The sequence below is a fragment of the Mastigoproctus giganteus genome, chromosome 14, assembly GCF_048544385.1.
Source record: "Mastigoproctus giganteus isolate SK-2022 chromosome 14, ASM4854438v1, whole genome shotgun sequence".
In the NCBI taxonomy this organism is placed as follows: Eukaryota; Metazoa; Arthropoda; class Arachnida; order Uropygi; family Thelyphonidae; genus Mastigoproctus; species Mastigoproctus giganteus.
Genome location: NC_143588.1, coordinates 89,170,035 through 89,289,277, shown reverse-complemented (window position 1 = coordinate 89,289,277; position 119,243 = coordinate 89,170,035). Strand labels below are relative to the sequence as shown.

Here is a 119,243-nt window from a genome sequence, read left to right as displayed (position 1 = left end):
AATTTGTATGGAGCAAGTTCTCATGAGACTTATATTGTCAGTAGAGATGATAAAAGTAAAAAAACCAATGAAGATACATAATAAAGCATGTAACCCAAGGTTATGTGAATAATGCTATTATTTCAAATTTGACAGAAATTTATGAACACTTCATTAATAATCTCTTGCCTAAACTTCTTGAATAGTAAACTTAGAATTTGTTGATCTTATAAGAATCAGTAGTGCTTTTGCATTGCACATTATGTTTGGAACAGAAATATCATTGGTATTGATAAATATGATTGGTACAAGTATTCCATGTAAGCATATTTATTTTGAATTGCAGTTTTAGTGATAAATTTTGTTTACTATTCTTATTATTATGTATGCTGTGTTCTGTAGGGTTAAAAACACTACAGTATAACACTATCATTTACTTCCCTTGATTTTAACATCCTTATTCCTATTGGCTTCTTGTTTGGAATATCAAGTTGGGATAAAGTAGCCATTTGTTTAATGCTGTATTTTTATTAGAAGCAACAAAGGATTTCCTCTGTTCTTTATCAGTGAGTCATATTTTTTCATCAAATTTTGTATTTGTGTATCTTGAAAAATTAATGGGTGTGAAGCAAAAAAAAAAAAAAAAAAAATTAGTGTTTGACTTAATCTTTCTATTCTGCAGGATGTAAAACATGAAAATTAAGCTCATAAACTTGTTTTTAACATGAACATTGTGATACTTACTGCTTTGAGGATGGGTGTGGGGGGACAGGATATCCTTAACCTTTCTTTTCAGAAATAAGATCAGATTGGAATTTATTGGAATTTTGGCTAGCCCTAGCCAAAGAGTAAATAGACTAATTAGTATATTTATGACAATGAGTAAATAGACTAATTAATCTATTTACTCATTGTTTAAAATCAAATTTTTGTATAATTACTCTACTAATTTAAGTACTCATTCCCTTATGTGTTGCTTGAGAAAGAAACAATACCCTTCTACTTCACTCAATTATTTAGCTTATTTTACTCTTTTAAAGTCTGTAATACCTTTTTCTAATTTCTGATGCTTTACATTTAAACAGTTGAACTAATTATATTCCAGCAACTTTTACTGATTAGAAATTTTTTAAAAAATTTGAAAGCATTTGACAATCATGATGAATCAGCATACCATCCAACATTTTCAATTTATTTATATATATATATATATATATACACAGGGTGTCTCAAATGTCACGGGAAAGTAGTAGCAGAGGCACAAGAAGCAGAAATGACACAAGACAGTAATTAGTGGCAAACCTTTATTTGACATAATATTAACAATGGAGTAAGAGATGGATGCATTTCATGATGTTACAACAGATGCTCGAAGGTTCCACCATGAGACGCGATGCATGTGTGACACCGACGCAGCATGGATTGGCAGACATGGTCGAACACACCTACAGTAGCAGCAGTGCAGACGAGTCTCCCCACGAGATCCATTTCCGTCTCCACAGGCTATTCATACATGATAAATTTGAGGGGGGCCCCCACAGAAAGAAATCAAGGCTCGGTAAATGAGGAGCATGGGGATCCGGCAACAGGTCCACCACGGCCAATCCATCGACGCCCAAAATGCCTGTTCAAATGGTCACGAGCACACCTTCCATAATGGGCAGGCGCCCCGTCATGTTGAAACCAAATATTGCGTCTCACATTTGCTGGAACATCATCAGGTAACCCTGGTAGAACTTGTTCAAGAAAGATCCGATGTTTAGCGGAGTTCATGCGGGATGGTAACAGGTATGGGCCGACTAATCAGTCACCAACCATACCTGCCCACACATTTATTGGGAAGCGATGTTGTGCCGCATGGGAGCACAACATCGCTTCACAATAAATGTGAAGCACTCATGACAACCCACCATGTGGGTTGTCGTGAGCCCAAACATGAGCATTGTGCTGATTGAATAAGCCTCATCTGTGAACAAAACAGGTTAGAAAATTCAAGTCTTGAACACTTTCTTGGAGAAACCACTGCACAAAAGCTACACCTGGAGGATGATCTTGGGGGAAGATGAAAGAGGTGTAAGGAATCGTCGTGCCAGACACGCTGTACACTGCAACGAGACACTCCTAAGGCAGAGGCAATGGCACGTGTGCTGGTAGTAGGATTATTCTGGACGGCATTCTACACTTTCTTTCATGGCGGGATTTGGTGTCGAACATGTCTGCCTCCACTACTCCTATTACCTCTAAATGACCCATAATTGCACAAATTTTGATGTATGTACACACAAACAAATGGTGGTCTGGTACATGTCTGTCTGGGAAGCATTCTCTATAAATTCGTTGAGCAGCTCATCCATACACTAGGTGCATGTCTGCCAGCTCACAGTTCGTATATCGATGCATGCTCTTCATGCGGCAACTACTGCTTGAATGAGTAAACCAGAAATTTTCCCTATCGCAAACTGATGAACAGCGCTGTGTACCAACTTACGGTGGCGTTTCTGGTATGGGTTCCTATGCGATTCACATTCCTTTAGATGTTACCTACCTCCCCTAAATGTTTATACCAATATTTTTGAGACGCCCTGTATATATTTCCAGAAATTGTCTCTTATGGTTTTGGTTACCTTTCTTCAAGATTTCAGTACCCCCCCTCACTCTCACACACTTCGTATGCCAATCCATTTATTTGTCAGCATATGCTGAGCTTTAAAGTGCAGCCATCTAATGCACCTGGTGCCCATCTTATTAAAAAAGTTGAAAAATGGTAGTGTATTGGACAGTTAGTTGCTTTTAATTGTTCTCTTGAAAAAGGTAGTGGGGACATGCAGCTTACCTGAGGACTGACTTAACTGTTGAAGCCTTCTACAATGAAATTTTCTGGAGAACCTTTTTAATTTTGAAAAATATTACTTGTAATTTTATCTCCATATAATGAAACAATTCCTCACTGTAAAAAAGCTTTGGGTGGGAGCCTTGTTCAATGATTTCTTATTGTAGCAGAGGCATATGAAGCATTTGACAATTCTTAAGATGGATGGTATTAAAGCAATTACCATAGCAAAAAACTGTGTTCATGGAACACATGGAATAATTTTGAAGTACAGTGGTGCAAAAAATTTTGACATTTAAATGCTGCCTGAGAAATTCATCAATTGTTACAAACGTGAATTTTGATGCTTATTCTTATTTTATCATATATCAGTATGTTCTATTTTGATGAACATTCCAGTGTTTGAAATGGCACATATCCATCAGTTTTATTTGACAGGCAACTGAAGTCAGTCGTGGCACTCAAGTATAACAGATTTCCTGCAGAACAATTCTCTCAAGAACCTCACAATGAAAGTCACATGGGTTCAGAGTTGGCCAAAAAAAATACCTGCAATTGTGATAATCAGGATAACAGCATGTTATTATATGAGGGCCAAAAACTGCAAAAAATCCAGCATCACTGGGTGGTTGAAAGTTATTCTGAAGCATATACAAGTATATGCTTCAGAATAACTTTCAACTACCAATGTACCAGCGTAAGTGAACAGTTTCATTGATGGAGAAGGGTCCAGTGAACCACGACTTGACACCTTCCCTCCATGGCTACTTTTCTTGTAAAATTGGTGGGAAGGTCTTTTGCCCAAAACCATATGTTCTGCTTGTTCACAGTCCTCATCCAGATAAGCTTTGTCTGAAAACCAGCCATTGTGAAATGCTGTTTTTTTTTCCTCTGCCCATGTAGCACTGTCATCTTGTATGGGATCATTTTCAAATCTAATCAGAGCATTTGTTGAACGGAATGCTGTGATAGTTCAGTTCGAGTTCATGAACTGCTTTTCTTTTTGACTTTTTACTATGCTGCATTGGTTTAGAGGGATTCAGTGTTTCTTCAGAACACTGGCTACTTGGCCATTTTCATTCCTTTACACATCCTCTTTAAACTGCTGGAATAAATGTATTGTGTTTCTGCAGATGTCCAATGAGTTTAAAGAAATTATGCAAATTTAGCCTTCTATTTAATTTTGAAGCATGTATTAATGCAACTCTAACATGGTTAAGATATTGGTAGTCTGCAACTCTGCAGACTACCAATATCTTAACAAAATTCAACTAATAGTTCTAATTGATGATAAAAAATGTTGATACAGGGTGGTGTACAACATTTTGTGCACCACCCTGTATGATGAAATATTGGCCCCGGCACATGGGCTTTCTATATACATTAGTTTTTAGCCTAGGGCCTTCCTTATGCACCAACACATCAAGGAAGGGGAGGGTACCCTCTATTTCGACCTACGAGGTAAACTGAATAAACGGGGAGAATCTATTAAGGAAACTAAGCACTTCGTCTTCTCTCCCCTTCCGAATAATTATGAACGTATCGTTTCCATGCATGCATGGGGAAAGCCAACCCATCAAAAATCCTGGCTTCAAGCTCCATAGCTAAATTTAGCTATGGAGGAGCTTGAAGCCAGGGCCAATATATGCATTATAATACGGCACACACCAACCATCACAAGAATAGTGTTACCAGGGCATTGTTGGATAGGGCTGGGTCCCATTGCAGCACCTCCGAGGATAGAAAAGAAGAAATCAAACATGTCACAGCAGATCTCAGAAAAATGCGGCTACCCCCAGAAGATCACAGACAAATACATCTGAGGTGAGCACGAATTAAGAGAACCATTCACATCAGTGGCCACCGCATACATTCCCTACTATCTGGGCCTAACTGAATGTATTGCGCAATTGCCAGACACGCTGTGTGCAGCCAGAGGTTGCACACAGTTGTGGTCACAGGTTGAGGACCCTGTAACCAAGGGAATTTACAAGTGGGGTCGTGTATGAGATTAAATGCCGAAATTGTGGGGAATGTTATGTTGGTGAAACGAAAAGGCGGTTCAAAGATAGTCTGGGGGAGCATATGAATGCGTTAAAGACCGCGGATTATGGAAGAACTGCTGTAGCAGAACATTTTTGAGAGGAGCGCCATCAAATCTCCCCAGACAAAGCTGTTATTGTCAACTAGGCACATAGTTTTTGGGACCACAAGTGGCTCAAAAGCTTGCGGATTTGTTCCTCTGAGGGGAATCCGCATTCATCCCCTCTTCGAGGCAGTGGTTCTTGGATGGGATGAGCGGTTCTGCCTGGCATGTTCCCGAGCAATTTCTGGTTCCAGTAAATATGGGGAGAGCGCTGCTCATACTCCTGTGGAACCATGAGCCTGCTGATATTTATGGACGTGCGTGACGTATGATAAGTCTCACTGTTGAAAAAGGAGGCAGATGCCTCTGAAAGCTATGGTATTTTAGCACATTTATCATCCTGTGTTTCATCTATATTGTTTTATTGTAAATAATTCTTTGCAGTTTAAATTTTTATTATATTGTACAGTCAGTCTTTATTGGAGTTTTATTTACAACATACTTCCTTCTAAAGGTGGTGTTACAGACATTGTCTGGTAGGCTAACAGTTTTCAAGTAACAACCAGCTTTGTTAGTAGCATTGATGTTCCCTGTCGCAATTTTGCTTTAGACTGGGAAAATATGCAGTAGAAACCTGAAATGTTATTTTATGGTGCTGAAACATTAAGTTGTACTAATATGTTTGAATGGTATAAGCAGTTCAAAGATAGATGTCGTATGCAATGACCCAAGAAGTGGGTGTCCAACCTCTCAAAATAAGTTTTAGAAGTTCGGGAAATTGTGGCAAGAGGTCATTGTTTGACCTCAGAATGGTGGCTGATGAGATGGATAATATGAATAAGGATGCGATTCATCAAATTCTGCATAAAGATTTAGGGAAATGGAACGTTTGTAAAAAATTTGTGCCCCGCAGCCTCATGGATGAGCAGAATCAACAGAGTCATGCATGACAGTTCTTTATGAATTTTGATGCTCATTCTTATTTTATCATATATCAGTATGTCTTATTTTGATGAATTTGTGCCTGAAGGGGGAGGGGAGAGAGAGAGAGACAATGCTATGTTCTCGTACAGGTGCTTCAACCTGAAGTGCATTTCTTAGGTGAAACTGCAATTTCAAGAGAAAGGCAGCTCGTTTTTGTTGCATGACAGTGCCCCCACCAATTCTGTACTTGTTGTGAAGCATTTCTGATGAAACATGGCATTGTACAGATCAACCATCCATCCTACTCTCCCAATCTAACTAGCACCAGGGCTTCTTTCTTTCTTTCCCAAGGTGAAAACTGCCCTCGAGACTTCACAATGTTGAGGACATGAAGAAAAATGTAATAACTGAACTTCGCCTCTTTGGGATGCCTTCATTCTCTAACCTTGTTAGAGTGAAATGAAATGGCCTTTGGTATAAAATGGTATGAGAATCGAGAAAATTAAATTTTGTTTCATTACAGTGCAGTTAACATCCAAGATACCAACCACACTACAGGAACTCCCTGACTTATGTAATACTCAACTTAAGGAAATTCGACTTTACGTAAGTTTTACCCAGCCCGTGCAAACTTAAAAAAATTGTGGAAACGTATTTTGCATCCCGTAGGAATAAATGGCAGTATCGTGAAAATATCGTAATGTGAACCCAATAACACTTTTTTTTTTTTGTAATTCGTTCCATGTCCTTGGAAGCTGAAAATTGCATTACCCTTTCATCGTTGTCATATCTTCCCGTTATAAGAATCAATTTTGAATGCCTTTGTGATATTTTTCGAAAGCACATTTCTGGGGATCACAACCGTAAAACAATTTACACTTTCCGGTTTATTGGGCTTTTCTGTTTGTGCATCTAATTATAAATGGATAATAAACTCAATCTTATTGCATTTGCAATAATACCGATAACTGCAATTGTGCAGGTTTTTTATGCTATTATGGTGAAATGTGTTCCCCTTCACTGAAATTTTCAATCATATAAAATACAAATTTTCAGAAACTTCTCTTCATTCCTATTTACATATTACAATGATGAAGGGAAAGTGACAAATGAAAAGTGCAAGTGCTGGCAGTGCCAGGAAACAAAAAATTGATTTAGAAATGAAGATGAAAATGAATAAGAAGTACGAAGCAGGACAGAGTTTGTCATCTATTGTAAGGGAATTAGGTCTCGCTGTTTAAACACACTTAAGATCAACAGTGATCACAAAACAGCATTCAGGTGCTATATCAAAGATGGAACATCTGTTAATAATATGGATCGAAAATCAGATTCAGAAGTGAGTGCCCCTGAATCTAATGACGATTCAAGCAAAAGCAACAAGTATTTAGAAAGATATTAAGGATAAGTATGGCGAACCCCAACCCAAGAATTTTGTGGCAAGCAACAGGTGATTTAATAGGTTCAAGCATCACACTGGTTTAAAATATGCGGTGAAATTGCCAATGCCGATTCTGCAGCTGCAGAGAAATTTTGTGATGTGTTGGAAAAAAATTATTGATGAAGGCAGCTATTCAATACAGCAAATTTTTAACGTTGACGAGACTACTCTGTATTGGAAAAAAATGCTGGATCGAACATACATTGCCAAAGAGAAAAATACAATGTCAGGTTTCAAGGCGTCAAAATATAGGGCCATGCTCTTGCTTGGGACTAATTCAGTGGGATATTACAGATTAAAACCACTGCTTTTGTACCATTCTGGAAATCCTCATGCAGTTAAGGGCATCAATAAAGCCACCCACCCACCCATCCATGCATGCATTTCCAATCAAAAAAAAGAGCATGGATAACAATATCTCTCTTTGAGGATTGGTTTAAATGCTGCTTCATTCCCGAGGTTGAAAAATATGGTAAAGACAACATTCCTTTCAAGATTTTGCTTCTATTAGATAATGCTCCTGGACATCCTATGCATCTAGATGATTTCAATTCGAACATAGGAGTCATTTCTACCGCCAAACACAACTTCACTCATCCAACCTATGGATCAGGGTGTTATTTCGAATTTAAAAGCATACTATTTGCGCACAACATTTTCTCAGGCTTTGTCTGCAGTAGACAATGAGAAAAATTTTATGTTAAGAGACTTTTGGAAATCTTATAATATTTACCACGCCATCTTAAACATTAATAAGGCCTGGGCAGAAATTACTAAAAGTTGTTTAAATGGCACATGGAAGAAAATATGCCCACGGTACGTAAAAGGCTTTGAAGGATTTGAAAAACATGAATCACATGAAGCAATTACAGATAAGATTGTAAAGGTTGCAGAGCTACTTCAGTTGGAGGTTGATGCCAAAGACATGGAGGAGTTAACAGGGGAAGAAGAAGAGGAGGAGGAGGAATTATCTAATGAAGAACTTATTAACTTTCAGGCAGCGATAGTGAAAGAAAATGCTGACAAAGCTCAAGATGAACCAAATGAGGTTTTTTTTTTTTTTTTTTTTAGGAGCATTAGCAACTAAGGCCATATTGCTGAGGGATATGCGGTGGTCATTCCTTGACCTCTCCGTATTTGGTGGTGACGGGCTCGAACCCCGGTCTAATCAAGAAGCGTGTGCTATGCACTGCTGCTCCTTCCCACCTGGCTCCAGAGGCACCTACCAAATCAGGAGCCGAGATGCTTCATTACCAGAGAGATGGCAAGGTTTTAGAAGATGGATCCTGACAGCGAATGATTCTTAAAAGTTAACAGAGGGGTGAATGATATACTTGCTTGCTACAAATAAATCTACGATTAAAAGAAAAAAGCCACCGTCCAGTTATCCATTAATATGTTCTTTTGTAAGGTTGAGCAGCCCACTCTGCAGCAGTGTACTTATCAGCTGTAGACGTCAATTCTGGCAATGATGCTCGAGAGGTAAAACTTACTGACATATTATGCCTGTCTCCTCTCTTTTTTTGTAATTTTATAATTTTGAAATTTTTTTAAATTGCACGCTTTTGTAATTTTTCCTGCACATGAGATAAAAAAAATTGAATGAATAAATACAATAAATAAGGAATTTATTGTATAATAATAAATTTACATGTTTGTCGAACATTTCTTTTTTTGATTCAATCAATTCAGCAAACACAGTTGTGAGTACTGCACAAGCATGGGAAAATTCCCCGACTTACATAGCGTTCCACGGAACGCAAACCTTACGTAAGTCAGGGAGTTCCTGTATATCTGAAGTTATTTTTTCTTCATTTAATTATTACCGATTTGGCTGTTGTAGAACTCAACATACAAGTACTCTTACGAGAAAGACAAGCATTATTTATTCTTTCTATGTTAAATGACCTTAATTTTGACCTAAACTGGATATAGAAATTGCTAAACATTCCCTCTTTTTTTGAGTGAAAGAAAGATATTGCATTGTAAAAATAAACTTTGTTTTATATTTTATAAAAATGCCACATCATGATATAATGTTATTTACAAAGAATATCCTGAAGTTTTCAAAACTGTCTGTACACTTTAATGAAATTCCATTTATATAATCCATCTTAAAAGACTAAAAAATTCTTAAAAGAGAATATGGAGAACTGTTATACAAAAAAAATTATTTACAGGAAGCAAGAAATTATGTACAAAATTTATACAACCAGAGTCTCTAGAAGAATAAATGGGCATAGTTTTAGTTTTCATCTGGAACATTTACTATATCACCTTTGGAAGCATCTTATATTATTTATAATTTAAATTACTGCTAGAACTGGATGTTTAAGCATGTATAAAATTTAAATGTATAAACATTTAAATTTTATCTACAACTATAAAATGAAGATGGAATTTTGTTTTCCCAATTCATTTCATTGTTTTTACATAGAATTTTTAGAGCAGCAATGTTAAAGAAGATCATAAAAATAGTCAAGGCCTTGTCCTATCTCCCAAATAGCAATCCCCACTTGCAAGTCCTGTGCCAATTCTAGACGAAGGTAAACAGAATATATGGTTGGATAAAATACTTTATGATGGCCAGTAGGTGATCTGCAAGATAAAAAATTTTTATATATGGTATTTATGAATTTTTTTTAGATAAAAAAAAAATAATAATATATACAGGGTGATTCACTACCAGTGCGACAAACTTGCAGGAGGTGTAGGGGGCACAAAGACGAATCACATAGCATTGCAGAGTCCGAAATGCCTTCGTCATATGGTAGAGGACGTTGAACGGGTGGTCGCTGGAAGTCAGCATTTGCGAACCGATTCCCGGGGCAGTAGGATGGACGAATATTCAAACGTTGAACTGGCCGACATGCACTTCGCGTATGGAGCTGCGGACTGTAATGGGCACGACGCTCTGTGCTTGTACCAGGAACGTTTCCCCGCACAGGCGTGCTCCTCACATACGATTTTAGCACGTGTGCACAGAAGGTTACACGAGACTGGTTGTTTCACGAGAAGTACCATGAATCGAGAGCAGACGACGAGGACGCCAGACACAATGAGGAGAATGTCCTACGTCTTGCAGAAGGCAGTACGAGTACTCGAGTGATAGGCCAACGATTGGGTATTTCCCAATCCACTGTATGGAGGATACTATCAACAAACCAAATGAGTTCATACCATCTGCAACGCGTCCAATCATTGGAGCCTGCGGATTATCCACTCCGGAGGACTTTTACTACTTGGTTTCTTCAACAGAAATGGTTCGCAAATGCTGACTTCCAGCAGGATCGCTGTTCACGCGACCTCCCGTTCAACGTCCTCTACCACATGACGAAGGCATTCCAGACCCTGCAATGCTATGTGATTCCGATTCGTCTTTGTGCCCCCTACACCTCCTGCAAGTTTGTCACACTGGTAGTGAATCACCCTGTATATATATATATCATTTGGCCGTAAAGTGCATGCATGTTGTAAATTATAACGGCACACAAGTTCACATTACAAAGGACAATGGAAATAGTTGTCAGCCGTGATTATCAGGGACTGCAGCTATAGTTACTGCTGATGTTTTCAACATACAAAGGGTCACTATACTTGCATATATATATATATTTTTATTAACTCTTCAAAGAGTGAATTTCTTTTAGTGGTATTGTGCGCAGATATATCAAGAAATGGAAATTGGTGAAATAATGAACACTTCAACCTACATGGAGTGTAAGCTGCCTTTAATTTCGACGGCTCAGTGTCAGATAATGTTAACTACAAAATTGCATTTTTGTTTAAGGGATAACCACCACCTTATTCCTGCTAGCAAAGTTTCTGCATATCATTGACAAAACCCCATTAGCTGTTCCGGCAACGTGTCTGCACTGCTCAGATAATTTCATATCTGACTCCACAATTATCCCCAGGTCTTTTTCATTCTCTACTACCCTGAGTGTAGTACCACACAGTTGATAAGTTACTATGGGATTACTGCTTACCCATATGCAGTACCTTGAATTTTTCAAACTTCAACTGCCATTTCTCAGCCCAATGTTTCTAGAGCTTGATGATATCAAAATTATTTATTGCATCCAGTTCTTTGGTCACTGCATAACCTATCAGATTGGTTAAACAAGACTGCCCCTTAATAAATCCATGCTGTGATTGCAGTACAACTGCATGCCTGTCTAAATGGTCCTACATTACTTCTTTAACTTGTGATTCCATTATTTTCCCTGCAACAGACATTAAGCTAACAGGTCTGTAATTACTCATATTGTCTTTTGATCCCACTTTACAAACTAGGGATACATTTGCACATCTCTGGTCCATAGGGACCTCCCCTGAATCCAAAGATGCTGTCATAATTATGGCAGGTAAAGGAGGTAAGGGTTTGCTTACCTCCTTTGCTGCCTCCCTTAATATAATTAGATAGATTCCATCCACCCCAGGTGCCTTTTTCACATCCGTCTTCAACAATTTCCCCTCCACTTTCCTTTCAAGTTGTCACAAATTCATTTAGCTTATTGTTAGAGCTTGATAGACTTCTGGCATCCCTTTCCCTAAAGAATTCCTCATGTATGAATCTAGATGCCGAATATTTATTCAATGTCTGCAACCTGAGCAGGGTCATCAACAGTTAACCATAAACATCAAGTAGCCCAATGTGAAAATTAACCCCTTCCTTCTACTGTTAATATAAGCATAGAAGTATTTGCTGTTTTTCTTTGCCAGACACTTCTTTGTGACTTGATTACAGACTAATGTATATCTACCATAGCATTCTGTATCACCTGATAATTTATATGCATCTATCACATGTCTCAATAGTTCATCTGACATCCATTTAGGTCTAAATCTTGAACAGTATTTCTTTGTTGGTATGAAAACCCTAGTAGGTTTGTTGATTACCTCCCAATTATAATTTGCTGTTGGTAACATCATCAGTTGGTCCCACTCTGAGACCTCTGTAGTCACCCTTATGAAAGCAAAGGCCATTTACCCTTGACAGTATATAATCTGTAATTCTTTTAAGTTATTTTTTAAAGAATTACAGATTATTCTCAGATATTTCATGGTACTTCCTTTACCATTTCTTCAGTGATTGTAAATGCAGCAGAACTGATAAATTACAGTGACTTAATTTTACATAGTTGTTAATTTCATTACACATTTCTTACTTGTTAATATTTAGCTTTTAGTAATTATATGCGTAATAGACCCTGAAGTAGTCAACCAGTAGCTATTAGTAAATATCAGGTAAAGATTAATTTTAGCAATTTAAATAATTTTTAATGAATTTAAAATTTAGCTAATTAGATTAAATTAAACTTAATAGCCATGATTACCTACATTCTTGTAATGCTGTCCTTATAACACCTTTTAGCCTTGTGTACCAAGATTGTGGTTTGTAATTAATTATATGTTCAATACTGTACTCTCAAACTAAGAATTTTTGAATTAAATCTCAGATTAAGGTCTCCTGGGGACAATCATAGTTTGTATATGAAGAAGGGAGTGGGAACGGAAGGGTTTTTTTTTTTTTTTTTTTTAGGTTTAATTATTATGGTTTCTATTTTTGTTTTGGTTAATATTGCTGATTATGCTAATAATGTACAGTCTGCATTTCCTGTATTTATGGGACATCTGAAAATTAATGGTTAGATATGTTGATGACATTCAACCATTTGGCCACATGGATTAGAGGAATTAAACAACTTTCACAATTTTCTAAATATTTTACATTTATGCATAAAATTTAAAATAGAAATAGACAATATTTTCCAATCCTGGATCTCTTGTTAAAGAAATATAATAACTCCTAATAGAAATATACAGGAAACCAACAGACACTGGTACAAGTATTATAATAGAACCTATGAACACAAAAATAGGCGGCTTCTTTAAAAGTTTTGTTCTTAAAGGTTTTTTGGCTATGAGGAGATCACTCAAAAATTAATAAACAAAATTTCCCAAATATTTAGAAAAATGGATACCCATAAAAAAGAGATACAGTAAACCCCCGCTATTCGCGGTTGCTGATTTGACATAAAATGAAACCTAAAAACATGTGAATTTTAAAGTGCCGTGAACATTTTCCGCCATAAAAAAGCATGGGCGTGGCTAAAATTATCTTTCCCAGTCAAAACAGTGCTCAGTGGGTGGGGGGAAAGGGGTGACAAAATCGCGAGCGTGGATGTTTCTCGCTAATCCTTGTTCAGTATGTGTTATGCACTTGTCATGGAAGGTTTCGTTGTTTGCTTTTAATTTATATGCTTATAAATTGAATAAATTTATCCATTTATAAATTGATATGCTTACAAAAGTGATAAATCTACTGTTTTGCAGTGTAAAACACACTTTTTCGAGTGTGTTACCGGAAGAAAGTGACTTTATTGTGGACAAGTTCTTTCTAATCCGTATTCGTAGCCATAAAAATATGGCTACGAATAACAAGGGAAATGTGAAAAGATAGAAAGAAGATGATGACATTAGCGAATAAAATTGAGTTATTAGACAAAATTTCTAATAGGGAAAGTGTCCCTCAGTGGCAAAACATTGTAAAATCAATGAGTCAACGGTAAGCTCAATCAAGAAATCGGAAGAAAAAATCCGCCGTAGTGTCCTTGAAAACGCGCTAATTGCTTCAAAAATTTGGTCTGTAACTCGTGATGTTAAATTAGAAAAAATGGAAAAGGCTTTAAATCTCTGGATAGAAGACTGAACTCAAAATAAAATTCCGTTAAGTTCACTCATCATTCGTGAAAAGGCAAAACTCCTTTATCAACACTTTAGCAAAACTGGTGATAACACTGGCGGGATAAGTTTTAGCTAGCAAAGGCGCTGGTTTGAAATTTCTAATAAATATTACATTTAATATTAAATTGTTTCTTATTTTCATTTCGATGCCATATGCTTGCATTTCACTATGTGCTCTCTATGTACATAGTCATATTATGAAGATACATATAATACATACATACATAGACAAAATTTTAGACTAGTTTTTCTTATATATTTCATATTTTGGAACGGAACCCGTTTATTACTATGAGAGCCATAACTCAGTATTCGCATTTTTGGTATTCGCGGCATTTCTCAGGAATGTAACCCCCGCGAATAGCAGGGGTTTACTGTATTTCAACATATGCTCATCCAGAAACGAACCAGAAAAAAGAAACTGGTACATTACAATTCCCCCAAATTGGTGAACAGATCAAGCTGAAAAATATGGGTTGTACACCAGATTAGATTTACAATAACTAACACCATTAAAAAATATGGTAAAATCCCCTCCCCGATTTCACCCCTGACAAAGACCCTTTCCACTAAACATACAGTGTATAATTTACAATGCAAATATTGCCAAAAATCATATACTTTCTGAACAACCTTCTGCTGGTTTGCCAGCAGAAGGTTGTTCAGAAGAATTAAAGAACATAAATATGGCATCCTACAGCCTAATAACAAAATCGGATCATACATGCTATACCTGTTACAAGAATAACCAATAGAATTTCAAGAACACCTCTGTTCAAACCACTGAGGTACAGGAAATACAGACTGTACAAAGAATATTAACCAAAACAAAGGCGTGCAGATAGACATTAACCACATGCATATTTTCAAGAGTAGAGTATTAGAACAGATAAAAAATAAATAGAAACCATAATAATTATACTGTGAAAAAAGAACCCCCACTCACACAAATAAGATGCTCACAAAGATTAGTTGCTAAACCTCTGTTCTCTCTCTCTCTCTCTCTCTCTCTCTCTCTCTCTCTCTCTCTCTCTCTCTCTCTCTCTCTAAATATCTTCACCCTCAAATACAACTATGATTGGCCACAGAAGACTGTAAACGTGAGTTTTCATTCAAAAATTCTTAGTTTGAGAGTACAATATAAAACATATATTATTATACTATACTTATTATAAATCTGTCTTGGTATGTGAAGCTGACAGTGTTATAAGGACATCGTTACATTAATGTAAGTATTCATGCTGTCTGTTTACTTAAGTTTAATTTAATCTAATTAACTGGTATTAAAAATTATTTTTTATCTGATATTTACTAACAGCTATTGGTTGACTAATTCAGGATCTATTATGCATATAATTACTAAAGGCTAAATATTAACAAAGAAATGTATAATCGAATTAACAACTATGTAAATGAAGTCACTATAACTTACCAGTTCTAACATCTGAGCATAAACTGTAATTCATTAAGAAATTAAAGCAGATTACACCCATGCAGGTTGAAGTGCTCATTATTTCACCAATTTCCATTTCATGAAATTTTGTAATAAATGCTTTTAAATACTGATTTCTTCTTATTTTGACTCAATAATAAATATCCTTTACATCTATTTATGTACCACTTAATTCAATTTCAGTTCTTGTAAGCCAAAATCATATAACAATGACTAACAGGTATGATGTCCTCCTCTGATTTTCAAAGCTGCTTTCATGCTACCACATAGTAAAACTATGTCTACTATTAGTTGGAAACAAAGATAACAGACAGCACCATGTACTGGACAAATCTGAAGACAATTCACACAAAAGTGGCCATGCAAGTACATTTCACATTATGTGGAATGTACTTGCAGGAGCCCACACATGTCAAACATAGGATTTACATAAATAGTTGTGAAAATGTTAAATCTCTCCATCTACAGACACACACAGAACGTCTGTTATTAAAAGTGTGTCCTATAGCAAGCATTATCAATGTACCCTCAGGTTAGTTGCAAGAAAAAGTAATTTTGCTTGTAGGTAGTTTTGCAAATATGTAACTCTTGTTTAATTTTTACTATGGTGCAACATGACAGGATATTATGTTTTTATTCTTCAGAGCTAATAGAAATAAACGTGATATCTGAAGCATGGAAAAGCATCAATAACCATCCTATAACCACGGAAAAGCATCAGGGTCTATTATGCATCCTAGATTGCCTTTCTGTTACCATATTAGTATTACTCATAAATTCTATTGGAATTAATTGGAATTTTGATTGAGGCACTGAAAAAGCACAATACTGCATAATTATAAGAGAGTATTAAAACAGGTAATTTGGATATAACTATAATCTATTATGAGTATTTTCTAATTATCTTAGATCTTGCTATAGCAAATTTCCATTGTTTCCTCAATGTGAGTGTTAATAATTTAATGCTTAGCTCAATAACATATATTTTTCACAGTTACAAATGCATTTGTTCCATTTCACAGCCATTTTATATCTTCTACTCTTTTTCAGATATTACTTGTAATGGGAAGGTGATCTTGTAAGCTTTTCTCACTAAATCCCCAAAAGGCTGCAATTATGATTATTTCTTACAAAAAATTTCAGCCTGTCTTCACAGGACATTCTAATATGTTCTCATTCCAGTAATCAGAGTAAGCTTGGTGTTTTTTCAACCCTAAACTCATGTTCCAGCAAATTATCATCACCTGTATATCATGCGGTGTGGTGTAAGATGACACACAACACCTCTTTGTGAATTGTACAGCTAGAAAATGTATCTGAATCCCTGTAGCTGATAACAGATCCAAAATAATTCTCACACCTCCAACTTACAAGTATCATACGTCATAAGAGAATTCAAGACAGGAATGACTAAGTAAGATTAGTCACCACTATCAAAATGCTAGTGCAGAGTTCCTCATTAAGTACTTAATGCTACTCATGACTTGCAGCATGCCAAATGGTAACCTCAGAAGTCACACAGATTTCTCCCTTCCCATATGCTTCAGGTAATGTAGAACTTTGATGCTGACGTGAACACTTTTATCAAGTATAAAACATGTTGAAGAAAAATCCTCAGTGGCAGTCTCTCATTACTACAGTTATTCCAGTGATTATTCCACTCCACTGTGTACCTCAGTATGCTCAGCCTTCCACTTTATCAAAACTATTTCATTCCAATGAGACTTATAAAAAGCATTAATAATATGGAAAGCTGCCCTGAACTTAAAAATATTTTTTTTATAGTAAAATTTTTATTAAAAAATTCAAACAATTTATACTTTGTATTACACTGCATTGAGATCAGGGGGGGAAAAAATTCTTTTAGAAGCATGTATGAAAAGTATATTGCTGAATCTATTTTATCTCCACTGCAGCTCACCAGCTACAGTTGTCTCAGCAATTCATTTTGTTAGGAACCACGAAGTAGCAGCATCCAAAAAGGGGATATAGCATTCCAATAACCTCTAAACCTGCCAATGGGTTGGGTTGTTGTCCTATGCCATGGAAGCCAAGCATGAGGACTACCAATTACAAAGAAGGCCTTGGAAGAAAATTTCAACAATGAATAAACCGAGACAGATAGCACCCCTTCATGAAAATTTAAACAATATTATCCATATCTTGGAGGCAGGACAATTTATGAAAGAAATTAAATAAATGGCAAACCTGTCATAAAACTGTAAACTTGAATATTATATTGATCAGTTCAGCTATATGAATTGGAACTAAAAACTTTCCTGAGTAACTAGCACAAGTGAAAATAGAACAGTTATTCTTATTTATGCCAAAAATAAAAATACCAAAAAGAAAAATAACAATGTCGCTGATCTCTAAAATTACCAAGTTCGATTCCCACCAATGATTGGAAGGAATTTAGTCTTCTTCTCATCAGCCAATCTCAGGTGGAAGGAATAGAGTTCCTCAGCTCTTGTAGGATGTAGAGCTGCTGAAATGAGTACAAAGAAGGGCAACAAGATTGGCGAGCAGAACAAGGGTGCTTATACCAAGAAAGGGTCCAGTTCTGCATGTTGCAGCATTTGGAGACACCTTCGAGGTGATCTGATTGAGGTGTTTAAGGCTTTTAATGGATTCAGCAAGCTCAAGCTCAGACTACACACATGAGAGGGCACAGATTCAAACTGAGGAAAGATGGTTGCAGAATAGAAGTACAGAAGTTTGCCTTTAGTCAGCAGGTGATTGACTGCTGGAACAAACTTCCATCTGTTGTGGAAGCAGATAGCTTAAATAAATTCAAGGAAGACCTAGACAAACTATTGGAAGGAATGAATAGGTGAAATGGGAGGTGCTTTTTTTTTTTTTTTTTTTTTTTTGGCTGATGATGAATAAGATTGCTTTTTTGCATCATTTTCCACTACTAATGCTACACAATACACAAAATGTAAATATGGGCAACATGCTCCAGTGCTATTAAAATGAATCTGATTTTGATGTTATGTAATGATGCACATTCTGTAGAACACAACCTGTGCCAATTTTGTCTCTACTATAGCTATGACCAGACAAAGTGTTCAAATTTCATATAACAGAGATGGGCTGATTCCTTTTTCATACTCCACTATATTGAGTTAGGTACTACCCAAATGTTATATTATTCTAGGATTACTGTTACCTAAATGCAGTGCTTTGCATTTATCCCTGTTAAACCCAAATTGCCATTTTCCAGTTAAAGACCAGCACTGTCAAAAGGAAAGAAAGCAAAAGATGAAGAAATTAACATATTGAAATGAAGACAATGTATCTAAAAATACTGCATGCCTGATAAAGAGACCAGATATGCCAAAACAGGATTCAATAGAATAATGAACAATTAGAAAGACCACAGTGAATGGAAATGGTTTAATGCTCAAATAATACTTAAAAAGGACAGCTAATATCTTATCAAACAATGGAGAACAAACTGATATAAGCCTAAAATGTGACAAGAACCATAGGGTTGGACTTCTTGATATTTGTTCAAAGAATGGCATATCATGATAAAGAAGATAAAAAATATAGAACCCCACTATTTTCAAGGAAAAATTAAGAATACTGCTGAGAACAAGAGCTGACACATCCTTGAGAAAACTATTTATGGATTTTATCTTGTCTTTGGTAACACTGTTCAAAGCTAAAACAGAAAGATTTTCAACAAAGGAATTACAGTCAAGAACAAACTGTGAACTTGATATTCAGACTAAATTACGGGATCAGTCCATCCTGACAAGTCAAAAGATTCTGGAACTGAACTTGCTTAACAAAATAAAAACTCCTATCATTAGTAGATCTCACATAAAGTTGATAAATCCTTGGTTTTAGCAAGGAACAGTTTGAGAAGAAACTTCACAGCTGGAATCAGAATTAACCCTCAAAAATTGGCAGACGGTAGGTTGTTTATGCTTAAAGAGAAATATAAAAAAAAAAAAAAAAAAAAACTGTCCACTCACAATTTTTCTAGAACAAACTGTCAGTATGATGTTTTTCCTTTAAGTTTCAAAGCAGCTGAGAGAAAAGGTGTTGCACCATGCCAGCTCATACTGTGTTATCAGCAAGACAATTTCTGTTGAAAACACACTTTTCAAACATCCTCCCTACTTTATCAATTTGGCTCTATCTGACTTCTTTCTATTTCTAAATATAAAAAGTTTGCTGAAAGGGATATATTTTTGGGTCTTTGGAGAAATTCCAAAAGATTACATCGAATGAGAGCACTAAAATCAACATCAGTAAATGAGAGTTTCACAGCTGCTTCCAATTGTGGCAGAAGAGAATGGCCTTGTGCAGAACTGCCCAAGGGAACTTACTCTGAAGGGGTTAAAAGTTAATAATTATCAAGCTCAATTTTAAGTCCCTTAATAAAGTCACTCCTTATAAAGGAATGATATAAGTTCTTATAAATACTGAAATGGTTTCGACATGTAAAGAGAATAGCAGACTGCCAAGTTGCTAGAACAGAAATGGAGGGTAAAAGATCAAGAAGATGGAGAAAGGAGGTAAACAGCAATATGGAGAGAAGAGGCATTAGCTGTTTGGAGCTGGGGGGGGGGGGGGGGAGAAAGAGAGAGAGAGAGAGAGAGAGGTGGAAAGATGGAACTAAATGGAGAAAACTGGTTTCCTTATTAACCCAGCAAGAAGTTGAAATAATGAATAAGTATATATAAAGCCATTCCCAGAAATTTCTAGTCACATATTGTATGCATGCCAAATTCACAAGAAAAATGATGACGTGACCTTATTTTCCCCTGATGTGCTTAACTTTAGTACTAATAAGTACAAAGCATATATATCACTGTTTATGTTTCAAGTTTTGCCCTAAATTAAAACTTAGGATATATCTGTAAAAAGGAAAAATAAGTTAAGTGGCCAATACTTCTTTTATGGACTAAACGTTTGTATTAAGTTAAGATGCCACAAGGTGGTTTGTAATAAATAAATAAAATAAACTACTTACTGATATTCAAAATAATGCTCCTTGGAATCCCTGTCCCATATGAGTTTGGGCTTATATCGGGTCAAGATATCAATGTACCTGTAACATTAAGTGAATAAACATTTTACAAGTTACATAAAAACAAAAATTTTATGATAAGATTCAATCTAAGAAGCATTACAATTAACAAACATGAACATCTATAATAAGAATATTGAAAATTTATCCCTTGACCACTCTTAATATATCTTGAATAATACTGCATTTTATCTCTTAATTTTACACCATTCAAAAGAATGAATGTTTAAAGATTATAAATACTGTTTATTCTGAATAAAAAAATTAAAGTTAAAAATGAACATTTTTCACCATGAGATATCCTTCATTTACTGGTTCTAAGGTCCTAATTACAAAAGATGTTGTAACTCAATAATGCCGCACAATTATGATAATGTTTTGAATCCACTTCAGGATCTGTTTCCAAGTCTACAGTGTTCATTAAGTGCTTCTATTCTGCAATTACCAGTAGCAAATGATACAAGTCTATACATCATCAGGAAAAAAAAATTAATATTACACCCTCTCCAACAATTTCTCTTAAATTTATTCAAGGTATCCACAATACTGTGTTCTAATAATCAATTACTCTCTGAATGAAAGCAAATTTTCACATATTCATTCTGCAACCACCTTTTTTCAATTTAAATTTATGTTCCCTTATGTGTGTTGTCTGAGAAAGAGCAAACAAGCTATGAGCATTTAATTTACTCAATCCATTTAAAGCCTTAAATCAAGTCTCCTTGCAAGTATCTAGTTTCCAGGAACTGCAATTTGCAAAAGTGAAAGAAATCTTTTTTGGTATGAAAACATTGGTGTCCCTGACAGGGCTGTAGTGGAGGGTATATGGCATATACTCTCTGGATTCTTTCTTTTAGGTGAATAGCGTATACCATCTGGTTTTTGAAAGACTTGAATGCAAACTAACAGACTAGAATAATGCATACATCTTATTATTAACAGAATAAAGAATAAAATGTATCAACATTTAAAACTGCAGTTCTTTTCTTTCTTTTCAGAAAGTACTGCCATACCTTCTGAAATCCCTTTCAAAAGTGAGAAATGTAAAGCTGGATAAAATAACCAACAGATGTAATGTAAAGTTTTAAAGTCACACTTCTCCGTGCCATTCAATAAAAAAATCCTTTTTTTTTTTTTAACAGGTATCTTTTGAGTTATGCAAGTAATGTATTCCTAGAAATTGCTGTGCCAATCATAACTGAATGCAATAATTCGGTATTACCATTCTTATAGGACCTGTCTCACACACCCACATGGCAGGATTATTAGTTATTTTTACTAGATAATACAGTAACTCTGATCTCCATATGTTCCACATGCTGTACCATGAAGTATGCCAATATTAAGCCAAAATGCCACTTGTACTGCCAGATCAGGTTATCCAGTGAGTAATGTACTTGCCTAAGAAATAAGGGTCATAGAGTCAAATCCCATCTCTGGTATGGGTGTTCCGATTATCCAATTTTTTTTTAATACGGTATAAATAGTGCAATATGATTTCTGCAATTTAATCGCCTTAAATACATATTAATCAATGAATAATAATCTAGAAAATACATAAAACAAAAAAAAAAATGATGTTTGGAAATTATTAATGGAATATAATGCAGGAATCTGGCATCTTTGGTGTGTTTTTTTTTTGTTTTTTTTTTTTTTTTTTTTAATATCTGAAGGAAAATAGGATGGCCAGATAATCCTTAGACAAATATTCAAAAAAGTTCTGGATTTTTTAGGTTCTACTGTGTGTATGTGCATTAAAAATCCCATGTGATTATTAGCATTTCATCATCATTGATGGATATGGCGAAGGCTATCCAGATGCATGGAACTATACCAATGGGATAATGGATAACAGGTAATGCATTGTATTCTCCTGTTATTATCTGGTTACCAATACTTTTTCTCAACCCTCATACAGAAAAATAATTAAATAATAAGAAAAATAGAAGGTCACGAAACAGTCAAGCTCAATAATAGTTGACACTGTCCATATGTCTAACTATTAAAAAAAACTACTGAAATCAAAGTTATATTTAAACTACATGAGATCCATGAAACTTTGATAGAGAAGATGTTACTTATAATCATAACTCTCGTATCCAAAAATACCTCGCTGGACTACACTAATATTTTAGGCCCAGCACTGTTAATCAGAGTGATAAATCCATGTAATGTTCTTGAATTTTGGCATTAATGCTCCTTCACTATTTTTAGTTGAAACAAAGCAAATGATTACAATGATTTGTTAAATGTGACTCTTATTTGGAGTACAGTCAACAGTTATGCTGTATTACTTTGCTTTTCAATTAAACTCACGATAACCTTGAGTTTAATTAAAATATTGCTGTCCTAAAAACTGAACAGCAATAAGGCACTCCAAGATACAGTGTGCCAGTCACATTTCAGCATTAAAAACACATTGTTGTGTCTTGTCTATAGTCAGTTCGGATTTTAATCTTTGTAAAAGTTTTACCCACCAATGGTGTTCCTTCAAATGAGACTTGACTTTCTGTGCTGACTCATATACAGGCATCCCCCATTTAGAAGTCTTAATTGGGGAGATTTATCCATAGGAAATAATGTAAATAACTTAACTGCTTGGTATGACCAACATTTCTGGAAGATTTTAAGGCACCATTTCTTTAAAAAGCAATATAAAACGTAGTAGAAACATTTAAATCTTAATTTTAAATACATTATATGTTAAAGAAAATGCAAGAAAACCTACCTTACGTGTATACTGTATTTACATTATTTACATAACGGCTGTGATATAGTTTGACAAGTGTGATATTTTCAGATTGCTCAAAACTATTAATTGCAGTGCAAATCTAGTTGTTTTTTAGAATGTTCACTTTAGTTTTTAATGAAAAGATTTACAATGACTTTTCACCCTCTTTGCATTATTAACTCTGGGTGGTAGAAGACTGAAAACAAAACTGGTGACAACAGTCACTGCCAATTCACTGAAAAAGGTAGTAATATACTGCTGGAATGTGACTGTTGATACTCTCAGACTTATACAGTTTTGAGATTCTGCTTCACTGATATCTTGCTTTTTAGTTCAGTGACTGTTACGATATTTAGGTATGGAAATTGGCCAACTTCAGTCTGCCACTGATGGTATACAGATAGGGATAATGGTAACTGAAGTACTGCCCAACTATACAGACATGTAGGTTGTAGAATATGAAAGACAAAACTGATAACGTGCGAGTAGAATACCACTGTAACATGACATTAATGTGATTGATTCACGTTGTGAATTGTAAGTGTTTATATGTTAATTTATATCATCATTAGTATTCGGTTATATTAAAACAAACATACTTAATTTCAACTATGATTGAGCGAGAGAAGAAATTTGAAAATAAATAGCAAAATATTGCTTACTGAGAACCTACAATGGCACCTCCTCCACTGCCTGTGTAGTCATTGCCATAAAAGTTCATACCTAGAAGAATCTTTTTTCTGTCACGACTTTTGCTGTCAGGTACCAATGTTTCCACACACGTTTTCATCCAAGATAAAGGACTGTTAGGACCAGGTCTGAGCGTAAAAAAGTAAAAACAGTATATGAATTATATACATAATTCAAAAAGGCTCCCAGTTCAACTTATTACAAGCATAATTTAAAATTTTAACAAAAATGAAAAGCCCTTTCTTAGTGATATATGCCAGATTCAAAATTATCTTGGGAAGAAAGCAGAAATATAATAAAACTAAAATTGGTTGATTAATTAAAATAGTTACATCATAATACTTGATATTTAAACTGCATTGTATAAATAAAAGATCATATGATTAAACCTAAGATCTGCATCTAAAGGACAAATACAGAAATGAAAGTTATTGGGGGGGGGTGAATATTACTAAATGCAAATAATGTTTGTATAAATATGATTACATACATACTTCATCATGTAGTTAAAGTTCTGATCAGTTATTTTGAAAAAATTCAAAGCACTGTAAGCTTGTAGGTACACTTTTCACCATTATGGATGACAATGCATGGTTCTTGGCAACCTTCAGATATTTTTTGAGCCTGTGATGCATCAATAAAATCAAAGTATGTTGCAAAATCAGTTGCCACTTTGTGCAAGTGCTGGTGCCAGCTGATTAAGTGTCACTGGACAGTTCAGACAATCTTCCTAAAATATATCTTCCTAGGTAGGGCTTCTCCCTGAGGTCAGAGAAACAGGCATGGCCTGCATGTTTATGCAACAATATATTAGAAGATGATGGCATCTTCTAATATATTGTTGACCAGCTGTATCCTATGGGGTTAATGGATGTTGTCCATTAGAACAAACTCTTTGCCTACAGCACCAGCATAGGGAAGGACCATGCATTCAGTGACTCATTCCTGATGGTGTGCATTGTATCTGTGATCATACAGGAATGATCACAGATACTAATGCCATCCTATACAGCAATCTACCTCAACTGAACTGTGTCTCTGTACATGTACAGGATTCTCTTGGATTCCACTTTCATGCCACACTAGAACCCAACAGGGATCCAGGCTGTACACAAACTTATTTGTGAACAGCATGTGGCACAACCAGATGATGATGCTTTGTGACATAGCAAGCCATGCTACAGCTTGGTAAACTGTCCAACCACCTGCTTCCAGTCTCTCAACCACTATTTGAGCAATAGACTAAAGCAAATGTATCTGAGATGACATGTTCAGATGCATCACTACAATAAACAACAGGTATATAGTCTTTTTTGCAGCTGTATTCATGAATGATCTGTGATGTAGTTGAGCATTTGATGATGAACATGCAAATTCATACTTGAATTTGCATGTTTGTGGCCTATATTTGTTGGATAACTTAGTAATTTACATCCTCACATCAGTCTGTGAACTTGTGAGAAGTGCAAGACTGCCTTCTCCTTTTGTGTTTTTGTAGCCGGCAGGATTTACAGAGCATAGATAACACAATAGTCCCAACATTCATAGCAAAACAAACTTTGTCTTTATGAGTTGGCCTGGTATTGCACTACTTGTTAAACAGATGGTCTTGCTGAAAAGTTAATTGGCCATATTTCAAAAAGGTTAATTGGGCAAGTTCAACTTGGCCAGCACCATTTCAAGAAAGGCACTTTAGTGAAGATTGTGTTTTACATGATTGATTTATTATTTCTTATATGTGGGAGTACTGTAGTGAGCCCAGACATGATATAATAAAGTTCGAGAAGTAGAGGTCTTGTGTGCATATGCACGAGCTCATTCATATGCATACAAGGCTTTCACTGCTCAAATGTACAGAACTGCATTAAATATAGATGGTTGTAGATTTTCTCTATGAGTTATTCTGAATTTTTCAGCTTACACAACATGCAAATTCGTCTATGTACACACTTCTACAAACATGATATTGTGGTTATAATCACTGTCCAACCCACACCATGTGGAAAAGGTCTAGATTCAAATCTCATCAATGATGCGAGGAAGTTCTGTGGCCCTATTTCACACTGTGGCTGAGTTAGTTGGTCTCATGCCAACAGTGCCGGACCAAGGTTTTTTTCAGTGCCCCCTTTACTAAGGATATATATATATTTTTTCATGATTTGTAAAATTTGGTGCCCCTTAAAGAATGCCGCCCTGAGCAAGGGCCCTGCTAGCCCATGCCTTAATCCGGCACTGCATGCCAAGAATCGAGGTAGTGTTAGGTGGGTTGGAAAACTGCTAGCTTGTGGGGGGGATACACAGACTAATAGATTAACAGTAGCTGCCGGCACAGGAGAAAGATTCTTGCACTGCTTCTACTGCAATAATAACCTGAAAAACAAGGTTCTAGGGATTTCAGAGTAGTCTCTACTGGCAGTCATTGCGGAACAAGTAAATACATGGGCTATGTTAGGGTAGCTAAGAATAGGCGCATGTATACTTGCGCATACACCAATTCTAGGAGTTTAGTAAATAAATTTGATGAATTTGAGGTGCTGTCAAGACATCAAAGGCAGATATTGTTGGGATATCAGAGACGTGGTGTCACAGATATAAGGAATGCAGAATTGGAATTTGGGGAGTACAATGTATAATGTTTTTTTTTTTTTTTTTTTAGTTAGTTATTGGCGCATCGGCTTCTGTGGCCATAATGCACCTCCCAAGGTTTTTGCAGTACTCTGAACCAAGCCCGAGGCAGGATTCGAACCCACGACCTTTGGGTTGCCAGGCAGGCACTTTACCCACCCGGCTAGCCCAGTCAGCACAATGTGTAATGAAAGGATAGAAGGGGAGGAGAGGTCATGCTGTTAGCAAAGAAACACATAAAATCTTAGGAAGTGCATCCAGTTCACATGGATGGACAGTGCAGTGTGTTAAGTCAGTTTTGTGTGACATAAGCACTGGGAAAGCAAAACTGAGAGTAGAATTGTGTTATAGGCCTAATGACTGATGAGTATAATGAACAACTGTAAAGAGAAATTGAGTGGGCCAGTAAATCAGATTGTCTTAAATGGGGGATTTTAACTTCCCGGAACTTGTGGATTGGTCACTTGCACACTAACAAGACCTTTGTGGATTTATTGGATGAGTGTTTTCTGCAGCAGCATATTTGACAGACAACCAGAGGGAGTAATACCCTTGATGTGATTATCAGCAGTGATTCTTCATGCATTGAGAATCTGCAGATTAAGGAACCACTAGGTAGCAGTGATCACAGTATGCCACTGTACAATTCTGTATAATGGGACCACTGATGATGTTACCAACAGCAAACTCTAAATGGGAAGCATTCAATGAATTAATCATGGAAGCTACTAGTCTTTTCATACCAACTAAGAAATATTGCTCAAGGTTTATACCTAAATGGATGTCAGATGAACTAATGAAGAAAAATGCATCGGATACATATAAATTATCATGTGACACAGAAGCCTATGGTAGATATAAGCTAGTCTGTAATCAAGTCACAAAGGATTACGAGATATCTTTGACAAAGAATGCAAAGAAAAACAGCAAAGACTTCTTTATTTATGTAAATTCTAATAGGAAGGGGATGAATCATATTGGTCCACTTGATATTGATGGTTCAACTTTAGATGATCCTGCTCAGACAGCTGAAAAACTGAATGAGTATTTTGCATCTACATTCACACATGAGGAGTTATTCAGGGAGGAGAATGCCAGAGGGTTAATGACACTAATGACATTAAGCTACTGCAATAGAATCTAGAAAAGTTGATCAGATGGGCTGAGAAGTAGTAACTGAAGTTTAACATTGACAAATGTAAAGTACAGCATATGGGTAGCAGTAACCCCAGAGTAACGTATCAACTGTGTGGTAGAGAATAAAAAAGACCTGGGTGTAATTGTGCAGTCAGATATGAAGTTTTCTGAGCAGTGGAGACAGTCTGCAAGAGTAGCTCATGGTGTCTTGTCAATGATATACAGGACTTTTTCTAGCAAGGATATGGAGGTGATTATTCCCTTGTATAAAGGCAATGGTCAGGTCACACCTTGAGTACTGTGTACAGGTCTGGAGGCCTCATTTTAGAAGGATGTAGAGCTGCTGGAATGAGTACAGAGAAGGGCAACAAGATTAGTGAATGAAACAAAGGGTTTGCTCTTACAAAGAAAGTTCTGCAAATTACTGGTTCTGCAAAAAATCTGGAGACTAGGCACCTGCGAAGTGACCTGATTGAGGTGTATAAGGGCTTGAATGGTTTGAGTAAGCTCAATGCTGATAGGCTTCTTCCTCTTGCCCAGATTAATTGCCTGAAGAGACATAAATTCAAACTGAGGAAAGACAATTGTAGAATAGATGTGCAGAAATTTGCCTTTAGCCGTTGGGTGGAATAAACCCACCGGCTAAAGGCAAATTGATTGCTGGAACAAACTTCCATCTGTCGTAGAAGTTGACAGGTTAAAAAAATTCAAGGCAGAACTAGACAAACCTGGAGCAAATGGATGAGTGAAATGGGAAGGATTTTTTTTTTTTTTTTTTGGCTGATGCTGTATAAGCTTGCTTTCTTGCATCATATGCCTCTACTAATGCTAAAGCTAATTAACATTAGCTGTATTACAACTCTGTAGCTCTGACCTTATACTGTCTAGTAGCAGTGTGAGGTCAGAGCTTCTGATATTCTGAGTATGACACCTTCTCAGAGTACGGCACCTCATATCAAACTTCTTTCAACTATTTTTCTAAGTATTGTCACTAAAGACCACGACATCTGAATCCTGAAACAGACTCCTCAATGCAGTCTAATCTTTTAAACAAATGGCCAATTAATCTTTTGGAGAGAAAATCTATTTTGAAGTAGTGCAATACCAGGGAAACTCACTGTAAAGGCAAGAAATGTTTTATAATACGTCTTAATGCTGTGAGAATTAAGACCATTGCATTACCTTAGCCCTGCTGGCTGCAAAAACACATGAAAGGGCAAGATGGTCCAGCAAACCTCTTACAATTTCTTTGAGGTCTTATAGCACTAGCTATACTATAACTTTGAAGTCTGTGAATGTGTACTGACATTGCAGCCACAATGGATATCAATACAAAGGGTACTAGGAAAGTTTTGCAATATGACGCAACAATGAATCACAGGAAGCTGCTTGTTGCTGCATGTTGAGACATGTTCATACGTGCATAGTAGCGGCCGCGCCAAGTCGATGGGCTCAGTTATTCATTAGTAGTGAGAGTGTAAAGTGCTTGCGATGGCATCGTGGTCACGAAATGAGATAAGGACAGTTTTGCGGTATAATTTCGTGCGTGGTTTAACCATAGACCAGTGCTTAGAAGAAATGACTCTTGCACTAGATGATGATTGTCCACATCGTACAACGATATTCAGGTGGTATAGAGAATTCCAAAGGGGAAATTTCATTCTGGAGGATTCGGAGAGGCCAGGAAGGCCACGAACGTCAGTTACGGAGGAAAACGTTACTGCTGTGAGGAAAATGCTTGACGAAAACAGGCGAGTGACCTACCAACAGATAGAGGATACTTTGGGCCTAAATGCACCAGCAATTCGTTCGATTCTGCAAGATCATTTGCACGTGAAGAAACTTTGTTCTCTCTGGGTGCCGCATCAACTGACTGAAAAGCAGATGACACGACGTGTGACTTGGTGCCGGGAGATGTTAAAAAAGTTTGATAAGGGACAATCTCGGTATGTGAACAACATCGTGACAGGTGACGAGACTTGGCTGTACTATTACGATCTGCCGACCAAGGCTCAAAACAAAGTTTGGGTCTTTGATGATGACGACACACCCGTAATTGTCAGAAAATCCCGATCTGTAAAGAAGAAAATGATAGCTGTATTTTTCAAATCGAGTGGAATTGTGGAACGTGTCGTTTTGGACACGCAGAAGACAGTCAGAGCTAAGTGGTATACCGAACAATGCCTGCCTAAAGTCATTGGATCTATGAAGAACCTGCGGCCAAAGTCAAGAATGGACACCTGGTACCTCCATCACGATAATGCTCCAGTTCACCGCGCCAAAGCCTGCACCGAATATTTGACCACGACAGGACTGAAACTTGTCGAGCACCCTCCCTACAGTCCAGACCTTGCTCCCTGCGACTTTGCACTGTTCCCGCATGTGAAAATGAAGCTAAAAGGGAGGTGGTTTTCCAGTGATGAGGACCTTCTACGGGCTTGGGACAACGAGTGTGCTTTACTCCCTAGTGAAACTTGGCAGAACTGGTTTAAAGATTGGTTTCGGAGGATGGAGAGGTGTATTGAATGTAGAGGAAATTACTTTGAAAAAATTAAATAAACAAAGCTGTATTGCAAAACTTTCCTAGTACCCTTTGTACAAGTGTCCAGTGATCTCCAAATTGTACATAATATATGCAACAGTCTCAATTTCTCTAGAAGAAGCAATCGCTATGACAAAGCCCTAATTGCTAAAAACTGTTAATTAGCTCATGACCAGTATTCAAGTGCATAAGCTCTAGGACTAACTGGAGTTGTGATCTTTTCTTAATATAAATAAAATAAACTTCAGGAATAAATTTGCTATTCTTCTCTCATCAGAAAAGTTCCAGCTAGTTTGACAAAAATAGACTTCAATTCAGCATAGAGCATCAATTTCTCTATTGCATATACAGTCAAAGCTCTTTATAGTAACCATCTTTTTAATGTCCCAACACATTATAACATCCTGTGTGGATGGTCCTGGCCAATTTCTCATTAACCTAATGCTATTTTATATTCAGTATAACGACATTGAAAATAAAAGGATTTCTCTATAATGACCATAAATTTCTACCTCTTAATCTGAATTTTTACTTTTTTATTATATTTGTATTTAAAAATGACAGAACCTTCAAATATATTGAAGTAATTAATGAGTTTGCAGCTTGACTGTGAGAATTCATTTAAGATTTCCCCTCTTTTTCTCACAGTGTGGTAATGAAATGAACATCGGCTAGAAGTTCATTTCATTAGTTAGAGCGATGTTTATTGGTATGACTCCAAGAAAGCAGATAACTTTGCCAATTGCAAATAAAATTAGGATTTTACAAGTTGTGGATAATGGTATGAATTCTAAGACTGACACTGCCAACCAAACAGTTTGCATTCCTAAGAGTACCCTGTTCACTATTCTGAAAGATCGGAAAAAGATTGAAAGTTTAGAGAAATCTGCTGTACCAGGTAGGATTCGAGCACAAAAGGCCAAGTATCCAAATCTTGAAAAGGTATTTTTTGGATGACTAACGATAATGCATGCAAAAAAAAAAAAGTTCCCATAGATGGTAATCTTTTAAAAGCTAAGGCTGAATCCTTTGCACATTGAATGGATAATTTTAAAGTTCAGATGGATGGTTCCAGAAGAATTTTAAAGTTTAGATGGATAGTTTCAGAAATTTAAGACTCATCACAGCCTATCTTTCACTAAAGTGTGTGGCGAAAGTGCAGTTGTGGACATTGATGCTACAAAGGAATGGAAGGAAAATCATTTAAAAAATGTTTTGCTGACATACGATCATTTAAATGTGTTGTATCTGGTATTTTAAATTGCTACTGGATACAACACATTTAAAGGCAAGAAATATAGTGGCGGAAAAAAGTCCAAACAACAGATTACCATTCTCCTGGCAGCAAACATGTCTGGCACAGAGAAGCTTCCTCTTCTGATCACTGGGAAAGCCCAGAAGCCTCGATGCTTTAAAGGATTGAAGACATTACTGACTGTGTATCAAGCAAACCAAAAGGCATGGATATCATCGCAAATCTACAAAGAATGGATCAGTCTTAGATCATAAGTTGAATGAGAAGAATCGAAAAACTTTTCTGTTTGTGGATAACTGCACCCCTCATTGTGCAATCACCTACTAACAAATATGACATCAGTTCTTCAGCCACTTGATCAAGGTGTAATCCAGTGTTTTAAGAAACAAAATTGTGATATGTCTTGATACCAAAATTCAATGTGAAATCGACGTCCTATTTATGTGTTTCAGCATGGGATGAAGTTGATGAAAAAGTGATCGGCAACTGCTTCAAACATGCTGGATTTACTGCCTTGAATGATGTAATCTATGAAGTTTTGCATGCTGCTTCTCCTATTAATTGCAAAGAACAGTCTGAAAATAGGGAAGAAATATTTGAGCGTGTGCATCACCATCTAAACTTACAAGAAAATTTAAGCTTCAACGTTATACAGAAGTGGATGAGGGCACAATGTTTCAGGATATATGCGAATGAAGAGGAACTCATTGCAGACGTGACGAAATTTGTAATGAAGATGAGGAACCTACTGTAGTTGAACAAGAAGTTTCAGTGAAAGATGCTCATCAAGGATTAAGCTTGTACGTCAATTTTTTTCAAGTGCAGCCTAACTGTGAAAGTGAAATAACTGCTATCGCACATCTTCATAATTCTCTTTTAAAATGCTCTCCATTGAAACAGCGTGTTTTGAGAGATTATTTTAAAGTATGAAACAATTCTCTTGTTAGGTGTTGATAGGTATGTAGCCTATGTAGTGAAATTTACAATTTAATTCTAACCTTACTGCACTCTAATACTGTAGTATACTTTATAAAAATAAGATTATACTATATTGTATTAGTAAAATTACATTAAATGTTCAAGCTTTTACTTGTTTTGTTGCTATTTTATGAACAATTGATATAATGTTCTTTGGATATAATGGTTGCTTTTCTCATTCCCCTGGAGGGTCATTATATAGAGCTTCGACTATATATATACACATGTGTGTGTGTTAAGCATCAAAGCAACTAAAGTTATGAGGCATCAGTAACAATGTGTAAGACAGTTCTATGTATTCTGTGACTGATTTGTCTTTTTATGAATGAAAAAACCAAAGTTTTCAGGAGAAATAAAACCATGAAACTTACTTGAGACTGACTCATCATGAAAAAAAAAGCTTATAAAAATATCTCACATCATTAATGAGATGTGAACTCAGGCCTTTTCCACCAGGTGTGGAAAGGAAGGTGATTATATCCACTGTGCTACCCCATTATGGCCACCTTTCTATCATAAATGAAAAATGGAGTAGGAAGACACACCAAACTGATGCATGAATAACCTTCTTTGTGTTGTAAATGAGGTCATTCAAAATAATTGACAGATCTGGAGGTAAACTACCATACCTGAAGAGCTTCTGCCAAAACTATTTGGCAAACTCAAGTTGTCAAGATTAGCACTATCCTCTGTATTGATTTTATATGTTTTATCATTAAAATTTTCCATCCTTCTCTATCAATCTGCTATATAATATGTTACAACTGGCATGTATCAAACTGACGCGCTTCTCTTTCAATCCCCAGTTTCCCCAGATGATTCTCCTTATTTTGTAAGATATTCTTCATTCAGTCCTCGAGATACCTCATGATTCAGAAAACTCGTGTGAAAACTACAGTCGCCCCTCTTTTGCATAGTGGAGTGGTATACTGCATAACTTGCAAAGATTGTGGCAATTGCTATATAGGGGAGAGCTCGAGATGCCTTCAAGACCGCCTTTCAGAGCATGACAGATCGATTCACCTTGGTGACACTGACCACTCCACAATCGCAGAACATTTCTGGTCAACCCACCATCATCTTAACCCTAAATGCGATCATGAAATGATCGACCAATCCTGGCACTTCCGCCACCTCCTTTGGCTAGAATCATTAAACATATCATGCAATTCAAGAACCTTGAATTGCTGCAAGGGCACAAGACTACACCCTATCTTGGAATCAACTGTCTTGAAGCTCGACAAATGCTGGCAGCAAACCCACACATGTCCGTGTACCAACAATAAATGCCAATCTAGTATATGAATATTCAATCACGCGACCATGTACATACCAGAACACACACACACAACTCTTGTACAAAGGGTACTAGGAAAGTTTTGCAATATGACGCAACAATGAATCACAGGAAGCTACTTGTTGCTGCATGTTGAGACATGTTCATACGTGCATAGTAGCCGCCGCGCCAAGTCGATGGGCTCAGTTATTCATTAGTAGTGAGAGTGTAAAGTGCTTGCGATGGCATCGTGGTCACGAAATGAGATAAGGACAGTTTTGCAGTATAATTTCGTGCGTGGTTTAACCATAGACCAGTGCTTAGAAGAAATGACTCTTGCACTAGATGATGATTGTCCACATCGTACAACGATATTCAGGTGGTATAGAGAATTCCAAAGGGGAAATTTCACTCTGGAGGATTCTGAGAGGCCGGGAAGGCCACGAACGTCAGTTACGGAGGAAAACGTTACTGCTGTGAGGAAAATGCTTGACGAAAACAGGCGAGTGACCTACCAACAGATAGAGGATACTTTGGGCCCAAATTCACCAACAATTCGTTCGATTCTGCAAGATCATTTGCACGTGAAGAAACTTTGTTCTCTCTGGGTGCCGCATCAACTGACTGAAGAGCAGATGACACAACGTGTGACTTGGTGCCGGGAGATGTTAAAAAAGTTTGATAAGGGACAATCTCGGTATGTGAACAACATCGTGACAGGTGACGAGACTTGGCTGTACTATTACGATCTGCCGACCAAGGCTCAAAACAAAGTTTGGGTCTTTGATGATGACGACACACCCGTAATTGTCAGAAAATCCCGATCTGTAAAGAAGAAAATGATAGCTGTATTTTTCAAATCGAGTGGAATTGTGGAACGTGTCGTTTTGGACACGCAGAAGACAGTCACAGCTAAGTGGTATACCGAACAATGCCTGCCTAAAGTCATTGGATCTATGAAGAACCTGCGGCCAAAGTCAAGAATGGACACCTGGTACCTCCATCACGATAATGCTCCAGTTCACCGCGCCAAAGCCTGCACCGAATATTTGACCACAACAGGACTGAAACTTGTCGAGCACCCTCCCTACAGTCCAGACCTTGCTCCCTGCGACTTTGCACTGTTCCCGCATGTGAAAATGAAGCTAAAAGGGAGGCGGTTTTCCAGTGATGAGGACCTTCTACGGGCTTGGGACAACGAGTGTGCTTTACTCCCTAGTGAAACTTGGCAGAACTGGTTTAAAGATTGGTTTTGGAGGATGGAGAGATGTATTGAATGTAGAGGAAATTACTTTGAAAAAATTAAATAAACAAAGCTGTATTGCAAAACTTTCCTAGTACCCTTTGTATATGTTAAATTTTTATCTCTAATGTCCATATTCTGTTAGAATATGTATAAGTTATAATGCTTAAGAAAGGATCAGTTTACCCTGAAAGCTCCATTTTTAGTCATTAAAATTTGTCACTGGATGTATACTGTATTGTTATTTTCTTTTACTCATAGAATCCAGTACCACAGGCCCCTGTTCATTTATACAAAGAATCTGGTATAATACCCAAATACAAGGAAAGTCAAAATTATGTATACACACTTTAACAATCCATAATTTATGAATTAGATGACTTATTTGTATTATTCCTTCTTTCAGATTGGCCAAAAAGCCGTAGAAATGATGGAGAACACATAATTAAGTTTTGAGGAGAGAAAGGTGATTTTTAAATGGTACTGGAAATTTGAAAATGTCATCAAGGCTAAGTGTGCATGGGTAAGAGACATGGAACAAGGGCATCTACTCGTCTAATAATCTCTCTGCATGATACATCTGAGGAACATGGAACTGTACATAATATTTATAAGACAAGCAGTAGAATGAAAAGGACATCAACGATGTATCAAAAATGTTGAAGCTGTCATGAATGCATTTGAGTGTTCCCCACAGAAGTCAACAATACAGTGTTCATAAGAACTGCAAATGAGTCAATCATGTGTTATAAGAATATAACATAAAAGACATCAAATTAATGTCTTAAAAGACATAAATTTGAAGCCTTTTAGACACCTCAATTACTGCATGCAATACAGGAAGACCTAGATTAATGAATACAATTTTATGAGTGGTACTGTCTAAAAAATGGTGGAATCGTCGCTTCTGAGGATGCAATTGTATAGTCAAATGAAGCCACATTCAAACTAAATGAACGTTTGAACTGTCACATCTATGATGATTCAAATGTGTTTTTACTGGGTCAGTGAAAATCCTCACCTCACCCTGCAAAAAGATGTTAACTTGCCGGGGATATCTGTAGATGGGAATCTCCTCTAACAGGATCATCAGACCTTACAGATTCAATGCACTGTTACTGGGGAGAGTTATCTTGAAATGTTAAAGAAATATGTGGTACCCAATATCAGAAGCATGTTTTCAGACACAGTGTCTTTTCAACAGGGTGGTGCATCTCCACATTTTCATAATGTTGTCTGTGACCATCTGGATAGTGAACAATGAATAGGTCCCTAGGGGATTGCATTTGAATATCCTGCAAGGTCCTCAAGCCTCATCCCTTAAATTTTTTTTTTTTTTTTTTTTTTTTGCATAGGGTTACCTGAAAGATAAAGATGTATGCTCAAAAATCAAAAACACTGAAAGTTTGTATACATAATGCTGACTCACCCTATTTCCATCCTGCAGTGGATTGATAATGGCTGTACTTTACCTTTTTTTTTTTTTTTTTTTAAATAAGGAATACCTTTTCCCAAGCTATTAAAGCCATCAACACTGGTGAAAATGTACCAAGCCCAAAGGAGTTTTGGAAATCCTACAACATTAAAACTGCCATCTACAACATTTCAAGTGCCTGGGATGAAGTGACTCAGAAAACCATGAATGGAGTGTGGAGAAAAGTTTGAAAGGATTGCATAAAGGATTCCCAAGAACCTGCTGATTTTGTTGAGACTGTTAAAGTGCAAATTGCTGAGCCTGGAAAAGAAGCAGGATTGGATGAAATGACGATGTAAGAGATGATCGATGACAGGGATGGCCTCTCTAATTAAGAATTCATAGAATGTGACAAAAGAACAAGAGCGTGCAATTGAGGGAGAAAATGATCAAGATCCTACAGATGAAGAACTGATAAAGTCACTGACTGCAAAAGGACTTAGTGAAGCTTTCAAACACTTTGAAAAAATGTGAGATTATTTCTGGGAGAAGTAATCTCACAGGGTCATCAGACCCTGACATGGAACAAATTTCCAAGGTAATAAGAAATGAATCCCAACATGATTTTGTATGAGAGGAAGAGAGACAAAGCACAACCCAAAATCTATACATTTTTCAGTCCAAAGATATGAAAACTCGACAGCCCAGGGCCATCAGATTACTAAATTCATGATTTTAATTGGCATTTTAAGTTTAATTTTGATAAGTAATGTAGTTACTTACCACATAATTATATACATATGTACGAGGGCTGTTCCAAAAATACGCGGACTGGCAACACTGCTTCACTGCTATGGAAACAAGTGAAGAGTTTGCAGTCTAGGAATGTTCCCCCACCTTTTCTTAGTTAGTTTGTGCAAGCATATCACGTAGTATTCATTTTTTGTTCGTTATAACAGTTTATGTGAAGTGTTTTATGATGGGGGATAAGAAAGATATTTCGTTAATTATTAGACAAAGAACTGCAATTGAATTTTGTGTAAAGTTAGGCAGAAGTGGTCAGAATACTTTGAGATGATTCAAGAAGATTGCAGTGAAGAAGCCTTGGGCAGAATGGTCGTATTTAAGGACAGGAAAAAAAGCATACAAGATGAATAAAGAAGCAGGCATCCATCAACCTCAGTGAATGATCAAAGCATTGAGGAAGCCAAACATTATTGAAAGAAAATCTGGCAGTTCAGTTGAATGTTGGTGTGGCAAGATGTCACGAAATTATAAAGATGCACCTTAACATGTCACGTGTTTTCGCAAGATGGGTACTGCGCGATCTTACCGCAGAACAAAAAGAACGCCACACTGAACTTAGTCAAGCCTTTATTGACAAGATGGAAGAAGAGCCCAACTTTCTGAATAAAATAATCACGTGTGAAGAGTCCTGGATTAAACATTTTGATCCCAAGTCCAAACAGCAGTCAAGCATATGGAAACACCACGATTTACTGCCTCCAAAAAATTGAGCTTTTCGTTCATCAAAAAAATTGAATGGTTGGCTTTGTTTTTTGATGCCTGTGGAATAATACTGCAGCACTGGGTTCCTGAGAAACAAACTGTAAATGGAGAATATTATGCTAACACATTGCTAGTTCACCTCAAAGGAGCAATTCGCAAAAAAAAAAAAAAAAAAAAAAAGACTGGAACTGAAGAAAAGAATGGTTTCTTCTACAAAATAACGCTAGGCCACATGTTGCACAACCAGCAATACAAGCTTTAGCGAAAATTGGTGGTTGACCACTAGACCACCCTCCATACAGCCCAGACCTTGCACCACATGATTTCTGGGCTTTCCCGAGCCACAAAAAAGAGTTGAGAGGAAAAAAATTTAACGCAAATGAAGAAGTTAAATCTGCCACATTGTACATCCGCTATCCTGCAACGTCTTTCAGAAAATGGGCTGCAGCAGGTGTTTCAGAAGCTAGCGAACTGCTGTAAAAGGTGTATAGAATGTGAAGGATGTTATTTCGAAAAGGAGACCCATACCAACCTCCCAAGTGACTGACTCAGAGCAATGAGATTAGTCCACGTATTTTCGGAACAGCCCTCGTAATATAGAACATTTTATATGTACAAATTTTTGAATATTAAATATTTTGACCAATATTTGTGTGTCTTTTCACTACCACTTATTGATTAGGAAATATATGGCATAGACTGCAACTTACAAATATGTATGTTACTTTACGGGAATACGGCGCTTGCTTAGCACTGATTCACTTAGTGCTCTGTTTATAGGAAATGAATTATCAGTGTTAAGCAGGGGTTACCTGTACAGTAACCTCTCATGGGTGACCTCTCATTAGTGGAGTTGCCATTGGTTGGCTGGGACCGCTTTAACTAATAAATATCAATATCATGAGTGACCAAGTCAAATGCTTTGCTAAAATCTAAATAGACTATGTCAAAAAATTTTTCCCTACATCCAGTTCATGAGTAACTATGTCAAAATAGCCGACTGAGCTAGTTAAACATGATTTCCAGTGGACTGGTTAGTCCACTAAAGTCGGACTAACCAGTCTGCAGTCACCAACTTTGCTCTTAGAACCACCTTTATGTATTGTTGATATGATGGCACTTCTCCAATTCAAAGGAATCTCTCCAGAGTCCAAAGTTGCCCACATTATTAACTTCAGTAGTTCAATACATACCTGGCGGCCTCCCTCAAAATTATTGGTTATATATGTCGTCAACTCCAGAAGCCTTACTTGCCTTTATGCTTGAAAGTTTTTCTAATAAACAGTCATTTGTAATTTCAAAATCACTAAATTCATATGACTCTGCCTCAGTTGCACAGCTCTTCTCAGCATGAAGGGTTTTTCTTCGGTAGACAGATGCAAAGTACCTGTTCAGTTCATTATCAACATCACCTGGGTTGTCTAAGACTTTCCCATACCCAATGCACAACGATCCAAATCTTCCCAATTAACAGATCCCATATAGCACCTTAAACTGTCAAAGTCTCCTCTTCTGAAATCAAAACCCATGCCTTTAACTACTGCAACATCTTTCTTTATCTTCCAATTCTGATAATTATATGATTGCTTCCTGATAATGGTTCCTGTACTTTAAGCCCTGTAATGTCATCTGATTTGTTAGTAATGATAAGGTCAAGGATATTCTAACCCCTAGAACTTTCTCTAACATGCTGGTACAAATAATAATCATCTAGTTTATGCTAAAAAATTTCCCCATGGTGAGTTTCCCTTCCACTATTTCCCCATGGTAAATTTCCCTCCCACATAATCTCCATATCCAAAAATATTCAATACCCAAGCATTAGTCTTGACTTTTTTGTAACTATATGTGTATTATCCACAATAAATTTACTGCTGGTATTTTAAGTTATGAATTCTCCCTATAGCCTAGATTTCATCCAAATGACTAATTTGTTCTCAAAGCTTAAAGAATATTTCTTCTTAATTGGAGCCAACAAATATGGCTCCAATTAAGAAGTTAAAAGCAACAATGCAGATATTGTTAAGCTCTCTCAGCCAAAAGGATTTCTTTTTTGACTTAAGTGGCATACAAAAGCTTGTTCAATGCTGGAGGATATGTTCTGAATTAATGTGGGTGTATAGAAAAAAACAATACAAATTAAAGAAACCTTTTATCTTAAAGTACATTTTTTTCTTTTCAATTTGTGTCTATTCTAAAATTTACATAATAAGAGACATTACATTTTAGCTCATACTCTTAAAATGTGGCATTTTAAAATTGTAAGTTTCAATTTTGACCAATTTATAATCTCACCTCTGTGGACTAGAGTAGTCATAGGTCATTAAGCTGAAAGCATGGACATGTGGTGCTAGACTGAGGAAATCCGCTCTAGTAAACATACCTACAATATTCCTATAAAAAGTTGTTCATTAAATTTTTTATCAAGCACATATACAAAATAATTTGAAACTTTCTTTTACTTGATAGACCATATTTATAAAGTAATTTGGATCATGAATATATCTGATTTACTGTCCTCTCTCCATATCAAGCAACAAAACACTTCCAAAATTACTTTAGTTATTTCCCTTTACATTTCCACATAACTAAATCAACAAAAAGAAACTAGGGCTGATTCATTTTTATTTGTTTATCTCACCACTTAACATATCACCATATGATAAAATTATACTCATTTGTGGTGAAAGACAAAATAAATATTCCTGAGTTCATGTGTGGATGGTTTTTCCTAATAAAAATATAACCTTTTTTGCTTATGACATATCACATGATATGTGATATACAATAAACAAAATGTAGCATGTTTTTTGACCAGACCTTTCTGTACAGTCCTTGATCTTACAATACAAGGGATAAGTGATTCCCCACAATACCTTATCATACAGCTAATTAACTAAGTATGCCCTAACCAGTACTTAAAGTATAAGCTTCAGGAATAGTATAGAAGGCTCACTATATTAAACAGGTAGCTCTAATAATAAAGAAAGTTAATAAAAGTGAATTAAAGCATTGAAACAACTAAAATAAATAAAGTCACACATGAAATATACTTTCTAATAAGAATATATTGAATAAGAACCTATCACAATAGGTTCTTATTCAATGCTACAACACAGTGTAGATATATAATGCTATACTTTCTTATTCAGAAAGTATAGCATTATATATCTACACTGTGTAACAGATCTCATAAAATTCTGTTTACCTTCGTTTCTTGCTGTTTCTTTAAGATTTTAGACATGCTGATTATGAAAGTGACATTAATTTTTTCACTGACACACAAAATGCATGACCTACTGTTAACTATTGTGTAGGTATACTGTCTGTAATAAAACAGTTATAGTGAGGTTGTAAACTCCCCTGACCATAACAGGCATAAACAGAAATTTAATTATTTATTTTTATTATTTTGATGGAATTTGCCAAACACCTTAGGTAAGCATTTCTTTTTCAATTTTGTTGCTGCTATTGGTTTTAAGGTGCATCAGCATCTTACAATTCATGTCATCGTGCTGTACACCACACGAATGTGGTGTACAAACAGTTCACGAACTGATTTAAATATTGTGCTGGCTGAAAATTCAACAATAACTTGTAAATAAAAACAATATTCCTTTGCCTAAAATTGGCTAATAGCCCCAATTAAGGAGGCCTTTAAGAAGTCCATCAGTCTCCAATGGAATTTGAAACCAGATATCTCCAAATCCACTGATTTTGAGAGTGGACAATCGATTTTGACTGTCACAGATGGTTGTCAGTTTCATGGAATTATCATCAGTGTAAATAACTTATGTGCATATTTTACTATATAATTTATTACCTATGATTCATAAGCTATATACGACATACAGTAATTCTACTAGATAAAGAGGTAATTATTTCATTTGGGCTACATTTTGAGTATTACATACTGGTTCGGAAATGTCCATTTCACAATGAAGAATAACAAGTGATATAAATTATTTCTATAAACAGAGACTTCAGTTTTCGTGTAAGTCTTAAAACCTGCATAGAGACTTAGTATGCCCTAACCAGTACTTAAATTCAGGTACCGAAAGGCTTAAGTAAATTAAATGATGGGGATATCTTTTTTCTTCTGCAGAAGGTGCAAACTAGAGGACTGTTGTAGACTAGATATAAGAAAGCTCTCTTTGGACAAAGATTTATTAACTTTTGAAATAAATTACTGCCAATTAATTGTATAACCAGAGCCTATATAAATTTAAGGAGGGGGCTGGACCATTAGGAAATGGCTGATGTTGAATAAACCTGGTTTCCTTGCATTGATTTGTCTTTACTAATGCTAACTAATTTGATGAGTTTCAAGTGCTGATTAAACCAAAAAATGCCAACATAATCTTGGAATATCAGAAATATGGTGTCATTTTTATATTCAGAATTTGAATATTGTAGGTACAATCATATATAAAAGGCAGATGTGACAGAAGGGAAGGTCATGGGGGGGGGTTATTGATAGGTGGAACAGGACCAGGATATGTCTGCCAGGGGCAAAAGTTGATGACGTTGTGGGGCAGATATCTTTTAAGGACATAAAAGGTAATATTGTTGTACACATTGGCACTAGGGCTTACAATACCGAAATTCCGAGATCCTGAATACCGGGATCCCAGTCATTTTTTTCTGGTATTCAAATCCCAGTATTGATACAAAAATACCGGTTTTTTAGTATTAATTTAAAAAATAATTATCCATGATTTATTCACATAAAGGTTATAAAATTTACAATAATAAATCATTAATACTGCTGAATTTGCAAATGAGGGATTGTTATACACAGTACAAATGCAATGGAAACCTGAAAACGTCATGAAACTGTAAGACATTAAATCTTACAAATATATTTCTCTTAGTAAGTATAGTGTGTGTGGAAGTAAAGCACTTAAGGAATAACGAAAACATCATTACGAAAACATTTCCATTAGTGACAGTAGGCCTGGTAGAGCAGTTAAGGAATATGGTGAACGATGGTATGGCAGGTGCAGAAGGGTTAAAATTAAAAGCTTCTAAACCATAGTTTAATCCCTCTATTACACCGCTACTTGAGGATGCGACACTTAGTGCATTTTAGGAAAGGGTGTTGGTATGGAGCAGTTCAAAGGTATTGTGAACAGGTGATTGTAGAGGTAAAAGATGAAAGTGTTTCGTTGTGTGGGAAAAATATTCTGTTTTTCCCACCAAAGAAAGAAGAGTGAGTTTAAAGAATAACACCATGATTGATTCAGGTTTAAATTAGATAGTGGGAGATACGTAAATGCGTGCAACCCCTCTGGGGTTTGCATGCATTTTTGTATCTATGCAAGCTTATATGTAAATTTTAATCTCGAATGGACATTATTAAAAACCTGTAGAACATTGTTTATGGTCAAATGATCTGTAATAATCAGGATGTCATCCAGATATCTTCCATAATGTGTGATCTGTGGTATAAATGGATCAAGATGAATCTTCTCTAGTTTATCTAAGTATAGCTCAGCAATGAGTCCACTGATGTTTAGACCCATTGGCAGGCCAAAAATCTGTCTATATGTTTTTTCTTGAAAGATAATGTAATTGGCATTACTAATAATTTCGTTAGTTCAAAGATTTTATCTTTAGGAAGTCTGGTATTATTCATTTTTATGTTATCATCGTTTAAGAGAGCCCAAACTATGTCTAGAGCACACGGGACATTTACATTGGTATATAGTGAAGCCACATCCAATGAACAGTCTAGTTAATAAATATAATAAAATGCTCACTATTTTACTTGGCCAAATAAGGTAGGGATAATGTAAGTGCGGGCTTTAATTTGTTTAAGCTGGGCCATAGTAATGTGATCATCTTTCCTGAAAATAGTGAGCATTTTATTATATTTATTAACTAGACTGTTAAACACAAAAGGTTCAACCTTGTATGTCAAGGAAGTTGAACTCCTGAAATGATGGTGTATAACTGTGTCACCCTTTTGAATAATGATATTGCAATTTTGTCTAAGTGTATATAATGCATTAGCTTCTTCTCTGTCTATTTTAGAAGGTCTTGAAGGGATAGTTTGGTTTATGATACGAGTAGTCTGCTGGATCAATATGTTTTTTTGGGATAAAAGAGTGAACTCAAGATCAATAATCATTTGTTTCTTAGGGAGGATTCGTGGGGGTAATTATAATTTAAATTTAATAGGCTATTCGTTGAGAAGTAAGCGTAACAGATGATAAGTTCTTTACATTATCTAATGGGGTAAGGTCATATGAACCATTGTGCATATGACGCTGCAAGTGTTATGATATCCACTGTGATTCTCATATCGATTATATGAAGAATAATGACGTCTATTTTAAGGAAAATCCCTAATGGCTTGTAATTTTAAGAAATGTCTATTCTTTAATGTAATGGCTTGGGCGTCAATTTTTAATTGAATGACTGACTTTAGGTTATTCCAATCGATAATGTTTAGATTTTTTTTTAAATATTATGATATCGCTGAATATTTTTAAAATATATCTTTTTAAGGTTAAATCAACAATTTAAAGCTAGTTTTATTATATTACTTGACAGTACAAACTAAACACTGTATTCCTGGGATTTTCAAACTTAGCCAAAATTTTGCAAATTTTGGAATTAAATTTTCAGAAAGACATGTTTTAAAAACCAGATATAATATTTTTGGTCTGCATATTTCAATGTAATTCTAGTATAGCCTTGTTTTAACCCTGTTAACCATTCAGCCATGGTGTTATCGAAGGATAAAATTTGATATAATAATATCAACTAAGAATTTTGTATGTTAATGTATAATTTGAAAGAAAGATTAAGTCAGTATAAACGGATGCATCTAAAAGGTAGTAATCGAATTTTGAAATCTATTATCAAATCCAGTTTTGTATGTTAATGTATAATTTGAAAGAAAGATTAAGTCAGTATAAACGGATGCATCTAAAAGGTAGTAATCGAATTTTGAAATCTATTATCAAATCCAGTTATAATGAAGGAGGCAGCAAGGAAAGTAAGCAAACCCTTAGCCATAATTATGAGAGCATCCTTAGAGTCAGGGGAGGTCCCCATGGACTGGACATGTGCAAATGTATCCCCAATTCACAAACAGCACTCAAAGAGTAACACAAATAATTATAGACCTGTTAGTTTAACTTCTGTAACAGGATCTAGAAAATTTAGGCAGATGATCTGAGAAGTGGCAACTGAAGTTTGCCACTTCTCATTTATCATTGACAAATGCAAAGTACTGCATATACCGGTTTAACATTGACAAATGCAAAGTACCGCATACACTCAGGGAGGTGGAGAATAAAAAAAATTGGAGGTAATTGTGCAGTCAGATATGAAGTTCTCTGAGCAGTGCAGACATACTGTCAGAGCATCATGGAGTTTTGTCAATGATATATAGGAATTTTGCTAGCAGAGACAAGGAGGTGATTATCTCTTTGTATAAAGCAATGGTCAGGCCACACCTTGAGTACTGTATACAGGTCTGGAGGCCTCATTTTAGGATGTAGAGTTGCTGGAACAAGTACAGAGAAGGGCAACAAGGTTGGTGAGAGGAACAAAGGGGTGCACTTACGAAGAAAGGCTTAATTTCTGCAAGTTGCAGCATCTGGAGACTAGGCACCTGCAAGGTTGTTTGTTTGTTATTTGGTTTTTAGGAGCATTAGCAACTAAGGCCATATTGCTCCGGGATATGGCCTTAGTTGAAAACTATCAAGATACTGAGTGGAAAGGTCAAGGACCTTTCCGCATCCTCCGTATTTGGTGGTGACGGGCTCGAACCCTGGTCTAATCAAGAAGCGCATGCTACGCACTGCTGCTCCTTCCCAAGTGGCTACGGAGGCGCCACCCGTGAGGTGACCTGATCGAGATGTATAAGGCCTTGAATGGTTTGAGCAGGCTCAATGCTGATGGAATACTTCCGCTTGCTCAGATTAAGAACCTGAAGGAGCATAGATTCAAATTGAGGAAAGTCAGTTGTAGAATAGATATTGCGGAAGTTTGCTTTTAGCCTGCGGGTAGTTGATTGCTGGAACAGACTTCCATCTGCTGTTGTGGAAGTTGATAGGTTAAATCAATTTAAGGCTGAACAAGACAAACATTTGGAGTGACTGGTTGGGTGAAATGGGTAGGGTTTTTTTTTTTTTTTTTTTATTGGCTGATGCTGTATAAGCTTGCTTTCTTGCATCATATGCCTCAGCTAATGCTAATGAATTTAAGTGCAAAGCACACAGCTTCAAGAAGGGCATACCAATAAATGAAAACTATCAAGATACTGAGCTGTTATGGTGTAAAGCAAAAATGAGATTGGTGGGTATGTCACAGAACAAATGAGTGTGATGAATATAATGATAACATTATATTATAATGATAATAATAATAATGATATTATAATTATAATGATAATATAATGATAACATTATATTCATCACACTCATTTGCTCTGTGACATACCCACCAATCTCATTTTTGCTTTACACCATAACAGCTCAGTATCTTGATAGTTTTCATTTATTCTACAATTTATGCAGGAAAATGAAGTAAGCAAATATATATGAATGTATGGTCATGAGGGGTTAAATTTTCAAGAGAGAGAGCGACTGAGATTTGTGGATGGGCCACTCACACAATAACAATATACATTACATTGCCAAAAGTAACCAGTCACTTGCATATTTCTAAAAAATCTTTTATTGATACAGTGTCTAATATGTTGGTCCACCTTTGGTCTTAATTACACTGTAACCTCATTGGTAGACTCTGGACCAATGTTTGATAGCAGGAAGGCAGTATACTTGGGTTCATCCTCCTCTTTCAAATAATGGTTAGTTCAGCTACTGATTATAGGCATACTGACCTGGCCTGAACTGAGGTCAAGTTCCAGTTCATCCCAAAAGCCATCGAGGGTGTTCTGGACAGGCCAATGAAGCTTTTGAATGCCCATGTCTTCAAACCAAGTCACTACAGGCTGTGCAATATGACATGGTGCATTCCTAAGATGAAACAGAAAAGGGCTCTTTTACATACTGCTGCTACTGGGTAAGAAGAGCAAAACTGTTCAGAATGTAAATGTACCAAGAACGATGAGGATTGGTCCAAACTACAAGAAAAACCTCAGATAGTAATAGTACCTCACACTGGTAAATAACTTTCTCCGAGCATCCACCAGACCCAAACACATCCTTCAATTTGAAAAAACCAGGTGCCATTATTCATGACTCTATAACACAGCTTTCTAAAATCCCAGATACCAATAACAATGGGTTGTACACTAGGCAGTTGACAGTGAGCATTGGGTGCTGCAATGCTTTGTTTGGATGCTACAGCTCTTTGATAAAATCTGACACTATGCAGCTCCCTAAACATCATCCATTCCTGTAGCCTCCCTGGACTCCTAGTTGACAGTATTCTATGAGGAACGATGAGATCTACGTATCCCTCCTCTAAGCACCCTCCAGTCTCCTTCTGTCAAGTTCTACAGTCTATTCAAACATTTCCCAGCTGGTAGCACCATGATGTTGGTGATTACTTTAATCACTACTGGTGTGAGAGGTGTTGCAATGGCAGGAACAAGTTGACTGATTGCTAATATAGCATCCTGTGATAACTCCCTGATGGAAAGTGCTAAGCCTTGACCCCTTTATTGTATTTCAGTTATCTACTTACTTATAATACAAACACAGTTGCTTTTAAACTATTCCTGTCACACTGATGGCAGATACAGTTCACTTTTCCCAAATCCCAGGGATGACTGCCAAGATAATTTTGGCAATATATCAAATTTCTGTACTAGTTAGATGGCTACTTCTTTTATCAATGTATTAGAGATACTACACAGGAAAAAAATATTTTCGACCTTATTTTTAGACTGATAGACAATTTTTGAACATGGGAAATCTAAAAAGATATTTACTGAAGGTTTTAATTCAATTTAATTTAATAGCAACTGTTCCCGTTGAATTGTAATTAATGGGAACAGTTTATGATCATAATAAACTCTACTGCTAAATGAGAAATGTTTGAAGAATTTTAGAAATTGATCATTTTTTTTACCATTTCCATTCGAGGTATAGACCCAAATATATGACAGGTGAATTGATAAAGTTATTATAACAGAAAAGAAAGTTATGTGGGATGAAAATAAAATATTAATACATGCTAAATACTAGGACATATAAAAATTAATCTGTAGTAGAGAATAAAATACCCTAATGCAGACTATGCAAACAATTTAGTAGGAGCATCATGAGCAATGAAAAAGAGTTTTACTAATATGTGAACAATAGAAGGGCCTGCACCATGCTGGCCAACTGGAGAACAGTCTTGATAATTGAACTTTAAGCAGATAATCGAAGAGCTACATAAACCTTGCATCAATATTCACATGTGGGCCTTGATTCCTTCAGGTTTGGAAACTAGATGCTTGTGCAATCACTGAAACTGAATTGTGAGTCCAATCAAATTTGTGGGCTACAGAGCTAAGCAACTCAGAGGAGACCAAATTGAGGTATATAAGGCTCTGAGAGCCTTATATATACTTCACTGTATTCACTGTTATAAATTATTCCAAAACCATAAATTCAAATTATGGAGGGGGGGGGGTAGAATAGACTGTAGGAAGTTTTCTTTTAACCAGCAAGTTACTGCTTACTGGAATATGTTGCCTCTATGGGTTGTTGAGTTAGTCAAATAGGTAGTTTATTTTCTTATTTATTTATTATTTTTTGAAATCAATTACTTATTTTAATTTTTAGCTAGCATAACAAAAGCCTTATGCTTCTTCCTTACACCATATGGCTAATGCTGATAGGGCAATTCATTTGAACACAGAGGAACGGATGTGGTGTTGTTATTTTTGGCACAAGGCTGCTCAAGCCATATTGCACCTATCAGTGATGTTGAAGTTACCCATGTTGACTGTTATGGGAACATTCAGAAACTATCATATAAGTTCATCAGTTTAAGAATGTGGAAAAATTTAATGAGATTAGCATCATTACCTACGATACAACTACTTCAAAGATTCTTCAAGATTAGGAAGGAAACTGAATGAGAGTTGCCAGGCATGAAAGTATAAGGTACATTCTACAAGAATGTGCTTCAATGTGAGCAGAGTTGCACTGTGAAGGAGCATTTCCTGTGAGGAGAAATAGATGAGTAATCTGACTGTAACCAATTCTTGCTCTGGCTAGGATTACTTCCTCCTTTCTGTTTTTCCAGAAGCTAGAGGCCCATAACTGCGAATTTGCTTTCATTTGAAAGAGCTTATTATCCGTTTTAGCTTGCCATAGACGTGTCCATTGTTCCTTACCTATCCTTTGTATATTAGATTTATAGTCAATATATGGAACGAAGAAACATAATGAGGCTGGGTTAGATGAATGTTTGGCAGTACAGTCTGACATTTGTTTCCAGATAGGGTGTGTTCATTTCAGAGGAAGTGATCTGCATACCAATACCAAGGAAGACAAACTAAGACACTAACCGAAAATTAACATTTGAATATCTTTTTCTTTTGTGATCATTATAATTAAAACAATGACACCAGATGAAGCCACTTAATCGCACATGTATCCACTTTTCTTAATACTATTCAGCCATTGCTAAAATGTGCTGATGGAAAGACAAACTATATTTCTCACTCATGCCATCTAAATTTGATCAAAATAAAAAAAAAGTCCAAGTGCGAGCTAAAATAGTGTAGCTTTCAAACTATGCTACTGGATATTTTGTAGCCTCTTTTTTCCTACTGTTCATTCAAATTTTCAACCAGCTCTTTGTAGTTTCCATTTGTGTACTGTTTTCACTACAAACCTAATCAGATTAGTAAGCAGTTTTCCAAACTGGATTTTAGCAGAGGACCAGGTGGGAGCACAAATGTGTTCAACAGATGGAGACTGTTTTAAAAATTTGGATATAAACAAGTGATAGTTATAATACAAGGGGAGGGGGGGGGGGGTAAAAAAAATTTGTATTCTCCAGAAGTAGTTGTGATAGAAGGTTGAACAAACACCATGTATTACACTTTTTTAAAATAGTCACCAGACAAAATGAATTCTTGCCACCCATCGATACACTTCTGCAGGCCAGTTTTGTAGAGGTCCTTTAAACCACAACTTTGCAGTAGTAATCACGTCATCATCAACAGAAAAGCATTTTCTGTGAAGAAAGGACTTCAGGGCAGGAAAGAGGAAGAAATCTGAAGGTGCAAGGTCAAGGGAACAACAATATTTCAGTTTTTTCTGGTGCATCAACAACATTTCACATGCACATTGTGCCCATTCCTTCTTCTAGTAAGGGGAACCATCTAGCAGACACTTTATGCACATGCAATTGTTGATGGATGATGTTCTCCACAGACCCTACACTGGGTCTCTGCATCTAGTTCTCTGATGCTAATATGGCAATCTTCCAGGATTAATGCCTGAATTTTTGCAACTCTCTTCTGTTACAGCAGTTACTGAGCATCTTGAGAATTCTTCATCATGCACTGAGGTTCTTCCACATTTCAATTGTTTATACCAATGTGCAACAACACTAACTGTTTTGGATGTTTTCCCTTGCAGAAAGAGGAACTGCATCACTGATCTGTATTCCACTTTATCCACTGTGACTTCACTTCATTCGGTGCTGCAAAGAAAAAAAATGAATTGTCAAATCAAAACCAAAATTTGTGTGGCTGCTATAGATTTCAAGGTATCAAATAAAAAAAAAACTTAATCTTTCTATTAGAACTACTTCTGGGTTAATACAAATCTTTTTTGAACCTCCCTTGTAAATGTCTGGAAAATGTTTAACTGCATACCTATTATATTTTAGAAGTTATAAACTTGCAGGCATTCCTTTTGGTAGTATCCTTATCTAAATAAAAAAGAAAAGAAAAAGAGAATAAATAAGAAAATAGAATTACAAGTCTAACCGAAACTTACCCGTGATATACTGGAGGGGGGATCACCAAAATCAGTAGCAAGTTTTCTTGTTGCAGAATATCTGCTATTCCACGAATCAGTGCAGTCAGCTCACTATTTAAAAACAAAAGAGATTTATTCAGAACTTGCCATTGTTATTTGCATATATTCAGTCAAATTGAGTTTTGGGCCCCTATTAATTTACTGCTAATTATTTCAAAATATATTTGATAGAATTCTATCAAATCCTGCATGAAAGAGTATTATTATAAGATTTGATTATACCGAGTTTGAAAAGAAATATGCCTCTGAGTGATGACCTCATAGTTATGAATTATAATCATGAGATTTTCAATCTACCCAAAACTGCGGGAACAGCTACATAATTCAGGTTTAATTGGGAATATATCACAAATCCTCTGAGCTTACAATCTGTTCACAAGACTGATGATTAGCTTTTGCAAGCCCTACTCCTCTACAAGCTGATTGTACCACATGGAGGATTCTGGGAGGAGGATGACAACCTAATTTGTCTCCCATATATGCTCAATCAAATTCAAATACAAAGATCTGGCTGGCTCACTCCACCTTGAAGAATATTCTCCTATGTGGAAGAGAATTAGCAGAATGGAAAATAAAGTAAATGAGGGGGAAGGTTTCACTGTATAAATGATTTCAAGAATATTGACCATAAATTCAAATTATGGGGAAAGTGGTTTTTGAGTGTATTGCAGGGCCTATAGCACTTCTAAAATGCCTTGAAAAAGACTTAAGGTTCTCATCTCTACACCTTTAAGCAGTAAAGATGTCTTTCCAGACCACAGATTGCCTTATTCCTCCTCTTGCTGAGACTATACACATGGGAGGGAGGGAAAATTAAAATTGAGTAAGGATGGTTGAAGGATAGATATGTGGAAGTTTGCCTTCAGCCAGTTAGTGGCTGATCATTGGAACAAACTTCCATCTGTTGTTGTAGAAGTAAGTAGTTTGAATAAATTCAAGGAAGAACTAGACAAATTCTTGGAGGGGAAAGACAGATAAGGTATGTGGTTTTTTTTGGCTGATACCCTACAAGCTTACTTTCTTCCATCATTTGCCAATACTAATACTAATTTTCCCCTTCTCCCCTACATTCTCTCCTGTTGAGAATCAGTTTCAAGAGTGAATCTTAACTCCTTAAAGTGAACACTGCTCCATTAGCCATCTCACATGGGCCCCTTTCCTGAAGCCTTCCATATACAGTTTGCCTTTAAACTGTTATTCCCATAACCACTGTGAGCTTAAAAATGGTCACATGGTCAGCTACCTGGTTTAAGGCTTGCAATTTCCATATGGTAGCTTTCTAATACCCAGCACTCAGTTCCTAAGTTAAAATATGCTTAACACTGTATTATAACAGCAAATTTTGTTTTCTTCTTTTAACTGTTCTTCATGGTTACAATTATTAATATTGTAATGCTTCTTCTCTAAGGCACTGATTTCACATGATACACTAAAGAGTGAAATTCCTCTCTAATTTCCACATTCAGCTTTATTGTCCTTTTATATATTGTCCTGCTCCAGTAAATTAATGTCCTGTTCCAATCTTCTGGAACTTGTTCTTCAGAAAACAACTTCTGAAAAACACAACTTAAACCATCTTTAACACTCTTCTCCGTCAAGCTTTCAGCATTTCACATCTAATTTCATCTACAGCTATTGCATACTAATATTTTCCATGACCTTTTGCAAGCATGAACCAGTGTTTGCAGTTTTTTTTTTTTACACAACCCACCTATAGATATAAATTAATGTATTTTCAATAATTATACTCATAGGTTCAGGAAATAATGACACTACATTTAACATACCAGTAATAATGCAATTAGAATTCATTAAAATCAGTAAATATAAATAAAAGATAGGTAATTCATTTACTTGTTTATTATCAAAAAATAGGTAATTCATTTCTTTGCTTATTATGAAATGTTTACATAAAATTTACATATTTTTGAGTTTGTTTTTGGGGTAAATAAATATTTATTTAATCAGTAGGGTGATGCTGTTTTCCATCACATAGTAATTTTAAATCAGGGTAAAAGATGTCAACTTGATTCTCAAACCTGGCTTGACATCCAATCTGTTCCAGCGTTTGTTTTTTTAATAAAACTAATGTTACGAATCTGGTTTCACATTTGCAAGTTGTTACAAATGGCATAAGAAATTTCAGTGCTTTTTCTGAAATGCTTATATTCTTCATGGAAATTTAGCCAAAAATTTATCAATGAGACCTGATTGAAGTGGCTTTTTAATGCTGTCATATGACAGTTCAATAACAAAATCAATTTCTTGTTCATCAAGACAGAATTCTTCCACATGTTCCACATTAAAAGTAAATGGGTTTCGAATCCACATTTTACTGTTGTCAATTGGAGGAAAATATTCTTGAAAGTTTGATTTCAATTCCAAGAAGTGTTCTTTAATTGCCATAGAAATCTCAGCCAGAACTTCACTTTGAACATACTCTTTTGTAATTTAGTTAAACTAGGAAGAAAATTATAATTCCCTTTATCAACTCGAAGTACCCAGAGATGAATTTTCTTTGTAGCTGCTTCTACTTTTTCCTGAACTTTAAAAATATTTATATCAATACCTTGTAAATTTAAATTTAAGGCATTTAAAAAACTAAAAATATCAAATAAGTAGGATACCTTAATAAGTTATAAAAGCATTAAATTTATTTTTATATAACTGGGTATTTGGTATTTTATTACATTTTCATTTTTTCAGGAAATTTTCTTATAGTTTTATGTAGGTATATTTCAAATAAGTTGTTCGTGGACCAGTAATTTCTTTTTGCAGACCAGTACCGGGCCGCAGACCAGACTTTAGGAAACCCTGATATAGACAGCCAAATTTTCTCTCCCAAATTTTGAGTCCACAAAAAGTGCATGGCCCATTTTTAGCTGCTGGACTGTTATGCAGTAATAGCCATATAGTGCAAAGCAGCTGCAGCAAAGCATGTGGCTTCCTTGCACTATATAGTTATTACTATGTCAGCTGCAATAAAACAGTTATAAATGAAGTCTTCTAGTCTCGGCCATCCAGAGTAATAGTAGTGGCAAGAAAGCAAGCTTATAAAGCATCAGCCAAAAAAAGAAAAAAAAAAAAAAAAAAAGAAGCACTTCACCCATCTTTACCCTCCAAGAATTTGTTTAGTTAGTATAAACAGACATTCATTATTTATTTATTTATTTATTTTGTGGTCTATCCTGTTGCTTCATTTAGTAAATCATCACAATATTTACCGAATACTTCTAAAATATCCTTCTCTTCTGTTTTAATTTCATCCTTATCATTTTTTCTCCTCTTGTGAAATTTTTAACTGCCAAAACATCTAAAGTCATGTTAGCATCAGGAATGTTATTTAACTTTTGAAGGAGGTTTCATTATTTAATGATTATTGCCAAATCTAAGAAATTTTTGATTTATGTTATTTTAATCGATTACTAATGCAAATCAAAAGGGACTATGAAGCCCAATAAGTCCAATTATTATTATAATAATTTTAAATTATAGGTGAAAAACCTCATACCTTTAAGTAGGACTGTTAATCTCTCAACACTCAATCGCAAATGATTATAATATGAACTTACCCCGTGTATTGTCCTAAATGAATCAAGTTAAAATAATTTAAAATTAAAATAAGCATGCCTTCATCGCTCATATCATGTCAAGGGAATCGGAAAGAATCAGGGAAAGACGGCGGCCACCAACCTCCAAAAACCAGCCAACACCACAAGCCATAATGAGAATTGAAAAACAATTGTCGCGAAATTCTAAAAATGACGACACAAATAAATTAATTCACACATAAGTTAAACTTTAAAATCATTATTTAACTTCTTTTAAGAGACCACCTTATTCGGTTTGTTACAGTGTTCACAAGAAGTACAAAAGTGATTCGCGAATGATATCCGCCCCCTGTTTTATATCAAATTAATGACACCTGACATGAGATTATTTATATAAACCAATGTATGAATTGCTATTCATGCACGTGCATAAGTGTCCACGAGTCCAAAATATTATAAGGTTTGCATATATTAATAGAATTAACATTTAATCTCATTTCTAATGTTTCTGCAATTAATAATTTAAAATATTCACTCTGTTTATTAAGAACCTTGGATTCATTAAAAAGAAACACATGTCCATCAGTGATTGCATGAAATGCAAGCTCAGGTGCACCCTTCCTACCTGCTCTAACTGATACCAAATGCTGCTGTATCCTTACCGAAAATAAATTTTGGGTCGAGCCAATATAAGTAGAATTGCACCCACCACAAGAAATATTGTAAACAATATTGTGAGCTTCCATAGTAGGAACTACATATGCCCTATATTTCAAGATAGCATGGAGCTTACTCGTGGGTTGTGGAACAATCTTAAATTCAGTGTTCTTAAATATGTTAATAAATTGTCTATACCAATGTTGTATATAAGGAACTTTAATAAAATGTTTGTGATCCATCCTGTCATTTGTAGTACCTGTCTCCAATTTATATTTCGCCTGTTGACTAATCTGCATAATGGTACCTAATGAATAACCCCTATTTAAAAATCTTTTAGTCAGTTCCGTGAGCTCATCCAATAAGGATTCTTGAGTAGAGCTGTATCTATATGCATTATGAAACTGGTTAAAAATAATGCTCCTTTTATATGTAAAAGGGTGATAGCTCGAATGGTGCAAAAATTTTCCAGTATTCGTTGACTTCCTATAAATTTTAAAAAATATGTTTTCATTAACTCTGGTTAAAGTAAAATTTAGAAAATTTATGGATTTGTAATGCAGGATTTACATTTATAGAGTGAACTTAAGTAGAGTATGAATGTTATTAAATGTATCCAGGATCTTCTGTACTACATACTTATTAGTAATTCTTAAGATATCATCAAGATATCTTAATAATTACTTCAGATATAATATTACTAAGTTTATGAGAGACTATTTACATAGCATTGTCCATGCATACATTGACACTACCTTGCAATATGAGGCACAGAAGTTTCACATTAAATTTTTAAAATTATGCATTAGCGAGAATCTCATCCCAATATTTGTGAAGGTGTCATTAAGACAAAGGGTAGCAGGCATTAAAAAATTAGCATGTGCGGTTTCACAAAAAATTGTTAGGTTAACCTTGGATTTCAGAGTTTGCAAAAAAAGGGTTACTTTTGTCAACTACAATGTTTACGTAATAAGATAAAGGGTTATTTACATATTAATGATTGGGCTCATCTAAATTCAAATATTAAAATAAGGAAACAAGTGCAAGCAATTGAAATAAACTTGAGATATACTAATAAACTACAATGCTTACTTCGTATGAGGAATAATAACACAGCACTAGAGGTGTTATTATTCCACAACCCATGAGTAAGCTCCATGCTATCTTGAAATATAGGGCATATGTAGTTCCTACCATGGAAGCTCACAATATTGTTTACAAAATTTCTTGTGGTGGGTGCAATTCTACTTATATTGGCTCAACCCAAAATTTATTTTTGGTAAGGATACAGCAGCATTTGGCATCAGTTAGAGCAGGTAGGACGGGTGCACCTGTGCTTGCATTTCATGCAATCACTGATGGACATGTGTTTCTTTTTTAATGAATCCAAGGTTCTTAATAAACAGTGTGAATATTTTAAATTATTAATTGCAGAAACATTAGAAATTAGATTAAATGTTAATTCTATTAATATACACAGATCTTATAATATTTTGGACTTGTGGACACTTACGCGCACGCATGAATAGAAATTCATACATTGGTTTATATAAATAATCTCGTGTTAGGTGTCGTTAATTTGATATAAAACTGGGAGGGGGGGGGATATCATTCGCGAATCACTTTTGTACTTCTTGTGAACACGGTAACAAACCGAATAAGTTGGTCTCTTAAAAGAAGTTAAATAACAATTTTAAAGTTTAACTTATGTGTGAATTAATTTATTTGTGTCGTCATTTTTAGAATTTCGCGACAATTGTTTTTCAATTCTCATTATGGCTTGTGGTGTTGGCTGGTTTTTGGAGGTTGGTGGCCACCGTCTTTCCCTGATTCTTTCCGATTCCCTTGACATGACATGAGAGATGAAGGCATGCTTATTTTAATTAATAATTATTTTAACTTGATTCATTTATGACAATACACGGGAGGTAAGTTCATATTATAATCATTTGCGATTGAGTGTTGAGAGATTAACAGTTCTACTGAAAGGTATGAGGTTTTTCACCTATAATTTAAGATTAGTATATTTTAATGCATTTCTTTGTACCAATTTTAATTTTCTCAATACAAGATTTTCTCAATACATTTCCAATCTCAAATCCTCTGTACGCCCTAGTTTCTGCAACTAGTTGTTCAAGATCCATTTTATATAATGATATTAGCAATTATGCTTTTCTTGTTTCTATTATTCTCTCTCTTTCTCTCCTCCCCCCAAGTAACCTCATAGCTATCTTTACATTTAAAGTATGTAGATGTGCTTTTAATTGAGAGTGGCTTGCAAAAATTCTCAACAACACATTTTAACATTATTTTCAGGTTTACCTTTCCCTTCAAAGTTTTGAAATTTCTGTAGATATTTCAAAATGTAATTATCTTTTCTTACCCTAGTATTTAAATCTCCAACTAATACAACTGCTTCCTTGTCATTAGTTTCTACATTCTTCCTAACAAATTAAAAACCTGTTCTGTTTCATATTTTTTAAGCCTTCAACCTACATAAACACAAATTTCATTGCTCGATTCATATATGTGAATATGTACACCATATGAAATGCTGTATATATTACTTTCAATGCTATCCACAAGAGGATAAAATATATTATACAATAAATTCTCATTATAGCACTTTCAAAGGGACTGATCGTAAAGAGTACTATAAGTGGGAAAATTCTGCAAGGAAGGACCTCCTTTTTGGAAGCTGTTTTTCATTAATATTTTATAGGGAACACTAATTTTTTAGCTTTGTTTGCAGTGTTTATATACAAATTGAAAACCTCTCCACTTAATGTGAAGAGATTTCAACACTTGTTTTTTTTGGCACTTTCAACCCCTTTCTCTTCTTTGCTTAAAGAAAGAAAATTTTAAAATATATTTTACTAAATTTAACTAATCATATCATGAGTATTACTGTAAAAACATTCCAAATGTAATAATAAAATAATACAGTTAGTCCCCGACTTACGTAAGCCCAAGTTACGTTACTTCGGACTTAAAAAAATTTTTTTGGTAAAATCATAAAGACACTTTCTGTATAATTTTTAAGCATGAAGTCAAATGAAGAAACAATATGTATAAGTTTTTATTTTCGTTCCCATACAAACTATGTTGGATAATAACCTGCAGTGTAACTATAATCTAGGTAAATAACTACAGTTAACGTTTCATTTTCTGCTTTAAAGATTCTGAAGAAATATTCGACAACACATTTGAGACAGGTGAACTATGTTGAGGTGATTCAGAGAAACCCCCCACAACATTCAAGCCACGTGGACTGTGTCCCATCGACTATTTCTTCAGAGCATTAGACTCTAGCACTTTGTATATACATCCTATCCTTTCTTTCTTTCTGGATTGTAGAGTCAGTTCGGTTTGTTTGAAAGAGAAGTAGGAGCTTTTGTTTGCATTTTGTATGTAATATTTGTTACATGGAGGGTTATTTTGGTGAAGTTAAAATTCACGTTGTCCTACCATTTTCAACAATTTCACGTCAAACTATTATCGTGTAGTGTGCACTTCATTCGCATGACAGCATCTCATGTAACTTAACCCTGTGACGTTCTTTACAGATAGTTATTGTATAAAACTATTTTTCTTCACTCTTCTGAGGATATTATGTGGTTTTTGTAATTTTGTTATATGAGAGATAGAGTAGCGATATTTTATTAGTCATTCTTGAGTTACGTAAAAATCGACTTATGAAAGAAGTCCTGAAAAATATCTCTTATATGTGTAGGGGACAGACTGTAATAATAATAGTACTGTCATTAATGAGATAGATTTATTGATGGCACATTGAGCACACAGATGCACAAAAAAAAAAAAAGACTAATTACAATATCGGCAAGGAAAACAGACATATGATGATGAATTTAAAAAACTGAGAAGAGTATGCAAATGCAATGATGAATGTCTAGACAGTGATGTAAAGAATAACCTATCTGCCTTCATAGGTTCAAGTTAAATATGAAATAAATATCACCTGCAGCAGGAACAATTTCCATGAAGTAAACAAACAGCTCGATTAACAATTTCTAGAATGCAATCTATCATCCCCTTCCAAGAGTCAAAAATTAAGGAGCGTTATATCCAGGTCTATTTCTTCTTGGGACCTTAAAAAAAGCAATATAAACAGGAAAGCACTGAAACAGGGGCACTATTGCCATTAAAAAGGAGTGGCACTTCATAGGATCGAGCATAGGCCTAGAAGAAAAAGGGCATTAAAAGAGGACAAGTGCTATAACAGAATTATAACAGGAGTTTACTGTATGATTTGTTATCTGTTACTTCTTATATAAACTGGTTGGCTGATCATATGTACAGCAATGGAATTCTTTTTTTAACATAATACCTTCCATGGGAATGAAATTTAAGTTGTTATTTTAAAAAATACAAATAAATATTGACATAAAAAAAAGAGCAATAAAACCTACAATAAAAGTCTATAAAAACATGAAATGTATACCAAACATGGATCTCAACAACTGGCTTTATAATGGTCAGTAAGCAACATGTTTAACATACTGTTTCTCCATACTGGAATATTACAGTAAAAGCCCAACGTTTGTACAAAATGGTTGCCACTTAGAATTCCAAAGGTCCTAATAATGTTTTGCTAATCTTAGTTAAATAAATTTAGGAAGATTTTTAATTTTCAAGAAACTATAGTTATAACAATTTCTCTTTCTTTTTTGAAGCTCATTCAATAACTGTCTCCTGTTTAAAAATTAATAATGCTTCATTTAAAAAATAAATAATTTTATTATTGTTCAATTTAATAATACATACATGAATAAAGAAAACATGTATTATGAAATCCTTACTTAACCATTCTGCCTCCAAGCATACTCCACAATTCTAGAACATATCCACGAAATTTCATTTCCTAGAATAAAGTTAAGACACATATACAGGGCATCCAGAAATAAGTACAGTAAATTAGTGGATGGGTTCTATGGATCAAAATGAAAAAAATGAAATTAAATGAAAAATGAAATGAAAAGCATTACTGAACTCATGTTATATGAACATGAGTTCAATAATGCTTGGTTAACAATTAGAGCCAAAAATTTTCTCCAAAGCAACAACAACAATATAGTAGAGCTTCATACCAGGGTATTTCAAAGAATTTGGGGAATTTGGAGACATAATACTAGGGTATATTAAGGAAACTGAAAATGAGAGTAAAGATGTAAAATTGCCTTTTATTACTACCACTTTTCCCATTCAGTGACAAAACAAACATTGTGTTTACAGTGATAGAATTGACTACATGCAATAGCTTTGTTCTCCTGGCTTTATTCTCCTAATTGTTATCCTCTCAGTAACATATTTACCACTTCCATGGACATTCCTTTACTTCATTTAACACTGTTTCTTCTCCATTAGAAAATAAAACTCTTAATTGTTGATTTCTGAAGTCTCACGCAAGCCACATCCAGTTAATTCTTATCAATCTCCCTTTTTAATTTTTCCAATGTACCCCTTTTTCCTTATTGTCCTCACATTCCGTGTTTCTTAATTCTACTTCAGTCATTTCTTCTTATTATTACTTTTTTCTCCCAATTAATTTGTCAGCTTAAATTGGTACACTTCAGTTAATAGATTCAACAGACTTAACTAAACCACTCAGCCATGATGAACAGTTTTTTTTCTATAGCCTAGCTAGTTTTCCAGTTAGAATTTTTTAACAAAGTAGCCTAGAAAGGATATGGATTGAAAAATTTAGGATGGTTGTTATGCTGCTACAATGTTGAGTGCCTAAATGTTGCTCCAAATTATGGCACAGATTTAGTTCCAGTTATGCATTTAGTTCCAGTATTTAATTATGCATATCAAATAAGAAGTGAAAGATGCCATTTTTTTTATCTTTGATACAGAACTTATTGTTGTTTGTAAAGGTAATCATTCAGAAGTTTTGGTGGGATATATAAAAATGGATAGAAAGATAGGATATGCATGTTCACTCAGTGGGCACATTTGTCCTATTGAGAAGAGCATCTTTATTGATAACTAATAGATTTTATTCATACAAAAAAGAAATTATGCCTTTTTTTATATCATCTTATATATACAGGGTGTCCCTGAAATAAGTGCAGTAAATTTGGAGGAGGATATGTTCTATGGGCCAAAACAGTAGGGGGGGGAGAATGGGTTTAAAAATGCTCTGTTAACAAACTAGAGCCACTTAAACTGTTTGTACACTTCTGTTTTGTCTACAGTCTACTGTACAAGGGAGAAAGAACCAGTTCTTCCCTATATAACAATCATCAGCACGAAATATGAAAGGATTTGGTAGTCTATGTTGAGGATAACTCTTCTTGTATAACCTTAAAGCTGTTGTACCATTACCAAGGGTTTCACTGAGAATTAATTGTATAGCTGCATAATCATGGAATGTGTGTGTTGTTCATTTTAAGTATGGGCTTACAAATGAACTGTGATACTAAAAGAGCAGTACTTTGTGTGCAGAGTGTACTAGGTTATAAGCCAACAATTATGATGAAGAGGTAATAGGTGGAATTTATGATAAAGCAGACAGAGAAAAAAATAACTATTATCTGGTAGTAATTGGAGATTGAAATGTGGTGTGGGTGGGAGAGGGAGACTGTGGAATCGAAATATGAATCTGACAGAACAGGAGTGGAAATATTTTAAGCCAGAGGAAATTAAAATATGGAGATTCCAGATGAGGAAGTTCTTGACAAGGAATATCAGAGTCACATATGCACAAGTACCACCTTTGGAGCAAAAAGAATCGCAGAGAGAGAGAGAATAATTGGGACAACTGAGATGAGCAATGGTTGAGGCAACTAATTGAGATTCTGTCAGAAAAAGTAAGTAGGGGCTTGACAAACTGTAGGTGGAAATGGAAACCACTGAGATTGGAAGAGACCATGTATATTTGTGTATTTGATGCTATTTGAATCTACAAGTGCTTCATCCTCTCTAACAAATGGAATTTAGCATCAATAGAGATCACAGTTTTGTGCAGTGTTCCTTTGTTGCCTTATCCATGCACAGAACTTTAACTATTGAACTCTGTCAAATGGATAGAGTTCTTGAACAAACTGATGTAAGGCCAAACTTGTGCTTTCTGATTGGTTGGCTGGTTTAGAGATTTATTAGGCACATCGGCAACTATGGCTATAGTGCACCATACATATGATAAGAATTTATGCTATTTCCTGTCAGATAGAGATAATTGCAAAAAATAGTACCAGCGAGTTATTTTTTATCTAGTTAAAGGAGGTGGTATACATTAATCATTTTGAGAAAGGTAAAAATGCTTGAGACATTTGTTTCATTGCCTAAAAGTCACATAAGTGAAAGAAGGTCTTCTGTTGTGGCTGGAGTGAAGAGATTCTGGCATTCTCTTGCATATTTTGGGCATTCAACAAGGATAAGTTTTACTGAAAGCACTGTTGCAGTGATATTTGTGTAACCTATTCATAGGCATGCCAATATTACCTCCTGTTTTCAAATTGAGCTGAAGCTTGAAAGCCATCGCTCAAGATTTGGCTTGATACTTTGGAGCTTATTGTTATATTGATTTTTCCATGATAATTGCCACTGGTACATGCATTTTCCCTGGATTATTGATTTATAGTCTTGATATGAGACTTTCCAATTGTCATCGGGTGGTAAGACGGCCGATTTTGCAGCATTGTCAGCTAATTCATTTCCTGGAATTCCCATATTTCCAAGGACCCAGCAGAGGTGTATGCTTTTCCAAGTTCAGATAAAGTATGCAAAGAGGAGGTTATTTCCTTTAAGACTGGGTGGGTGGGTGATATTCATGGTGTTTTTCAGGGTTTGAAGTGCACTTAAAGAATCTGTAAAATTTGTACTATTTTCGATATCGGAGGACTCCATACGCTTCAGTGTAATCTGAATTGCCATTAGTTCAGCAGAAAATATACTGAACTCATAGGCAATTCGTAGGCCAGAGTAATGTTCAGAAAAACTGCAGCAATTCCAACATGGGTCTCATTCTTTGATCCATCTGTATGCACAACAACAACGAAGTTGGGGAACTGTTCCACTACTGCTTGATACAGTTGTAATATAGATTTATTCCATTGATGGAGGGATAAATCGCATGAAGGTGAAGTAATGTCCCAAGGAGCACAGGAAATTGGAAGGGTATTTGCAACATTTTTTAAAGACAGATTAAGTTCTTCTGAAAGGTATTTTATTTGCATACCTAATGGTCAGTTAGCAGATGGGTGGTTTCGGTATAACATGTTGTGCTGGTGGGTCAAAAGTATCTGCCAGTTTGGGTGTTCGGGCATAGATCTAATTTTATATGCATAGCGTAATATAAGTTATCTTCTGATTGAGAGAGGGAATTCATGCACTTCAGCATATAAGCTATGTATTGGAGATGTGCGATATGCTCCTATGGCAATGCGTATTGCACTATGATGGATAGGGTCAAGCTAGCGAAGGACACTAGGTCTTGTTGAGCTATACACTGGTGCTCTATAGTCAAGATTTGATCTTATTAAGGCTCTGTATAATTGTAACAAGGTAACTCAATCAGCTCCACACTTATGTGCTTTCTGAGACTATTTTATTATCCAAGAATATATCCACACATTCTCAGATAAGCTTCTTGATAATTTTTTTTAGATCTGGCTATAGTGGGCAAACATTTTGTGGTATCTCATGGTAATGGTGACTGTAAAAAAGTTACATCCATTTTCATCCCATGAAATGATAACTGCAACATGAATATTTTTAAATAGAATATTTTGCTTTGAATAGTAAATGAAATCAACTAAGGTGTATGCATTTAACATGTATTCTTCACATCACATGCGATAACATAACTATACCTCTGAGACCAAATCAAATGAAAACAGATTTTTACTTGTCTAAATTTAAATTATGCATCACCACACGCGTAAATGTAAGGACTGGTCCTAATGCTTCTACTGAACAAAAGGGTACAGGTAACCCTCATATAACACGGTAGTTTAGTTCCTACAAAATCTTATGTAATGCAAATCCGTGTTATATGGAACTAAGAACCAGTACAAAAAAGGAGGATTACGTTTCAAAAGCTAACAAAAATACGCCATATTTTAATAACTATCGGAAACTTAATTTTTTTTTTATAGTAGTAAGAACTTAATATTTTAACTTTATTTTTATAATAGTAGTAACTTAAACAGTAATAACTGAACAAACGTCTTACCTTACAAACTGTGATACTTATATGTCAGATAATGTATGTTCATTTAATTTTCTTCCTCTTCATCGCAGCTAAGCACAATCTCTTCTGCAGAATCTAGATTTCATGTACCTTCTGCTCTCTTTAAAAGTCACAAACTGCATGCTTTGAAGTCAGAATTTTTTATGGTCTCAAACAAGCACAAGTCCAATAGCACAGAACCTAACCCAGGGATCTCCCAACAAAATACAGTGGACCCCCACTTTACGATATGTTCACTGTAATCAAATCACTTTGTGATGGACTCTTCATAATAAAATACCATTTTAAACAGCATTTCTAATAAGCAAAAATTGAAGGAATATTATCCACAGGCTGTAAAAGTAAAGATATAAAGCACAAATTTAAATTTATTACCTTACCAATTAACAAAGTTAAATAATACGTGAAAATCGGAAGAATATTTTCCAGTTAGCAAAATAAAAATAAATTGACACTTATGTACATAGCTTACGTAATTAATACATACTGTAATATGTACTTTTTTTTAAAATAAATAAATGCACAAGGCATAATACTTTAAGAGTTTGGTATCTATATAATATCGGTGTTTAGATACACCATAGATAACTCTTAATAAACTACAAAGTAGTTGTTGTAGGCATCATTTGCTCTTTCTCATATTGTGCTCTGCCTTCACGACGAGTTGCCATGATATTGCACTACTTCGAATAAGTAACTCTTCACTAATAGAGAAGACTATTGTTACTTATTCTCAGTTGAGTACCACCACCCAGACAGCACTGTTTCACGGCTATTGGCCGATCATCAGTGGGTGGGCAGGTACCCTGGTAATGCAGACATGACAACCCAGTTGTGAAGTTAATCACACAATATGAGAGATGCCACTGATGATCGGCCAATAGCTGTGAAACAGTGCTGTCTGGGTGGTGGTACTCAACTGAGAATAAGTAACAATAGTCTTCTCTATTAGTGAAGAGTTACTTATTCGAAGTAGTGCAATATCATGGCAACTCGTCGTGAAGGCAGAGCACAATATGAGAAAGAGCAAATGATGCCTACAACAACTACTTTGTAGTTTATTAAGAGTTATCTATGGTGTATCTAAACACCGATATTATATAGATACCAAACTCTTAAAGTATTATGCCTTGTGCATTTATTTATTTTAAATATTGACATCTACACCTCTTGGCATCTCTCATATTGTGTGATTAACTTCACAACTGGGTCGTCATGTCTGCATTACCAGGGTACCTGCCCACCCACTGATGATCGGCCAATAGCCGTGAAACAGTGCTGTCTGGGTGGTGGTACTCAACTGAGAATAAGTAACAAGGTGGTACTCAACTGAGAATAAGTAACAATAGTCTTCTCTATTAGTGAAGAGTTACTTATTCGAAGTAGTGCAATATCATGGCAACTCGTCGTGAAGGCAGAGCACAATATGAGAAAGAGCAAATGATGCCTACAACAACTACTTTGTAGTTTATTAAGAGTTATCTATGGTGTATCTAAACACCGATATTATATGTAATATGTACATACTAACTAATTAATAATTCTGTTCACTGGCTTTTTTTTTTTTTTTTGGTTGTAAAATTTAAAACAGTAAAAATGATAAGCAATTAATAACAAAGAACATGGCATGCACAAGTTTCAACAAACATGATATGCACAAGTGAGATACAGAGTAGCCGACTGGGCTAGCCGGGTGGGTAAAGTTATTTATTTGTTGTTATTTTATTTATTTTTTTTTTTGGAGCATTAGTAACTAAGGCCATATTGCTCCGGGATATGCAGTGGTCATTCCCTGACCTTTCCGCATCCTCTGTATTTGGTGGTGAGTGGGTAAAGTGCCTGCCTAGCAACCCAAAGGTCGTGGATTTGAATCCCGCCTTGGGCTTGGATCAAAGTACTGCAAAAACCTTGGGAGGTGCATTATGGCAACAGAAGCCGATGTGCCAACAACTACCAAATAAAAAATAAATAAATAAATAAATAAAAAGATACAGAGTAAAGCATTTCTGAAAATTTATTTATGTTTTTTATATGATTTGAATATTTCATGGAAGGGGAAACAGATTACAGCTATCGGTACTATCGCAAATGCAAGAAGATCGAGTTTACTACCCATTTATAATTGATTACACTAATAGAAAAGACCAATAAACCGGAAACTGCAAATTGTTTTTATTGTTTTATGGTAGTGACCTCTAGAAATGTACTTTAGAGAAATATCACAAAGGCGATAACAACTAGCGAGTCAACAGCAGGGATTCACAAAAAGGAATGGAAACGTTGAAAATTACATCTAACATAATAGCCATGTTTTTCCAGCATAAAACCTCAAAAATACCATTTTATGCGAGATTTCCTGCAATTCTCAAACCCTGTTAGAGCAAAACCATGTTATATAAGTACCATGTTGTGCAAGGATTTCCACAATTTATCAATCATGTTAGAGAGAAACCATGTTGTAGAAGTACCAAGTTATATGGGGGGTTGCCTGTACATAGTCCTGTACACAAGGGAAGTGACATAGCAACAGAGACAATATGGTGCTCACATTGATGAACGTATATAACCTAGTGCAAGCAGGTGCAAGCTTTCAATTTCTAATGGCAGGTGGTATCTCTCCGGTAGAAATTTTCTAGAATATGGAATAGACGTACATTAACAAATGTATGTCATACCCAAAAATGATAAATCATTAATGCGAAAGGGAAAAAACTCTATAGGATAATCCTCACCCAAGACAAATTCACAAAGCTGTCACAAGAAAATTCTGCATTAGGCAGACACCATGAGGGTGATGTGAAACAGCTGGCATTGGGTCAGATGGTTGATCATATGGTTAGTGAGCTGGATATCAATCATAAGTCTGCATACACCATCAATCACAATTTTCAACTTTTGGAAGATTAAAAAATTACCTTGTAGACTTTCAATTTCACAGGGCAATGAAGTGAAGAAAATTATCAAACAATTGTGCCATCAGTAACCAAAAAAACTTCTATGGGGGTATAAAAAAAATCTGGTATCCAGAAGGAATAAGAGCCTAAACTGTAGTGGATATTTTTGTGAAAAATAAAGTACCAGTTGTTGGCAAAAAAAATAATACTAATTTTCATGGCTGTCCTAGCAATGACTAGATGTACAATAAATGTACAGTAAAATCCCATAAATCCAGCATCTTCAGGATGTAGCACATGCCACATTTTTGAAAATTACAGTTTTTTTGAAAGTTATGCCCATAACCAAAATATTCAGGGATAATTTATATTAGCTATATATACTATACCAGCAAGCTCAGGTGAACTAATAACATAATTTAATGCCATAACATGATCAGAGACAAAATTTGAATTTACTGACATGAATTCAGGGACAGCTTTTGATTGCATAAAAAAAGAATAAGTTAAAAGTAACTAAATTCTTTCATTCTCTATGCAGATAAATGCACATAAAAAAAAAAAAAAAAAAAAAGATGACCTTAAGATCTACTCGGCAGTGAAGGTTACCAATTCTCAACAGCTTCAATGTTGCCTTCAATAAATTCACTCTGTGGCTATCTCTGAATGGCTTGTCTGCTAACTAGATGTAACCCCTCGAAGTGCAAAGTAATCTCTTTCTCATCCTGCAGATCTCCACAACTAATAAATACGGACTACACTAACTCGGTGATCATCGAAAGGTGTGACCGAGTTAATGACTTGGGAATTCTTTTCTCCAGCAGTGCTAAATTTGATGCCCATGTCCTTAAAATCACAAGCAAAGCATTCAAAACACTGGGATTTATCAAACAGAACACCTACAAGTTCAAAAACTACAGATATGCTGTTATCCTTTATAAAACTATTCTTCTGCCAATCCTTGAATTCAGCTCACCCATCTGGAATCCTCACACAAAGACCTTAATTAACAAAATTGAAGCAGTCCAAAAAAAATTTTGAATTTTGTCCATTACCTTACATTCTGTAATCCTCTATTTTATCACTCAGTGTACTATGAATTGTTGTGTGTGATTACTTTCATCTGAGGCCTCTGTGCACTAGAAAAGTTACTGCTGACATCACCCTTCTAGCCAAAGTAATCACTGAAACTTACGAAGCATCTGATATCTTAGCAAAATCAACTACAATGCTCCTTGTAGACAAGTAGGCACCTCCGTAGCCAGGTGGGAAGGAGCAGCAGTGCGTAGCACATGCTTCTTGATTAGACCGGGGTTCGAACCCATCACCACCAAATACGGAGGATGCGGAAAGGTCAGGGAATGACCACCGCATATCCTGGAGCAATATGGGGGCCTTAGTTGCTAATGCTCCTAAAAAACAACCAAATAACAATAACAATTGTAAACAAGTCAGGAACCTTACACTGTTTTGCTTTGACTCTGCTACCACCGACTTTATGAAGTTCAGTCCACTGAACAGAATCAGCAAATTGGCAAATGACTCTCTCATTGACTTTTTTGATCCCAATCACTGATGAACTCTATCCACAAGTTTGCCTCTTCTCTTGAACTGCAAAGTGACTAGCTCTCATCTAATCATTGTAGTTTATTATTATTATTTGTTTTACTATTCTCTATTTTCTAATTAATTAATTTATTATTTGTTTTACTGGTAACTTAACTTAATGCATACCTCTTTTGTACATATGATTTTATTGTTTGAATCTATATCAATGTTTATCATATTGTTGGTTTCCTTATTATTGTTATCAACTCTGTTCATTGTTTTGCTCTCAGATACAATGTTAATAGTTACCTGTTGTGTATCTTGTTATTAATAAAAAATAAAAAAATAATCTAAAAATAATGTCAGAAATCACATTTTAATATTTTTATTATATACTACAGTAGCTCTGATGCCATATAATCTCCACAGAGCAATAGCCACCAGCATTAAATCAAAATGTGAACTCGTGCTGCCAGGTTGGTTCTGAAGGTGCTAGCCTAAGAAATAAAGGTTGTGGGTTCAAAGTATGGGATTTGTACTGGAGGTGGGATCAGCCAATATTTTTAATACGAAGTATAAATAGTGAATTATGATTTCAGCAATTCAATCACCTTAAAAACTAAATACATGCCACTAAGTACTATACCATGAACTAGTGTCATCAAATGTCTTGTAGAATGAGGGATTTTATACATTGTAAATTACTATGTATTTAATGACAATAAATTGGTGTTTGGAAATTATTAATGGAACATAATGCATAACTCTGGCACCAGCAATGCTTTTTTTTTTTTTTTATTTCTGAGCAGACTATTTCCCCTCTGCCCTTATACAGTCATCTAACTTTAAAGAAATATTCACGAAGTGCTGCATTTTTGATAATTCCAGGTTTATGAGATTCTTTTGTATTGCATTCTGGGTACAAAGTGTGATCAACACGTCCGGGGACTGACTTTATATCTTGAAATGCAGTGTCTTAGTGAGTCGAAATTATTGTCATCACGTGTTCACTGATATCTAAACATAGAAACATGAATCACCTGTTTTTCTGCAATCAGTCTAAATAACACATTGATTAGACGGTATTTTTGCATTTTATCTCAGGGTGAGTGATTTTTACTATGAATAAAATTTTGTTTCGAATTAGGCAAAAGTGCAATAGAACAGCACAAAATATTAAAAACAGCTTTCAGATATGATGCTATACATTGTTCAAAGACTTTTCAGTGGAGAGTTTGAGGGGGACTGCTTGTCTGTCAAACGTGATCCTCGCTGTGGCTGCCCTTCGATTTCAAAACTAATGATTTAATCATTCATGTTTGTGATCTGATCAGGAGTGATTGAAGTTTAACTATCCACAAAGTTACTAGTGAAAGTGGCATTTCTTATGGGACATAATTAATCAATTTTAACACAAGATTTGGGAATGTGACACATTTCAGCCAAGTTTCTGCCTTGGAGTGTCACAAGTTCCCATATGTCTGGATCTTTGTCAACATTTTTCTGCTGCTTCTAATGCTTCTGCAATTTCTGGAAGTTGCAAAAGCATTAGAAACTGCATACAGTATCAAGAAAACTACTTCAAAGGAGATTCATCCAAATAGCCAGTAAGCTTCATCATTTCCCAAATATTAGTTCAGTCCCCAAACGTTTTTGACTGCACCTTGTATATTTAAATTTTTACACATTTGGTTGACTTGTGCCGACTTTTGTTTGTACTGTATAGATTAAGGTAAAAAAACAAAATTTAAAGTTTTCATTCTTTCAGATCATCACTTATATATCATTAAAACTCTGCTTATAATTTATAAAAAATATAAAGCAGTTTAAATTTCACATACTTGAGCAAATGTGGCCAGCTCACTCCCCACATTTTCAACAGCTTCCTGATCACTGAATAATTTATTTAAGTCTCGATATGTCCAATTTTCAAAAATTACTCTTGGAACTGAAAGAAGAATTTTTCTTTTTTAAGCAAAATTCCATACGAGAATAACACAGCATGAATAATGTAATTCTCATTTATTTATAGCATTTTGAATAACTTATACCTGAAAAAAATTTATGCAGCATTCTGGGAGTTACATATTTAAATTACCCATGGTACTGAAAGAAGAATTTATTTTTTTAACATTTTCTGGAGTACATATGTAAATTTGTTTTGCATGTGTGGGCTCTGGGAGTAAATATATTAATTTATATTTTCCAGGGTCATTTTGCATATGATTCAAATGTGCTTAAACATACAAACTATTTGGAAATCTTCCAGTACATGCTGCCATCTGATTTATACCAACTAACAGCGCACACAGTTTTAATAGACGGCAGCACAAAAGCAGTTTCAAAAACCAAAAGAGGAGATTGCACCAGTCAACTGTTGTTTTTTAATTTGGGTTTACAAAACCTGAAATTTTCTGGAATTCAGAACAAGAAATTAGTCAACTTGATTACATAATAATTAAATAGATATAGATATTACTACATTAAAAAAAATAATAATAATAATGAATTTTTTTTTTTTACAATTTTAATGATTTTTACAAACTTTAACAATTTTTTAAAAAAATTTGATTCATTTTTAGCAATAATTTCATTCTAATGTTAGGCAATCAAGTCAAAATAAGAACAAATTAACATTTAAAAACATTTAGTGAAAGTTTTAATTTTTTTCCATTTTCTTAAAAATTCCACAAAAAAAAAAAAAAAAAAAAAACCCTTCCACTTCACCCCTCTGTTCGTTCAAAATACCCGTCCAGCTGAGCCTTAAATTTATTTAGGCTATCAACTTCCACAACAAGGGATGGAAGTCTGTTCCACCAACCAACTATCCGCTGGCTAAAGGCAAATTTCCGCACATCTATCCTACATCTGTCTTTCCTCAATATGAATTTATGCCCTCGCAGGTGATCACTCTGAGCAAGAGGCAGAATCCATCAGCATTGAGCATGCTCAAACCATTCAAGCCTTTATACACCTCTATCAGATCCCCTCGCCGGTGCCTAGTCTCCAGACACTAATTTGCAAAACTTAAGCTTTTCTTCGTAAGAGCAACCCTTTGTTCCATTCACTAATCTTGTTGCTCTTCTCTGTACTAGTTCCAGCAGCTCTACATCCTTCTTGAAATATGGCCTCCAGACCTGTATACAGTATTCAAGGTGTTGCCTGACCATTGCCTTATATAAGGGAATAATCACCTCCTTATCCCTGCTAGATAAATTTCTGTATATCATTGATAAGACACCATGAGCTACTCTTGCAGCCTGTCTGCACTGTTCAGAGAACTTCATATCTGCCTACACAACTACCCCCAGGTCCTTTTCATTCTCTACCACTGTCAGTTTTTTTTTTTTGGTTTTTAGGAGCATTAGCAACTAAGGCCATTTTGCTCCGGGATATGCGGTGGTCATTCCCTGACCTTCCGCATCCTCCGTATTTGGTGGTGATGGGCTCAAACCCCGGTCTAATAAAGAAGCGTGTGCCATGCACTGCTGCTCCTTCCCACCTGGCTACGGAGGCACCTACCACTGTCAGTGTAGTACCACAGAGTTGATACGTTGCTCTGGGGTTGCTGTTTCCCATATGTAGTACTTTACATTTGTCAATGTTAAACTTCATTTGCCACCTCTCAGCCCATTTGCTCAACCGTTCCAGATCCTGTTCCAGCAGCATAGCATCAGTATTGTCCTTAACAACCCTGCCAACCTTTGTATCGTCTGCAAACTTGGACATTAAGCTTGATATACTATCATCAATATTATTTATAAATACAGAAAACAATAATGGACCCAACACTGAACCCTGAGGGACTCCACTAATAACATTAGTCCACGATGAGCAGTGTCCATTGATTACCACTCTGTCTTCTCCCTCTCAACCACCCCTTTTATCCATAGCAGCAATTTGCCTCCAATGCCACACTGCTCCAATTTGTGCAGCAGTCTTCCATGTGCAACAGTATCAAAAGCCTTTCTAAGATCCAAGTATATAATATCAAAGTTATTCCCTGCATCCAGTTCTTTTGTGACTGCATCATAGTATCCAATCAAGTTGGTCAGGCAAGACTTCCCCTTAACAAAACCATGCTGTGTCCGAGCTATAACTGAAGTCTTGTCTAGATGATCCTGCAGTGCTTCTTTAACCAGTGCCTCCATTAATTTTCCTGGAACAGAAATTAAACTCACAGGTCTATAATTACTCGTGTCAGCCTTTCATCCTCCTTTGTGAATTGGGGTCACATTTGCACATCTCCAGTCTATGGGTACTTCCCCTGAGTCCAAGGAAGCTCTCATAATTATGGCTAAGGGTTTGCTTACTTACTTTGCTGCCTCCTTTAATATAACTGGATAGATCCCATCCACCCTAGGTGCCTTTCTTGTGTTTATCTTCAACAATTTCTCCTCCACTTTACTCTCAGTTATTACAAGATTATCTAGCTTACTGCCAGAGTTGAATACACTTCTGGCATTCCCCTGAACAGTTGAACCATCGATATCAAGTGGACCAATCTGATTAATCCCCTTCCTTCTAGAGTTTACATAAGTAAAGTACTCTTTACTGTTTTTCTTTGCATCCCTTGCCAAAGATTTCTCGTAATCTGCCTTCGCCTGCCTAACCTCCTTTGTAACTTGGTTACAGATCAACTTATATCTATCATAGGCTTCTGTGTCACATGTTAATTTATATGTATCCCATGCATTTTTCTTCTCTGCTATATGTGTCATTAGTTAATCTGACATCCATTTAGGCCTAAACCTTGAACAATATTTCTTAGTTGGTAGGTAAAACCTAGTAGCTTCCAAGATAAGTTCTTTGAATGCTTCCCATTTTGAATTTGCTGTTGGTAACATCATCAGTTGATCCCACTGTATAGAATTTAAATACTGTCTCAGACCATCGTAGTCGCCTTTACGAAAGCAATAACCCTTCCCTTTACCCCTGATGGTAGTTACCTCTTTGAGTAAATCCCACTTCAGCACACTGTGATCACTCCCACCTAGTGGTTCATTTATCTGCAGATTCTTAATGCATGAAGAATCACTACTGATAATCAAATCAAGAGTATTACTCCCTCTAGTTGCCTCCCGAACATGCTGATGTAGAAAACAATCATCCAATAAATCCACAAAAGCCTTGCTAGTGTGTGAGTGACCAACCCACAATTCCAGTCAATATCTGGGAAATTAAAATCCCCCATTATAAGACTCTCTGATTTACTGGCCCACTCTATTTCCCTGTACAGTTTATTATATTCATCAGAGTCATTAGGCCTATAGCACACTTCTACTCTCAATTTTGATCTCCCAGTGCTTATGTCACACCACACTGACTTGACACTGCACTGTCCAGCAATGTCGACTGGCTTCACTTCTTTTGATTTTATGTGTTTCTTAACTAATAGCATAACCCCTCCTCCCTTCCTATCCTGGCTATCCTTTCTGTAGACGTACTTCCCAAATTCCAGTTCTGCATTCCTTATATCTGTGTGACACCACGTCTCTGGTATCCCAACAATATACGCCTTTGATGCTTTGAGCAATACCTCAAATTCATTTACCAAACTCCTAGCATTGATGTACAAGCAAGTATACATGCACCTGTTCTTTTTCTTAGCTACCATAACACAACCCATGTGTTTACCAGCAGTCTCTGAAATATTCTGCATCTTGTTTTCCAGGCTTCTGCTCATTCCAATAGAAGCAGTGCAAGAATCACTTTCACCTCTGCCAGTGGCTACTGTTACTCTATTAGTCCTTATATCCCTCCAAGCTAGCAGTTTTCCGACCCATGTAACACTGCCTCGATAGCTTCAGCAAATATTCTTGCACCCTTTCTATTTAAGTGTATCCCATCCTTATAGAAGCAGTCGCTTCTGTTAACAAGTACAGACTAGGCTGAAAAAAATTTACCCCTTGAGCCTTGCACAATCTTTCCAGAGCCGAATTGGTCGACAAGGCTCTCATCATATACTACCTCCTATCGTGTCTGGGCAGAATTGCAGACACTTTCAAATTCAACCCTAATTCACGGCTTTTTTTCAACAGTGACCTGTACTTTTTAAGTAATTCTGCCGGTCTCCTACTCTTAATATCATTAGTGCCACCTTTTGTGCCCTTAAAAGATGATATCCGCTCTACAACGTCATCAACCTTTGCCCCTGGCAGATGGTCCTGTTCCACCTATCCTTTTTACAAAGCATGTTCCCCGTTTCCCTGACAATAGAGTCACCAACAACTACTAGTTTCTGTGGGACCAGCGCATTCTGCCTTGGGGTTGCCGGTGTGTTGCACGATGACCAAGTGCAACCTCTGGCGTTGATGTGAGCAGCTGAGAGCTTGATAGGCCCCTCACATTAGATTCTTAACATAGTGGGGTGTAAACAGTCAGCAAGCAGTTAATGATAGTGAAGATCACCGATACAATGTTCCACATGCACCAGGGGGTCCAAGTTCCTGCCAATGAAACATGCCCCACACCATACAACTGCCTGCACCGGCCTGCACTTTTGATACCATGCATGACAGATCAAGAGGCTCATGTTGTTGATGCCAAATCTGTACACAACCATCCACGGTGTGGAGTAAATAATGTGACTCATCCAACCAGCACACCTTCTTCCAATCTTCTAACGTCCAACTTGCATGCTCTTTGCACCAGGCGAGTCTTTTACGCCGACGAATCTTGGTTAGCAGAGGATGCCATAGGGGTCATCTGCTGGTACAGCCCATATGTGCGATGCATGGTCATGCCAGATACTGTTCCGGGTTGGCCCATGTTGTACAGTCAGTCCTCGTATAGCACGATAGTTGTGTTCCTAGAAACCCTCGTGCAATGTAAAATCGTGCAATATAAAAAACAGGCCCTATGGGAAAAATAGGGTTAGGTGCTGACCACCCAAGATTGAACACATATTTGTAACCAAAACATTACCAAACACAATAAATAATCGTAAAAAAAAATACTTACGTATTTTATTACGACTATTATGTAATAAAATATTGCTACTGCTTTTGTTTCTATCGTAAGCAAATTTTTTTTGTTTGATTTTCTATCCAAACAGATGACAGCTGTTCCATCTCTTCCAATTCTTGGTGTCTTAATCTAATGGATTTTAATTACACTTTGAGTTGTTCCTGCTATGAAAGTTGTTTTTATTTTCTCTGCATTCTTTGTAATTCTTGGCATTGCCTCATTTAGGTCTGTAGCACGTGCAATATCACATGGTCTTTCATTTCGCTCAAAGCGTTTCACAATTTCATATTTTTTCTCTATCGACAGAGGCGGACTGGGCATAAGCCTTACCGGGGAAACCCCGGTGGGCCGGAGGCCAGTGTGATTTTGGCCATAAACCGTAGTATGAGGCCACTATAAATTTTCCCGGGTAAGAATTTTTGACCCAGTCCGCCTCTGTTTATCGATATTGCTTTTCTTTTTCTCTCTGAATCTGCAGTGTCCTCTTCACACCTTTTAAGTATTTTACTCATTTTTAGGGAATAAAGCGCAATTACAATCCAAGAAGGCACGCTTCATACACATAAACAAAGCTGCGCGGATATAGCAACTGAATAAACAACACCATAAAGGCAGAGATAAACTATTAACACCTCACATTTTACTAAAGCACATTTCTAGGGGTTACTGCCATAAAACAATAAAAACAACTTCCAGTTGAGTTTCTGCTAGTGGAATCTGTTATAAACTGGTAGTAAACTCAATCTAATTGCATTTGAGATAATACCGATAGCTGGAATTGTGTGGGTTTTTACCTTATTATGGTGAAATGTGTTTCCTCTTCACTGATATAAAAAACATAAATACATTTTCGGAATCTCCTTTTCATTCGTATCGTGTTGCGTTCGGTTGGGGTGATTCTGCGTTCAACTGCCATTTCTTGTAAACACAAAGGTGAATCATGCATAAGCGAATTCAGTTCGTGTTATATAAGATATCGTTCCCCTATTTATAAACCGTGTATGATCGAATTCACATAATGTAAACACATGTTATACAAGGACTGACTGTATTGGGTAGTCAACTCCTCAACAGTGCTGTGCCTGTTCGCCTATACAAGTGGTCGGATCTGGCACTCACCTCTAACATCAACCTTTCGCTGACCTTTGCAGTTTTACCATTGGATCGTTGTTTGACCCTTTTTATGCCAGTTCTGGTACACTTTAACTACAACGGCTCTCGAACACCCCACTAGTTCAACCATTTGGGAAATCGAGGCACCAGCTCTTAGAGCGCCCACAATCTGCCCTTTATCAAAGTCTGATAAATCCTTCCTTTTACCCATAACGCTAGGAATTTTACTACCTACTGAAACACTGACACCTTATCTATGCTATGTAGGTTGACTAACTGCACACTCTCCTACCTCACGTGGTCAATCGGTCGCATTCAGTTTTCATAGGGGGGTGATCATAATTCAGTGATTACTCAGCATATATCATGGAATATAGGAATAATGTCCTATCATGAAATGTTCCGACATCTGTAGTGATGCCCCATAACCACTCTCAGGCTTCTAAACTCCATTCAAAAGAAGGAAGTTAGGTTAATTGATGACCCATCTCTTACAAAGCCTTTTCACCCTCTGTCTCATAAAATGTTCTGTTTCTGCTGCATGCCTTTTCTCTAAATTCCATGGGCACTGTTCTTCTGAATTGGTTTCTATAATTCCACCTCCCTCTTCCAAACTAGTCTGAACGTGTGCTGGAACCAGGCAGCATGCTTTTACTGTCCAGCTTCAAACTCACAGAATGAGCTTGAAGCTGGACAGTATTGCTTCTCTTCTTCTTCTTCTTCCTCATTTATTCCTTCAACTTCCATTTTTGGAACAACCTCTCTTCACATGTATTTTCTGAAAATTACAATCTAAACATATTCAAGTGTAATGTCATCAAGTATCTTATTTCATCTTCTCGACCTTCAACCCATTTGTGGTACTAAGTACTATATCTTCTAATATCTTTCGTGTTTGGGGTTTTCATTTAAAAAAAAAAATCTGTATACATTAAAATTTATGTGAAATGCAGTATAAATTTTTTTAAGAAAGAATTATGTTCTTTACCTAATTTAATTTTCTTATTAACTTTCCTAACATCTTGTATCCATCCTTTATCCACATCATGTTTTCCTTCAATGACACAACCATTTCCACCATTTTTTGGCTTTAGCTGCAGCCACACTGGTGAGAGTAATGTAAACTTTGTTCCAAATAGTTTTGCTATGTCATAACCATGACTGTTCCACTATAAAGAATAAAATGAGAGGTTAGGAACACATCTAAAGTAGAAATCATTTGGATCTGCATTCTTTTAGCTATACTGTTCTTAAAGAATTTAATCATTAGTGTATTAACTTTCCAGTAGTTGTGCCTCTAACTACAATACAACTGCTTGTAAAGTGCCTATTTGACCTGGTTCTATTTTAATCATAAAATGTAATTTTTAGCATTTTATTTTGAACATAGAAATTGTATTTTATTAATTATAATTTACAAAATTTATCCCATTTCTCATTGCTTCAACTTTCTTGTACTGTACCTGTAAAATCAACTATAACAGAAGAAAAAGTGATTTTTCACTCATACCTCTATTATATTTTTCTTCAGTCAGTAACTGGGATTTTCATCCTGAAAAACTGCAAAATATGCAATTTTCAGAAAAATACACCAATTGGGTTAAATAAGCCAAATTACAGAGTGTCATAGGTACAGGGTTCATCGTCTTATTTACCCCACCACCACAATTCAAGGAACATTCACATAGTAGCATCTATTATGTTCAAACTAATTATAAAAAATATGCATGGGTACATCCATGTAGCATACTGATATTATACTGGGCTCAAACCCTTATAATCAGTATTAAACTGAAATAAAAACAGATATTTACACAAAAACATCAAAGATAAATGCCGAGGAAAACTCAGCAAAGAGGTCTAGTTCCACCAGGACAACATGCCTGCTCACAATTCTGTCATTCCCATTTCTTCAATGCTTCAGTGCAGGTGTGAAATCTTGGACCATCCACCATATTCATCACATCTTGCACAATCAGATTTTTACCAATTTCCTAATTTGAAAAAATACATGGGTAGCATCCGTTTTCCCACCAACGGTGACATCATGCTGCAGTAGAATGCATTCCTGGAGGCCCAAAAGCAAACTTTCTTTGCAGCTGGAATCAACATATTGCAGCACTGGTGGCAAAAGTGTATTGACTCCAAAGGTGACTATGTTGAAAAATAAAATGTTACCAAACTAGTCAAATAAACTCTTCATACTCAGACCATGGACTTTTAAAATGCCCCTGCACATCAAAAATTATAAGAAAACAGTTAAAATGAAAGAGAAAGATATTTTAGAAGTATAGAGTAAATATGTTGTTATTTGCTAAATGAATGAGCTGAAGGCATTACTGAACAGGGGATACTATTTCTGTTATTGTGGTAAAAAAAAAGGTCATGGAAAATGTCAAGTATAGAAAGGCACCAGGTGTAAATGAAATCAGACCTGTGTTGAAATTGGAAAATAAAGTCACTGTGATTACATTACATTATCCAGAGTTTGTTTTCTGAGGTTCCAGAAGGCTACATCAATTGTATCAATAATACAAATAAAGGGGAAATAAAACTGAATGTGAAAATTAGAGGAATTTTACTCCTTGGTGTAATAAGTAATATCTATGCAAGCATTTTAGAGAAAAGAACTATAAGTACTATTGATTAACTCTAACCTTTGGAAAGAACATTCAAGCTAAATGGGGAATAAAATTTTTAATAAGATAATTTCATTATCATCAAATTAATCTTATTAATTTGATGTTAGTTATATCAAATTATACTGATATTATATCAAGTTAATATCAATATAATCTGATATAATTTTTCTATAATTTGTCCTACATCATATATTTATTAAATATTTGTACTAGGACAAATTATAGAAAAACCACGAGAACATTACAAGAATATGTAGTTTCATCTTAGAAAAGCATAAAACTAAGTTTGGAGAAATCTCTTTCAAATTTTATAAACATACGGCATCAATGATGGTCTTTCAAGGGAAAGAAATAGCTTGTGAAAAAATAGCAAAAGCACTGGAAATCAGTTTGGTTAAACTCAGCATGAGACATGCCTAGTGGTGGACTAAAAGGAAAGTTGGATCACGGTATCAGCAAGCATTAGAGGAATAAGGGCTAAAGCTCTAACAGAAAACAGGACAAAATAGATGGGAAAATAGTAATGGAAGGCTGACAGTCCAGAAGGACTATGTATTATCACCCATATAACTGGATATAACAGGTTATGATGGTGATGATAGTTATGGAATTCCCCCATTCTGAGATTTTTAACTATACACAAAACATTTTTCTGCTTTTCTGATATTTATTTTACATATCTTTCTCAAAATCTTCAATATTTTTCTGTAGACTCATTTGTATCACAGCCATCTTTTTTTGATTTCAGGGATTTGTTAGTTTCCCCCCACACTAAAAATTTCTTAAAAAATTCTGTATCTGTAAATCAAACCAAATAGTTCCATATAATTATATTTCAAATATCAGTTTTTAAAAGCAAGGCCATTCAAAAGGAAAAATTAAATGCAAATGAAAACATTAAGGCAATGTTTCTCAACCAGGGTTTGGCAGAAAATCATCAGACTTTCGTTAGTAATTGTGGAATAAATAAATAAAAATTTTGAAATACCAAATATTCCTCAAGATATGGAAAATTATATTAGGGATGCCTCTGTGGAAAAAAGGTTGAGAATCATTGCACAGAGGCACTGTTATTATTAGATAATGCATCCACACATCATTCTCTAATTTTAGAAAGAAGCAATGATTGCAAGATCAAATGTCTTTTCTCAATTCCTAACCACAGCCCTCATACTACTTATGGATCAAGCAGTCATACCTAGCTGAAAACACTTGCATTAAAGAAAGACAACCTGAAGAGTTTAATTTTTTTTTTCATAATTCTGATAGGAGCATGACATAAGTTGAAAAAAAAAGACACTGGCCAATATTAAACATTATAACAAAAAAAAAGTGCTATTTGTTATTGAGCTGCACGTTAGAATGAAATAAAACAGAGTAGAACAGTATGTGCATGAAAAAAGCCATTAAAAGATATTCTTTTAGATTTATGTGGAATTAAAGTGTTCCATGACAGTGGCAAAGAGATATTAATTTGAGAGAAGTAAAAAAGTGTTATGTTATGTTACTTTTGGTTTTTAGGAGCATTAGCAACTAAGGCCATATTGCTCCGGGGATATGCGGTGATCATTCCCTGACCTTTCCGCATCCTCCGTATTTGGTGGTCACGAGCTCGAACCCCGGTCTAATCAAGAAGCATGTGTGCTATGCACTGATGCTCCTGCCCACCTGGCTACGGAGGCGCCAGTAAAAAAGTGAAGAGGCAGATATCAAATTGTAACAGAAGTAATTTTCTTCCAAACAGCAATTCACTCTGTACAAATTGCAAATCTGCCCTACCACAGAATATTGTTCCCACATCTGGGGTTGGTTGGTTGGTTGGTTGGTTGTTTGTTAGGAGTTCTATGGTGCATCAGCATCTAAGGCTATTGTGCACCAATCCCACATCTGGGGTGGTGCTCTCTCAGGCTTCTAGATTCCATTCAGAAGAGGGCAGTTAGGTTAATTAATGACTCATCTCTAACAGTCTCTCCACTCTCTGTCTCATAAACGTATTGTTTCTTCTGCATGCCTCTTCTACAGATACTTCCATGGGCACTGTTCTTCTGAAATGGCTTCTATAATTCCCGCTCTGTCTTTCAAAACGTCCAAACACGTGCCGCCACTAGTCAACATCCATTTACTATCCATCTTCAAACTCACAGAACCCACTTTTCATCTTCCTTGTTTATTCATTCAACTGCCGTTTTCTGGAACAACCTTCCTTCATACGTATTTCCTGAAAATTACAGTCTACAGAAGTTCAAGTCTAATGTCAACAAATATCTTCTTTCTTTCTTCTCAACCTCCAACCCAGGGACGGTACTAAGTACTATAGATTTTAATACCTCTCGTGTTTGGGGTTTTCATAAAAAAAAAAGAAAGAAACAGCGAAAGAAAAGAAGTTCAAGGGGAAAAGATCTGCAAGAAAAAAATTATAGACTGAAAGGATAGAATTCATGAGATACCTGGTTCCTGAGCAACATAACACTGTCACTCCTCTCGCTAGCGGATAAACCCACCGCTTGGCAGGTATATAGGTACAATGCGTCACTGCATTCATGCAAATGGTAATTCAATGTCAGTATGGATAAACGTCTTGAGTTAACTGACTTCGAAAGAGGGATGATAGTGGGTGCCCGACGCACAGGTCACTCTATCATAGAGGTGGTACAGAAATTGCACTATTCCCGTTCGACAGTATCAAGAGTGTATCAGGAATACGCCATTTCCAGAATAAAATCTCATCGTGGACAGTGTTGTAGGCAAAGAAAGGTGGTGGATGAGCATGGCTGTCAACGTCTGTCTCGCATTGTTTCAGGCAACAGGAGAGTGACAGTGGCACAAATCACCGCCGACTTCAACGAGGGAGGTGACAGAAACGTCTCCACCAAGACCATTAGACGATCACTAGCCACAATAGGTTATGGAAACCACTGACCCACCAGAGTTCCATTGCTATCACCACAATAGAGGACTCTATGCCTCAACCGGGTGAAAGAACATCGGCACTGGACTTTGGATGATTGGAGACAGGTTTACTGGTGCGATGAGTCCCATTTCCAGTTATTTCGAGTTATTCCTGTGGGTGCATATCCAGCGGAAACCACACGAAGCTATGGACCTCCTCATGACAACAAGGAACTGTTCAGCCAGGTGGATGGCTGGCGATGGTCTGGGGAATGTTCAAGTGGCACACATTGGGACCTCTGGTATGTCTAGATGCATCTCTGAAAGGTCCAAGTTATGTGTCCATCTTTGCATACCTTCTGCATCCCTTCATGGTCATTTTGCACCCACAGGGCAATGGACTCTTCCAGCAGGACAATGTGCCTCCCCACAGAGCCTTGGTGACTAGAACATGGTTCAAAAGGAATTCTGCAGATTTTACCACCATGGAATGGTCTCCCCTTTCACCGGATATGAACCCTGTGGGGCATCTTTGGGATGCTGTGGAAAGGTCTGTTCGAGCTTTGGATCCAGGAATGCGATGGAATTGTGGACAGCAGTGCAGCAAGCATGGATGGAAATATCTGTGGAATGCTTTCGTGAACTAGTGGACTCAATGCCACACCATGTGACTGCCCTTACCTGAGATAAAGGTGGGCCTACCCGTTACTAGATAGGCATCTCATGATTTCTGTCCACTCAGTGTACAAAGGGCAGAAGCTCCCTTGGCATTCTTATTAAATTTGCTAATTTTGAAGAGCAATTCAAAAACTATTTTTAAGCTCTAAAGGAAATGAAGAATGACATTCTGAAACAGCAATAAAATACAACCTTTACTGAAAAAAAAAAAAAAAAAAACTTAATATGATAGCATAGCTTAATTTATTATGGTACTCACTTTTTTTTATATAATCTGCAATTGATTGAATAGGGTGGATGATAATTTTAATTTAAATTAGGAGTAAGTAAGTTGGGATTTAAAAACAGAAGGTAAAATATGCGCAAGGAAGTAGAAGTGCACATCTTCGTCCTTGGTTGTCAATATTAAAGTTGAAAATAAATGGTTAATACTGGAGGCCAATAGCCATAACAAGTGGCTTTCGTTATCCACGTCTTCAGTTGGCAATGATGGGTTGAGAGTGAACACGTGTATTTAAGAAAGCTAAGTTCCCATGATGCTCCTGGTTACATGTGGAAATCTGAGGTGCATGCCTGAGATTTCCACATGTAACCAGGAGATTCAAAGCCGGTGCGCAATGTTGTAAGGTAGTTTGGTATTTAATACTTGGAGATTGGAATGACAGCGGAACCATTCTATGACTAGGGCTTCATATTGGAAGATTTTAAAACTGGATTTTAATTTGATAACGGGAATGGCTGAGTCTACTAAGAGGGTGTGATTGTGAGATTGAACATGTGATGCTAGTTCTGTGTTGGTTTGGCCTGTCTTAAAACTATTGTAGTGGTAGTATGCACATGTGTTTGATGTTTTAACAGAACCATATTTTTAAGTTGTGCTACCAATGTAACATGCATTGCAGTTAGGTTGACATTTTATTAGGTAAATAATATTGTTCATATCGCTGATATGATATTTTTGTGTGTCTTTGTATGAATTAAATAATGAGCCAAGTTTATTATAAGTTGAGAATGTGAGGGTGATGTCAGTACCTTTGAACAGTTCCCCCCCGCATATTCAAAGGTACCGACATCACCCTCACATTCTCAACTGTTGTTGTTGTTGTTATTTAGATTTTAGGAGCATTAGCAACTAAGGCCATATTGCTCCGGGATATGCGGTGGTCATTCCCTGACCTTCCCGCATCCCCCGTATTTGGTGGTGACGGGCTCGAACCCCGGTCTAATCAAGAAGCGTGTGCTGCGCACTGCTGCTCCTTCCCACCTGGCTACGGAGGTGCCTCATTCTCAACTTATAATAAACTTGGCTCATTATTTAATTCATTACAAAGACATACAAAGACATTACAAAGACATAATACAAAGACACACAAAAATATCATATCAGCGATATGAACAATATTATTTACCTAATAAAATGTCAACCTAACTGCAATGCATGTTACATTGGTAGCACAACTTCAAAATATGATTCTATTAAAACATCAAACACACATGCGTACTACCACTACAATAGTTTTAAGACAAGCCCAACCAACACAGAACTAGCATCACAAGTTCAATCTCACAATCACACCCCCTTAGTAGACTCAGCCATTCCCATTATCAAATTAAAATCCAGTTTTAAAATCTTCCAATATGAAGCCCTAGTCATAGGATGGTTCCGCCGCCATTCCAATCTCCAAGTATTAAATACCAAACTACCTTACAACATTACACTGGCTTGGAATCTCGTGCACCCGAGATATCCACATGTAACCAGGAGCATCATGGGAACTTAGCTTTCTTAAATACACGCGCTCACTCTCAACCCATCATTGCCAACTGAAGACGTGGATAACGAAAGCCACTTGTTATGGCTATTGCCCTCCAGTATTAACCATTTATTTTCAACTTTAATATTGACAACCAAGGACGAAGACGTGCACTTCTACTTCCTTGCGCATATTTTAAACCCCAACTTACTCCTAATTTAAATTAAAATTATCATCCACCCTATTCAAACATCAATTGCAGATTATAAAAAAAGGTGAATACCATAATAAATTAAGCTATGCTATCATATTAAGTCAATTATAAATGGTATTTTAAGTAATCTACAATTATCAAATTGTCAAAAAAAAAAAAAAATTCCCAGTCCCTTCAAAACAACAATACAATTGTGGAGGACTCTCAACATGATTAAACTTATAGTTAACATTTATCACATTAAAATTTTATGCCATGTTAAAACAATTCATATTTTATTTGATTTGAACCCTGTATTCAATTTTGCCTTGCATATAAGCATTTTCTGAAGAGTTTCTTTTTCCTTCATGATATTTTTTCCTAATACCATCTAAATTAGCATATAATATTGTTGGATTATGGGTAGATCTGCTTTTTTTTTTACGAACTGTGATTTGAAAAGATTTACATATCATTATATTCTATAATTCAGAATTTCATTGTACTGTAGTAAAAATTAATTTTTTTTTTTTAAATATTTCTTTTGATGAAAATTATACTACCCAACATGATTTTTACCTCCAGCAAATCAATGGTTGTTTCTGGTCAAGTTTTACGTATAGAATTTAAAATCAATCATAAAAATTTCCTATCATGTCTCAGTTTTAAGATATAGATAGATATAGATATCATTACTGTTTGAAATACAATTTTTAAACTTATTAACTTTTGGTCGGTTTTGTTTATTGGGCTAAAAGTTAAGCAAGTACATCATTACTCTTCTTGCAATTCAATATATAGTGTATGATAAACTACGCTACAAGAATTCACCTTCTGTTCAAATTTACCAATTGCTTTTACTGTTTTTAGATTAATGCATTGTTAAAATGGAGAAGATAAAGCACAGAACTTACATCGATCACCCAGACAACTTCTGCTATGTTTGTGAACACTTAACCCAAAAACTCAGAGGAAGAAAATATACGTCACAAAAGCTGCATATTCATATTCATTGTACTTCGGCTGCAAGATCGGTGAGCAAGAAAAAAAATTTGGCTTCACATATCCGTTGTATTACTTGTACAACAAACTTAAGACTGTGGTTATATGGCAAGCTGAGAGCATTACCTTTTGTTGTATTTACAAAAGATATTTCCAAAAAGAGCAAGCACTGCATCAAATATCCAAATATCCCATCAGCAATTAGGCCAGTGCCACATGGTAAAGAACTGCCAGTACCTGTCCACCAAAATATTGGGGTATTGGAAGTAGTGATGAGGGTACAGATTGTTTGTTTGTTTGTTTGTTTTTAGGAGCATTAGCAACTAAGGCCATATTGCTCCGGGAATATGCGGTGGTCATTCCCTGACCTTTCCGCATCCTCCGTATTTGGTGGTGACGGGCTCGAACCCCAGTCTAATCAAGAAGCGTATGCTACGCACTGCTGCTCCTTCCCACCTGGCTACAGAGGCGCCTGAGGGTACAGAAGAAATCATTTTACCAGATGTCGCAGACCCATGCACTTCGCATGATTTGGACTACGGGCCAGAAAAAGACAAGGCCCCACACTGCACTGAACAAGAAGAATTAACTTGGGCTTACCCATAGAGAAGGCTGAATTACTCGGATCCAGACTGCAACAGTGGAACTTACTCACCAAAGGTACAAACATTACAATATACTATAAGCGAAATTAAGAGTTTTCAAGATATTTTGCAATGGAAAATAACATGTCTGCAAAGACGTCGTTGGTCTTATGCACGAACTGAACATTGATCACAATATCTCTGAATGGCATTTGTTCATTGAGGTGTCAAAGCTAAGTTTTAAAGCAGTATTGCTTCATAATGGAAATACTTTACCATCAATTGCTCTTGTTCATGCTGTTGGCCTGAAAGAAACTTAAGATAGTATGTCCCAGATTCTTGCTGCTATACGTTACAATGACTAGGGTTGGAATATTTGTGGTGATTAAAACCTAACCTAAAAAGTGATCGAGTGCTTGTTGGGTTGCAAGGTGGTTTTACTAAATACTGTTGTTTCCTGTGTTTGTGGGATAGTCGTGCAACAGCCAAACACTACATCATACAACGCTGGGACAAGAGAGATGAACATATTCCTGGCAAAAGCAATGTAAAGTATGTTCCATTGGTTGATCCACAAAAGGTTTTTCTTCCCCCTTTACACATCAAGCTTGGACTGATTAAGAATTTCACTAAGGTACTGGATAAAGAAGGTAGAGGATTAGCATATTTACTGAAAATGTTTCCAAATCTATCTCATGCAAAGCTAAAGGAAAGAATTTTCATAGGTCCTGAAATACAAAAGCTCCTAAAAGATGAAGAATTTCAAAGAAACCTGAATGATGTTGAATTGGCTGCATGGAGATCTTTCAAGGCTGTTACACGGATTCATCGGAAAGAAAAAAGAAGAGAACTATGAGCAATTGGTGATAAACTTGCTGAAATGTTACAAGAACACGGGGTGCTGAATGTCATTGGAAATGCATTTCCTTCATTCCCATCTGGATTTCAGTCCTGAAAACTTAGCACATGTCAGTGATGAATAAGGAGAGCGCTTCCACCAGGATGTATCTGCAATGGAAAAACGATACCAAGGTCGCTGGGACTCTGCCATGATGGGAGATTACTGATGGTAATCTCCCATCATGGCAAAGTCATTGAGTGGGAAACACATCTAAGTAACATATATTGTGTGTATTAATTACAACCATATATGCCGATTTGTACAAAAACAAGGAATTTAAAAAATGCATATATCTTTTGGTGTAAAAGATATATGCATTATATAGATATATGTAAAAGATTGATAATTTCATAATCAGGACATTAATTTTGTTCAGAATTACAAACTTTTGTTCCAGAGGTATGATGAAAAAAAAAATTTGTCGGGTGGTGTTGTTAGACCATCTAATTTTGTTTATACCTAAGAAGACTACACTTTAAAGAGGGAGCACAAGGAAAATCTGAATACCTTTTTGTAAATTTTTTTTAATGATTTCTTACTAACAATAAAAAATTAAAAAAAAAAAAAAACAAAAAAAAAGCACTGAAAATGAAAAACTACTCACAGGAGTCACATATGCTAATACATCACCATTGAAATGTCGTATAAGTGCTTGTGAAATGCTGTAAGACTGATGTTCTTCTATAATATCTGTACTTTTGGGATTTTCTAATAAGAAGATCCTCTCTTCATTTCTTGACATACCAGTATCTGTCTTTAGGTCTTTGCCAAGTTTTTTACTCTGATTATCATCAACCTAGCATACAAACATATTCTTTTAAATAATTTAATATATGCTGATTAAATTATTTATTTCAAGCACTTAACGAAAATGAAGGTGCAGACCCTTAGCAAAAGGAAGTCATAATTTATCAATAAATTTTGTCTTTATAACTATCAAAAAGGAAGGTTTGGTATACTACAACTATCTAGATACAGTTAAAGTGGAACATTTTATATAAATAAAGTTAAATTTGTAAACTTAAAACCTGATAAAATGAAAAATATTAAATTATATATTAGGTTACAATGAAACAAGCATTTATTATTAATTTTGTTCATTGCTTTCCTTCAGCAATATTTGGAAGTGAAACAGATTGTAGATATAAATTTCCAAGACATGCAAAGCTATTTCTATAACTTTACATAATAAACCCAGACCTTTTTACACCAAGTGACTTTTTTTTCCCTCTCTCCATAAAGACTGATGCTGAATAAGTCTGGGTTCCCTACATCAGTTTTCCTTTATTAATACTTATACTATCATTTAATTTATTTAAACTTACTTATTGAGTCATTTAAGTAAGCTTATTATGCATAGTAAAAATATGCACAAACTGAATTCTATATTTTTCTTTATCATATGTTCAAGGGAAATTTTTTGTGGGTCCTTGAAATCTGTGTTACATGTGGGCAGTGGTGAGCTATAGTGGGCTCTTGCGAGCCCACTTCTTTTTTTTGAAAATTTTTCCAGCCCATTGTTGAGACAATCATTTATTTTACAAATGAAATCCTGAATGCAATTATTCAGTATCCAGAGCCAAAACTACGGTGGGGTAAGCAGGGCTCCATTCCCAGAATTTTAATGGTGCAATCGATCGGTCATTTTAAAACTGCTTCATTTTTGATTTAATTACAGTTAGACCTCTGTTTAACGAACTTCTTTATAGTGAATATTTTAAATTCCCCTTGGTAATCACATTTAAAATAGTTTCCGTTGAACAGAGAAAATTTCTATGTAACAAAGAGATTAGGAGAGACAACTTTGAATGCATTGCTCTCACCTCTGGCCTTTAGGCAGTTTAGGTAATTAGAAAGTGCGAATTAAGGGTAAAAGAGATTACCGTTTCACAATGTTAGTGGTGTCCGTAAAACCTATGCAGTCACATACCAAGAAGTAATGCTAGTCAATATGCTTTCTGTAGCCAGTCAGAGGATTAAGAAGATTCTCGACACGGATTATAGCCTCTGGTCAACCTTTGTTGTGGTTCCCCTTTACTCCGACAAACGGGCATTTTTTTTTGGAGAAATGAGTGATCTATGCCTTCCAGTAAATTTCTCCGTCTATGTTTACATGGTCACAGTAGCTGAAAATCCATGTGATTCCAATATTTTGCATAGTATTCAAAGGCAACTAATTGAGGCAACTAAGATATTATATAAACTTTAAGAAGATGAAATGTTGGCAGATTTTGAAACTTTGTCAAGCCATTCACTGGGTAGAAAATGTTCTTAAATATAATGACATACAGGCAATAATTAAAAAAAAAACTGTATCACCAATCTCCAAAAAACGAGCGCAAATTAAGGAAGATTGCTAAAGAACTTAATGTGGAAACTATAAAGATCGGTTGTGTGTTCGGGCCACGATGAGCAGCTTGTAGCTTGCAGACGGCAATTGTGGTTGGAGGAATTATCCCGCTTTCTGCAAACAATTTGAATCAGAAGTTAAATATTCCGGATTATTAAATCGACTTTTAAATTTGGAATTTCTTAACTATTTAGCACTAATGATTGATATCCTGCAGGAGCCCTTTTACTTTTCAGAAGCTTTACAGAATCACAATGGTAAAAGCATATAAATTAATTATTCAAACTATCAATGCTATTGCTAATTTGAAAAATTCTGAAGGAAATTATGAAGCTAAAATCGAGAGCATGTTGAAGTAGAAAGAATTTGAAGGAATCAAAATCAAAAGTAAAAAAATTACCTTGTGACAAGTTATTAAATGCATTGTTTTATCCTTAAAGGATAAATTATTACTGGAACAGGGTGATTTTAAATTAAATAAAGAAAATAACGATACCATTGAAAGAAATTTTAAACATATGCTACCCAAAATCATCGAATGTGAAAGAACTTTCGTCTCGATGGCAAGACAGTGAAAACTGAATAAGAAATTTGTTTTCTGATAAAATATGAAATAAAAATGAATGATTTTAGAGATTTTGTCGAAGACAGTTTATCTTCGAATGAAATTCTCTTTTCAATTAAGAAAGCCAGAAATATCTTTGAAACCATTGCGATTAGCACTGCTGAAGCTGAGTGAGCTTTCAAGGTAATGAATAATATTGTGTGAATGAATGAATAAAGTTGACAATTAAACACGTTGCAGATTATGATGAACATACATCTAAATGGAAAACCATTGCTTCAATTTGATCCGGATCGTTATGTCAAATTATTCCTCTGTAATCATCACTCGGCTATTGAGCAAAGCAGAAGATCGACAACAAATATTAATTAAGTAAATTCTATAAAGCAATTTTTAGAATAAATTTTTCTTGAATATTTGTGAAATAATTTTTTTCCATGTAATCTGTGATTTTTTTGTGTACTTTTTTCTAGAAAGTTTGTTTTTATGTAATATTTGTTTTTATATTGTGGAATGTTTTGTGATAGTTTTTGTTATTTGTGATATGGGAAATATTCCATGTTATTTTTTTATTCGCAATATTAAAATTTTATCATAAAAAAATGTATCCATTATATTTCTCTAGTTGCTAAAAAAAAAGACGAATAAAAAAGTTGCAAGTGTGCCGAGCACATGCGGTAGTTGGTTTATGCGAAACATCCTTCGCATTTCTTTTAGGTATTTTTATTTGTATATATCGATTAAGAAATAAAAGAGCTTTTTTATATTAAATATTTTATTGATCATTCACAAATTTTAATAATTTCTGGAAGACAAGATACAATGGATTTATGATAACTAAAGTAAGAGATATATACTTGCGACTGCAATGAATCTAAATGTCTCTGTAAAACAGCACCGAACAATGTATTGATCTTGTAGTTGAAGCGACATACACAGCTGATAGGAGAACCTAACGATGGAATGTAACGAAAAAAGAAATTGTTGACAAATATTTGTATTGTTGCAATCATACTTACTGCAGTAGTAACTTCAGGAAGCATGATTGTGATGTCATACTATTCAAAAATTCTAAAACGTTAGAACTCCAGACGCTGTCATATCCAGTTATCATTGTAAGGAGAGGCATGACGACCAGGTTTTTAAGTTTATTTTTTTTAGATAGACCTAGGAACGTTTTGCACATTCACTTATACTCACGGTTAAGGGGATAATAAGCCGCATTTCTCCACTCGCTAAATCCGCCCGACTCGAGATATCATACCGGTCACGAAACATGCGTCACGCACTCTAATCACACTACTAATAGTGCGAGCATGGGAAGCGCCTCTGGTGGAAGCCGCGGATGATGTCATTTCCGTGACTGATCAAATTTACTCAGTAGAAAGTAGGAAAAACTGCGAGCCCACTGTTAAAATATTCATAGGTCACCACTGCACGTGGGTTCTGAAAAAATATCCTGTTCATGGTCTATACTTCTAACTTTAGGTTATTAAAACTTTTCTTTTTTCACCAGTGGTAATTTATTTGTTCACAAACTGTATTATTTGTTTCTTTGTCCACTAACTGTACCATTTGTTTCTTTGTACACTGACTGTACCATTTGTTTCTTTATCCACCAACAGTACCATTTGGTTCTTTGTTTCATTAATGTTACAATGTAACATTTCATTGATATGTTACATTGTTTTCCACTTTATATTTCTGTATTCTCTTTTCTCTCTTCCACTCTTCACATTCTTTCGAGGAGGCATTATGTTCTCCTCTGCAACTTGTCATGATGAACCGAAGATGACAAATGAAGAGCAAGAAAAACACTGACAAGAAGAAAATTGAGTATACTGAGTTATGCAAAGTCATTAGAAAGAGACTCAGAGAGGACATACGAAAATTTTATGCAAGAAAAGTAGAACAAGCATTAAGGGAAAACAAAGGATTTAAATCGCAGCCATAAGCAGTAATACAGAAAGACAAATGATACTGAAACTGAAGAATAGTGATGGTGTACTTATAAATAGCAGAGACGCCATAATTCAAATAGCAGAACAATACTATTGAGAATTATACAAGGAGCGAGGGAATGATGCCAGCAGTGGGGAAGATGGATCACAAATTAGTAACTCATACGACATACCTGATATCCTTCCTGATGAGGTAGAACATGCTTGAAGAAAATGAAGATTCAGAAAGCCCCGGGGGAAGATGAAGTTACTGTAGAGTTGTTAAAATTGGGAGGAAGAGACATGACACAAAAACTGCCAAGACTCTTCACAAAATGCATTAGAAAAGGTGTGACGCCAAAGGAGTGGAATAATGCAATCATAGTTTTGCTGCATAAGAAAGGTGATAAATCAGAAATTTGAAATTATAGAGAATCCTGTCCTAAAGCAAGCTGGCTTTAATACAGGATTCTCAACTATGGATCACCTTTACGTAATATCACAGCTAACAGAGAAAGCAAATGAATATAAAACACCATTATGCCTGGCATTTGTGGATTATGAAAAGGCATTTGACTCTATACAGCATAAGGCAATGTTTCAGGCACTGGAAAGACAAGGTATAGATACTCCATATATTATGATTTTGAAGAAAATATATGAGAATACTACCTCCTTTATTAGAGTAGACAAAAGACAGTAGTAAATTTAAAATTGAGAAAGGAGTTCGAAAAGGAGACACAATATCCCAAAATTGTTTACTGCTGCCCTTGAGGGAGCTTTCGGAAGATTAGACTGGTCACAGAAAGGAGTCAATGTGAATGGAGAGTACCTGAACCATTTACGATTTGCAGAAGACATTGTGGTCATAAGCCACGATCCCAAAGAATTAGAGGAAAATCTTAATCAGTTATGCACAGTTAGTAAGGATTTTGGACTAAAGATGAATATGGCTAAACAAAAGTAATGAGGAACAAGTATGCCACAGAAAGGGATATCACCATTGAAGGAGCAATAATTGAAAAGCTGGAGTCATATACTTATCTGGGACAAGTTATTAGCTGTAATAATGATAAATGGCTGGAAGTCAAGAGAAGAATAAATTTTGGATGGATAGCATTCAGGAAATATAGTCACATACTGAGGAGCAATATCCCAATTTATCTTAAACGTAAAATAATGAACCAATGTATACTCCCCACCATGACTTATGGAAGTGAAACTTGGGCACTCACCAAAAGAATGGAAGAGAAGCTGAGAACTACACAGCGAATAATGGAATGAATTATATTGGGAATCAGACTATTAGATAAGAAGAGAAACATGGATTAGGAAGCAAAGTCAAGTAAAGGACATTCTTATCAAAACTAAAGAACTAAAATGGTCTTGAGTAGAACGCATAGCTTGAAGACATGATGACAGATGGACTAAGAGAATAACAGAATGGTACCCAAGAGGAGCTAAAAGAAAACCTGGAAGACAACGACGGAGATGGACAGTGAAATTCATGAGTTTGTGGGTAGTAAATGGATGGCCATTGCACAAAACAGAAGAAACTCTTTTTGAAAGTTGCTGGAGAGGCCTTCATCCTGCAGTGGATTGAAAATGGCTGATGATGATCTCCTCTGCAGTTGGAACATCTTGAAATTTGTGCTGTACAATCTTGTTGTGTATGTTCTTTGTGACCCGCATTTTGCACAGATAGTGGAACGTCTGCATACTGCTTGAGAGTGTCCGTACTTCTGATACTTAAAACATCAAACTTTTGATACTTAAAACATCAGGGTTTGGAATGTATGGTCTCAGTGGGGTTTAGGTATCCAGCTTTTACAGGTTGGGGTGTTGAAGGTCAGAATTATATTCTTTTGTTGGGATAATTTCTCCATCTCTTTTAATTGTTATTATTTTGACTTGAATAACCTCTTGATCTTTCAGCTCTTCTTTGATTTCATCTTTGGGAACACTGAGGAGGTCCCATTCAGTAATTACTCCTCTCGAGGTATTCAGGGTGGAATGAGGAGTAACTGTTATTGGAATATCTCCAAAAGTTTTGGCTTTTATTAGATGCACAGCTTGTTTTTGGTTTGTCATCTCTACTAGCAGATCCCCTGATTTTAGTCTTCTCACTATATTAGGGGAACTAACTATGCTTTCAAGAGTTTTTTGGATTTGAAATGGTGACAAACTTCATGGATTGTTCGTTCTTGGAAAGAATAATTAAGAACATCAGTGCAACTAGAGGGAGTGTCTGTTTTTTGTCACTTGGCTGTACCTGAACCCATTTTGTCTAGTTTTCTGCTAGTTTGAGTAGCAGAAACATGGTCTGTGCTTGCCATGTTTGCTCCTTTTGGCCCTTGGCTGGAGGACTTTTTCGCTATGGGGAGGCAGGAGCAGTGCTGCTAGGAGGCCAAGCGGTTGAAGTGTTAGTTGGTTAGCGCTACTAAAAATATATGAAAAAGGAAAAGAAAGGTGAATTTCCTTTCTGCGTTCTGACTTGTAGTTTTAAAGTATGGAACTGTTTTTAAATTAAACTGTTGAGAGAAAGACAGGAACTTAAAAATAACATTATTCAATTATCAAGAGCACTCTATAAGTCACAGTAATGTTGCTTGGCCTCGAAAAACACTTGGCACCCAGGGCCACAATAACATGCATTTTTTTTTTTTCATTTTATTTTTGTTTTCTTATGTACCACTCTGGCTACTTCACCGCTGTCCCCAGATGAATTTTTTAATTGTTATGGTATATAACAATTTTTCTTAATTTTTCTGAGGATATTATGTGGTTTTTGTAATTTTGGCATATCAGGGATATAGTAGCAATATTTTATTAGTCACTCCAGAGTTATGTAAAAATTGACTTACAGAAGAAATCCTAGAACGTATTTCTTACATATGTTGGGGACAGACAGTATTGTTGAATGTAACCCTGGAAAAGTCAGGTTTTGGCCGAAAGTGAGGATGCTAGAATTCAATAATTGAGTTAAGTCAAACACAGAAAGTTGCGGGAACATAATATGAATCTGTAATTAGCATTTATTTAATAGAATACAACCAAGTATCTAGAAATCCACTTTCGTATTTTATAAAAAAAAATGACATCAAAAATATTCTTTTAAGAGGAATAAAAAGTTTTCCAAAAAAATGGCAAATCTGCAGTGAGGATTGAAGGAAATAACTGAAATGGTTTAAGGTTAAACTTGAACTGAGAGAGAGAGAGAGTGTTGTATGTTACCAGCACTTCTTTTTATAATTTTTGCAGACCATTTAATGAAAGAATGCAAGTGACTGAAAATATTCAGTGTGAGAAATGTAAAAATTAGATCATTATATGCAGAAAATATTTGTGCTGTTAAATAGTAGATTGCAAGACCTTCAATAATCTTTGAATAAATTAGATATAGCTTGTAGAGAATTTGGCAACCAAATTAGTTACACAAAAACACAAGAATGAAAGGTGTTAGAGACAAGGAAAACTTAAGAGTGTAAACTAAATAACTAAAAATTAGAACAAATTGATAAATTAGTGCATCTAGGAACAATCTTTAATGAAAAGAATAGCTATGAAAATAAACAACAAAACAAGTAAAGAATGAAGCATAGGAAGCCAATTAAACAAATTAATTTGAAGCAAAAGAGAAATTATCCAAAAGACAAAATTTACTTTTATGACATAGAGTTTTCTACTCTATAGCATATAGAGCTCAGAAAGAAATAAAGGAATTGATCAAACATTAAATCTTCAAAAATGAGAGGTTTAAGGAAAATAAATGGAACTAATAGGGGAAGCAACAGCAAAACAATATTATGAGGAAATAAGAAAAAAATCTTATGGTACAGTGTAATAATTTTTTTCTAAATTTTGTAACAAATATAAATGGTAATGTGCCCACATAATACTGCAATGAAGAGGGCTCACTCTGGCTAGGACTAATGATCTAACAGGAAATTGAATGGAATGTTGACAGCCCAAAAGACTGATTTTTACTATCAATAATGATTTGCACACCCACTGGGTAACAATTTGGACAATGACAAAATAATTAAATAATAAATCTGGATGAATATTGTTGCAATTCAACCTAAGTATTAATGAATGATAATAATATATGATAATTATAATAAAATCTAATACTAATAATATACAGGTAACCCTTGTATAAAATGGTAGTTAGGTTCCTATAAAATCTCATGTAGTGTGAAACCGTGTTATACAGGACTAAGAACCAATACAAAAACTGGGGTTAAGTTCCAAAAGCTAACAAAAATACATCATTTTTTTTATAACTATCGGAAACTTAATTTTTATTAAAAATAGTAATAACTGAACAAACATCTTACAAACTGTGATAAGACTGAAAATTTATGAAAACACCTTTTCTATCTAAAAGGCTATCTATCTATTTATATAATTATATAAAGACTATTTATATAATTTCTATCTAAAATTATATAAATATCACAGTATGTCATGTCATTTAATGTATGTTCGCTTAATTTTCTTCCTCTTCATCGCTGCTAAGTGCAATCAAACAAGAATGGTTTCTCTGTTGCAGAATATCTTCACCTTCTGAACTTTATTCTGCAGCATCTAGATTTCGTGCGTCTTCTGTTCTCTTTAAAATATCAGTATTCTGGGAATGTTTGCTTTTGCTTGATAGATCTTTGTAAATTGCATGGTATGGAGCATTTTTGAAGCTCCCTTTTGAACTTTGTGTTCCTTCCAAGTCAAAGGATCTACATTAAAAAAAATAAGATTCTAATTGCTCGGCTAAGTTTATGCCTTCCTGTATGCTTTTTAGTGTAAAATTTGGAACTTCAAAATTTTCATCGGCGCTATCATCCTCTGAATTGATTTGGTTTACCTCCAATGCCATTTCCACCAAATGCGCTTTGCCAACCTCTTTTTCTACCAGTAATTTGTGAACGTCTTCAGTAGTCATATCATCAAAACCTTCCCCTCCTATCGACTTGGCAAGTTCTACTATCGCACCGATTCTGTTTTCTGCTGGTTGGACCATATTTCCTGAATGAACTGACTCTGGCCATGCATTTTTCCAACATGCACGTGTTGACGGTTTTGCTTCTTTGAGCGATAAAGCTATGATTCCGATACCATCCACAATTGAAATGGCGCCTCCATAGCCAGGTGGGAAGGAGCAGCAGTGCGTAGCACATGCTTCTTGATTAGACCGGGCTTCAAGCCCGTAACCACCAAATTTGGAGGATGCGGAAAGGTCAGGGAATGACCACCGCATATCCCGGAGCAATGTGGCTTTAGTTGCTAATGCTCCTAAAAAAAAAAACCAAATAACAAATAAAATAACAATTGAAATATGTTTCCATGCCTCCATCACTACAATAGATTCGGAATCAATTTTTTCCAAAATCCATTGTAACAATTTTCTGATGAAATGAATTTTAAAGGTAGATATAATGCCTTGATCTAATGGCTGAATTAAAGAAGTTGTATCAAGTGGTAGGAACATTACTTCAACATTTGAATGACTTAAATCTTTTGGATGGCCTGGCATGTTATCCAATAGTAATAAAACTTTGAAATCTAGATTTTTCCACTTAAATAGTTTTCCACAGCTGGCACAACAATTTAGAATCCATTGTTTAAGTAAATCAGCAGTTATCCAAATTATGCCTAATTTCCTTAGGCATAATTTAGGGCTGGAATTTAATTAACAACAAAGAAATTATTCCAATACGCTTCTTAAGAACAATGTTTAGTAATACATACCCAGAAAATTTATAAACAATCAAATAAAAACCAAAATAATCTTAAAAGTTACAAACTGCACTTCGAAGTCACAAATTTTTATGGTCTCAAACAAGCACAGAACCTAACACAAGGATTTCCCAACAAAATAAAATACAGGGATTTCCCAATTTTTTTTTTTTTTTTTTTTTCCATAAGGACTAACGAGTTAACAGTGGGAATTCACAAAAAAGAATGCAAATGTTGAAAAATTACATCCAACATAATAGTAAGTTTTCCCTACACAAAACTCAAAAATACCGTTTTATGCACGGTTTGTTACAATTCTCTAACCGTGTTATACAGTGTTGTGCGAATCAAAATGTAACCGTGTAAATACAGTGTTGCCTGTATTTATAATATCACACTTGTCAAATGAATGTTGGAAATTTCCAGATATACTAGTCAGTCAGATGTACTGAGATGTTTACTTCCACACGCAAAATGTTGACCACGCAAAATATCAATTTTGTCCAAAGAAAGATTTCACAAAAAAATAATTTAAGTGCCAGAAATAGACAAATTTATGATCCAAATGCAGAATTAATTTCTTATTATTTACACTTAAACATAAAAAATTTGCTATAAATATTACAGTACAAATTTATGTATTACATATAATTTGCACATAATTATAAGCAATGGCTATAACTATGAGCTAGAAAAAAGCAAAACTTTTTTATTAAGAAAAAAAACATTATCTTTTAGTGGATATTTTTATTAATCTCAGAACTACACCTATTTTACTATAGGTATGATGATTGAGACCTATAGTGAAAGAAGTGTGGTTGCAAGAGCCATGATTCACAGAACTTCCCTCGGCAAGATTACTTATTTCAAAGTACCAGGAATGCTTTGATTCTACCAAATCAAAGCATTCCTGGTACTTTGACTCTTTGCTTAGTTAAAAAGTTAACAAATATAACTGTTGAATATAAGTTATTGTGCCATAACACGATTAGATCCTAGAATATATCTTCTTTAAGAATCAATTGCAATTATTACAAGTTACCCAAACATTTTGCAGTGGCACACAGTCTCGCAACTAGAGAAGTTAGGTCCACGATTTCTTTTACACTGTGTAAAAAATACTCTGTCAATCACCAAATGGGCTATAAGAAAAAACTGCACACAAGATGAGATGTATGCACATACACACTAACCTATTCCTTGAGAGATGCAATTTACTGTTATGAAAAAAAAAAAAGATAATGTAAGTAATCTCAGCATCAGTAATTAATTTAAAATATGATGGTTATTTTTTTAGATATCTGCATAACAACTAACAGTTCAACCTTATGGGTGAACTAATTCCTCGGAACTAGTTTCAGGTCATTAAACAGATTAATAAACAAAGTAGAAAAGTAAACTAGAACTTATCATTAAAGACATTTATTATTACATTATGTCAAAACTGATATAAAAATTTAGAATTAAAATACATGGAAAGGTTGACAGTATGTACCTCATTTTTGCTCCTTTTACTTCCTCTACTACTTTTTGAGAGAGTAGCTTCTGAAAGCACAATATGAGCAACAAACGATATCACAGCAATATTAAATAACTGCATTGGGGCAAGGCTGCAAATAAAGGCCTATCATACGAAAGTTCCTATACAAAAAAAAAAAAAAAAAAAAAAAATTATATAAAAAGCATTATTTTTCTTTTACAAAACAAAGAGCAAACAATATTTAAATTTCTTATAAAGTAGCCAAGGTTTTCTTTTTGCATACTTCTAATTTTATTAGTAAAATACAAATCAAGTAGTTCTCAAAAAGACTTCCTAGTTATCAAACCACAACAGAGCTATAAACTCTAATCCATCATTCATATATGAATACTCCAAGCACTGCTAATAATACATTATGCAACCACTGTGCATTATTAGACACATAGAAACAAAGTGGAAACCAAAAATTTCTGTATTCAATGTGTGTGGAGCACTAACCACATGTAGTGTAGCAGTGCACTGTTAGATACTGCTGGACTAATTGATTGTGAGTTGATGTGGCAAGATTTGACCAATAGGATGTTGCATTTTTGTGAAAGTGGCATTTAAGCATTTTTTTCTTAAGTGTCTTGCAATTTTTGTAGCCAAGTAAGATGGCAAATGTTACGGAACAGCAAATCTGCATAAACTTTTATCATAAAGCAGCTTTGGGGATTTACGAATTGCTTAAACAAGCATTTGGTGATGACGCTTTGGGTAGAGCATAAACTTTTAAATAATACTGACACGTTTAAAAGGCAGCCAAACTTTGACTAAGGATTCTGAGCACTTGGGTCATCCATTGTCAAGTTGGACTCATGAAAACATTGAAAAATGCATCATCCATGAGGATAGACAGTGCATAATTAACAACATTTGTGAAATTCTAAACCTATCATATGGTAAATGGTGAAGCATTTCAACTGGAAATTTAAACAAGAGATGAATTGCTGCAAAATTTGTGTCCCGTTTGCTGAGTGATGAACAGAAACAGAACCAGCTTTCTGTGTACATGACCTGCAAAGACAGGCCAGAAAGGTTAGAAACTTCCTTACCAGGGTCATAACAGGAGATGAAAGCTAGGTTTATGGTTATGCTAAAGCAACAGTCCTCCCAGTGGAAGAGTCCATCATCTCCATGTCCAAAAAAAAAAAGGCAAGGCAGGTCATATAAAACATTAAGAGCATGCTGTGTGTGTGTGTGTGTGTGTGTGTGTGTGTGTGTGTGTGTGTGTGTGTGTGTGTGTGTGTGTGTGTGTGTGTCAGAAGTAGAAGGGAATCACCAAGAAAGCAAGAAGAGAAGAATGATGATATCCAGCTCAGGATCCTGGGTTGGCCAAGCCCATACTCACTAGATGTGAGCCCCTGGGGTAAATGAGGGAAAAGTTCATCGGGTATTCCTTCAACCATGCCAAACTGTAAGTCACCAGTTCTACATCGGGGTCCTAAAGCTTTCGAGGGAAGAGGCCAGGAGAAAAAGCCCAGACAACTAGTACACTCAGAATTCGCTTCTTCATTACAAGGTGCCAGTCTACATGGCTTCGTGAGTTCAGCAGTTTTTAACCAAGAACAAAATGACAACAGTCCCACACCCTCCCTATTCTCCCAACCTGACCCTCTCTGACTTCTTCCTCTTCACTAAAATGAAAATTCAGTTAAAATAACGAACATCTGAAGACAATGCAGAGATTCACGCTGAATCACAGAAAACGTTGAGGGTATTACAAAACAGAGTTCCAGAGATACTTAAAACAGTGGGAGAAATGTTGGGATCAATGTATAAACTGTGGAAAGGATTACCTTGAAGGGGTTTTTCCAATCCCAAAGAGCAGCGCAATCCATTCACTGGAGAATTACCATCCTATCTGCCTTCTGAACTCACTGGCAAGAATTCTAGACACAATCATTCACAACCAACTAATGTAATATTTTCGACACTTCATCTGCGACAGCCACATGGCTTTACAAGGGCTGCTCAACTACCACTAATCTTCTTGCTATCTGGCAGCAGGTTCTAGTTCTAAATGCTGTCGATCTGGGTGGACAGGTTTATGTGATCTACACTGACCTAACTAAGGCTTTTGACAGTGTCCCTCACTATCATCTTGCTAAAAAAATTAAGTCAGTATGGAATACTATATTTTTCCATTTTTTTTCCATTTTTCCATTTAAAGGAGTACCACAAGGATCATCTCTTGGGCCTCTTTTATTCACCATCTTTGTCAATGATCTACCACATTTTGTAGAGAGAGGTGGTATTGAAATTTCAATGTTTGCCAATGATGTGAAACTTTACTCACAGATCAGCAGTCAAGCAGATGCAGATAACCTAATGGTGAAAAAGTTGAGAGTAGCTTGTAGGTTATCTATAAGCTGCTCAACTTTTTCACCAATTGGGTTGCGTTAAATGGTCTGGAGGTTAATCCTAGAAACTGCTCCTCAATTTCTTTTGCAGGTTCGAGGAAAACTAAGATTTTAGTTAAACATCAAGGATATTCTGATTACCAGAGTTTCTGAAGTTAAAGATCTGGGAGTTACTTTCCCCAATGGCTGTCAGTTTGATAAGCATATTAAGAATATATAAAACCAAGCGAAAAAACAAACTGGCTTCATCACATGGCAGACATACCGATTTAAAGATCCTCAGTTCTCTGTGCATTCAAAGAAACGGTACTCCCTATACTGGAGTTCTCTGCTCCTATATGGAACCCACATTATGCACATTTGATACAGCAAATAGAATTGCTACAAATGAAATTCATCCATTATCCCATGTTTTACCAGCGAATTTTCTACCCGAATCTCTGTTCCTACTTCAATCATCAATCTCTGGAAACTCGGCAAACTGTACTGGATCTAAAACAGTTGTATCACATCTTCTCTGGCTCTACCGACCTGCCAGATCTTCTATGCCACATTGATTTGCACATACCAGTGATGGCTACCAGACAGAAGACTACTTTCTACATCAGTAACTCCAGGTTAGAGACATCCAAGAACTCCTTCTTTAAAATAACTATGGCACTCATGAACAAGTATAATTTGACAGGAAAGAGTTTCACAGAACTATCCAGAACAAGTTGGCTGGTTGACAGAGCTCAAGATGAAAGATGTCCTCATCAATTGTGTGTGTGTGTGTGTGTGTGTGTGTGTGTGTGTGTGTGTGTGTGTGTGTGTGTGTGTGTGTGTGTGTGTGTGTGTGTGTGTGTGTGTGTGTGTGAGAGATGATGTCTCCAGTATTGCCTGCTCTCTGTAATTCTCTTCAAGATACTGAACCAAGGATGTCACATATACCGTATTTTTATTTCCATGAATTGGACTTATCCCATTGGAAATTAACTATTATTGCAGTTTGTCTGTTATTCTGCTATTTATTTATATGTTAATGTACAATCTTTGTATCTTCCTGTGTATTTTCTGCTCTGTTATATCTGCTCTGTAATATTCTTTAACTTGGGTGCATACCTGTTGTTAATATTTTATGTTAATAATAAATAAATAAATACATCCAAGAAATCCACAAAAGGCTTGCTAACATGTGAGTGAATAACCCACAAATTCCAGTCAACATCTGGAAAGTTAAAATCCTGCATTATGGGACATTCTGATTTGCTGCCCCAATCTATATGGCGAAGCCGTAGCCTAGTGGTCGGGCGCGCGGGTGCATAAGTACACGTGCCTTGAGTGACTGGGGTTCGAGCCCGTGACTACTGAATCGGTGCTGTTTCTTGTATTCTGTTTATCTTGTGAACTGCTCTGACTGTTTGGTCATCCCGGAGTATAAACAGAAAAATTTATTTAATTTATATCACTGTATAGCTGTTTAGTATACTTATCACAGTTATTAGGACTATAACAAACTCCTACTCTCAATTTTGTTTTCCAAACCGACTCAACATTGCAATCGCCAACCCAAGTCAACTGGATGTGCTGCCCTAGATTTAATATTCTTCTTAACTGAGAGCATAACCCCTCCACCTCTCCTGTATACACTGCATACACAGTGTATACAGGAGTGTATACAGGAGTTACTGTATACACAGTATTCCTCATATTCAAATTCAGCATTACTTGTCTGAGTGATACCACATCTCTGCTATTCCTACATTGCTATTCTGCATTGTAAATAAATTTGATGAATTTGAAGTACTGATTAATTCAATGACTTAATCAGTACTTCAAATTCATCAAATTTATTTACAATGCTCCCGGCATTATGTAAGAACACATGCATGTGTTCTTACTCTTAGTTACTCTAACGCGGCCCATGTAGTAATTTGTTCCACAATGACCAAGAGCAGACATCTTGCTTTCCAGGCTGCTGCATGTACCAAGGCAAGAAATACTTCCACTCTGCCTGCAGCTCTAGTTAAACTATTAGTTTGTATATTCCCCCAAGCTAGCAGTTTTCCAACCCACCTATCCCTACCTCGACAGCATCAGCAAACATTCTTGCACCTCTTCTATTTAAGTGGTGATATGATTGAGATGGATAAGTCCTTGAATGGTTTGAGCATGCTCAATGCTGATGGGATTCTTCCTCTTGTCCAGATTAATTGCCTGAGGGAACAAATTCAAATTGAGGAAAAACAGTTCTAGAATAGATGTATGGAAAATTGCCCTTAGCCAGTAGGTGGTTGATTATTGGAACAAACTTCCATCTGTCGTGGAAGTTGCTTAAATAAATTCAAGGCAGAACTAGACAAACATTTGAAGTGAATGGATGGGTGAAATAGGAAGGGTTTTTTTTTTTTTTTTTTTGGCTGATGCCATGTAAGCTTGCTTTCTTGCATCATATGCCTCTACTAATGCTAATGCTAAAGTGTATCCCAGCCCTGTAAAAAGTCTCTCCTGTTAACAAGTACACACCACACTAAGAAAAATTCTACCCCATTAGCCTTGCACATTCTCTCCAGGGTCTAACTGATTGACAAGGCTCTCAACATAAACTCCTTCCTATCGTGTGTGGGCAGAATTGCAAGACACTTTCAAATTTCATCCTAATTGGTGACTTTTTTGCCAACATTGCCCTGTGCTTGCTAAGTAAGTCCTCAGATCTCTTATGCTTTATATCATTAGTGCCAACGTGCAGAACAATATCGCCTTTTGTGCCCTTAAAAGATGATATTTGCTCTGGAAGACATACTCTGGTCCTATTCCACCTATCCTTCTTGCAGAACATATTTCCCATTTCCCTGACAATAGTCACCAACAATAACTAACTCTTGTGAGATCAGCACATTCTACCTTGAAGATTGCCGCTGTGTTGTCTGATGCACAAGAGTGAGCTCTGACATTGAGTTGGGTAGCTGAGAGCTTGATAATGGAATCAATAGATAAAGAAATAATGCAAGATCAACTTCACAGGAGTAAAACCATAATGCAATCAGAGCTTGCCTCACAATCTGATTAGCTACTACGAGGCTACAGTTATTACAGTAGTTATTTCTTTGAATAATTTCCACATCAATACACTATGGTCACTGTCACCAAAAGGTTCTTTACTTGAAGATTCCTGATACATGATGAATCACTGATGATAACCAGATCAAGAATATTGCTCTCTCTTGTTACTCCTGTAACACAGAAAGTTCATCTGGGAAACCAAGAATGTTCTGCTATTGAGCAAGCAGCCATCCCATAAGTTCCAATCAATATTTGGAGAGTTAAAATCCCCCATGATAAGATATTCTAATTAGCCTCCTTACTCTTTCTCTGCATAGTTGTTCATTATACTCATCACAGTCAACTGGCGAATAATAGACCTAACACTCATTTTGTTTTCCCAGTTTTGCAGTGGTAGGTCACACCAGACTGACTCAACATTACTGGCAACTCTACTAGTTGTAGAGTTGCCACCTTCAAAAATGAAAAATACCGGACACCGGACAAAAAAAAAAAACTTTCAGACAAAATTCTTTAATATGTATGATAAAACTTTTTTTTTACATAAAACATAATTTTATCCGGTGTCCGGTATTATAAACAAATACCATGTACCCTGTAGGCAATTTTTTGGGCAAAACAACAGGCCATTATTTTAGTTTTCACCTTTTACCTAAAGTCAATAAAAAAATATCAGATAGAGGGGTAAAAATACTGGACAGGTGGCAAACCTAACTCATACTCTTTTAAAGCCTGTGTGATGTGCTTCCTAATCAAAAGCATTACTTTTCTCCACCTGTCTTTTCTATATGCATTATAATCATAACATTTGAATTTTGCATCCCCAGAATCATGCTGACCACAGGGGCTCTCATCTGACGAGTATGAGCTTGGCACACCTAGGGTCCTAAGCTGGATATCATCATTCTTCTCTTTCTTGGTGATTCCCTTCTACTTTTGACTCTCTCTCTCTCTCTCAGGGTAACTCGGGAAATTTTTTTTTGGCTGGTGCAGCATAAGCCTCAGGCTTCCTTGCACCATGTAGTTAATAATAATGTCATCATGTATGACATTAATTATTATTATTATTTAATAATGCTTAAAAATACTTAAATTTATATACTATACTCTTAGCATTAGTGTATTAAAAAGTAAATATGTGCCTGTTTGCATTTTTAGTAACTTTTATATAGCCCATATAACTGCTAGTCTCATGTAGACCCTCATCAGGCCTTGTATGTCAAAATGGAAGCAATGCAAGAATCAACCCCACCTCTGCTATATTAAATTAGTATGGATATTCCCAAACTAAGTTTACAACCACTTAATACTATCCTTGACCACATCAGCAAATATTCTTGCCCTTCTTCTATTCATGTGTATCCCATCTCTATAAAAACAGTCCTACATATTAAAGAGCCCTGGACATGTTGAGAAAAATTCTACCCAAATGAAACTTGTACAACCTCTCCAAAGCAGTAATTAACAAGGCACTCATCATAATCTCCCTCACCATGTCTTGGCAAAATTATTGACACTAATGCCTGCTTAATATCATTAGTACCATACATTAGGTACAACAATGTCACCTTTTGCACCCTTAGAAATTATAATTTTTTGTCTACAATATCAACATTTTTTGCCCCTGGTACTACTGTACCTATCCTTACTGCATCAAATATTCCCTGCTCCCCCTAACAACAGTCACCAATAACTACCTCAAGTAGGACCACCACGTTCTGTTTGATAGTAATAATAACAGTATTTACCATATAGTGCAAGGAAGACACAGGCTTTTGCTGCACTGACAAAAAAAAAAAAACAACCAAGTAGATAAGAAAACACAAATTATATGCTTCCCTCCTCACATAAGTAAATATCCAGTTGACCTTTAAATTTATTCAAACTGTAAGCCTCAACTACTGCTAGAGCAACTTGTTCCAGCAATCAGTGACTTGCTGGCTAAAAGAAAACTTCCTACAATCTAATCTAAACCTCAACCACTGTAATTTGAATTTATGACCCCTAGTTCTAAAATTCTTTAAAACAATGAAAATTCCACCTTCATTCATTTTAATAATCCCACTCAGAGCCTTATAAACCTCAATCAGGTCACCTCTGAGGTGCCTGGTTGCCAAGCTCTGTAGCCCACATAATTGGAGTGTCATACAGTTTCCTCATATGATTGTCCTTCTGCCAACAAATGTGGTCTTACAACTGTCTTATACAGAATTATGACCTCCCTATCTCTACAGGATAATGTTGATAAATCATCAATAGGACACCATGGGCTTTCCTGGCTGTGCGTTTACACTGTTCAGAAAACTTCATCCTACCCGTATTGTAACTCCTGGATCCCTTTTCTCCTACACTGTTTTTAATTCAAACCCAACAAGTGTATAACTTATTTGTGGGTTTGCTATTCTCCAAGTATAAGAAACTACATTTAGCAGCATTAAACAGCTTCCACTTCTCTAACCATCTTTGAAATCAGTTCAAGTCAACCCGGAGTACTGCTTGGCACTGAACACTAACAACTCTACCAATCTTTAAATCATCTCCAAATTTTGACCTCATGCCTTCTATCCCTTCACCGAGATCATTTATGAAAATGACAAATAACAGTGGCCCAAGAACTGATCCTTGAGGGACACTACTCCTGATATTACTCCAATCTGATGAACATCCATTAATCACAACCCTCTGCTTTTTGCCCTGCAGCCACCCATCTTAGAATCTTATCAGTGATCTCAACCTGTTCATGCTTATACAGTAACTTCCCATGAGGGACCGAGTCAAATGCTTTGCTAAAATTCAAATAAACTATATTGAAATTATTCCCTAAATCCAACTTGTGAGTAACTGTGTCAAAACAGCCTACTAAGTTAGTTACCTAACAACATGGCTTTGTTAAGGTTAAATCAAAAGTCATGTTGAGTGTACTTCTGAATGCCATATCTATCGAAATGTCCCTGGATTGCACTCTTAATCATTGCCTCTAAGATTTTTCCTATCACTGAAATCAAACTAACTGGTTTGTAGTTACCAGCTTCACTCTTAGAACCGCTTTTATGTATTAGCAATACATTGGCCCTTCTCCAAACCAGTGGAATCTCTCCTGAGTCCAAAGATGCCCTCATAATTAAACTCAATGGTTCAATGCACTTCCTTGCGCTCTCCCTCAAAACTTGAGGGTATAAGTCATCAACTCCAAGAGTCTTACTTGTCTTTATGCTCCAACATTTTTCTAATAAATAATCATCTGTAATTAGGACATCACTAATTTCATATGGCCCGGCCTCACTTGCACAGCCTCTTCTCAGCATTAAGGGTCTTCAGTAATGATCGATGCAAAATAGATTTCTTCTTTGTTGTATTCACATACACGAAAAATTCCTTATTCCCATTCTTTGCTCTCTTAACCAATGCTTTCTCATATGCAGTCTTGGCTTCTCTGCCATTATTTGTACTATTACAGAGCAACTTGTACCTGTTGTAAGCTTCAATACTTTCATTGCTTTGTAACTCTGAAAGAAATTTTTGCACTTCTATTGGAATGAGCAGCTATTATTATTTATTATTTGGTTTTTAGGAGAATTAGCAACTAAGGCCATACTGCTCCAGGGATATGCGGTGGTCATTCCCTGACCTTTCCGCATCCTCTGTATTTGGTGGTCACGGGCTCGAACCCCAGTCTGATCAAGAAGCACGTGCTATGCACTGCTGCTCCTGCCCACCTGGCTACGGAGGCACCAGGAATGAGCAGCAGCAGACTGGAAAGCAAGGTGTTGGGGATTTCTAGTACTGGTAGTCATCATGGAACAAGTAAACACATGGGCTATGTTCGGGTAACTAAGAGAAAGAACAGTTGCATGTATACTTGCATTCACACCAATGCTGTGAGCATAGTAAATAAATTCGATTAATTTGAAGTGCTGGTCAAGACATCAAAGGCAGATATTGTTGGGATATCAGAGAAGTGGTGTCACAGAGATATAAGGAATGCAGAATTTGAATTTGGGGGGTACAATGTGCACAGAAAGGACGAGAGGAGGGGTTATGCTGTTAGGAAACATAAAATCTAAGGAAGTGCACACAGTTGATATGGGTAGCCAGTGCAGTGTTGAGTCAGTTGAGTGAGACATAAGCACTGGGAAATCAAAAATGAGAGTAGGAGTGTGTTATAGGCCTAATGACTCTGATGAAAGCAACAAACAACTGTACAGAAATAGAGTGGTTCAGTAAATCAGAATGTCTTATAATGGGTGATTTTAACTTCCCAGATATGGACTGGAACTCGCATACTAGCAAAACTCTCGTGGAATTAATGGATGACTGTTTTCTACAACAGCATGTTTGAGAGGAAACCAGAGGGAGTAAGGCTTGATCTCATTATCAGTAGTCACTATTCATGCATTAAAAAACTGAAGATAAAGGATCACTATGTGGCAGTGATCACAGTGTACTGATGTGGAATTTTCTTAAAGATGTAACTACCATCAGGAATAAAGAAAAGGGTTTTTGCTTTTGTAAAGGTGTCTACTGTATAGTGGTCTAAGATAATTTTTAAATTCTATACAGTGGGAACAATTGTTAATGTTACAAACAGCAAATTCTAAATGCAAAACATTTAACGAATTAATACTGTTCAAGGTTTAGGCATAAATGGATGTCAGATGAACTAATGAAACTCATGGCAGAGAAGAAAAATGCATGGGAATACATATAACTTATCAGGTGACACAGAAGCCTATCGTAGATATAAGACAGTCTGTAATCAAATTACAAAGGAGGTTAGGCAAGCAAAGGCAGATTACGAGAAATCATTTGCAGAGGATGCAAAGAAAAACAGAAAAGACTTCTTTACTTATGAAAACTTCTAGAAGGGAGGGGATGAATCAGATTGGTCTGCTTGATATCGATGGTTTGACTGTTGACGACCTTGCTCAGGTAGCTGACAAACTGAATGAGTATTTTGCATCTAAATTCACACATGAGAAATTCTATAGAAAAGAAGGGGAGGCCAGAATTTCATCAAACTCTAATAGAGAGCTAAATGATTTTGTAATAACTGACAGCAGAGTCAAAAAGAAATTATTGAAGTTAAACATAAGAAAGGCAACTGGGCTGGAGGAGATCTATCCAACTATATTAAGGGAGGCAGCAAAGGAAGTATGCAAACCGTTAGCCATAATTATGAGAGCATCCTTGGATTCAGGGGAGGTCCCAACAGACTGGAGAACTGCAAAGATATCCCCCATTCAGAAAGGGGAGTCAAAGGGTGACAAGTAATTACAGACCTGTTAGTTTAACTTCTGTTCCATGGAAAGTAATGGAGTCACTGGTTAAAGAAGCAATGCAGGATCATCAAGGCAACACTTCAATTACAGTTCTGACACAGCATGAGTTTGTTAAGGGGAAATCTTGCCTGACCAATTTGATTAGATGTTATGATATGGTCACAAGGAACTGGATGCACATAAAAGGCTGTCGTACAAATTGGAGCAGAATGGCATTATGGGAAAGTTGCTTCTATGGATAAAAGGATGGTTGAGTGGGAGAAGACAGAGAGTGGTAATAAATGGACATTTGTTTTGGACTAATGTTATTAGGGAGTCCCCCGGGGTTCAGTGTTGGGGCCATTGTTGTTTTCTCTAGGTATAACAGGCTTAATGTCCAAGTTTGCAGATGATACAAAGGTTGGTAGAGTTGTTAATGACAGTAACGACAGTATGCTGCTGCTGCAACAGAATCTGAGTGGCAGTAACCCCAGAGTAATGTATCAACTGTGCAGTACTACACTCAGGATAGTGGAGAATAAAAAAGCCCTGAGGGTAATTGTGCAGTCAGATATGAAGTTTTCTGGGCAGTACAGACAAATTGCCAGTTAAGCTCATAGGGTTCTGTCAATGTTATACAGGAACTTTGATAGCAGGGATAAAGAGGTGATTATCCCTTTGTATAAGGCAATGGTCAGGCCACACCTTGGGTACTACATACACTGCTGGAAACCTAATTTTAGGAAGGACGTAGAATGAGTATAGAGAAGGGCAACTTGATTGGTGAGAGGAACAAAGGGGTGCTCTTACCAAGAAAAGCTTAAATTCTGCAAATTGCAGTCTGGAGACTAGGCAACTGGGAAGTGATCTGACTGAAGTGTATAAGGCTTTGAATGGTTTCAGCAAGCACAATGCTGAAGGGAAACTTCTTCGTGCTCAGATTACACACTTGAGGAAGCATAAGTTCAAACTGAGAAAAGAGAGTTCCAGAATAGATATGCAGAAATTTGCCTTTAGCCAGCAAGTGGTTAATTTCTGGAACAACTTCTATCTGTTGTGGAAGTTGATAACTTAAAAAAAACTGGACAAACTTTTGGAGTGGATGGATAGGTGAATGGGAATTGTTTATTTTATTATTATTTTTTTTGTTTGTTTTGTTTGGCTGATGCTGTATAAGTTTGCATCATATGCCACTACTAATGCTAATGTGCAGTCTCCACTCAATTACATGGTACAATAAGATGCTGTTCTCAGTGACATGATGCTTTAAAATTTATGTAGTCCCAATTCATAGATGAGAGAAAAGGAAAGGCAAACTTCATTTTTTTCTCACAAAAATATGCATATTAAATTTTATATAAACTTTTCCCACACTGTATTATACATAGATGGGATCTATCCAGTTATATTAAAGGAGGCAGCAAAGGTAGTAAGCAAACCCTTAGCCATAATTATGAGAGCATCCTTGGATTCGGGGAAAGTTCCCTAGGACTGGAGATGTGCAAAAGTATCCCCATTTCACAAAGGGTAACATGAGTATTACGAACCTATTAGTTTAACTTCTGTTCTGGGGAAAATGATAGAGTCATTGGTTAAAGAAGTATTGTAGGATCGTCTAGACAAGATTGCAGTAATAATTCAGACACAGCGTGGGTTTGTTAAGGGAAAGTCTTGTCTGACAAATTTGATTGGATACTATGATATGTTTGCAAAGGAACTGGATGCAAAAAATAATTCTGATATCATATACTTGGACTTCAGGAAAGCTTTTGAAACTGTTGCACATGGAAGACTACTGTAAAAATTGGATCAGTAAAAGGGTGGTTGAGTTGGAGAAGACAGAGTGGTAATCAATGGACGCTGCTCTTCGTAAACTAATGTTATTTGTGGATTCCCCCAAGGGTTCGGTATTGAGCCCACTTTTGATTTGTATATTTATCAATGATATTGATGAAGGTATATAAGGCTTAATATTCAAGTATGCAGATGATACAAACGTTAGCAGGGTTGTTAATGACAGTAATGGCAGTGTGCTACTGCAACAGGATCTAGAAAATTTGGGCAGATGGGCTGAGAAGCAGCAACTGAAGTTTAACATTGAAAAATGCAAAGTACTGCATATGGGTAGAAGTAACCCCAGAGATACATACCAGCTATGTCGTACTACACTTAGGGTGATAGAAAAATTAAAAAAGCCCTGGGAGTAATTGCGCAGTCAGATACGAAGTTTTCTGAGCAGTGCAGACAGGCTGTAAGAGCAGGTCATGGGGTATTGTCAATAATATAGTAGGGAAAAAGAGGTGATTATCCCTTTGTATAAGGCAATGGCTAGGCCACGCCTTGAGTACTGCGTACAAATCTGAATGCCTCATTTTAGGAAGATGTAGAGTTGCTTGAGTGAGTACAGAAAAGGGCAAAAAGATTGATGAGGGGAATGAAGAGGTCCTCTTACCAAGAAAGGCTTAAGTATGTTCTACAAATTGCAGCATCTGGCAACTAGGCACCTGCGAGGTGATCTGATTGAGGTGTATAAGGCCTTCAATGGGTTTAGCAGGGCTCAATTCTGATGGATTTCTTCCTCTTGCTCAGATTATGAACCTGAGGGAACATAAATTCAAATTGAGGAAAGACAGTTGTAGAACAGATGTGCAGAAATTTGCCTTTAGCAAGCAGGTAGTTGGTTGCTGGAATAAACTTCCATCTGTCATTGTGGAAGTTGATAGCTTAAATAAATTCATGGAGGAACTGGACAAACTTTTAGAGGGAATGAAAGTGTGAAATTGATTTTTTTTATTTTTTAGCTGATGTTACATAAGCTTGCTTTCTTGGCATCACATTCCTCCACTACTACTACTATACTTTTATAAATATGTATTAGATATATAAAGAAATTTACAGTTTTTTTCACATGTATGAAGAGTTCTTTCAATTTAAGGGTGATTAGCTGGGAAATTTTATTTTCCAAACCACCCTGGATAATTGCGAGTATACTGTACAATTGCATATTTGCTATCTAAAGTTTATGAATGGTCTTGGATATAACATTAATCCTTGAATAACCATGTTGGATGATCAAATCAACCAATTCAGCAAAACTTGAAAACTGGAAAAACTTGTGTGAATTTTAGAATTCACACAAGTTTTTCCAGTGACTTTTTTTTCTGCCAGGGATTGAGCCAATTTGGATTACAAAGGGCAGAAACATTTTTCAGCTTTTTTCACACTATGACTGAATTAATCGGTCTCCAGTGAAGGTTGTCTGACAAAATATCCTGTTTTTTCTTCTGTCAAATTGGATGTTCTAAAAGTAATGTGGCCCTCCAAGTGGATTAAAATCCAATGCTGCATATTTGCGCTAAGCAGTGAATAATGAGATCCACAGACAATTTGATAACAAATCACTAACTGTATCAGAAAGTAAATTTAACACAGCTAAAAAAAATTTTCAGTTTATAACATCATATTTATGAAATTTAATTGGCATCATACTAGCACCACAGCATGGCAAAGAGGCAGATTGGGTAAGAGCCCACATCTGCTTGCACTTTCAACTGCCTTATTGGTACATATGAAAGTTGTGTGTTGTTGGAGAAAAGCCTGCTAAAGCCAAATATGCTGAACCAAATCCGATCATCAACAATAATTTCTAACAAGGTCAAAGAGAAGTGGGGACATGAAGACCATCTGGTCTGGACCACAAGTTCAAAAGAGGCCTCAACTGTACAGATAATGTTATCTCAATTATTTGTGCATTTGCGCAGAAAAAAATATGAGAAGCATTTATTAAATAAAAAATATTAATTCAAATTATGTCCCATTTTCTTGTGCATCTTCCTCTTTTAATTTTTTTTTAAAATTATTATTATTATTATGGCCGGTAGCCTGAAAAGCTAGCAATAGCAGAGCCTCTCTGGATCGCTCAGAGAATCTCTCTCATGTATAACCTTTAAATCGCTTTTAGAACGTGTGCATCCGGATGCACACGTTCTAAAGGCGATAGGAAATATACTTGCACCCCAGGGTACATTACTAAAACTTTACATAAATCGGTACTTACTCTGAGATATGGTCATCTACCTCTGTCCACTAAATTTATTAGACATGGTGATGAGTTGTAAAAACGTAACGCTAAGCAATAAAAAAAAACAGCTTCATGTACAAATGATATCGCTGATAAAACATTTAAAAATTGGTGCCTTACAACTGCGTTACTAAAGATCAGCCGATATTTTTCATTAAATCGCAAAATGAAATTCATTAATACAAAACAAAAGTGCCGAAACAAATCCGATTACCGGTAATAATTTTATTCCTTCCATACATTGCATAAAAACCAGTACACGCACTGCAGGAAAAAATCCTGCACCTCCCTCTAGTATCACAAAATTTCACATTCAAATAACCGAATAAATAAAAAAAATTAGGCACACAATTATTTATTACAATTTATAGAATACTGAAGTAATTAATATTCTGGAAACTTTATTTTTCATTATGCAAATATTAGTTCCATGTACCTACGCATTTGATCCCAGCCTAATTCTAACTAGATTGGCATATGAATTCAAAAACATATGAGCTAGTTTTGCTCTGTGTCACATCACCAGGGCAACAAGATTGGTAAGGAAAACGAAGGGGTTCTTACCAAAAAAGTCTTAATTCTACAAATTGCGGCGGCTGTAGACTATGCACCTGCAAGGTGATCGGATTGAGGTGTATAAGGTCTTGAATGGGTTGAGTACGCTGAATTCTAATGGGATTCTTGATTCTTCCACTTGCTCAGATTATGAACCGCGGAGGAAATAAATTCAAATTGAGGAAAGACAGTTAGAACAGATGTGCGGAAATTTGCCTTTAGCCAGCGGGTGTTAATTTCTAGAACAAACTTCCATCTGTCGTTGTGGAAATTGATAGCTTAAATAAATTCAAGGAGGAATTGGACAAACTTTTAGAAATAATGGATGTGTGAAATTGTTTTGTTTTTTGTTTTTTGCTGATGCTACATAAGCTCATATGCTTGCTTTCTTGAATCACATGCCTCCATTACTACTACCACTACCATACGTCTGACCAGACTTCATTCATTTCTGGATGCTGTCTTTACGAATTACTCTAATGCGTCTGTTATATCGTTCGGTGATTCCTTTCTGAAAACCAATCACACTCCAGTCATTCCCAACGCAATTGGTTGTCCATCACTTCCTTTACAGTAAAAGTGGAAAAGGCACGGGTTCGAATTCAGTCGATTACGAGAAAGATTTTTACGGTTTTTTTTTTTTTTTTTTTTTTTACCAAGAGGAGGAGTTAGTGGATTTCAGGCGAGGGTTGAATGGATTTTCTCCAACAAACGGGCAAAGTAACCAAAAACTATATGCAATTTACACATATAATATGTATATACGGTGTATGCGAGGGTCACAGGGACATCACTGTACTTTCCATACCGGGTGAAAAGGGCTCGGATTCGAATCCCGTCAATGAGGCGAGGAACTTTTATAGGCTTTTTACCCTCTGTGGTTAAGTTGGTCGATATCTGGCATAGATGATAGCAAGGAGTTTTTTTTTTTTTTTTTTCCCCAGAAACTGGGAGTTTTCGTCCAGCAAAACAGGCAAATCCACCAAATTTACAGACACAATACGCATGGGTATATGAATAAATTTTTCGGGTGACCCAAATGTAATAGTTGAAGATTGGTGAGGGAACGAAGGGGTGCTCTTACCAAGAAAGGCTTAAGTCTTGCAAAGTGCAGTGTCTGGACACTTCGCACCTGAGAAGTGATCTGACTGAGCTGTTGAATGGTTTCAGCGGGCTCAATGCTGATGTGATTCTATCTCTTGCTCGGATTACAAATCTAAGGAGGCACAAATTCAAATGAAGGAAAGACAGTTGTAGAATACATGTGCAGAAATTTGCCTTTAGCCAGTGGATAGTTGACTGCTAGAACAAACTTCCATCTGTCGTTGAGGAAGTTGATAGCTTAAATAAATTCAAGGAGAAGTGAACAAATTTTTGGAGCAAATGGACGGGTGAAATGGGAAGGTTTTTTTTTTTTTTTGTCTGATGCTGTATAGGATTGCTTTCTTGCATCATATGCCTCTGCTAATGCTAATGCTAATGCTAATTCACGAACATAATACATTGTGTTCTTGAAATAATGTTCCAGGTGAGCGTAGTGTGACATTAATACAATATATGGTGCAATACGGTCTAAAATACTGATGTGCATAAAAACTCTACAACTACTACCAGGAATATCGAGAGTTCCTGGTAAAAGAGAATTGAATATTATTATTATTAGCACATACAGCAGCTTTATTGCGCCCTGATATAGAGATAGGAGACCACTATCAGCCAATCCCAAATTCTCACATTCGCATCTGCCAAAAAAATAAAATAATAATAATAATAAATCAATAATATTAAAATGCATATAAATGTGAGTATGAGTAGAAGGTATACATATAATTTAGAGCTTGAAATTATATTGTCCTACAGTGACACTGGAAAAACTAGTACCCATTAACCAAACAACTGATAAACATTATTGACTGTTACTGCCTTTAGATGGACACAAGTAAATATATTCGACCACAGTTGTAAACACTTATGAAGTGCCAATAAATGTGCTAAGGCTGTTCAAGAGAAGAATGTTGCATATCGTAATTGGCTTGTTTCTAATGCTTCAGTTTCATTTTCTGCCTGCACCACAGCTCACAACAATTGTAAAGCAGTTATTAATCAGTCCAAACTAGAGTTTGAACAGGCTACGAGTAGAAACTTGCTTCTTGCCCTAATGGTAGCCGAGCGTTCTGGTCTCTTGCCGCAACTATTGGCCGCAACTTTTGCCCATCTCTGCTCCCACTTCTGTCCAAACCAGATGGTTCTGTTGCCACTTCAGCCAAGGACAAAGCTGACCTGCTAGCAACCCATTTTTCTTCCAGCTCATGTATTAATGATCTTGGTAAAACACCTCCCACCATTCCCAACCCGCTCCATTCAATGCCTCCTGTGGTCTTCCGTCAAAAGCAAAACAAAAGGCTCAAGCAAAAGCAAAACAAAAAGCAAAACAAAAGGCAGCAAAGCAAAAGGCTCAAGCTAATGGAAGTGCTGTGGCTCAGAGCAGAACTGAGGGGGGCAGTTGTCCTCTGACTCACAGCCTTATAAAATGCACTGTTTGCTTGATGTTTGCAGAGCAATCGGGTACGGGACATGATACTGCCACGGGGGATGTCTTTGTGTGTGCGCGATGCAAGGAGTGTATCGATATCAGGCAACAACTCGGCGTTCTTGTGGGCCTATAAGAGAGCTTGAAGGACAGGGTGGATGCCCTCTAAGAAACTAAATTGAGGGGCCCATCAAGCTCTCAGCTGCCCACATCAACGCCAGAGCTTGCACTTGGGTATCGAGTGACACAGAGACAACAGAGACAACAGGGAAACGGGGAACATGCTTTGTAAAAAAGATAGGTGGAACAGGACCAGGGTATGTCTGCCAGGGGCAAAGGTTGATGACGTTGTAGAGCGAATATCATCTTTTAAGGGCACAAAAGGTGATATAGTTGTACACGTTGGCACTAATAATATTACGAGTAGGAGACCGGCAGAATTACTTAACAAGCACAGGTCACTGTTGAACAAAAGCCGTGAATTAGGGTTGAATTTGAAAGTGTCTGCAATTCTGCCCAGACACGATAGGAGGGAGTATATGATGAGAGCCTTGTCGATCAATTCGGCCCTGGAAAGATTGTGCAAGGCTCAAGGGGTAGAATTCTTTTCAGCCTGTACTGTACTTGTTAACAGGAGAGATTGCTTCTACAGGGATGGGATACACTTAAATAGAAAGGGTGCAAGAATATTTGCTGATGCTATCGAGACAGTGTTAGGTGGGTCGGAAAACTGCTAGCTTGGGGGGGGAGACAAAGACCAATAGATTGACAGTAGCCACTGGCAGAGGTGAAAGAGATTCTTGCACTGCTTCTATTAGAATGAGCAGAAGCCTGAAAAACAAGATGCATGGTATTTCAGAGACTGCTGGGAGCCATTGCGGTACAAGTAAACACATGGGTTGTGATAGGGTAGCTAAGAATAGAAACAGGTGCAGGTATACTTGCGTGTACACCAATGCTAGGAGTTTAGTAAATAAATTTGATGAATTTGAGGTATTGCTCAAAACATCAAAGGCAGATATTGTTGGGATATCAGAGACGTGGTGTCACACAGATATAGGGGATGCGGAACTGCAATTTGGGGAGTACAACGTCTACAGAAAGGATAGACAGGATAGGAAGGGGGGAGGGGTTATGCTATTAATTAAGAAACACATAAAAACCAAGGAAGTGAAGCCAGTCGACATCGCTGGACAGTGCAGTGTTGAGTCAGTTTGGTGTGACATAAGCATTGGGAGATCAAAATTGAGAGTAGGAGTGTGCTATAGGCCTAATGACTCTGATGAGTATAATAAGGAACTGTACAGGGAAATAGAGTGGGCCAGTAAATCAGAGAGTCTTATAATGGGAGATTTTAATTTCCCAGATATTGACTGGAATTTGGGGGTTGGTCACTCACACACTAGCAAGGCTTTTGTGGATTTATTGGATGATTGTTTTATACATCAGCATGTTCGGGAGGCAACTAGAGGGAGTAATACTCTTGATTTGATTATCAGTAGTGATTCTTCATGCATTAAGAATCTGCAGATAAATGAACCACTAGGTGGTGTGCTGAAGTGGGATTTACTCAAAGAGGTAAATGCCATTAGGGGTAAAGGGAAGGGGTATTGCTTTCGTAAAGCCGACTACGATGGACTGAGACAGTATTTAAATTCTATACAGTGGGACCAACTGATAATGTTACCAACAGCAAATTCAAAATGGGAAGCATTCAAAGAACTTATCTTGGAAGCTACTAGGCTTTACATACCAACTAAGAAATATTGTTCAAGGTTTAGGCCAAAATGGATGTCAGATGAACTAATGAGGCATATGGCAGAGAAGA

The 119,243-nt window shown here is 36.0% G+C and overlaps 1 protein-coding gene across 2 annotated transcripts; it reads right to left on the bottom strand.

The window, feature by feature from the left end:
- Positions 1 to 9,689: 9,689 nt before the first annotated feature.
- On the bottom strand, positions 9,690 to 114,585 carry LOC150075332 (chitinase domain-containing protein 1). 2 transcript variants are annotated; one of them, XM_090388263.1, is made up of 11 exons: positions 114,545 to 114,585; positions 99,563 to 99,708; positions 88,081 to 88,272; positions 77,822 to 78,002; positions 70,593 to 70,699; positions 59,913 to 59,974; positions 50,843 to 50,935; positions 40,206 to 40,304; positions 23,904 to 24,059; positions 20,454 to 20,531; positions 9,690 to 9,858 (listed from the first exon to the last, which is right to left on the bottom strand). In XM_090388263.1, the coding sequence occupies exons 2-11, from the start codon at positions 99,665 to 99,667 to the stop codon at positions 9,717 to 9,719; spliced, it is 1,215 nt and encodes a 404-aa protein (XP_090244389.1). In that variant the 5' UTR covers positions 99,668 to 99,708; positions 114,545 to 114,585; the 3' UTR covers positions 9,690 to 9,716. The 2 variants fall into 2 exon arrangements, with proteins under 2 accessions (XP_090244389.1, XP_090244388.1); XM_090388262.1 differs by lacking the exon at positions 114,545 to 114,585 and adding an exon at positions 114,307 to 114,484.
- Between the last annotated feature and the right edge of the window lie 4,658 nt (positions 114,586 to 119,243).

What these genes read in the sequence shown, in the direction of transcription:
- LOC150075332 (XM_090388263.1), bottom strand. Translation starts at nt 99,667, where the DNA reads ATGCAGTTATTTAATATTGCTGTGATATCGTTTGTTGCTCATATTGTG. An exon ending in GACTACTCTAGTCCACAGAG is followed by an intron (nt 24,060 to 40,205) that starts GTGAGATTATAA and finishes TTTTACGCTCAG; the next exon opens with ACCTGGTCCTAACAGTCCTT. An exon ending in GGTGCCATTGTAGGTTCTCA is followed by an intron (nt 20,532 to 23,903) that starts GTAAGCAATATT and finishes TTAATGTTACAG; the next exon opens with GTACATTGATATCTTGACCC.